The sequence below is a fragment of the Lissotriton vulgaris genome, chromosome 7, assembly GCF_964263255.1.
Source record: "Lissotriton vulgaris chromosome 7, aLisVul1.2, whole genome shotgun sequence".
NCBI classification, from domain to species: domain Eukaryota; kingdom Metazoa; phylum Chordata; class Amphibia; order Caudata; family Salamandridae; genus Lissotriton; species Lissotriton vulgaris.
The window spans coordinates 1108014627-1108158805 of record NC_141695.1 but is presented as its reverse complement, the minus strand read 5'-3'; positions in this window follow the sequence as shown (position 1 = coordinate 1108158805).

Here is a 144179-nt window from a genome sequence, read left to right as displayed (position 1 = left end):
TTGGTTTTCAGTTTGTACATTCTTCAGGATTTTTTTTTCCATCCAAGGCTGATTGAGAGTTTGTAGAAAAATGGCTTCAGATTTTCCACATACTACTCTTCAACATTCTTCCTAAATGTAACAATGTGAGACTCACTAGGAGAACGGCTGTTTATGTTTCCTTTCAAAATGCTGCCAACAATATTTTCTGAATGGAAGACACCATCTTGTAGCATAAAGGGCCGAAAGGGCTTCTGGTCTGGCCGATGGTTGGTGGAGACATTTTGACTATATCTTGGACCTGCCCGGCCTCGCCCAAAATGGCGCCGGTATAAATGGGACTCGTAACTCATTGTTGTGTACTAGTTGAACAACCTTGATATCACGAGATATGAATGCAGTTTTGATGCTCATGGCGGGCGGGGACGAGAATTGATTGAATATTTCGACATCCCTATTGATATTAAGTTCTGATGTGTTATTGATTACTGTACTATTGAAAGTTCGAATTAACGTCACCCATGGTACTTGCACGCAAATGTATATCTAGATAACTTTTTTGTAAGTGGCCCTGTCGTATTTTAATTACAAAATGTACGTCCACCGATTCCGCAACTGTTAGACACCTTAGTTCTTGCAACCTAATGGCTCGTTCGTTACGTTCCTCTATAATGTAAATGTCTCCTCATCATATACGATTCCAGTTTGCTCCGTGGCCGGCCCACGTGGTTATAGGCCCGTATTTGTATACTGACATTTTCACAATAAAGGTTTTTAAAACAAAACATGGTAGTAGTATTTACATTGGTAAAGTTTTTACTTTTAGTCACTGTTTTCGAATCAGTAAAAGGCAAGTGAAATAAAGTAGTCCAATTACATGACGGATAAAAGGTATAATATGTAGGAACGCAGTAAAGATAAATGGTCAAGGGCAGTTGTGCTTTCCACTTCTGCAACATAAAGTGATCGATAAGAATCTGATAATCAGGCGTATCGGCGACTAAGACAGCAGGCCGAGTCTCTTTTACTCAACGGCTCCGTCATGGAACGAAGAAACGCCCTTTTTCTCGAAAAAGGAATATATTTTACTTGCAGGACAGTTGTAAATTTTCCGGGAAAGTACATTAGCCTGGAATATTATAACATATGTGTTTTTAAAAAAAAGTTCGAAATCAATAAAAAGCGTATTTTTTAGGTCATATGACCAAGGTTTTCATTATTAAAATAACAAAAGTAAAATGAACCAATAAAATTTTTTATTTATTTATTTATTTTATTTATTTTCAGCAATTTTTAAAGCGCAAACAAATACCCCTGAGGGTGTCTCGGCGCTAATTAACAAGTCACATGACCTGTTATGCTTATGTTGCGCGCTGCGCGCCGCGCCCCGGATTACTTCCGGGTGCGCTAACGCGGCGTGTCATATAACGCATTACGCGACAACGTAGGTCAAGAATATAGTCAAAATGTCTCCACCAACCAGCGTTCGGAACACAACCCCTTTCAGCAGTCCAAAAAGTTCTGTAAAATGACAACAGAGGGGACAGGCAACAAGAACCATCAGTCAAAGAGGGGAGGGCAAGTTCTTCTCTACCGGGTCATGTTGGGGCGCTACCGGAACTGATCGAATTGGTAGTCTACAGTGTTTCTGGATGTTTCAGACTAAAGCTGGCGTCAGCATGAGAGCACTACCATCTCGTAGGTCCGTCGTGGCCATTCCACGAGCAAACATGGCAGCCGCTCCCCACCAGAAGCCTGCGGGAGTCGGGGGCCCCCAAGACTTTTGTAGAATCTTCACGGCTGAGGGGACGCTTTCGAGAATGGGACCCAAGCCCTATCAGGGAAGCGTCCGAGTTCCAAGGTGTCCCAGGGCCATTTTAGTGGACCACGCCCAAATCTGAAGAGCCGGCCGCCATTTTGAGAGTCCTGTGGCAGTCGCTTATCGTTGCATCGCAAGAGCGGGAGCAACTCAACTACATGGTGAGCGAGACGCTGTAGTCGCAAGAGCGGGCGGTAAATAGCTGAATGGCGGAAGAGGCACAGTGTAGCAAAAGCGAGCGGAATGGCAACTAAAACGGTAAAGGGGCGCCCCACTACAGCGTGTCTTCAGGTCAAACGGATTGTGGGACAAGGTCCAGAATAGAAGAGTCATCAAAAGGCAAAAAGTTCCGCCGGACCCCGGGAGCCGGCCGCCTATGTCGGGGGCGATCTCAGGCTACACCAGTGCTATAAGACTTGGGGAGGGGGTCGGAGCCAAGCGTCTTCTCCGAGTCCGTGCCATCACACCGCCCCTCGGGGGCCTCCGTCAAGCGGTTTAGGGAGGTACCATATCACATTGTTTTCAAATGCAGTCAGGTCCACAAACGACACTCACTTACTTTGAGAATAGTGAAGCTGCAGTAGGTGGAAATAAGCTTCAGACAGTGTTACAAGCGCTGCTCAGAACTCTGAACTATGGCACCCAACATCCAGAACTTATGCCATTTGAGAATGGCAGTGACATTGAAGCAACTCAGGGACCAAAACCATTAACGTACTTTCACGTATGAAAATCTTACTTGGGGAGGGGGCAGGAGCGAAGCGCCCCCTCCCAGTCCGCGCCACCACACCGTATGTTGAAAATCTGAAGCCATCGTTCTACAAAGTCAACCAACCTTGGATGGAAAAATCTAGAAAAATGTACAAACTGAAAACCAGTTTTGGTCTGCATAGCATCAGTAGCAACGCTTGCTATCAGAGTGCATGAGTTTCATGCTCGATCGATTGAGCTAGCCGGATCGGGCAATAAAAAGTATAAAATAGTTATGTAAATAGTTATTTAATAAAATGTTTTACCCTGTTTCTTTGCTGGTGTGTTGTCTATATTTTTAATATTTGCATAGGGTTTGTCGTTATTTTGGGCGGGGTGGGTGACGGAGTCGAGCTGTCTTGCAGCCCTCATGGTGTGGAGCTCAGTTAATCTCACTATTTTCTTATTTCTCATGAAGGGTTTTTCCTAATATTTCTATTTTAGCGAGGTCAAAAAGAGATCCAATTAGTGGCCTACTGATTTTGCTCGATTACTTTTATTTTTTTACACGATTTTTCACTATCTGCAAAGACTAAACAGAGTATTGCGACTTTGTGCTTGTTTGTAAATAGAGAATGATCCAAAGAGAACCAATTCTAAAACAGTAAATGCTTGGATAACAATCAATCAAATGGAGAGACAAGCAGGCACGATGGATTACAACGGGGGTAAAGGTCTGCGTTAACTACCGTTCACTATCTGCAAAGAGAGAGTACTACTAAGAGAAAAGAGGGGAGGGGGGGTGCAGCGTTCAAAGCACATCAGCGTGCATAAATACGAAAATGTTTTTATCTATCACGTACTTGACATTTTAAAGCTTTTCATATTTGCTATTAAAAAACCATTGAAATTCACTGAAAAAACCATAGGTTATAGTCGATATATAGTTAGGAATTTGCATTTACAAAACCTTGAAAATTCAATGAAAAAACCATTGGTTTTAGGCCATATATAGTTAGGGATTTGCATTTACAAAACCTTATTTTACTCGCATAAAACCATTGACATTCCATATATAGTTAGATGCGCTAATGGAAAGGGGCGACCACTCGGTCCCCCCGAACGTATGGCGGAGTACCACGATCCCCCCGGGAAGCCATCTTGGGCGGGAGGCGAGTCTCGGCTGGTATGCCCGAAGCGGCGTAGCCGGGGCGCGCCTTTTCCCGCCCTAGAGTGGGTTGGCCTAGACACTGACGCGGCTGGCCACGCCCTAGGGGCAGGCAGGGGCGGGTTTACGCCCGCCCTGAAGACGGATAAAAGGAGAAGCAAAATCCGAAGGCATCCTCTTGTTCCTGTGCTCTGAAGCTGCACCTCCTCGCTGCACGTGAGCTCGAGACGGAACGAAGAGCCAATTTTGAGCGTTGTAATCGTTCTTGTTTGTTTTGCAGATACTCTGTTGGAGAATGCCGAAGAAGGCGGGAAAGCGCATGACTACTGAACAGATGCTGCGCGTTCTCATGAAGGAGATGACCGAACTAAAGAGGCGAATGGATAAGAACGAGGAAGGGGGACCGAAACGTCCTTTGGCGGGAGCAGCCCCGGGAGGGAAAAACAAGAGGCCCAGGAGGGGAGCAGCGGGAGAAGACATCCCGGGTCCCAGTGCCCCGCTCGAGGCACCAACTCCCGTGCCGAAGGAAGGGAATCCGATTCCCGTTGTGGTCACCCCCGTGTCCGAGGAAGATATGCCGCCCGAGCTGGCAGCACAATTGGCAGCGTGGTTGGGAAAAGGTAGCGAGGGCGCCACGGCTGTCGACGCGCAGGAGCTAATGAAGCAACTGCGTGAGTCACGGGAAGCAGCGAAGGTGTCCACGCCGGCTGCAGCAGTAGAGAAGCCACAGGGGACGGGTTCAGTAGCAGAGACAACGTCCGGTGCAGGTAAGCGGCCATTGCCGATTGCGAGGGATGAGTCGGCACCCTCTCGTAGGGAAAAATTGGGTCAGCATGTTCCTTTGGCTATTAAGGAAAAGATATGGGCAGGGGAGTACGTAAACATATTCTCGTTGCTTACTGATCACTATGAGATGGAGCATGTCAAGGGCCAGAAGGAGCTCATGCATCCGAGTGTTTGGCGCGCAAAAAATGGCCGCCTTTAAGGTAAATGAAAACATTGGCAATTGGGGCCAAGCATGGGGGGTTTTTACATCGATCTTGGGGGAGCGAAGGCCCGATCTGTTACCCGAATTGCCGATTTATCAGTCACGAATCATGGGGTACTCGGTATCACACGAGGGTAATCATTGGTTCTGCTATGATAACCTGTTTAGAAAAGCTAAAGAACATGATAAAAACTTAACATGGGATTGTTACGATTCTGTGTCATGGTCCAAAATGAAGGAGACTGGTATGTTAAAATTGCCATTAGTGGGGAGTATCGTTGGCGAATCTTCCCGCCAGTATGCGGGGACGCCCTTTCGGTCAGGTGCGGGTACGGACAATTACTCGAAGCCTGCCGGTAACACAGGTAAAAGGGGGGTTTGTTGGAACTTCAACAGGGGTAAATGTACTAGGCCCCAGGGATCGTGCAAATTTAGACACGAATGTAGTGGGTGTGGGCAATCATCCCATCCTGAGTCCACGTGCAGAGCCAAAACGGGTGATAACGGGGGTAGAGGAGGCGCCAAACAGGTCTAACATCGTCCGAGGGGCGCCTTTACCTACCCCGATTGATACCTTGGCAATGATTCCTTGGCTCAGTGAATACCCGGATCGTGCTTCTGCTGGGGTGTTGCGGAACGGGTTTTCTTATGGTTTCCGCATCCCAGTGGGGGACTTTCAGGGTGCAACGAAATGTAAAAATCAGCTATCGGTCTTTCAGCATACGACTGTGGTACAGGATAAGATCAGGAAGGAGGTTACTCGAGGTCGAGTCGCTGGTCCGTTTAGTGTACCACCGGTTCCTAATTTTGTTTGTTCCCCTTTAGGTGTGGTCCCAAAGAAGGACCCGGGTGAGTTTCGGCTGATACATAATTTATCAGCCCCACGTGGTCTTTCCGTAAACGAAGCGATAGACCCGGAAGTGTGTTCGGTGCGGTACGCATCCTTCGATGAGGCCGTTGCCATTTTGAATCGCCTGGGGCCCGGGGCGCTGATGGCAAAATCGGATATCGAGTCAGCGTTCCGGTTGCTCCCGGTACATCCAGACGATCAGCGTCTCCTAGGTTTCATGTTTCAGGGTCATTATTACATGGATAGGTGTATGCCGATGGGGTGCTCGATATCTTGTGCCTATTTCGAAAAATTCAGTAGTTTTCTACAATGGGTCTTCACAAGGAAGACGGGTTTCCAAAATGTGATGCATTACCTTGATAATTTTTTGTTCCTGGGGGCAGCCGGGGACCCGGAATGTGGGCAGGCTTTGGCACAGTTTTGTGTTTTGATGAATCAGTTTGGCGTGCCATTGGCACCAGGTAAGACTGTGGGGCCTTCCACTTGCTTCGAGTTTCTGGGGATCGAGTTAGACTCCGCAGAAGGTTGTTTTCGTTTACCAGCTGACAAAGTGTCAAAGTTCAGGACATCCCTGCAGATGTGTATAAGGGGACCTAAGGTTAAGCTGCATCAATTACAGCAGTTAGTTGGCCAGTTGAATTTTGCCCTGAGGGTTATACCAATGGCCCGCCCCTTTTCCCGTTCGATCGCTCAAGCCATGGTCGGCCTGAAGGAGTGCCATCATCGCACAAGGCTCTCGGCAGAGGTCCGCCAGGACATGCGCATTTGGTTGGCATTTCTGGCGGATTTCAATGGTCGAGTCGTCTGGAACAAACCAGCCGTGTCCTCTGAGGAGCTGGGGCTGTGGACAGATTCGGCAGGGAGCATAGGTTTCGGTGCCATATTCGGCACAAGATGGTCTGCACAAAAGTGGCCGACATGGTGGCATGACAGTGGACTGACAAGTAACATTGCTTTCCTGGAACTTTTCCCCATTTTAGTGGCCCTGAGAACTTGGCCCGAAGGGTTCAAAGATCACTCTGTGGTATTTTGGTCTGACAATATGACCGTGGTCGAGTGTATCAATAGTCAGGCAGCACGATGCAAATGGATTTTGAGACTGCTCAAGGAGATTGTTTTACTTGGTATGCAATTGAATGTGCTATTCAGAGCAAGACATGTCCCAGGGGTAATGAACCAGGCGGCTGATGCACTGTCTCGTTTTCGTATGCAGGCTTTCTGGGGTTTCCTTCCCACAGCGGACCCGGAGCCGGCTCCCTTTCCCGAAGCTCTCTGGTCTCTCGGTGCCCCGAACTTCGTAACCTCGTGGGAGAGAGTTTAGCACCCAGGACGAGGAAGGCATATGAAGGGGCGTTCCGGTCCTATTTGGCCTTTTTGGGGACTGATAGGGAGGAGCTTTGGGGCCAGGAAGAGTGGGTGGTGGATTTTCTGATGTCCTTACATCGGGTCGGGAAATCGGTGGCCACGGCTCAGAGGCATCGGGCTGCCATTTCCTTTGTTGCTAGGGCTCACGGGATCCATGACCCGACAGCGTCTTTCGTTGTACAGAAAGCGCTACGGGGGTGGCAACGCCTTGAGGGTCGCAGAGTAGATGAGAGGCGCCCGATAGGTTTGGATAGGCTGGCCCAGTTATTATCCAGACTCCCTGCTACGTGTTCATCTCAGTTTGAGACGGTGTTATTCCGAGCCGCTTTTACGCTGGCATTCCATGGGGCTATGCGGGTAAGCGAATTAGTGGCGAGGAACAAGCAGGATGTGACAGGAGGATTGTGCCAGGAGCACGTCCAGATCAGAGGGGAGACGATGACGGTCTCATTTGTCAGGTCCAAGACCGATCAAAGTGGGATGGGTGACTGCGTAATCATACGCAGGATTCCCGGGTCCTCCATGTGCCCGGTAAGGTGTCTAGAAGATTATTTAGCACGAAGGGTGGCATCATGGGGGGGGACCTTGTTGAGACACGCTGACGCCACCCCACTGACAAAGTTTCAGTTTCAGCGGGTGCTTGCGATGTCGATTGCCGCTGCGGGCTTGAACCCGGGCGAGTTTGGGACCCATTCCTTTCGGATAGGGGCTGCTACGGAAGCTACAGCCAGGGGTCTGGATGTTGAACAAGTTAAACGGGTGGGGCGTTGGTCCTCCAATTGTTATAAAAGGTATGTGCGGTTGCACATGTTGTGAAGCTGTAGCAATGTACTCACGCTTCTTGTTTTTTGTTTGGTTTTCAGTTGCGCAAGCCTACGAGGCGGGGCGGACTTTGCAGTCGACCCTACACCGGGCCAGCGGTCAGACATCACCGGCTGTGAAAAAGGAGGTGTGGGTTGTGGGCCACTCATACGTGAGACATGCCGCAGACGTATTCAAGGCAGGTGATATGATTCACGTAGCTGGGGAATACGGGTACAGTGTGTCCTTCTACGGAAGAGGCGGTCTCTGTATTGACCAGTTTCAATCATTTTTTGAGGGTTTGCTAGGGCGGACGAGGTCACCGCCGTCTGTAGTGATAGTACATCTTGGGGGTAATGATTTGGTCACCACTGGTAGACAACTTCTTCTTGAGGCGATGCTTTCCACTGTAAGTTGGTTAGCGAGGAGAGTTCCAGGGTGCACAATTGCGTGGTCCCATATGATCCCACGAAAAGTGTGGCGGGGGGCTATTTCGGTTCCTGCTTTAAATCATTCTGTTAGGAAGCTTAATAACAAAGTGAGTAGGTTGTTCCGTTCCAAGACACTGCATGCTATTTCACATGGGTGTATTAATGATGACAGTATGTATTTGGGGGATGGAGTGCATTTGTCTCGGGTGGGGAATGAGTTACTCATAGGAGACTTCTTAGCATGGCTAAAAAACGTTACACCATGACCTTTAGGTAGGAGTGTTGTGGGGGGTCCGGATAGCCGGTCAACTATCCGGCCTGTGGCGGTAAGGTCATGATCGGTGAGCACTAATTGGAAGATCCCTATGAGTGGGCGTCACCCAGCACGGATGGGAGCGCTCGGGGGAGGTGGCCATTGGCCCCTCAACGGGGAGGCGGTCCCTTCTAAGGATGGGTTGCCGAAAGTAGAGGAAAGGCGGTCAAGGCCCCTTCCTGGGTAGGAGGGGTTACAGCCCCCTCCTAGGGAATTTCCCGGGGCCAGGACGTCTGCGACGGCAGATATGGTAAGTTGTGTGGGGTTTGGGGGGGGGTCTACGCTACCTTCTAGATACCTCACACGAGTCCTCGTACGACCTCTAAGTGGCGTCGAGTTTTATTGGGGCCCCCGTCAAGTCAAGGGAAATTGGTAATTGCACTTGAGGTACGCCTCTGGGCCGCCCCTCACAAGTGAGGGCGATATTTCTGGGTTAGGGATCTTGACACCGGTTACGACCTTGCCGTTGGCCCTTAAACGTTAGGATGTACAATTTCAAAATTTCAAGTAAATGTTTTGCAGGATGTTAGTTCGGCTAGGAGAACCTTTGTATTAGAGAATCTGTTAAGGTTAGCCAAACATCGCAATGTGGTAATGAAATTGTACATAATATGAAACTGTTTATTTAATGTTTTAATTTTGTTTCATATTTTAATAAATACGGCCGGGGGGGTTACTCCCTCCCGTCTTCCAAAGACTTCAGATCTGTTTCCGGTTTCCCATCCTTGGGGATTGTGTTGAGAGGGGGTGGCGGGTATCTCAGCCATATGGAAAGGGGCGACCACTCGGTCCCCCCGAACGTATGGCGGAGTACCACGATCCCCCCGGGAAGCCATCTTGGGCGGGAGGCGAGTCTCGGCTGGTATGCCCGAAGCGGCGTAGCCGGGGCGCGCCTTTTCCCGCCCTAGAGTGGGTTGGCCTAGACACTGACGCGGCTGGCCACGCCCTAGGGGCAGGCAGGGGCGGGTTTACGCCCGCCCTGAAGACGGATAAAAGGAGAAGCAAAATCCGAAGGCATCCTCTTGTTCCTGTGCTCTGAAGCTGCACCTCCTCGCTGCACGTGAGCTCGAGACGGAACGAAGAGCCAATTTTGACCCACCCACCAGCCCCTGATGACAGCAAGTGGTTTTGAATAAAGTTGATGGATAACTCTGATTTTCGTTTACAGGTTGTGGTGTTATCGTGATGATTTTGAGTATGTAATAAAGAATGTCGATTTGTGTTACGTGTTGCAAATAAAGAAATTCTGCTTTAGTGTTCATTGGTAAGCATGCTTTTAATAAAAGTATAGTTGCTACTGTAATTTTAGTTTAGTCATTTAGTTAGCATTGTCGTATTTATTTTGGTCGGGCGGTAAGGTCATGATCGGTGAGCACTAATTGGAAGATCCCTATGAGTGGGCGTCACCCAGCACGGATGGGAGCGCTCGGGGGAGGTGGCCATTGGCCCCTCAACGGGGAGGCGGTCCCTTCTAAGGATGGGTCGCTGAAAGTAGAGGAAAGGCGGTCAAGGCCCCTTCCTGGGTAGGAGGGGTTACAGCCCCCTCCTGGGGAATTTCCCGGGGCCAGGACGTCTGCGACGGCAGATATGGTAAGTTGTGTGGGGTTTGGGGGGGGGTCTACGCTACCTTCTAGATACCTCACACGAGTCCTCGTACGACCTCTAAGTGGCGTCGAGTTTTATTGGGGCCCCCGTCAAGTCAAGGGAAATTGGTAATTGCACTTGAGGTACGCCTCTGGGCCGCCCCTCACAAGTGAGGGCGATATTTCTGGGTTAGGGATCTTGACACCGGTTACGACCTTGCCGTTGGCCCTTAAACGTTAGGATGTACAATTTCAAAATTTCAAGTAAATGTTTTGCAGGATGTTAGTTCGGCTAGGAGAACCTTTGTATTAGAGAATCTGTTAAGGTTAGCCAAACATCGCAATGTGGTAATGAAATTGTACATAATATGAAACTGTTTATTTAATGTTTTAATTTTGTTTCATATTTTAATAAATACGGCCGGGGGGGTTACTCCCTCCCGTCTTCCAAAGACTTCAGATCTGTTTCCGGTTTCCCATCCTTGGGGATTGTGTTGAGAGGGGGTGGCGGGTATCTCAGCCATACTATATATCGCGCACCCGCAATCCACTGCTGATGATGTCACATATTACATCATTCATGACATGGTTAGTGACATCACTGATGACATCACTGATGACATCTCAAATGACATCACTGATAAAATCACTGATAACATCTCATTTGACATGACTGATCACATCACTGATGATATCATTCATGTGATAATACCATGAACCTCTTCAGACTCTAATATAACCTTAGATACAATCAGTGTAAACAGACAGTCACAGACTGTCACTCATCCATGGAGTTACTCACACACCTAGTCAGTTATGCAAAAAATCAATCACACCTCCATTTTCTCAACTATACAGTTATACACACCTTACTTATTCAAACATATACTAACACATATTTACTTTACTCTCTTATACAATCCCTGATACATGTTCACAATGATCCATACAGCCACTCACACATTCACTGGCTCTTATGCACAGTTATTTATAGATGTCAACTCTCACATGTACTGTGTTTTACATATGTACTTACTTTGACATGTAGCACTGAGATATCCATTCACTCACTAATACACTCATGCACAGTCAACCGCCCATACAGCTGTTTCCACATGCACTTTTGAACCCATACATATAGTGAATCAACTACTCACACATCTATGTACAGAGTCACACACCTCCCAGCCACCCATACACACACACTCAGTTTCCCATACAAATACTTGGACAACCAATGAATAACCCATACAGTTACTCATATAGCTACTGATCAACATATGCAGCAGTTTGTAGAACAACAGATATAATGATGCACAAATTAAAACAGTTTAGTCACTAACCCATGCACTCAGTGAGACACATTTAATCACTCACTCATACTGTCACACTCCAGTACAGATTGACCCACCTGTAGTTCCAGACACGGCGGGAGCGAGGCAGATGATGGATTCACTCCTCCCTAGGGACGGTACTCCAGGTGAGTGATTCAGATAACACACCACCCAGATTACCTCACCCAGGGAAGGGGAAAAATGGAGAAATAAAATATAAAGGACTGGCAGCCAGAAATCATCTACAGCACAGAAGGACAATGGAACCCTCTCTTCAGGGCTAGGATCTGTGTACCTGCAGAAATACACAAGAAACACTGTAAGTACTCCCTCCCCCTTATTCCTGATCTAGACATATACTATCTGTGTAGTCAAAAACACTTACATAGAGAGGCTGCCACAAACACCCAATCATACCAGGTGTAGCAAAAATAAAGTAATAAAAATAGAACAAAAAATGTCTCATCAGCACTTCAAAGTTTGTGGATTAATTGTCTTAACAGAATGCCTTAAATAACGCAGAGGCATAAACCTCTCCACTGCTGGTGCTTCGAGAGAAGAGAAAATACCTTACTAGGTTCAGAGTCAGTTCTTCCAGCAAGCTCTAGCCTCTGTAACGTTCTTCACAGAATAATTCCGAAACTGCCTTACAGCAAGGTTGAGGCTTCAAGTAAATAACATAATTCAGGAACCGTTGATCCAGAGAAAAGTCACGGTTTCAATATGAACAAAAAATAAAGAAATCCGAAAGCGTGAGGATTGCTCTCAGCGCGACTCGCACAGCGCGAGTCTTCCAGCTCCAGGACTGAACAGGTCAAAGTTGAATAATGCCGCGTACCGCGGCCGGCGTCTCCTCTGCCTCACAGCGGGGCTCGCACAACGCGAGTCTTCTTGCTCCAAGGCGGCAACAGGCACGAAGATGAAAAACACCGCGTCCCTTGCAGGCGTCTCCGCTGCCTCACAGCGCAGCAGAAACCACGCGGAAAAACACTGGAAACAAGGTCAGGGACACCGCCCTCGTAATGTTCTTTAGCGAACAAAGCTTGATTCTAAATGCACAAGAATTCTCCCGATGGACTCGAAGAAGGCTAACACTCCAGGTGACAAGCCCCGAGTGTATAGGAAGTGAGGTAGTTATAGGTAAGGGAGGGGAAAAACACAGGACAGACACAAACAAAGGACACACCACAGGCATTCTGGGACATGAAGTCCAGATCAATCCTACCTAAACCGTGACAGAACCCCCTCTTAAGGACCGACGTCTCGGCGGGCCACCAGGTTTGGTAGGATGCCTTGCGTGAAAACGCCGTAGAAGCCCAGGACAATGCAGATTGGCACTAGGTTCCCAGGAGCGCTCCTCTGGACCATACCCTTTCCAATCTATCAGATACTGCAGAACACCCCTCACTCTCCTAGAATCCAACACAGCCCGCACTTCATACTCCTCCTCCCCATCTACTTCTAGGGGTTGGGGTCTCACGGATGGTCTAGTGCCTTGTACGTATGGCTTTAGTAGTGAAACATGGAACACCGGGTGAATGTGCCAGGAGGAAGGAAGTTGCAACTTCATGGCCACGGGATTTATCACCTCGAGAATGGAATATGGACCTACATACTTAGGTTGCAACCGTGTGTTCCCCTTAAACTTCAAGTACCTAGTGCTTAACCATACTTTGTCTCCAAGAGAGTATACAGGTTCAGGGGTCCGTTTCCTATCTGCCTGTACCTTGTCACGATTTCTGGCTGCCTCCAGGCATTCCCTGGCTTCCTGCCCTACCGACACAAGATGAGCGTGGTGTTCCTGAACAGTAGGGTGAGCTGAGGGACTAGGATTTTCGAAGGGCAGACAATTGGGATGATACCCCTGAACACAGAAAAACGGTGAACAACCCAGCGAGGAATGAGTAGCATTATTATAAGCGAATTCCGCCATCCACAACAATGTTCTCCACTCCTCTCCCCGCTGGAGAGTGAAACACCGCAAATATTGTTCAAGGGTTTGGTTTAACCTCTCGGTTTTACCATCTGTCTGCGGGTGATAGCTTGTGGACAATCTCGCATCGATTTTCATAATGTCACACAATGCCTTCCAAAATCTGGAGGTAAATTGTGTACCTCTGTCAGTAATGAGAACAGAAGGAACACCGTGTAACCTGACTACATTTTGTAAGAAGATGGTAGCTAGTTCTCCTGATGTGGGTAACTTAGTTAAGGCAATGAAATGACCCATCTTTGTCAGATGGTCTATGACCACCAATATGGTATTGTTGCCGAGACTGAGAGGCATCTCTACAATGAAATCCATGGACACAGTGTGCCATGGGGCCGGAGGGATAGGTATGGGACGTAACAGTCCACTGCTTCGCTGGTGGGTGGCCTTCCCCTGGATACAGATAGGACACCTAGCTATGTATTCTTCAATGTCCTTTCGAAGGGTTTCCCACCAAAAATGTCTTAACGTGGTCTGGTACGTTTTCTGAACTCCCATATGTCCACTCAATGCCGAGTCATGGGTCCATTGTAATGCTTGATTTCTTAACTCCTTCACAGGAAGGTAGAGTTTTTTCTCTCTGAAGAGTAAACCATCTTTCACAGTTCTTTGCAAAGGTTCTTTGGCTATCCAGGTCTGCATGTCCATGACCGCCGTCCTCTCCTCCACTTCTTTTAGGAATGCTGAAGGACATGTGATTGCCGCGGCTGAAGGCAAAAAGGTCGCCTTATTCAAAATGACAGGCGGATCTTCTGTCTCTGTGATATGTTCCTGCATAACAGATGCAGGTCTTGAAAGGGCATCTGCTTTCCCATTTTGGGGGCCAGGACGATATTTGATCACGAAGTCGTAATCTGAAAAGAACAAAGACCATCGTAGTTGTCTTGGGGTTAATGCCTTGGCACTTTTTAGGAAAAGGAGGTTCCGATGATCTGTGTACATTTCTACAGTGTGTCTGGCTCCTAACAAGTGGTGGCGCCATTCTTCGCATGCCCTCTTGATGGCCAGCAGTTCCTTGTCCGTAATACTGTAGTTGATTTCACTAGGAGTCATTTTCCGAGAGAAATATGCCACAGGATGTAGTTGGCCAGTCTCGGGGTGTCTCTGTGATAATATTCCACCTAAGGCGTAGTACGAGGCATCGGTTTCCATCACAAAGGGCTGACTGGCATCGGGATGTCGAAGGATGGGGGCTGTTACAAAGCGATGTTTCAGGTCTTGAAAGGCCTCGTCAGCTGCCTCCGTCCACCTGAAGGCCACTCCTTTCTTCAGCAGCTGGGTTAAAGGCTGTATAATACCCGAAAAGTTCTTAATGAATCGCCTGTAGAAATTTGCGAATCCCAGGAAACTCTGCAGGGACTTCACCGAAGAAGGAGGTTTCCATTGAAGTATGGCTTGTATTTTCTTTTGATCCATTTGTAGCCCCATAGGACCAATAACATACCCCAGGAATTCTACTTCGGTTGCATGGAAGAAACACTTCTCCAATTTCGCATATAACTCATGCTGCTGCAATCGTTCCAACACTTCAGTTACATGTTGAACATGGTCTTCACGTGAGGCCGAATAAATCAAAATGTCGTCGATATAAACGATGCACGACACATCGAGTAAACCCCTCAGCACCTCATCCATAAAATATTGAAACGCCGCAGAGGCGTTACACAAGCCGAAGGGCATCACCTGATACTCATAGAGCCCATATTTTGTGCGAAACGCAGTTTTCCACTCATCCCCTCTGCGTACTCTCACTAGGTGATATGCTCCCCGCAGGTCCAATTTGGTAAAGATTTTTGCATCCTTCAACTGGTCCAGTAGGACTGGAATGAGAGGTAGGGGATATCTGTTCTTTCTGGTAACTCTATTGAGAGCCCTGTAGTCGATGCAGGTTCGCAATCCCCCCTCCCTCTTCGGGATAAAGAACAGCGGCGAGGAAGCAGGGGATGTAGAAGGACGAATAAAACCTGACTGGAGCATTTTGTGCAGATACTGTTGAAGATAGGTGTTTTCTGCCTCAGTGAGGGCGTATATTCGGCTACAAGGGATATTGGCTCCTGGTTCTAGATCTATGACACAATCGTATTCTCTGTGTGGAGGTAGCTTGCTGGCTTCTTTTTCACTGAAGACATCCCGAAACTTCTGGTAAGCCACAGGGAGAGTTGTGATGGCGTTGACTTCCAAGCTTCTTCCTCCGCTAGCTAGGGCACTGGCAGGCGTTTCTGTGGTACTATCCTCGCACATGTGAAGAATGGAGCAATGCTCTGCACAATACAACGAACTGAGAGAAACGGTTCGATCTGCCCATTTCACAACAGGGTCATGTTTGGTCAGCCAGGGCATTCCTAAGATCATTTTGAACTGGGGAGCATCAATAATATCAAAAGAAATGAACTCATAATGGTTTTGTCCTATTTGCATGACCAACTGTCTCGTATGGTAGCATACCGGCCCTGATGTCAAATCGGATCCATCCACAGCCTTTACAGCTTCGGGGGTTTCTTTTTGGATGCGTGGTACCCCAATACTTGATGCATATTGTTGGTCAATAAAATTGCCCGTAGCTCCTGAATCCAGCATAGCGTGTACCATTACGGGCATCTTTTCTGGCCATTTAATGGTAACACACAAGTTCATGTGCGGTACAGAAGGTTGCATGGTGTTGGCCACGGCATGATAGACCTCTTTTTCTTGGTCTGGGCTCAAACAAGGGGTCTCTGGCTTGCTTGAGCATTCTCGTTTCCCGACAAGGAGAGAGGATAATCTACTGCAGGTACATTTCGTGTGTTTTTTGTCTTGGCTTTGCAGTCTTTGATGAAATGCCCCGCCTTACCACAATACATACAAAGTTTCTGATTGCGTCTCCGGGTTCTTTCTTCTGGACTTAAGGGGCCTCTTACCCCTCCTATTTGCATTGGTTCCGTTGTATCGGGAGTTGTGGCACCCTCTGTAACTGTTTTGGGTTTGGACAAAGGGAATCTCAATTCGTAGCGATGTTTGTCGCCTTTCCGTTCTTGCAATCGGTGATCCAACTGAACTGTGAGGTCAATGAGCTCCTCACATGAGGACGGCATATTTACCACCTGAGCCAGTACATCCTTTAATTCCCCTCTTAACCCTTGATAGAACAAGGAAACTCTTTTGGCCGGAGGCCAGTCAGTCTCGACAACAAGACGATTGAAGTTTGTTATATATGTTAACAAATCCTGTGACCCTTGTTTAAGGGTGATAAGCTCTCTGTCTAAGGATAGCATATGGGCCTTTCGGTCAAACAACTTGCGCATCTCTTCGCAAAACTCATCAAATTTAGCTAGTACTGGATCATTCCTATCAATAAGGGGGAACGACCAGGTGGCTGCGTTGCCGCCTAAGTAAGACAACATGAAGGCAGTCTTGGAATAGTCGTCAGGAAAGACAGCGGGTTTACACATGAAGTGTAATTTGCACTGCCCTAAAAAGGTACCAAATTTTTTAGGATCCCCTAAAAACCTCTCAGGGGGAGCTAGAGGTAACTGCACTGGTTGGATAACTTGTATGGTGGAAGGGCCTTGTGTCCCCTGAGCTAGGAGGGAAGAGGTTTGAGAGGGAGGCTGTAGGGTTGCGGGCCTAATATATGGGGAGCCTTTAGAACTGGAGGGGCTAGTTCTAGTTAAACTTGATAGTTCACCTCGTAACTGACTAACCTCGTTCCTCATTTCCTGATTCTCTCCTCTGAAGGTATCCACTTCCAGTCTCAATGCTGTTAGGGATTCCAACAGGGTAGTCAAGACCGTATTGGTATCCATCGCTCAGGCCGTTTTGAATACTTGGGCTTGTCACTCTGTCACACTCCAGTACAGATTGACCCACCTGTAGTTCCAGACACGGCGGGAGCGAGGCAGATGATGGATTCACTCCTCCCTAGGGACGGTACTCCAGGTGAGTGATTCAGATAACACACCACCCAGATTACCTCACCCAGGGAAGGGGAAAAATGGAGAAATAAAATATAAAGGACTGGCAGCCAGAAATCATCTACAGCACAGAAGGACAATGGAACCCTCTCTTCAGGGCTAGGATCTGTGTACCTGCAGAAATACACAAGAAACACTGTAAGTACTCCCTCCCCCTTATTCCTGATCTAGACATATACTATCTGTGTAGTCAAAAACACTTACATAGAGAGGCTGCCACAAACACCCAATCATACCAGGTGTAGCAAAAATAAAGTAATAAAAATAGAACAAAAAATGTCTCATCAGCACTTCAAAGTTTGTGGATTAATTGTCTTAACAGAATGCCTTAAATAACGCAGAGGCATAAACCTCTCCACTGCTGGTGCTTCGAGAGAAGAGAAAATACCTTACTAGGTTCAGAGTCAGTTCTTCCAGCAAGCTCTAGCCTCTGTAACGTTCTTCACAGAATAATTCCGAAACTGCCTTACAGCAAGGTTGAGGCTTCAAGTAAATAACATAATTCAGGAACCGTTGATCCAGAGAAAAGTCACGGTTTCAATATGAACAAAAAATAAAGAAATCCGAAAGCGTGAGGATTGCTCTCAGCGCGACTCGCACAGCGCGAGTCTTCCAGCTCCAGGACTGAACAGGTCAAAGTTGAATAATGCCGCGTACCGCGGCCGGCGTCTCCTCTGCCTCACAGCGGGGCTCGCACAACGCGAGTCTTCTTGCTCCAAGGCGGCAACAGGCACGAAGATGAAAAACACCGCGTCCCTTGCAGGCGTCTCCGCTGCCTCACAGCGCAGCAGAAACCACGCGGAAAAACACTGGAAACAAGGTCAGGGACACCGCCCTCGTAATGTTCTTTAGCGAACAAAGCTTGATTCTAAATGCACAAGAATTCTCCCGATGGACTCGAAGAAGGCTAACACTCCAGGTGACAAGCCCCGAGTGTATAGGAAGTGAGGTAGTTATAGGTAAGGGAGGGGAAAAACACAGGACAGACACAAACAAAGGACACACCACAGGCATTCTGGGACATGAAGTCCAGATCAATCCTACCTAAACCGTGACACATACAGTCTGTCATGCACCTACTAAATCCTTCATTCAGACACTTATACATCCACTCATTCTTCAATATGTAAGACATATTTTAACTTTACAGAAACAAACCGTCACTGGATGTTGTCATCAGTGATGTCATCAGTGATGTTATTTGAGATGTCATCAGTGATGTCATCAGTGATGTCACTAACCATGTCATGAATGATGTAATATGTGACATCATCAGCAGTGGATTGCGGGTGCGCAATATATAGTTAGCGCATCTAACTATATATGGAATTTAAATGGTTTTATGCGAGTAAAATAAGGTTTTGTAAATGCAAATCCCTAACTATATATGGCCTAAAACCAATGGTTTTTTCATTGAATTTTCAAGGTTTTGTAAATGCAAATTCCTAACTATATATCGACTATAACCTATGGTTTTTTCAGTGAATATATATATATATATATATATATATATATATATATATATATATATATATATATATATATATATATATATATATATATATATATATATATATATATATATTACCTACTGGCTATCGCCAGTAGGTATATATAGTTAGGATTTTTTCCCTATGGGATTTTTGAAAATTCTATGTCTAATAACTTTGGCGTTTGTGGACGGAATCGGCTGAAATGTTCAGGAAAATGGCACATTTTGTTTCTGAGCAGCCCCTGAAAATTTGGTGGGGTTTCGTCAAGGGGGGGCCGAGAAAAAAGGGGGGTCCCAAAACGCGTTTTTCCCATTCATTTTTCCATAGGGCGGTTGGACTCACTTTTAGCTCGAACGGCTGAATGAATTTGCACGAAACTTGGCAAAATTGTAGGGACTGTTAGCCCGATGTGCCTTTGCTAGGTCTCAATATATGTGCTTCAGTGGATTTTGAGAAATTAACGTTTAAATCAAGATATATATCTGTAACAGCGCTCCGGGCAGCGATCCGGTCCGCTTACTTTTCGCGTTTCGGAACTTTGCGCGCAGAAAGCTGATTGGCTCTCCGGTGTCTGTCAACATTCTAAACAGTCCGGAGCGGCCGCCATCTTGTCTCTCGGTAGGATCGAGAGAGAAGAAGATGTGAAAAACAAAGGGGGAATTTAATGAAAGGGGGCAAGGTATCACCCTCTTGACCCCCTAGGAATGTTGTTGGGGTTATTAAAGGGTCCCGTGGGGAAAATTTAAAAAAAAATGATTTTTCACGGTAGAAGCGCTTCACGGGCCGCGAACTGGGCCGCAAACTGGTAGCGAAACGGGAATTCGCCATTTTGTGCTTCGTTAATTAAATTACTAGGTATAAGGGGGTGCGGGAGACGTATCCTAATCCCCTATGTTTCCTGAGGGTGGCTGAGGAGGCTGATATATGTTGATACATCTCTTCCAGCGGCTGCGCCATTTTGCCTTTTTTCCAATGCCACAATTTTGTCGTGCACGGCAGCCATTTTAGATGCCAGGCTGGTCCCAGGCTATCACCTACCCCTGCGGATGTAGTTTATGGCCCCAGCTGTAGAGAATTCAGACATGCCAACCCTCTCGATTCAGGCGTGTGACTACTGATTTCAGTGCTAGTCTCCCGCCTCCCGATTTCTGCAAGCAAAAACCCGGGGGCATATTACCAACAACTAGCGATAATTTTTGTCTCTAACTTGTTTAGAGACAAAAATTATCGCCGCACATCGGCGATTTTTATCGCAGATAAACCTTGCTATTATCGCAGAAAAGTCAGCGATATTCATGTATTATCGAGCAAATGCTCTTAGCCATGTTATCCACCTCCCATTGGATAACATGGCTAAGAACTGCTCAGGGCAGGTGTTAGATTTTGGAGATATTCGCGCTTAGCGCGAATATCTCCAAAAGTTGGTAATAGGAGATAGCGATGTTAGGGACTGTTTCCAGTCGCTAACATCTTGGCACGCCACTTTGCATGTCATTAGTGATAAGTATCACTGACATGCAAAGCGGGGCCCAAGATGGTCGCTATCTCCTTTTAGCTGTCACTAACTGGTGTTAGCGACAGCTTGGTAATAGGGAGATAATTTTATCTCCGCTTTCATGGCTTTTAAAGCCAAAAAAGCGTAGATAAACCCCCTTGATAATATGCCCCACGATTCCTTGGGGGTTTCAGCTGACAGGGCTTGGTATTGTGTTACATGGTAATTTTTCCAGGAAACGTCAGAGGGTCGATGCAGGGGTTCTAGAAGAGGTGATAAACCATTTAAGCCTCATGAACAAGCGCATGGTCTTTTAAAGATTTGTGAAGTACTCGGGGCGGCGGTGTGTGTGTGCCCTCTTTCAGGAGCGGGCGGGGGGGCACTGCCAGCAACTTGCCAGGTCAGGTAGTGTTCAACACGTGCATCACCCTTTCTCTGCCTGCTATTGCGCTCCATGCTTCGGAAAGGTAAGAAAAAGAACGTGCATTTGAGTTTGAAATGTCCGATCCTGCAGCAGCACACTTCCAAAGCCCACACATGACAATAACCCGATTCAAGGCCCTATTCACCCGTTTTTAAAAAAATAGATAACACTCCAACAAAGTAAGATTATAAAACTTTATTAACTTTTAACTATAATGAACGGAACAAAAACTAAAAACATTTAAACATTTTTCAACTCAAAAAGCAACAATGGTTAGAAGCTGTCTTTTGTGCGAATAGTCCCAAGGCAGCACAACGTGCAGAGTTCTGGACGGCACCCAGGTGATGTCGCCTGGGTGCCGCACTGGTTTTGGGATCCTACAATGCAGCACAGAAAAACAGCGTGGGGCGTCCCGGGTGGTGCGGGGGGAGGCCTCGTCAGTAGCGGTCTGTTGTGCGAATAGTCCCAAGGCAGCAGAACGCGTTGAGATGTTGATGGGACTGTGTCCAGTGTCCCATGGCTGACACAACATGTACGACAGGCACCCAGGTGATGTCCAGTAAACTGCTGCACTGGTTTTGGTATCCTACAATGCTGCTCCGAAAATTGGCGTGCGGCGCCCCGGGGGGGGTGGGGGGGCGTGGGGGGGCGTGGGGGAGGCGGCGTGAACGGGCCTCCCCAGGTGGCGGCCATCCAGCTGAGTTGCGCCCGCTCTTGCGGCTACAGCGTCTCGCTCACCATGTTGTTGAGTTGCTCCCACTCTTGCAGTGCAGCGATAGGCGGCTGCCACATGGCTCTTAAAATGGCGGCCGGCTCCTCGGTTTTGGGCCTGGTCCACTGAAATGGCCCTGGGACACCTTGGAACTCGGACGCTTGCCTGCTAGGGCTTGGGCTCCATTCTCGAAAAGCGTCCCCTCAGCCGTGAAGATTCTACAAAAGTCTTGGGGGCCCCCGACTCCCGCAGGCTTCCGGTGGGGAGCGGCTGCCATGATTGCTCGCGGAATGACCACGACGGAGCCACGAGATGGTGGTGCTCTCATGCTGACGCCAGCTTCAGTCTGAATGATCCAGAAACAAGGTGGGGCTTTCATCGTTTGGGAAAAAAAAATGTTCTAAACCAATGAAAAGTGTTATTTTTAGGTCATATGACCAAGCCTTCCATCTTTAGGAAACCAAAAGTAAAATGAACCAATGAAAAGTTTTATAAACAAGTCACATGACCTGTTATGCGGCATAGGGCTACAAAAAGCGTAGAAAATCCGTTGGCACGTGAGGCGGCGTCAGTAGCGGACCGATGTGCGAATAGGCCGAAGGCAGCACAACGCGCCGAGATTCGGATGGCACCGAGGTGGTGTCCAGCAAATTGCCGCACTGGTGTGGCCATCCTACAATGCTGCGCCGAAAGACGGCGTGTCCAGCTGAGTTTCTCCCGCTCTTGCGGTACAGTGACTCGAACACGCCGAGATCCGGATGGCACCGAGGTGGTGTCCAGCAAATTGCCGCACTGGTGTGGCCATCCTACAATGCTGCGCCGAAAGACGGCGTGTCCAGCTGAGTTGCGGTCACTGTTGCGGTACAGTGACTCGAACGCGCCGAGATCCGGATGGCACCGAGGTGGTGTCCAGCAAATTTCCGCACTGGTGTGGCCATCCTACAATGCTGCGCCGAAAGACGGCGTGTCCAGCTGAGTTGCGGTCACTGTTGCGGTACAGTGACTCGAACGCGCCGAGATCCGGATGGCACCGAGGTGGTGTCCAGCAAATTGCCGCACTGGTGTGGCCATCCTACAATGCTGCGCCGAAAGATGGCGTGTCCAGCTGAGTTGCGGTCACTCTTGCGGTACAGTGAGTCGAACGCGCCGAGATCTGGATGGCCCCGATGTTGTGTCCAGCAAGTTGCCGCACTGGTGTGGCCATCCTACAATGCTGCGCCGAAAGTCGGCGTGGGGTGCCCCGTTGGCTTATGAGGTGATGTCAGTAGTGGACCGATGTGTGAATAGGTCGGAACCAGCACAAGGCGCCAAGATCCGAATGGCAAGTCCTGGATGTTGAGTGCCTCAGTTGAGAGTTCTGAGCAGTGCTTGTAAGACTGTCTGAAGCTTATTTGCACCTGCTGCAGCTTCACTATTGCCCTGGTGTGGCCAAAGGTGGCACATGACATAGGCGGCCGGCTCCCGAGGTCCGGCGGAACTTTTTTCCTTTTCCTTTCTGCTTCTTGTCCTACAATCCGTTTCATCTGAAGACACGACCAGGTCCCTGAATGTGTGCAGGGGGACGCTATTGATTGAATGAAAATGGCGGCTTGACACAAAGCTGACTCAAGCGTTACTGTTGATGCTATACAGACAAAAATTGGTTTTCAGTTTGTACATTCTTCAGGTTTTTTTTTTCCATCCAAGTCTGATTGAGAGTTTGTAGAAAAATGGCTTCAGATTTTCCACATACTACTCTTCAACATTCTTCCTAAATGTAACAATGTGAAACTCACTAGGAGAACGGCTGTTTCTGTTTCCTTTCAAAATGCTGCCAACAATATTTTCTGAATGGAAGACACCATCTTGTAGCATAAAGGGCCGAAAGGGGTTCTGGTCTGGCCGATGGTTGGTGGAGACATTTTGACTATATCTTGGACCTGCCCGGCCTCGCCCAAAATGGCGCCGGTATAAATGGGACTCGTAACTCCTTGCCCGCAAATGTATATCTAGAAAATGTTATTGTAAGTGGCCCTGTCGTATTTTAATTACAAAATGTACGTCCACCGATTCCGCAACTGTTAGACACCTTTGTTCTTGCAACCTAATGGCCCGCTCGTTACGTTCTTCTACAGTGTAAATGTCTCCTCATCATATACGATTTCAGTTTGCTCCGTGGCCGGCCCACGTGCTTATAGGCCCGTATTTGTATACTGACATTTTCACAATAAAGGTTTTTAAAACAAAACACGGTAGTAGTATTTACATTGGTAAAGTTTTTACTTTTAGTCACTGTTTTCGAATCAGTAAAGGCAAGTGAAATAAAGCAGTCCAATTACATGACGGATAAAAGGTATAATATGTAGGAACGCAGTAAAGATAAATGCTTAAGGGCAGTTGTGTTTTTCATGTCTGCAATATAAAGTGATCGATAAGAATCTGATAATCAGGAGTATCGGCGACTAAGACAGCAGGCCGAATCTCTTTTACTCAACGGCTCCGTCATGGAAGGAAGAAACGCCCTTTTTCTCGAAAAAGGAATATATTTTACTTACAAGACAGTTGTAAATTTTCCGGGAAAGTACATTAGCCTGGAATATTATAACATATGTTTGAAAAACAAATATTGTTCGAAAACAATAAAAAGCGTAATTTTTAGGTCATATGACCAAGCTTTTCATCATTAAATTAACAAAAGTAAAATGAACCAATGAAAAGTTTTATTAACAAGTCACATGACCTGTTATGCTTACGTTACGCGCTGCGCGCCGCGCCTCGGATCACTTCCGGGTGCGGTAACGCGGCGTGTCATATAACGCATTACGCGACAACGTAGGTCAAGAATATAGTCAAAATGTCTCCACCAACCAGCGTTCGGAACACAACCCCTTTCAGCAGTCCAAAAAGTTCTGTTAAATGACAACAGAGGGGACAGGCAACAAGAACCATCAGTCAAAGAGGGGAGGGCAAGTTCTTCTCTTCCGGGTCATGTTGGGGCGCTACCGGAACTGATCGAATTGGTAGTCTACAGTGTTTCTGGATGTTTCAGACTAAAGCTGGCGTCAGCATGAGACCACTACCATCTCGTAGCTCCGTCGTGGCCATTCCACGAGCAATCATGGCAGCCGCTCCCCACCAGAAGCCTGCGGGAGTCGGAGGCCCCCAAGACTTTTGTAGAATCTTCACGGCTGGGGGACGCTTTTCGAGAATGGGACCCAAGCCCTATCAGGGAAGCGTCCGAGTTCAAAGGTGTCCCAGGGCCATTTTAGTGGACCAGGCCCAAAACCGAAGAGCCGGCCGCCATTTTGAGAGTCCTGTGGCAGCCGCCTATCGCTGCACCGCAAGAGTGGGCGCAATTCAGCTGGATGGTGGGCAAGACGCTGTAGCCGCAAGAGTGGGCGCAACTCAGCTGGATGGGACAAGGTTCAGAATTGAAGAGTCATCAAAAGGCAAAAAGTTCCGCCGGACCCCGGGAGCCGGCCGCCTATGTCGGGGGCGATCTCAGGCTACACCAGTGCTATAAGACTTGGGGAGGGTGTCGGAGCCAAGCGTCTTCTCCGAGTCCATGGCCATCACACCGCCCTCAGGGGCCTCTGTCAAGCTGTTTAGGAAGGTAACATATCACATTGTTTTCTAATGCAGTCAGGTCCACAAACGACACTCACTTACTTTGAGAATAGTGAAGCTGCAGTAGGTGGAAATAAGCTTCAGACAGTGTTACAAGCGCTGCTCAGAACTCTTAACTATGGCACCCAACATCCAGAACTTATGCCATTTGAGAATGGCAGTGACATCGAAGCAACTCAGGGACCAAAACCATTAACGTACTTTCACGTATGAAAATCTTACTTGGGGAGGGGGCAGGAGCGAAGCGCCCCCTCCCAGTCAGTGCCACCACACCGTATGTTGAAAATTTGAAGCCATCGTTCTACAAAGTCAACCAAACTTGGATTGAAAAATCTAGAAAAATGTACAAACTGAAAACCAGTTTTGGTCTGCATAGCATCAGTAGCAACGCTTGAGTCAGCTTTGTGTCAAGCCGCCATTTTGATTCAACAAAGCACAGGCATTGAAAAAGGCTCAAACTCAGAACTCTGAACTATGGCACCCAACATCCAGGAGCTTGCCATCCGGATCTTGGAGCCTTGTGCTGCTTTCGACCTATTCACACATTGGTCCACTACTGACATCATCTTATAAACCAACGTTATGTAAATAGTTTTTTAATAAAATGTTTTACCCTGTTTCTTTGCTGGTGTGTTGTCTATATTTTTAATATTTGCATAGGGTTTGTCGTTATTTTGTGCGGGATGGGTGATGGAGCCGAGCTGTCTTGCAGCCCTCATGGTGTGGAGCTCAGTTCATCTCACTATTTTCGTATTTCTCATGAAGGGTTGTTCCTAATATTTCTATTTTAGCGAGGTCAAAAAGAGATCCAATTAGTGGCCTACTGATTTTGCTCGATTACTTTTATTTTTTTACACGATTTTTCACTATCTGCAAAGACTAAACAGAGTATTGCGACTTTGTGCTTGTTTGTAAATAGAGAATGATCCAAAGAGAACCAATTCTAAAACAGTAAATGCTTGGACAACAATCAATCAAATGGAGAGACAAGCAGGCACGACGGATTACAACAGGGGTAAAGGCCTGCGTTAACTACCCTTCAGTATCTGCAAAGAGAGAGTACTACTAAGACAAAAGAGGGGAGGGGGGGGGGGTGCAGCGTTCAAAGCACATCAGCGTGCATAAATACGAAAATGTTTTTATCTATCACGTACTTGACATTTTAAAGCTTTTCATATTTGCTATTAAAAAACCAATGAAATTCACAGAAAAAACCATAGGTTATAGTGGATATATAGTTAGGAATTTGCATTTACAAAACCTTGAAAATTCAATGAAAAAACCATTGGTTTTAGGCCATATATAGTTAGGGATTTGCATTTACAAAACCTTATTTTACTCGCATAAAACCATTGAAATTCCATATATAGTTATAAGCGCTAACTATATATCGCGCACCCGCAATCCACTGCTGATGATGTCACATATTACATCATTCATGACATGGTTAGTGACATCACTGATGACATCACTGATGACATCTCAAATGACATCACTGATGACATCACTGAAAACATCTCATTTGACATGACTGATAACATCACTGATGATATCATTCATGTGATAATACGATGAACCTCTTCAGACTCTAATATAACCTTAGATACAATCAGTGTAAACAGACACTCACAGACTGTCACTCATCCATGGAGTTACTCACACACCTAGTCAGTCATGCAAAGAATCAATCACACCTCCATTTCCTCAAATATACAGTTATACAAACTTTACTTATTCAAACATATACTAACACATATTTACTCTCTTATACAATCCCTGATACAAGTTCACAATGATCCATACAGCCACTCACACATTCACTGGCTCTTATGCACAGTTATTTATATATGTCAACTCTCACATGTACTGTGTTTTACATATGTACTTACTTTGACATGTAGCACTGAGATATCCATTCACTCACCAATACACTCATGCACACAGTCAACCGCCCATACAGCTGTTTCCACATGCACTTTTGAAACCATACATATAGTGAATCAACTGCTCACACATCTATGCACAGAGTCACACACCTCCCAGCCACCCACACACACACTCAGTATCCCATACAAATACTTGGGCAACCAATCAATAACCCATATAGTTACTCATATAGCTACTTATCAACACATGCAACAGTTTACAGAACAACAGACATAATGATGCACAAATTAAGACAGTTTAGTCACTAACCCATGCACTCAGTGAGACACATTTAATCACTCACTCATACAGTCAGTCATGCACCTACTAAATCCTTCATCCAGTAACTTATATATCCACTCATTCTTCAATATGTAAGAGATATTTTAACTTTACAGAAACATACAGTCACTGGATGATGTCATCAGTGATGTCATCAGTGATGTCATTTGAGATGTCATCAGTGATGTCATCAGTGATGTCACTAACCATGTCATGAATGATGTAATATGTGACATCATCAGCAGTGGATTGCGGGTGCGCGATATATAGTTAGCGCTTATAACTATATATGGAATTTCAATGGTTTTATGCGAGTAAAATAAGGTTTTGTAAATGCAAATCCCTAACTATATATGGCCTAAAACCAATGGTTTTTTCATTGAATTTTCAAGGTTTTGTAAATGCAAATTCCTAACTATATATCCACTATAACCTATGGTTTTTTCTGTGAATATATATATATATATATATAAGAAAGCAGTCCAGGTCCCGTCAAGGTAAAGCGGAACCGAAGGTCAGGACCTCAGAAGCCTCACGCCCAGCAAACCACCGAAGCCTCACAGAAATCACAAATCCAGCAATGGATGACAGGGAAGACGTTTTAATAGAATCAAGATGACGCATTTCACTCTACACGAGAGCTTGTTCACATAACGCGCCAGGAACACACAGAGCATATATAATTAACATAAACCAAGTATTGATTGAAAACAATCAATAGCACACGCCTTCACTGAACAATAGACATAATGAAAAGACTCAAAAAATGAGAAGTGTTAAAATGATAACAAAATGAAAATACAACGGACCATAATTAACAAATGCTGAGGTACCAAGATCACAAGCAAATAAGTACAATACTGGGGAAGAAAAATCATATTAATATGCACATGGACTCGAAAATATAATATGTACAATGAGTATAGCTACCAATTAAAATGCAAGTGGAGGTCTGAAAAATAATTATTTTCAAACATAATGATGGCATAGTGCCAAAAATAGACCACAAAAAGCAATGCTAATCAAGAAATCATGAAAAAAACATGATGACATAGTGCCAAAATTGCATCGCGAAAAAACATAGCTATTTTACTACAGATTGTAATAGCCCTGTGCAAAGGAATAATGATGAAATATCCTGGATTTAACAAACGAAAAAAGTGAACAGTCATGTGGAGCAGACCTCAACACACTATGTATTAGTAGTCCATATAATAGGGAAAAAAACAAGTTACATCTGAAAGGGCAAAACAGGCAGTCCGATCAGAGAAAGCAAGAAAAAATAGAAGTGAATGAAAAGAGAAAAAAGATTATACAAAAAGTATGAGAAAGCCACAGCTGAGAAAAATACAGATGACAGAAAAGGGAATAATCCAATGCAAGAGAGCCTGCAAACTGGTGTCACACATTTCAATATATACACAATTGATATCATAGAAAAAAAGTCAACACCAGACCGAAATATATACATATAAAGGCTAACCAGACGGCCAACAACTCAGTGACAATCTAGATCACATCAGAAAAAATTATGGAAAACAAAGTCATAATGAGATGAAAACAGTTCATAAGAAATTACTCAGATCTTCGGTAAGGTTAAGTCCATTTGGGGCCTTAGTATCTAGGGCAAGAATCAGGTGAGATTCTTTCTGTCGAAGAAGCTTCATTCTGTCACCCCCCCGGCCGGGTTGGGGTACCGAGCATAGAACTGTGTATTCGAGATCCTTCAATTTCTTGTTGTGTACTGCACGGAAATGTCTAGCGACAGGGTAACTATGGTCGCTGTTAACAATTGCATGGATGTGCTGCAAAATCCGTTGGTGCACTGGAAGTTTAGTACTTCCGAGGTACTCAAGATTACAGGTGCATTTGAGTTTGTACACGACATACTCAGATCTACATGTCAGGTATTCTCGAATAGGAATGGGTGTGGAACAGAATGCAGTGACATAGTGTGTGCTATTCTTGGCAAAGGTACAGGCTCGACATGATGTACATCTGAAGAAGCCAGTTTTAGTTGTCAGGCTCTTTTTGGGCGGGCCTTCAGGCATAGGTCTATCAAGGGCATCTCGCATACTAGGAGCCCTTCTGAATGTGATATTAGGGATGCTTGGGAGCAGAGGCCCAAGAATAACATCCGTAAGGATGATGGGCCATTCAGAAGAAATGATGCGCCTAATTTTGCACTCCTGAGTGCTGTAGTTGGTGATCAGACGTACATTGCACTCAGTGGTGGAAATGTTAGGAGCCTTAGGCGTGAGTAATGTCATATATATATACATATATATATATACTAGCAGCCCGTCCCGACGTTGTCCGGGGGCAACCAGGCTTGCTCCCTAACACTGTGGCGACGCAGACAACCTTTTTCTGTGCGCTGCAAAACCGAACCCCGTTCATAACCCACCATGGCGACTCAACCCCCAGTACACAAAGGCAGTATGTACCCATCCCACACGCCCCGCTGCAGTCCGCCAAAGTTTACAGCTCAGCCCGCTCCAGCCAGCCTTAGTTCACCGCAGTCGCCCAAACCCAGGCCCCAACCACCTCCTCAGCCCAAGTTCACTGCCACTTTCAGTGCCCCCAATCAGCCACACACGCCATGCTCCCTAACACTTTTGCCATGCATCCGACACTGCAAACAACCTTTCTCTGTGCGCTGCAAAAGCAAACCCCGTTCATAACCTGCCATGGCGACTCAACCCCCACTACACAAAGCCAGTATGTACCAATTCCACACGGGGCTGCAGTCCGCCAAAGTTTACCCGTCAGCCCGCTCCAGTCCGCCTTAGTTCACCGCTCCTCCCCGCGCTTGACGTACCTCAGCCTGCTCCTGACGTACCTCAGCCTGCTCCAGTCTGGCAAAGTTCTCCGCTCCTTCCTGCGCTCTGCCAAAGTTTACCGGTCAGTCCGACTTAGTTCACCGCTCCTCCCCGCGATTGACGTACCTCAGCCCGCTCCAGTCTGGCAAAGTTCTTCGCTCCTCCCTGCGCTGATCTCCGCCGCTCCTGTACGCCGCTCCTCCCCGCGCTCCTGATGTCAGCACGCAGGTCGTGGCCGGCAGTACTTTCAAGGGACTACTTTTTTTTATCTTTAATTTTTGAAACAACGTATATATTTTATTTTAATATACCCTATGTCCATCTGCACACCCTAACAATTACAATGATGTATCGGGTGTTTGAACTGGCGCCGTGGTTCCCGAGTTTACCCGCCTCAAAGGTTCACAGTTCTTACTTTATAATAGTAGTATAGATATATCTTTGCTCCACAGTCCCCCTTGGCGTTTGCCGCACTCTTCTGACGGGTGCAGAAATAGTGGAGGTGGGTCCACTCGTCACTCTTAATTATATTAGCTCTGGTGTCCTTAAACACACTGCACTCGCGGGATGAGTTCAATCCTTTATTAAAAGTACACAAGTTTTGAGGATGCGTTTCGGCGTTCTGCTTTCTTCCAGCTCGCGTGTACTACACACAGTGTGTGCAGATCAGTGCCATAAATATCAGAGCTGGATGCTCATTGGGCGTGGCTGATGTCAGGGAGAGAGGGATAGGTCGATCTATATCCAATGTATTGGACCGCTCAGCTGTCACACCTCCCTTTACCATTGGCTTGGGCACCTCACCATGTCGTGTGGATGGTCTGTAAGGCACCCCTCATCAACCACCAAGTTCCGTCACAGTCAGCAAAAGGGTCGGCATATATCCGATACTCCTCCAGTCTGACGTGGTAAGGCACTGATCCACACACGCTGTGTGTAGTACACACAAGCTGGAAGAAGGCAGAACGCAGTATCCCCAAACCCCAGCCCCATAAATTGCCCTACTAACACACTTAGATTGGTAGGTTTGAAGCATCTCTACAGGGGGTCTCTTGCCTAATTTTTGTGAAAAGTTCACTAAGCCCACCGTTGTCCCCATAAGGAGTAATTTCATAGCTTTGATCGCTTGATGCCATGAGCTCTTATTATCAATTAAAATGCCTAGGTAGGTATAGGTTATTGTTTTTCTTCTCTATTTAGAAGTCCTTCTGCTTCCTTCCGCCAGTCCCACAACTCATTATAAAAGTTTTGGAAGCATTTGGAAGTATTTATTCTTAGGTCTAGGTCTCTCATAAACTCATTATAACTGTCCAGTGCACGCTGTCCATTACAGCGTCGTCTGCGTAGAGTAGGGCGGGTATGGGGCGTTTCTGCAATTGTGGTAAGTCCCGGCATCCTTTCAACATGGCTTGTGCCTACCCATTCGTATATAATGTAAATAGGAAGGGCGCCAGGACACAGCCCTATCTGACCCCCCTCTCTACTTGGAAGGACTCTGTGCACACGCCATTAAGACCGTAGCGAACCCGGGTTTTCCCGTTTTTGTAGAGTTCTCCTAAAAAATAAATTATGGGAGTCTCCAACAACACTACCTCTAATAAACTCCACAATTTGGCATGACATACGCAATCGAATGCGGCAAGACAGGTACAATTTTCCCCTTCTTGCCTTTGCATATTTCCCCATCAGAATAGTTAAATTAAGGCCATGTTCAATTGTACCTAGCCCCTCCCTGAACCCAAATTGGAGGTCCATTAAAACGTTGTTATCTTTTGCGCATTACTGGAGACGGTTATGAACTATACAACCTGGCAATTTACCCACCAAATCTGGCAATGAAATAGGACGATAGCAGGCCGGATTCTGTCGGTCAACCTTCTTAAAAATCGGTACTATAATGGAGTCCGACCATGATTCTATAAGTCCTTCAGCGCAACAAGCTTCTAGCACTCTCGTTAATAGGGGGCTCCATAATTCCATATTATACTTAAAGATGTCCACTGGAACTCCGTCTGGGCCCGGAGCTTTCCCCCTTTACTTGCTTTTAGTGCGCATTCTACTTCTGCTAAGGTAATATCTAGATATAATGGGAATTCTGTTGAAGGAGAGCTAGAACTAAACCTTACAGTACTCACTACTTTATCATTCTCTTCATTTACCTGACCGAAGATCAGGGAAAAATGTTCCACCCATCTATAGCTATTTCTATGGTGGGGTGTCTTCCGTTACCAAGAATGAGGATTTTACCATTTGCCAAAAGGCAGTGTTATCATACTTTCATTATGTTGTTTTGCAATATTATATAGCCTTATAGCCCGCTGTAGCGGGCAATACCATCTATTAAAGGCCCGCTGAAATGTTAAAGGCCCCAGCCGAAGGCGAGGGACTTTAACAAGACAGCGGGACTTTAAAAGCCGATATAGCCCTGCTACGAAGGGCTATAAGGCTATTAGAACATTCTGCCACTAGAGGGCAGAATGTTCTAACAAATTTAACAAAGGGTTCTCGAAGCTCGAGGGGATAAAAATCCCCTCGAGCTTCGAGAAGCCTTTGTAGAACATTGGAATGTTGCTCTGCGGGCCTTTACCGGCCCGTAGAAGCAGGGAGCACTCCATTGTCTGCAATGGAGCTCCCAACATTCCAATGTTCTAATTATGCTTAATTGTGGCAGTGTCCTTGAAATCTCAATAAAATGTCATTATGTAAGTTTTAGATTGATTTTTAGACAGTAGTGCATAGATTAGATGGAAGGTTTAATTTTGTAGTTTATGAGTGTTGCATACTTAATTAAATGATGGTAAATGTGTTTCAAATGACATATTACCATACTTTAGAGGATTAGGAAAAGTCTGTTTTTCTAGATGTACCAAATGCTTCTATGACATAATATCTATGTCAAACATATTTTGATACACTAATATCACAGCAAAACTATTGAAGTACTAAATAGGGAGTTTACATACTTATAGTATAAACTACAAAAATAATATCCTCAAAAAGACGTCGCACTAAACATCTAGATTATGTGGTAAGTATATATATATATTTACAAATATTTAAAAATAGAATAATTAAAAAAATAGTTTACCTCTGTACAAAGTAAACATTATTTTTTAAGGAATAATACTTAGAAATGTATTGAAATAAAGAAATAATTATACCACAAATGATATGCAACTAAATAAAATATTTTTTATTGAAAACAAATAATATTAAAATAATTAAGTAAAAATATACATTTCAAATGAAAAAGCTAAAAAGTTAAAAGTAAATAACATAACAAAATAATTAAAATGCCATTTTACAAACACTTTACAATTAATTGCACTAATATACATTGCTAAATACAATAATATTAAATTACATTAAAATATAGTGAAAAATAAAATCACAAACATATTTCAAAGAGCCAAAACTTTTTTAAAAAACTATTAAACTGAAACAAAATTAAAAAATACTAATATATAAAGCTACATTTAATACAAAATATATTTGTCAAACAAAAAGGAAAAAATATTTGAAATGCTGCATTCAAAGTAACAAACATAACCCAACTGAGAGTAAATATCAAACAAACAATAAAACTAAGTTAACATAAAAATTCCACCCAAAAAAAATTAATATTCCAAATTCATGAAGACAAATGAAAAAATATGTCGAAATTTGAAAAATAAAATGTACCAGTCCCTCTCAACTTAAAAAACAGTAGGAATGTATTGCACTATGAAAGATAAAATTTACTTTCTCAATTCAGTCAAAGCAACAATTTCAAAGGTGTCAGACAATGGGACATTGAACAGGCAAGATTAACGATTCCCACTCAAGCCTAAGAAAAAGTAGGGAAATTGTTGGACTGTGGAGAAATCAGAGCAACAATGTTTAATGAAATAAAATTACACACACACACACACACATATATATATATATATATATATATATATATATATATATATATATAAATATATATATATTATATATATATATATATATATATATATATATATATATATATATATATATATATATATATATATATATATATATATATATATATATATATATATATTTACCTACTGGCGGTCGCCAGTAGGTATATATAGTTAGGATTTTTTCCCTATGGGATTTCTGAAAATTCTATGTCTAATAACTTTGCCGTTTGTGGACGGAATCGGCTGAAATTTTCTGGAAAATGGCACATTTTGTTTCTGAGCAGCCCCTGAAAATTTGGGGGGTGTTCGGCAAGGGGGGGCTGAGATAAAAGGGGGGTCCCAAAACACGTTTTTCCCATGTTAATTTCCATAGGGCGGTTGGACTCACTTTTAGCTCGAACGGCTGAATGGATTTACACGAAACTTGGCAAAATTGTAGGGACTGTTAGCCCGATGTGCCTTTGCTAGGTCTCAATATATGTGCTTCAGTGGATTTTGAGAAATTAACGTTCAAAGTAAGATATATATCTGTAACAGCGCTCCGGGCAGCGATCCGGTTCGCGTACTTATCGCGTATCGGAACTTTGCAATGCGAAGCTGATTGGTTCTCCGGTGTCTGAAATTGTTTTTTTTTTTTGCGCGATGAGCACCTAGTACGCGAACCGGAAAGCGTTCTGGGCAGCGTACTATAAGGATAATAGAATGATACACTTTTCAAAGACTGTATGTTCATTGTTTGTTGTTTTTGTTGTTTTTTTTTGTTTTCTTTATTTTTAAAGTTTTTTTTTATTTTGATTGTTTTTCATAATTTATTAAACTTTCTAACATTTCAGTGTCTGAAATGTCATTATTTTCTTGAAATATTGTTTGCAATCTGTGAGGTTGTAAAATGTCCTCATTTTCAAGGAGGGCATCTACTGCTTGGACACATTGCAGCAGTTCTTTATCCAAGCTTTCATCCATAAATTCCATGTCAATTTGTTCAATCAATTCTTGGCTGCTCTCTTGCAGGTCCATTTCAAAAGAAACTTGGTTTTCGCCTTCCATTTTGCCTGAAATTTGGATTAAAAAAATATATATTAGTAGAGATAGGGCACTGTTGGGATTAATTTTAGATAGGCAGTTTTTATCAGTGAATTTATCTTTTGGCAGTGTATAGTATCAGAGTGGAAATAGGACTATAAAAAAGTGTATGTGATTTAACCAAGACAAGCCTAACTCCATTCATAACTATAACAGAGAAGTCTATCTAAATACATTACTACTACAGAGGGATAGTATATATCTATCAGAAAAAGTCTACCATATTAATTTATAGTGCACAATATACTTCAGTTTTAAAAATAACAACTTACCTTTAGAAACAAGTTGAGGTGTTTGGTAGCTATCCAAATGTGATGTACAACAAGAAGTAGCAGTCAAAATGGCTGTGTTTTCTTCTCTTCCTTTATATATATTCAGGTATATAACCAATCAAATGTCAGGTAATAAAAGTAGAAAATGAAAGTAACATTTTCATTGGTTGTCAATTCCAACACTTCAGATGTGTTTTGTGAAGTAATTTACCTCACGGTACTTGGAGAGGTCTACAGGCTAAATGGCTAAATGAAATTTCAATCAAATTTGTGAGAATGAAAGGGATTGTTATGTAGTATGAGCTAATCTATATTTGGTGAGAGTGTCTCTAGTCGTTTTTCTGTAAATTACTTTCCCACCTTTTTTTTGGACCGCTTCCCGGAAAGCGGTCCGGTCCGCGAACTAGGAGCGTAACGGGAGTCCACCATTTTGTGTTTCGGTCGAATCAAGGTATAAAATGGAGGGTAAATAATGTTCTGAATGGGTAGAAGGGGGTATGGTACAAGTATTTTGACCCCCTACGTTTTCTGAGGGTGGCTGAGGAGGACTATATGTGCGAAGAAAAAACTTTTTTTTTTTAATTTTGCGCGGTTAGCTTCCAGTTCGCGTACCGGATAGCGCTCTTTGAGCGTAGTTTGTTGAAAATTACAGAAAAAAGTTAGAAAAAAAATAATAAAAGTGTGTGATCAGATGAAGGGTAGCTCTGAGAAGAGCTTTTGGGTTTATGGTACATTTAGGTACTTATAAGTAGGTACCAATGCACAGTCTTAAATTCAGAATGAAAATTCTGTTGCCCTCATATGAGAAGTGAACTCCATCTCCTCTGTAGATATCTTGCATGTAGTAACGCAAGTTATTGTTGTACAGAGAGCCCATTCCATGGTCTCTCATGAAAGCTGAAACAGATTTGTTTACATGCTTCCTCGCTTTCTCAATTTGTGGAGAAAATTGGTTGGACCACCTCCATTTCTGTCTTTGGCATATATTGGAATATACCAAGGCAGTTTGAGGAAAAAGTGCCATTAATTGCTCAAAGGTGTCCTTTAAAAGTATTTCCAGACCTACCCCTGTCAAAGTGCCCAAATCATTACCTCCACAGTGCACTATTAACAGGTCAGGTTTTGGCAAATGCATAAAGGATTTCACCAATGGTATCAATTGGTGACATTTTAATCCTCTTTGGCCCAACCACTTAATTTCCACATCCTGTAAATTGAGGTTAGGTAAATGTCTGTTCTCAGCATACCTTTGAGCCCAGTGGATGTAACTATGTCCAACAATCCAGACCTTAAACATGGTGGGAGAAGGTTGTTCTGCAGTGTGGTAATGAAAGGGCAGTTGAAACAGTAGGAGTTTGTAAAGAAAAAAAACTGTGGTTTTCAATGCTAATGAATCATTAGCAGTGATTGGTGCATTTCCATTTCTGAAAACAGAAAGTTAGGGTGCATGGATGTGTTCTTTGAAAGATGTAATTTGAATGGTCAAGGAAGAAACATTTAATGAAAGATTGCACTGGATACGCAGGTGCACTGAGAGTTCAGAGTTCAATTGAAACATTGTTGTGTGAATTTGCAAACATGAGAGGTCTTCCAGGAGGTGGTTGCTATGGAAAAAAGGCAGAGAGGGCAGAGGGGGGAAGGGTTTTGATTTGAAAAAAGTGAGGGAAGAGTTATGATTGGCTAATATGAGAGATATGTGAAATGAATATCTGTATTTCTGTGCTTTCAATAGCTGCAGCCTCTGGAGTGCATCCTTTTTCTTCTGCTGAAGACAATTTGGTGTATTTCTGAGACTGTTTTCAAAACTCAAAAAATATTTGCTAAGGTGAGAAAAGATTTATTTAATTTAGATAGAGAATAGTATGATTTAAGGAGAAAATGATGAAGAAAGCTGTGTTTTTAAAATGTGGTTTTGTCTCTAGTGATATACAAATAGAATTAGTTTCTTTGAGAAATTGTAATTGCATATTCGGTGTAGCATTCTGGCATGCAGTAACACAAGTTATTGTGGTACATGGAGCCCATTCCATGGTCTCTTATGTAAGCTGAAACAGATATGTTGTTTTTAAAAACGATTTTAGAAATCAATTACATTTCTGGATATGTACTGCTAGAGCTTCATAGGTTGTTTTGGGCCATATTTATAAGGCATTTGAGTGTCTTTGATGTTATGTTTTCCTTTTTAAATGGAAAGTGTTCCTCATGGGGCAAGTGTCTTGTAAATACGCTCCCACTTGTGCTTTGCAAATTTAGATTTTGATTATGGGAGTTACATAGCCATAGTAATAATGTCCAAACAATGGTGGTAGGGCATTCAAGAAAACGCTTTCCTGTGTTTCTAGGACATTTTCAGTCCTTTCCTCTTGAATACAGGTATACAATTGATTTATATGCTGTGTTTAAGAACGAATTTTGAAATCAATTACATTTCTGAATATGTACTACTAGAGCTTCATAGGTTGTTTGGGGTCATATTTATAAGGCATTTGAGTGTCTTTGATGTTATTTTTCCCTTTTTAAATGGAAAGTGTTCCTCATGGGGCAAGTGTCTTGTAAACAAAACAGGTGATGGACCGAATGTGACCCAGGGTGGTGTGGAGTGGAAAATAACGATGGATTTAGGCCCAGATCCTTGGACTGGGGTGAGTGTGTGACATTGATCCACATTCTGTCCATCACTTGTTGTGTTTGCAAGTGTCTTGTAAATACGCTCCCACTTGCGCTTGGCAAATTTAGATTTTGATTATGGGAGTTATATAGCCATGTTAATAATGTCCAAACAATGGTGCTAGGGCATTCAAGAAAACGCTTTCATGTGTCTCAAGGACATTTTCAGTTATTTCCTCTTGAATACAGGTATACAATTGATTTATATGCTGTGTTTAAAAACGATTTTTGAAATCAATTACATTTCTGGATATGTACTGCTAGAGCTTCATAGGTTGTTTGGGGTCATATTTATAAGGCATTTTAGTGTCTTTGATGTTATGTTTTCCTTTTTAAATGGAAAGCGTTCCTCATGGGGCAAGTGTCTTGTAAATACGCTCCCACTTGCGCTTGGCAAATTTAGATTTTGATTATGGGAGTTACATAGCCATGTTAATAATGTCCCAAAAATGGTGCTAGGGCATTCCAGAAAACGCTTTCATGTGTCTCAAGGACATTTTCAGTCATTTCTTCATGAATGCAGGTATACAATTGATTTATATGCTGTGTTTAAAAACGATTATTTGAAAACAATTACATTTCTGGATATGTACTGCTAGTGCTTCATAGGTTGTTTTGGGTCATATTTATAAGGCATTTGAGTGTCTATTATGCTATTTTACCCTTTTTAAATGGAAAGCGTACCTCATGGGGCAAGTTTCTTGTAAATACGCTCCCATTTGCGGTTGGCAAATTTAGATTTTGATTATGGGAGTTACATAGGCATGTTAATAATTTCCCAAAAATGGTGTAAGGGCATAATCAAAATCTAAATTTGCCAACCGCAGGTGGGAGCGTATTTACAAGAAATTTGCACCATGAAGAACGTTTTCCATTTAAAAAGGGTAAAATAGCATAATAGACACTCAAATGCCTTATAAATATGACCCAAAACAACCTATGAAGCACTAGCAGTACATATCCAGAAATGTAATTGTTTTCAAATAATGACTTACTTCATTGGTAGGCCTTCACATGTATTTTCTCCTTTGTTTTCTTCAGTGAAAATCTTATCTGCAACCATGTGTTGGCCTCACCTCAAATAAACAAAACAGGTGATGGACCGAATGTGGATCAATGACACACATTCACCCCAGTCCAAAGCTCTGGGCCTAAACAAACCTTTAGATAGGCCACATCTTATCGTCATCCTGAATTAATCATTTAAAATATTAGGGAGTGATTTATGATTGTTCTATGCCTGTTTTGTACCATTGAGTGTCATTTTTGTGATGCAGTGCTGGTGCAAAAGATTTGCTATGTTAAATAATAAGTAGGGCATTAAGTTTTAGATGACTGTTATTCATTTACTGTTTGGTAATAGTGGTTAATAACATTTTTTATTATATTTTTCCACAGATTCAACTGCAGATCTTTTTTTTAATTTGAAAAATGCCAACGAAAAATCGTATTAGAAAGGCTAGAAAACGTCAAAGACAGCAGGATGATGTTTTATTGCAGCAGTCCTCTTCCCCAAATACTTTTCAAAACACCAAGAAAGCTCCGGGTAAGAGCACAAAATCATTCTTAAGAAATATTTTTAGTAAAAAAAGTATTTCAACAAAAAATGTTTCAGTCCAGAAAAAGAAAAGCAATTTAAATGGAAAGGAAAGACCCATCAAAAATGTTACTGGTAGAGGAAGAGATAACTCTGTGCATGATAGTAGAAGGAAACAACAGTTTAGGGACATTCGAAATCGAATGTTCCGTAACAGGATAATAGTTAATTTATTGAAAAATATAAAAAAAAGGCCAACAGAAAGCGGCATTTTATAAGAAGAAGAAAAATGTAGAGAAAATTATTGATCATGCTTTTGAAATTAAGCGAAAGTTGTTTATTTTGGTAATCAATAGAATTAGGAAACTAAGCAAGGTAATTTCTGATTTCAAAACAAAAAGTAGATGGAAGAGAGTAGTAAATCGTACTAACTTTTGTGAAGTTTTTTCCGGAGAATGGATGCATAGTTCAAGTTGTGAGGCATTTTTTAATGAGGAGAGTTATTTTCAGGATAATGATTTGGTGTTTGCAGTTGACACCAGTGGTCGAGCTTATGAAGTGAAGGATGGTTGTCCAGTTGAAAAAGAACAACTTGTGACAACAGAGACAGAAGAGGCGCTAAGTGATGAGGTTTTAGGAAGACGTCCTAAGGGTCCTGTGTACATTTGGAAGTGTAGTTCTATTTGCAGTGTGCGACAGGTTTCCATCAATTTGCTTTGTGATTTTATACGGACATTTAATAAGAAAAGTTTGAAGCAGAAAATAAAGTTGCTGCAAGATTTAGATCCTTGCAGAGTGAGACAAATGACAGGTTTGCGTGGTCATTCACTGGCTTGTCTTTCCAGGAGAGTATGCCAGAGTGTTTTTCATCATTTCAGGATGCTAGCAGTGCATCATAATAAAGTGAGAAAATTAGTGAGAATGTTGTATTATGCTAAGAGTCCAGCAATTATGCTTAAACAATTATGTGCTGCTCTTTGCATGGTTCTGAAATAGATGTGAAGAATATTTGTGAAGAAATTGAGTTTTGTTACTTTGGTAGTAGAGATGAGAATGTTCAAATTGACCCAGAAGTAGAGGGTTATGTTGAAGATAATATACAGGTTTCTAGTTCAGATAATTTTCAGAAGGAAATTGCCACGTTTCAGATGAAATCAAGTGAGAGGCCTAATTTCACTTGTGTATGTTGTCGACGCACTTATTATAAGAATCAGACTAAGTTAGTGGATTTATATGCAAAAACTGAAAGGGAAAATAATAGTGAATGGAAGGATTTTGCCACATACTTGATGGTAGAAAATTGTTTTGATTTGGGAGTGGACCAACGTGTGTGTACTTATTGTTGTAATAAATTAAATCAAAACCAGATGCCTGCTAGGGCAGTTCATAATAATCTGGAATTGGTTGAGATTCCTTCAGAATTGAAGGATTTAAATACTTATGAATCTATTTTGATTCAAAGTATCCATCCCTTTCAGGCTATTGTAAGAATGGAGCCAAAGACAGGGAAGTTGCCTCCAACAGATTTACAGAGAGGATTAAAGGGAAGAGTTGTTTATTTGCCTCTAGATTTGAACAAAAACAATAACACAATTGGAGTTGAGAAAGTGGAAGAGGAACCTCTGGTTATCTTGGTTAATGGGGTTCCGACAAAGAATAAGAAAATATGGCAAGATTTAGTGGATGTTAGGAAAGTGAAAAATGCAACTTTGTATTTGAAGAAAAATAATAAGTACTATAAGAATGTATATGTTGCAGAAGAGGAAGTAAGTGATGAAGAGGATAGCGTTTTGTGTGCTGGCCAAATTGAGAAAGTAGAGGTGTCTAATAGTGAAGAAATATATGAACATTATAGTGTTCATCCTTTGCATTCCAAGGAAGTCATGGGGAATGCTATTGAGTTGTTTCAAATGAAACAAGCCAAAGGGAGTCCCATTAGTGTTTGGGAGGAAAGTTTGGAAGCTCGGTGTTTCCCAAAGCTATTTCCCACAGGTCAAGGAGGAAGATATGATGAGCGACCTCATCAAATTCCTGCGTCTGAATACCGGACTTTACGATTGTATGCAGAAGATCCTAGGTTTCGTCAATGCATTCCCTATTTGTTTCATCTCCTGTTTGAAAGCGATCTGTCTGGACTGTCATATGCAGTGAACCACATCTTAAAAAGTGGTATACAGATGCGAAACATCTCGGCAAGTGATTTTATGCATAAAATCAATGTCCAAGACAGTATTTTGGATTCTCACTTAATTAATCTCATGGCGTGTCAGCGTGGTATTAATGAGTACTGGTACCGTCGTCATGGTGATTTAAAATGTATGCTGAGGAACTTAGGAACTCCGACATGGTTCCTCACTCTGAGCTGTGCCGAGTATGGCTGGGAAGACTTACTTGAATTTCTACGAGAGGCAAATGGAAATATTGAAAACATTGAATTCAAGACACCTGGAGAACTGTGTTCTTTGGATCCAGTGAATGTATGCAGATACTTCAATCATAGATTTGAAGCTATGATGTCTTTCATCACAAATAAGAAGAATCCACCTCTTGGAGAGGTGTTGGATTTCTTCTGGAGAAAGGAGTACCAAGCAAGAGGTGCTCCTCATATACATATGTTGTTGTGGATCAAGGATGCACCTAAATTTGGAACAGATCTGGATGACTTAGTGATGAATTTCATAGAACAGTATTCTACGTGTGCTGTTCCAAACGCAACGGAGAAGAAAAGCCTAAGAGAACAAGTTCTACGTTTCCAAAGCCATCGTTGTGGAAAGTACTGTCGTCGTAAATTCAGAAACAAGGACAAGTTCTACACCAAATGTCGTTTCAACTTTCCACGACCGGTGATTTCTAAAGGAAGAGTGAACAGTTTGATGTCTTCGCTGCGACATAATGTGACGAGGAAATCACCCAAGAATACATACAATTTGAAAAGGAACGAAGAGTCCAAGTACATCAATGACTACAACCCAGTGATTTTGTCCATGTGGAATGCTAACATGGATATACAGTTTGTGGCTGACAACTGTATGGCTGTGGCTCGGTATGTGACATCTTACATCACCATAAAAGAAAAGACAGAACTGAAGGATATGTGGGAGGACATTTCCCATGAAAAGAGCCTCAGCAAGAAGTTGTACAGTTTCAGTCTGAAGATGTTGTCGCATCGAGAAATCGGAGCTTACGAATGTTCTGATCGATTGTCTTCAGCAAGTCTCTATGCCAAATCCAGGAGTATCGTTTGGGCGAGTCTTGGTCTTGCTGCAACGCGAAATCGAGTTCTAAAACCTGTCCGGGAAATTGAGTATTTGGCAGAAAAGGAACCAAACAGTACCGACATTTTGAAGACCAACATGTTGGATACATATTATCCAAATCGAAGCAGTCACCTTGAGAATGTTTGTCTATGTGAGGTTCTCCAAAATTATATATTCAAGAGGAACATCAAAGAAGATATTGAGAAAGGAGTGTATGCTGTAATTGGAAGTGAGGGATGCCTGGTCAAGCAAAGAAAATGCCAATTAGTAAACCATCGAAAATTGAGTGGTGAATCTCCAGAAAAAAATTAGTTTTTCTATTTAGCACTTTTGCAACTTTTCAAGCCTTGGCGTGCAGAAGAGGAACTGCTTGGAGATTTCCTCTGTTACGAAGACTCTTTCACTGCTGCTAAGGAGACCATAGAATGTCCTGCTTTTCCCAAATATCAAGAAATGCTAACTTTGGAAATTGAGCAGGAAGCAACGATTGCAGCCGAGATTGCCAGAGACAGTTCTCAGGACAGTCAGAGTTCTGTTTCATTGAGTCAAGATCCACTTGGAGGACCTATTATCGAAAATGAAGCTGCCACTGCTATGAATGAAGTGGAAAGAGCCATGGCACATGCTCAGGAGGATTCAGTTAACTTAGAAGACTTGGAAAAACAACTCAACGTTGAGCAGAGGAAAATATATGATGAAGTTACCAAGCAAATTGAGCACGGATTAAGTCATGAGAAGAAAGAGTGCTCATGTACATCGTTGAAGCCTGTCCGACTGTACGTGAGTGGAGAAGCGGGAACTGGAAAAAGTTTCCTCATTAAAGCAATTTCTTGTTATTTGCAGGAAAGGACTGAGTCATCGCTGTCTTGTGTTGTCACCGCTCCTACTGGACTGGCAGCACATAACATTAAAGGTATTACTTTGCATCGTCTACTGATGCTGCCAGTGGAGCATGACAACAAATTACAATACCACAAGTTATCTGGGGATGCTTGCTGTGAAGTTTCAAGAGTCTTGAGGAAAATGAAACTACTTATCATTGACGAAGTAAGCATGGCTTCCAATGTCATGCTTGCCTTTGTGCATTTGAGAATGCAAGAAGTACTTAAAACTGAATATGATGTGTTATTTGGTGGCAAACACATCATTGTTTTCGGAGATCTTCTGCAGCTGACACCAGTAAAAGGTCAACCTGTGTTCAAAATACTCACGCATGAAGATACCAGGAAGTGCCTAGGGAGCATTGGCAACGTCAATATATGGTTAAACTTCAATTATGCTGAACTGCATGAAAATATGCGTCAGGCAAAGGATGAAGATTACAAGAATATTCTACAAGATATTAGAATTGGAAAAGTGACCGAGCATGGGAAAGAAGCTTTAAATGCACGATTACTGTCAAATTTATATCCCAAACAAGAGATTGTGCCTGAGAATATTTCTCAGAAAATTACTGAGAAGAAATCCGGGATATGTTTGATGCCAACTCTTGCAGAATGTGCCATCTTCAACAACAAAATGTTGAATTTAGAAAAGCAAGAGATTGTGAAACTTGAAGCTATCGACAAAATAGAGCATATGGGATCAACAATTATTTTGTCAGAGAATTTGAAATCAAAATTGGATTCATTAGAGAAGACTATATCTAAAACTGCGGGTTTTGAAAAGACTCTGAATGTGTGCTTAAATTGCCGAATCATTTTGAGAAGGAATTTACATGTTGAAAGAGGTCTGGTAAATGGATCAATGGGTAATGTTGTTGATTTTGAGAAATACAGAAATAGAGATGGAATAGAATTTTTAAAAATTAAATTTGATGGCATTGAGGAAGTACAGCTAATTGGTCGTTGTTCTGCTAGGTTTTTGCTTGTTAAAGACTTATACGTTCGACGTAAACAGTTTCCTGTTTGCTTGGCATATGCGGTGACAATCCATAAATCGCAAGGTTTAAGTGTAGACAGTGCATTGGTGAATATTGGCAGTTCTGTGTTCAAGGAGGGTATGGCATATGTGGCATTGTCACGAGTTAGAACTTTATCGGGATTGTACTTGATTGACTGTGATGTCACAAACATTTGTGCGGATCTAGATTGTGTTAAGGAATACAATAGGTTAAGAAGAGAGTATGCGCCACATTTGCCTCAATATCCTTTGTTTGAGAAACGTGTGGTAGGCCGGAAACGTAGAAATATCAGTAATAGTAGGGAGGTTGTAGCAAAAAGACCAAAAGTCAATGAACCAAAAATTGTTAGCAGAAATAAAGTGGATTCTGTTGAAGATGTTGTCGGTTTTCAATTTGAAAACAGTTCTGGTGTCAACTGCTTTGCAAATGTAGTGGTTAATGTTCTCTTTTCACTAGAGAGTTTAAAAGAACAGATTCTGTTGAATTCAGAACAAATTTTATGCTGTTTGTTGAATTCTGTTTTCGAGAAATGTAGCACTGATCGAACAAAAGTAGAAAGTGTGTCTGAAGTTCGTTATCTGTTAGATGAATGTTCAGGTCAAACAGACTTCTCTGAAAATAATCAGCAAGATTGTCAGGAGTTTTTAATGTATATGCTTGATGTATTGCAAGATGAGGGTGTAGATGTAGATCACCTGTTTGGGCTTTCTTATCAATGGCAGCATGACTGCGAGAACTGTATGGTATCAAGTACTACTAGTGTAGACTCAGAAAGATTTATATATTTAACTTTGCCAGACAGTAAATCAGTGTCCTTTAATAAGCTAGTAAATGCAGCGGATCACAACATGGAGTGTAGCCAATGTAAATGTGATATGATGTCAACATTATTTATACGTAGATATGGCCAGTATGTCATTTTAATGATCCAACGATGTAGGCCTGATGGATCAAAATTGTCAACTTTAATAAAAAAAATTGTGGCTTCTCAGCTGTCAATATCAGGAAGGACTTTTGTAACTGTAGCAATTATCTATCACGATGGTCCTTCAACAACATCAGGACATTATACAGCTTATTTAAAGTCTCGAAACGGCTGGTCATTCTGCAATGATTCCGTTGTAACTTTAAAAAAAAAATTGCCGTTTGACCTTAAAAATTCTTACCTGGTGTTTTTAAAACCAAAATTTTAAAGAAAGAATTTTGGGATTTCCTGTGAGGAATTGGAAATTGTTCATCAAGTAGAGGGAATGTAAGTCTGCAATGCTGTCTAGATTATTGGTCCAAAACTTTTAATTATAATGTCAATTTAAAAATCCAACTATATAAACCTGATGCAAGTAAGTCTGCTTCATAGTAAGCAGTATCAGTGTCATAGGAAAAGGTGAACATGAGTGACAAAGAAGAGTAAGATATTAGTAGTCCAGGATTGTGAAAATAATCTCAAATGTTTTCTTTTTGAAAGATGCGAAAATAGAAAATGACGGGATTTGATTGGAAGAATTACAAGAGTTGCGAATCGCTGCAACATGATTTGGCCTAGTGGAAACATGTGATAGAATGTGAGAAGTCTTTTCTTGTATGTAACATATTTTTCGAAATGATAGAGGTTTTCTTTCAGAAAGTGGCGGGCTGAAAATATTTATAGCACAACAGAGTGGACGCTGTTCATAGGAGATCCTTCGACGTTATTGAAAGTAAGTTAATTTTAAGGAGTTTTGAATTCAGATTTCTTAGGTTGTATGGGTTTTTTAAACACAATCATTTTGATTGTGTTTTTTTTCCCCCTCTGTTACATGATGAATACCTTCAAGTCACTGATTTAAGTGAAATTTGATACATTCTGAGAACAGCAAAAATAAACCATTTAACATGTATAATTAATGTTCTGCTTTTTGTACTTATGATATACATTTAGAAATGTGAGGTAGATATGGAGAAACTGAGTCTTCTGTAAGTGTCAATTTTAATGCTTACAGTGCTGTACTTCTGGGTACTGTTTTTTTTAAAAAAAAGAAATAGGCCTCACCTCAAAGAAAGCTCTTGAAAGCACACATCTTATTTGCATCCTGAAACAATCATTTAAAATGTTAGACACAATTTTATGATGGCTTTACATCTCTTTTGCGCTGCTATTGCATCACTATTGTGAGACATCAGCAATGCAAAAGAAGCATCATGTTTCAAAATAGGCCTCATTTCATCAGCATGAAGATACTGTTTGTTTAAAATAAATATCTTTAGGATTGTGTACGGGTCGTAGAGAAGTAGAGGCTTCTGTAAGTGTCAAAGTTGTTTAAAAACTGTTTCTTCTTGAACCTTTTCCCTTCTTTTTTCTAATTTTTAAATACATGTTTTAATATTTTTGGAAATGTTTGTTCTCTCTTTTACAGATTGAAAGTATGAAAAATTTTCTTTAAAAGTTAACAAGAATTATAAGGTAAATGTTTTCTACTTTTTTAACCCACATTCCACTGCTGATGATGTCACTGACTATGTTATGAATGATGTAATAAGTGGGCATGTTTTACTACAATGGTAGGTCTTCACATCCATTATCTCCTCTGTATTCTTCAACAAACATAAATTTGATATGCAACCCTGAGTACGGTTCACCTTAAACAAACTTTTAGAGAGGACACACCTTATCGTCACCCTCAATCAATCATTTAATCTATCACATTTAACATCTATTAGTTCTACTGCTTCATTTCTTTAATCTTTACTTTCCTGTGTTTGCTACTTCTCTCATTCCTTTCTCTATTACTTAATTATTCTACTCCTTCCAGTATTTTTCTCACTCCCTCTCTTCTCATACTTCTTCATTATTATTCACTAATTCTGTCTCTATTAATGTTACTGTTTCTGAATGATCTCCAAATTTTTTTAAAACAAGAACAGTAAGTATAAGGATAGGAAAAGACATTTATGTTACAAGAAAGACAGCTATAGGAAGTAAACAAAAGATGCTGTTACTCGCAATCCACTGCTGATGATGTCACTGACCATGTCAAAAATTATGTAATATATGACATGATCAGAAGTGAATTGCGGGTAACAGTATCTTTTCTTTACTCCCTATAGCTGTCTTTTTTGTAACATAACTGTCTGTTTCCTTTCCTTATACTTACTGTTCTTTTTTTAAAAAGTTTTTTTTGGTTCGCTCCTGGTTCGCGTACCGGAGTGCGAACTGGGAGCGAACTAAAAGAAATAGAGCTTGGCAGAGTTCAAAGAATTCTACCAATTTTTTTTTATAATGGAGAGGTAGTTCTGAAAAGAACTTTGTTTTTGTTGTTTTAAATTTTTTTTATTATTTTTCTGAACATTTTTTATATTTTTTTGTTTTTTTCTGAACATTTTGTATTTTTTTTATTTTTTGGGGGGAGGGGGGAAACAAAAATGATTCATCGAAGAGGGCTCAACAGGAGCAACAAAAAAAAGAAGAATTTATTTTTGGGGGCGTTTTGGACATACATGATTTTTGATTGCTCTTATTATAAGAGTTATGCTACTTTCGCGGTAGCATAATATTTGATTGCACCTCACACAAACTTGTTTCACTTCCCCCATGTCCATTTGAATATTCGGGATCAACTCCCTTGCTTCTGGTCCCGAAACTTCTGGCACGACCGATCTTCTGGCTATTGCTGGGGAATTTTGTTGTTCGTCCCGAAGCTGAGCAGCACTATAATTATTTGGGTGCCACCTACTCATGTGCCTGTGCATTGTAAAATTCCCATAACTATATTTTTTGTCCGTCCCCCTTGAAAGGCGATCATCACAGATACGGCAAAAGACATATCTGGCGTTCACTTTCTTTTGCCCTGGTGGAAATTTAAAAAATTGCCAGATGAAATTTTCCTTCCTGTTGTACCTCCTGGGCTCCTCTGGCAAATATTCAGGCTCTTCCTCCTCTTCCTGATCTTCCTCTTCTTGAAAGATTGGTTGAGTAGGTGGTCCTTTCTTTCCATGAGGAGGTGGAGGTGGTGGTGGGGGAACACTACCAGAAGCAACAACTGAAGCCATTTCTCTGGAATGTAAAAAGGTCTTTCTCTCACCAAGATGAAAGTCAGAGTGAGGAAAGAAGGAGGGGTTTTCATCATTTGGGAAAAGCCAAAGTTCTAAACCAATGAAAAGTGTTAATTTTAGATCACATGACCTAGTATTACATCATTAGGAAACCAAAAGTGAAATGAACCAATGAAAAGTGTTATTACCGAGTCACATGACCTGCTGTGTTTACGTTTCGCGCTTTGCGCCGCTTTCCGGTCCGCTTCCGGGTCTGCTAACTTGGCGCGTCCGATGACGTATTACGCGACAACGCAAAACGTCATTCTAACGTAACAGTTACGCTAAAAGAACGTTTACCGGTTCGCGGACTGGGAGCGGAACAAAAAAATATTTTTTAAAAAAATGTATTAAAAACATGTAAAATATATTTTAAGATTTAAAAAAGAATACATTTTACAGCTACAGATATTAGCTTTCAAAAAACCATTGAAATTCAATGAAAAAACCATAGGTTATAGAGAATATATAGTTAGGAATTAGCATTTACAAAACCTTAAAAATTCACTGAAAAAACCATAGGTTATAAACCATATATAGTTAGGGAATAGCATTTTCAAAACCTTATTTTACTCGCATAAAACCATTGAAATTCCATATATAGTTAGTTGCGCTAACTATATATCGCGCACCCGCAATCCACTGCCGATGATGTCACACATTACATCATTCATGACATGGTCAGTGACATCACTGATGACATCACTGATGACATCTCAAATGACATCACTGATGACATCACTGATGACAACATCCAGTGACTGTATGTTTCTGTGAAGTTAAAATATGTCTTACATATTGAAGAATGAGTGGATGTATAAGTGTCTGGATGAAGGATTTAGTAGGTGCATGACTGACTGTATGAGTGAGTGATTAAATGTGTCTCACTGAGTGCATGAGTTAGTGACTAAACTGTTTTAATTTGTGCATCATTATGTCTGTTGTTCTGTAAACTGTTGCATGTGTTGATAAGTAGCTATATGAGTAACTATATGGGTTATTGATTAGTTGCCCAAGTATTTGTATAGGAGACTGAGTGTGTGTGTGGGTGGCTGGGAGGTGTATGACTCTGTGCATAGATGTGTGAGCAGTTGATTCACTAGATGTATGGTTTCAAAAGTGCATGTGGAAACAGCTGTATGGGCGGTTGACTGTGTGCATGAGTGTATTGGTGAGTGAATGGATATCTCAGTGCTACATGTCAAAGTAAGTACATATGTAAAACACAGTACATGTGAGAGTTGACATATATAAATAACTGTGCATAAGAGCCAGTGAATGTGTGAGTGGCTGTATGGATCATTGTGAACTTGTATCAGGGATTGTATAAGAGAGTAAATATGTGTTAGTATATGTTTGAATAAGTAAAGTTTGTATAACTGTATAGTTGAGGAAATGGAAGTGTGATTGATTCTTTGCATGACTGACTAGGTGTGTGAGTAACTCCATGGATGAGTTACAGTCTGTGAGTGTCTATTTACTCTGAGTGTATGTAAGATTATATTAGAGTCTGAAGAGGTTCACCGTATTATCACATGAATGATGTCATCAGTGATGTGATCAGTAATGTCAAATGAGATGTGATCAGTGATGTCATTTGAGATGTCATCAGTGATGTCATCAGTGATGTCACTGACCATGTCATGAATGATGTAATGTGTGACATCATCGGCAGTGGATTGCGGGTGCGCGATATATAGTTAGCGCAACTAACTATATATGGAATTTCAATGGTTTTATGCGAGTAAAATAAGGTTTTGAAAATGCTATTCCCTAACTATATATGGTTTATAACCTATGGTTTTTTCAGTGAATATATATATATATATATATATATATATATATATATATATATATATATATATATATATATATATATATATATATATATATATATATATATATATATATATATATATATTACCTACTGGCGGTCGCCAGTAGGTATATATAGTTAGGACCTAGTTTCCATAGGAAATCCGCAACATTCTATTGGGAATAACTTTGGCGCCGGTTGATCAATCTATGTGAATTTCTCAAAGAAGATGGCGCGTTACGCTCCGCTCCATCCCTGAAAGTTTTGGGGGGATTCGTGAAGTGGGGGCCAAGAAAAAAGGGGGGTCCCAAAACGTGTTTTCCCCATGCAATTTTCCATAGGACCTTTAGACACGGCTACAGCCCGAACGGCTGAACGGAATTACAAGAAATTTGGCAAAATGGTAGAGTCTGATTCGCAGATCACGCTTTTGCTTAAATGGTGTAAATCCCTCCAGTAGTTGCTGAGAAAATTCAAGTTGAAATCAATTATATATCTATAGGCGCGCACAGTGCGAGCACCGTGCGCGCACCGTGCGAGCACCCGCGCGATTTTTAAAAAAAAAAATAATAATTTTTAGGGGCCTTGGGGGTCCTTGTGGGACCCCCTGAGCAGGCCTAGAGGGTCAGGGTGCTTCTACCCTGCCCCCTTTTTGAGTTCTACACATTTGTTTTCCTGCTTTCCTGTGCCATAGTCTACTGAGGCACAAGATGGCTGCCAACTGTTTCTGTTTTGGAGTGTTGATAGACAGTAGCAGCCAATCAGCATGCCTTCCAGAGAAAGCTGCATGCTCATTGGCTGTCAACACTACAAACCAGGAAGTGTTGGCATCCATCTTGTGCTAGGTAGACCGAGGCACAAAAGAAGCAGAGCTCACAGCCCACACAGCTCTCACAGCCCACACAGCTCTCACAGCCCACACAGCTCTCACAGCCCACACAGCTCTCACAGCCAACACAGCTCTCACAGCCCACACAGCCCTCACAGCCCACACAGCCCACACAGCCCTCACAGCCCTCACAGCCCACACAGCTCTCACAGCCAACACAGCCCATACAGTTCTCACAGCCCACACAGCTCTCACAGCCAACACAGCTCTCACAGCCCACATGGCTCACACTCTCACAGCCCAAACAGCTCTCACAGCTCTCACAGCCCACAGAGACCTCACAGCCCACACAGTCCTCACAGCCCACAAAGCTCTCACATCCCACACAGCTCTCACAGCCCACACAGCTCTCACAGCCCGCCTAGGTAGACCGAGGCACAAAAGAAGCAGAGCTCACAGCCCACACAGCTCTCACAGCCCACACAGCTCTCACAGACCACACAGCTCTCACAGCCCACACAGCCCTCACAGCCCACACAGCCCTCACAGCCCACACAGCTCTCACAGCCAACACAGTTCTCACAGCCCCACAGCTTTCACAACCCACACAGCTCTCACAGGCCTCACAGCCCACACAGCCCTCACAACCCACACAGCTCTCACAGCCCACACAGCTCTCACAGCCCACACAGCTCTCACAGCACAGCCCACACAGCCCACACTCTCACAGCCCAAACAGCTCTCATAGTCCACACAGCTCTCACAGCCCAAACAGCTCTCACAGCCCACACAGCTCTCACAGCCCACACAGCTCCCACAGCCCACACAGCTCTGGCAAAGATAATACCAGCAGAGAACAAGCACTGGCAAAGACAATAACGGCAGCAAACAAACACTGGCAAAGACATGAACGGCAGCAAAAAAAAACAGGGACAAAGGCAATACCAGCAGCGAACCAACACTGGCAAAGATAATACAATCAGGGGGGCAGGGACACAAAAAATGGCACAATCAGGGGACAGAAGGCCCGACAAACGGCACAATCAGTGGGCAGAAGGCAAGAAAAAACTGCACAATTAGTGGGCAGAAGGCAACAAATACGGCACAATCAGGGAGCAGAAGGCAAAAAATACAGCACAATCGGTGCAGAAGGCAAGAAATATGGCACAATCAGGGTGCATGAGGCAGGAAATACGGCACAATTATGGGGGCAGAAGCCAAGAAATACGGCACAATCAGGGAGGCAGAAGGCAAGAAATACGGCCCAATCAGAGAGCATCTTGCTCCGGTCCAAAATTTGGATCCCTAAGGCTGCTCAGGTTGTCCCACAAAGATATTAATATATGTAAACGTTATCCGCTAATAGAATTCACATTTAAAAAACCTTGCAAATTCACTGAAAAAAACATAGGTTTCAGGCCTTATATAGTTAGGAATTAGCATTTAAAAAACCTTGCAAATTCACTGAAAAAACCATAGGTTTCAGGCCTTATATAGTTAGGAATTAGCATTTAAAAAAACCTTTGAAATTCACTGAAAAAACCATAGGTTTGAGGCCTTATATAGTTAGGAATTAGCTTTGAAAAAACCTTTGAAATTCACTCAAAAAACTATAAGTTTAAGGGGTGTTATAGTTAGCTGGACATTTCACTCATACAAAACTATTGAAATTGCACCTATATAGTTAGTTAGACTAACTATATTTTGCGCACCCGCAATCCACTGCTCATGATGTCACATATTACATCATTCATGACATGGTCAGTGACATCACTGATGACATTACTGATGACATCTCAAATGACATCACTGATGACATCACTGATGACATCTCAATTGACATCACTGATCACATCACTGATGATATCATTCATGTGATAATACGATGCACCTCTTCACACTCTAATATAACCTTTGATACACCCAGTGTTAAACACAGACTACCATTCTTGAAACCATTGACACACCAATACCAGGTACTACAAACGCACACACTGATTCCTAGGTCTATACTCACATCCACTCATTTACCCATAGAATGACTCATACATACAGTCACTCATCAATACAACACTATCATCTGCATACAAAGACCTATACAGACACTCACACTCTGCCGCTCATCCATGGAGTTACTCACACATCTAATCAGTCATGCAAATAATCTATCACACTGCCATTTCCTCAACTATACAGTTATACACACAACACCTTACTTATTCAAACATATATTAACACATACTTACTTTGTTATACAATTACTGAAACAAGTACACAATGATCCATACAGTCACTCGCACAATCAGTGGCTCTTATGTATAGTCATTTATATATGCCAGCTACCCACACACACACTCAGTCTCCCATACAAATACTCGGGCAACCAATCAATAACACATATAGCCACTCATATAGCTACTGATCAACACATGCAGTAGCTTACACAACAACAGACATACTAATGCACACATTAAAACAGTTTAGTCACTAACCCATGCATTCAGTAAGACACATTTAATCACTCACTCATATATATATATATATATATATTACCTACTGGCGGTCGCCAGTAGGTATATATAGTTAGGATTTTTTCCCTATGGCATTTCTGAAAATTCTATGTCTAATAACTTTAGCGTTTGTGGACGGAATCGGCTGAAATTTTCAGGAAAATGGCACATTTTGTTTCTGAGCAGCCCCTGAAAATTTGGGGGGGAGGGTCGTCAAGGGGGGGCCGAGAAAAAAGGGGGGTCCCAAAACGCGTTTTTCCCATGTTAATTTCCATAGGGCGGTTGGACTCACTTTTAGCCCGAACGGCTGAATGGATTTTCACAAAACTTGGCAAAATTGTAGGGACTGTTAGCCCGATGTGCCTTTGCTAGGTCTCAATATATGTGCTTCAGTGGATTTTGAGAAATTACCGTTTAAATCAAGATATATATCTGTAACAGCGCTCCGGGCAGCGATCCGGTTAGCGAACTTTTCGCGTATCGGAACTTTGCGAAGCGAAGCTGATTGGCCCTTCGGTGTCTGTCAACATTCTAAACAGTCCGGAGCGGCCGCCATCTTGTCTCTCGGTAGGATCGAGAGACAAGAGGAGGCAAAAACAAAGGGGGAAATTACCATAAGGGGGCATAGTAGATCCTCGTTGACCCCCTAGGTTTTATGTGGAGGTTTTAAAAGGGCCTAGGAGGGTCCAAAAAAAAATATATATATTTTTTTTTTTTGCGTGGTAAGCGCCAAGTTCGCGAACCGGAAAGCGTTCTGGGCAGCGTACTTTAAGGATAAAAGAATGATAGACTTTTCTAATACTGTATGTTAATTATTTGTTGTTTTTGTTCGTTTTTTTTATTTATTTATTTATTTTGATTTAAAAAAAAATTATTTATTATTTTCATAGTTCATTAAAACTTCCAGCATTATATCATCTGGTATCTCGTCGAACATGGATGTTTCTGTCTCTTGTAAGGTTTGAATAAATTGTTCGTCAAAAGATTGATCCATAAAATCTTCATCCACATTTTCTTCAGTTACAATGTCTTCGGATGTAATCTCGAAGGAAACATTAGTTTCTTCTTGCTCCCCTTCCATTTTTTTGCTGTAAATTGCATTAAAAAAAAAATTATATTAGAAGACTTAGGGCACTGTTGGGTTTAAGTTCAGACATGTCGTTCTGTTTTTTTAACAGTGAAGTTAAAGTAAGTAAATTCATAATTATAGCAGAGAAGTGTAAGTCAATCAATAAATGTAACAGAGGAGGTTATCTGTATCTATAACTATAGCAGGGGGTCAGTAAATAATTATCAATAAACATTTTTACAAATTAATTTAAAGTGCCACTTACAAATTATCAAATAACTTTACAGGGAGGTGAAAAGGCTCTTGAAATGTAGTTCAGGAAGTAGCAGTGAAAATGGCTGTGTTTCCTTCTCTTCCTTTATATATATTCAGGTATATAACCAATCAAATGTCAGGTAATAAAAATTGTAAATGAAAGTAAAGTTTTCATTGGTTGTCAATTCCAATATTTTAGATGTGTTTTGTGAAGTAATTTACCTCAGGGTATTTAGATAGGTCTACAGGCTAAATGGCTAAATGAAATTTCAATCAAATTTGTGAGAATGAAAGGGATTGTTATGTAGTATGAGGTAATCTATATTTGGTGAGAGTGTCTCTAGTCGTTTTTCTGCTAATTACTTTCCCACCTTTTTTTAGGACCGCTTTCTGGAAAGCGGCCCGGTTAGCGAACCTTAAGCGTCACGGGAGTCCACCATTTTGTGTTTCGGTCGCATTAAGATACAAGATGAAGGGCAAATAATGTTCAGAATGTGTAGAAGGGGGCACGGTAGACTTATCTTGACCCCCTAGGTTTTCTGAGGGTGGCTGAGGAGGTTTAAATGTGCGGAAAAAAAACATTTTTTAAAAAAATTCCGCGAGGTTAGCTTTCGGTTAGCGAACCGGGGAGCGTATTTTGTGGAAAATTAGTGAAAAAAGTTAGAAAAAAATAAAAATTGTGAGTGATTAGATGAAGGGTAGCTCTGAGAAGAGCTTTTGGGTTTATGGTACATGTAGGTACTTATAAGTAGGTACCAATGCACATTCTTAAATTCAGAATGAAAATTCTGTTGCCCTCATCTGAGAAGTGAACTCCATCTCCTCTGTAGATATCTTGCATGTAGTAACGCAAGTTATTGTTGTACAGGGAGCCCATTCCATGGTCTCTCATGAAAGCTGAAACAGATTTGTTTACATGCTTCCTCGACTTCTCAATTTGTGGACAAAATTGGTTGGACCACCTCCATTTCTGTCTTTGGCATATATTGGAATATACCAAGGCAGTTTGAGGAAAAAGTGCCATATGGCTGAGATACCCGCCACCCCCTCTCAACACAATCCCCAAATGAGGGAAACCGGAAACAGTTCTTGAAGTTTTTGGAAGTGGGAGGGAGTGACCCTCCCGGCCGTATTTATTAAAACAAAAAATTAAAAACATTAAACATTAATGTACAATTTCATACCACACTGCGATGTTTGGCTAACCTTAACAGATTCTCTAATACAGAGGTTCTCCTAGCCGATCTAACATCCTACAAAACATTTACTTGAAATATTGAAATTGTACATCCTAACGTTTAAGGGCCAACGGCAAGGTCGTAACCGGTGTCAAGATCCCTAACCAGACATACCCCCCCCACTTGGGAGGGGCGACAGCACTGAGGCGTACTCACGTGCAACTACTACAATTTCCCTTGTCTTGACGGGGGCACTTATCAACTCGACGCCAGTTAAAGGTCGTTCGAAGACTCGTGTGAGGTATCTAGAAGGTATCGTAGACCTCCCCCCAACCCCACACAACTTACCGCATCTGCCGTCGCAGATGTCACAGGCCCCGGGAAATTCCCCAGGAGGGGGCTGTAACCCCTCCTACACAGGAAGGGGCCTTGACCGCCTTTCCTCTTCTTTCGGCGACCCATCCTTAGAAGGGACCGCCTCCCCGTTGAGGGGCCAAAGGCCACCTCCCCCGAGCGCTCCCATCCGTGTTGGGTGACGCCCACTCATAGGGATCTTCCAATTAGTGCTCACCGATCATGACCTTACCGCCTACCGCCTGACCGAAATAAATACAACAAGTGCTAACTAAAACGAAACTACATTGGCCACTATGACCGAAAAAACCTGTGTCTAAATGGACCTTAAATCCGACATTCTTTAATCACTAACTTGTAACATTATACCAATCTTTATTACACATTAAATATCAACATAACACCCAAACAACCTGAAAACGAAATAGAATAATTGATCAACTTTATTAAAACAACTAGCTGTCCTCAGGGGCTGGTGGGTGGGTCAAAATTGGCTCTTCGTTCCGTCTCGAGCTCACGTGCAGCGGGAAGGTGCAGCTTCAGAGCACAGGAACAAGAGGATGTCTTCTGGTCTTGCGTCTCTTTTTATCCATCTTCAGGGCGGGCGTAAACCCGCCCCTGCCTGCCCCGAGGGCGTGGCCGGCGGCGTCCGTGTCTAGGCCAGCCCACTCAAGGGCGGGAAAAAGCGCGCCCCGGCTACGCCGCTTCGGGCATACCAGCCGAGACGCGCCTCCCGCCCAAAATGGCTTCCCGGGGGGATCGAGGCACTCTGCCATACGTTCGGGGGGACCGAGTGGTCGCCCCTTTCCATATGGCTGAGATACCCGCCACCCCCTCTCAACACAATCCCCAAATGAGGGAAACCGGAAACAGTTCTTGAAGTTTTTGGAAGTGGGAGGGAGTGACCCTCCCGGCCGTATTTATTAAAACAAAAAATTAAAAACATTAAACATTAATGTACAATTTCATACCACACTGCGATGTTTGGCTAACCTTAACAGATTCTCTAGTACAGAGGTTCTCCTAGCCGATCTAACATCCTACAAAACATTTACTTGAAATATTGAAATTGTACATCCTAACGTTTAAGGGCCAACGGCAAGGTCGTAACCGGTGTCAAGATCCCTAACCAGACATACCCCCCCCACTTGGGAGGGGCGACAGCACTGAGGCGTACTCACGTGCAACTACTACAATTTCCCTTGTCTTGACGGGGGCACTTATCAACTCGACGCCAGTTAAAGGTCGTTCGAAGACTCGTGTGAGGTATCTAGAAGGTATCGTAGACCTCCCCCCAACCCCACACAACTTACCGCATCTGCCGTCGCAGATGTCACAGGCCCCGGGAAATTCCCCAGGAGGGGGCTGTAACCCCTCCTACACAGGAAGGGGCCTTGACCGCCTTTCCTCTTCTTTCGGCGACCCATCCTTAGAAGGGACCGCCTCCCCGTTGAGGGGCCAAAGGCCACCTCCCCCGAGCGCTCCCATCCGTGTTGGGTGACGCCCACTCATAGGGATCTTCCAATTAGTGCTCACCGATCATGACCTTACCGCCACAGGCCGGATAGTTGACCGGCTATCCGGACCCCCCACAAAACTCCTACCTAAAGGTCATGTTTCAAAGATTTCAACCATGCTAAGAGGTCTCCTAAGAACAACTCATTCCCCACCCAAGACAAATGCACACCATCCCCCGAATACATCCTGTCATCATTAATACAGCTATGAGAAATAGAATGCAATGTCCTGGAACGGAACAACCTACTCACTTTATTGTTAAGCTTTCTAACAGAGTGATTCAAAGCAGGTATAGAGATAGCCCCCCGCCACACCTTTCGTGGAACCAAATGGGACCATGCAATCGTGCACCCCGGAACTCTCCTCGCCAACCAACTTACAGTGGAAAGCATTGCCTCCAGGAGTAGTCGTCTACCGATGGTGACCAAATCATTGCCCCCAACATGCACTATAACTATAGACGGCGGTGACCTTGTCCGCCCTAACAAACCCTCAAAAAATGTTTGAAACTGGTCAATACAGAGACCGCCCCTTCCGTAGAAGGACATCCTGTACCCGTATTCCCCAGCTACGTGAATCATGTCACCTGCTTTGAATACGTCTGCGGCACGCCTCACGTATGAGTGGCCCATGACCCACACCTCCTTTTTCACAGCCGGTGATGTCTGACCGCTGGCCCGGTGTAGGGTCGACTGCATAGTCCGCCCCGCCTCGTAGGCTTGCGTAACTGAAACCAAACAAAAACAAGAAGCGTGAGTACAGAGTACATAATTACAGCTTCACAACATGTGCAACCGCACATATCTTTTATAACAATTGGAGGACCAACGCCCCATTCGTTTCACTTGCTCAACATTAAGACCCCTGGCTGTAGCTTCCGTAGCAGCCCCTATCCGAAAGGAATGGGTCCCAAATTCGCCTGGGTTCAAGCCCGCAGCGGCAACTGACATCGCAAGCACCCGCTGAAACTGAAATTTCGTCAGTGGGGTGGCGTCCGCGTGTCTTAACAAAGTCCCCCCCCATGATGCCACCCTTCGTGCTAGGTAATCCTCTAAACACTTTACCGGACATATGGAGGACCCAGGAATCCTGCGTATGATGACGCAGTCACCCATCCCATCTTGGTCAGTCTTAGACCTTACAAAGGAGACAGTCATTGTTTCTCCCCTGATCTGAACGTGTTCCTGGCACAAACCCCCCGCCACATCCAGTTTGTTCCTTGCAACTAGTTCGCTTACCCGCATTGCTCCGTGAAATGCTAGCGTAAACGCGGCTCGGAACAGCACCGCCTCAAACTGAGATGAACATGTGGCAGGAAGTGTAGCCAACAACTGGGACAACCTATCCAAACCTATCGGGCGCCTTTCATCTACTCTGCGACCCTCAAGGCGTTGCCACCCACGCAGCGCTTTCTGTACAACGAAAGACGCTGTTGGGTCCTGGATAGCGTGTGCTCTGGCAACAAAGGAAATGGCAGCACGATGCCTCTGGGCCGTAGCCACCGATTTCCCAGCCCTACGTAAGGACATCAGGAAATTCACCACCCATTCCTCATGACCCCAAAGTCGCTCTCTATCACTCCCCAAAAAGGCTAAATAGGCCCGAAACGCCCCTTCATATGCCTTCCTCGTCCTTGGTGCTAAACTGTCTCCCACGAGGTGACGAAGTTCGGGGCACCGAGAGACCAGAGAGCTTCGGTAAAGGGTGCCGGCTCCGGGTCCGCTGAGGGAAGGAAACCCAAAAAAGCCTGCATTTGAAAACGAGACAGTGCGTCAGCTGCCTGATTCATCACCCCTGGAACATGTTTTGCTCTGAATAGCACGTTCAATTGCATACATAGTAAAACAATTTCTTTAAGCAGTCTTAAAATCAGTTTACAACGTGCTGCCTGACTATTGATGCACTCGACCACGGTCATATTGTCCGACCAAAATATGACCGAGTGATTTTTGAACCCATCGGGCCATGTTCTCAAGGCCACCAAGATGGGAAATAGTTCGAGGAAAGCAATATTACTCGTCAGACCATTCTCATGCCACCATGTCGGCCATCTTTGTGCCGACCATTTTGTGCCGAAGATGGCGCCAAAACCTATGCTTCCCGCCGAATCTGTCCATAGCCCCAGCTCCTCAGAAGACACGGCTGGTTTATTCCAGACGATTCTACCATTGAAATCCGCCAAGAATGCTAACCAAATACGCATGTCCTGGCGGATCTCGGCCGATAGTCTCGTGCGATGATGGCCTTCTTTAAGGCCGACCATCGCTTGGGCAATTGAACGGGAAAAAGGGCGGGCCATCGGTATTACCCTCAAGGCAAAATTCAACTGTCCCACCACCTGCTGTAATTGTTGCAGCGTAACTTTTGATGCATTTATACACAGTTGCAGCGCAGCCCTGAACTTCAACACTTTCTCGGCTGGCAAACGGAAACACCCCTCAATGGAGTCCAACTCGATCCCCAGAAACTCGAGGCAAGTCGTAGGACCCACTGTTTTACCCGGCGCCAATGGCACACCTAACTGTTTCATCAACACACAAAATTCGGCCAAGGCCCGGCCACATTCAAGACCCCCGGCTACCCCAAGAAACAAGAAATCATCAAGGTAGTGCATTACATCTTGGAAACCCGTTTTCTTTGTGAAGACCCATTGTAGAAAACTACTGAATTTCTCGAAATAAGCACAGGATATAGAACACCCCATTGGCATACACCTATCCATGTAATAACAACCCTGAAACATGAAACCTAGGAGACGCTGGTCGTCTGGGTGTACCGGGAGCAATCGGAACGCTGACTCGATATCTGACTTCGCCATCAGCGCCCCGGGCCCCAGGCGATTCAAAATGGCTACGGCCTCATCGAAGGATGCGTACCGCACCGAACACACTTCTGGATTGATTGCCTCATTTACGGAAAGACCTCGTGGAGCTGATAAATTATGAATTAGTCGGAACTCTCCAGGGTCTTTCTTGGGGACTACCCCTAAGGGAGAACAAACAAAATTCTGGACCGGGGGTACACTAAACGGGCCAGCGACCCGACCTCGAGTCACCTCTTTTCGGATCTTATCCTGTACTACGGTTGTATGCTGCAGGACGGAAAGTTGGTTTTTACACTTATCCACACCCTGAAAGTCCCCTACCGGGATGTGGAAACCATACGAAAAACCGTTTCGCAGCACCCCAGCAGAAGTACGATCCGGGTAATCACTGAGCCAAGGGATCATTGCCAGGGTATCAATGGGAGTGGGTAAAGGCGCCCCTCGGACTATATTAGACCTGTTTGGCACCTCCTCTCCCCCCGTTATCACCCGTTCTGGCTCTGCACGAGGCCTCAGGATGGGACGACCCACAACCACTACATTCATGTTTGAATTTACACGATCCCTGCGGTCTCGTACATCTACCTCTGTTGTAATTAAAACAGAAACCCTTTTTTCCGATATTGCCGGTAGGTTTCGAGTGATCGTCGGCCCCCGAACCTGATCGAAAGGGCGTCCCCGCATATTGTCGGGAGGATTCACCCACATTACTTCCCACCAACGGCATTTTTAACATTCCTGACTCCTTCATTTTATCCCAGGTCAAGGCATCATAACAATCCCAGGTTAAACTTTTATTATGCTCTTTTTCTTTTCTGAACATATTATCGTAACAAAACCAATGATTACCCTGGTGCGATGTCGAGTACCCCATGATTCGTGATTGGTAGATTGGGAACTCGGAAAGCAACTCAGGCCTACGTTCCCCCAGGATTGATGTAAAGATTCCCCAGGCATTGCCCCAATTGGCGATATTCTCATTCACTTTAAAGGCGGCCATTTTTGCGCGCCAAACACTCGGATGCATGAGATCCTTCTGACTCTTTACATGCTCCACCTCATAATGATCAACAAGTAACGAAAAAATGTTCACATACTCACCTGCCCAAATTTTTTCCTTAATTGCCAAAGGAACATGTTGCCCCAACTTTTCTCTCCGAGAGGGTGTTGACTCATCCCTCGCGATCGGCAATGGCCGCTTACCTGCACCTGACGCTGCCTCCGTGGTCGCAACCGTCCCTGGTGTCTTGTCCCCCACTGCAGCCGGCACGGGCACCTTGGCTGCTTCCCGTTTCTCACGCAATTGCTTAGTCAGCGCCTGCGCTTCGACAGCCGTGGCGCCCTCGTTACCTTTTCCCAACCACGCTGTCAATTGTGCTGCCAACTCGGGCGGCATATCATCCTCGGACACGGGGGTGATCGGATTCCCCTCCTCTGGCACGGGAGTTGGAGCCTCGAGCGGAGCACTGGGACCGGGGATCTCCTCACCCGCTGCCCCCCTCCTGGGCCTCTTGTTTTTCCCTCCCGGGGCTGCTCCCGCCAAAGGACGTTTTGGTCCCCTTTCCTCATTCTTGTCCACCCGCTTCTTTAGCTCGGACATCTCCTTCATGAGAACACGCAGCATTTGGTCGGTATTCATGCGCTTTCCAACCTTCTTCGGCATTCTCCAACAAAGTAACTGAAAAACAAACAAGAACGATTAAAACGCTCAAAATTGGCTCTTCGTTCCGTCTCGAGCTCACGTGCAGCGGGAAGGTGCAGCTTCAGAGCACAGGAACAAGAGGATGTCTTCTGGTCTTGCGTCTCTTTTTATCCATCTTCAGGGCGGGCGTAAACCCGCCCCTGCCTGCCCCGAGGGCGTGGCCGGCGGCGTCCGTGTCTAGGCCAGCCCACTCAAGGGCGGGAAAAAGCGCGCCCCGGCTACGCCGCTTCGGGCATACCAGCCGAGACGCGCCTCCCGCCCAAAATGGCTTCCCGGGGGGATCGAGGCACTCTGCCATACGTTCGGGGGGACCGAGTGGTCGCCCCTTTCCATTAATTGCTCAAAGGTGTCCTTTAATAGCATTTCCAGACCTACTCCTGTCAAAGTGCCCAAATCATTACCTCCACAGTGCACAATTAACAGGTCAGGTTTTGGCAAATGCATAAAGGTTTTCACCAATGGTATCAATTGGTGACATTTTAATCCTCTTTGGCCCAACCACTTAATTTCCACATCTTGTAAATAGAGGTTGTGTAAATTTCTGTTTTCGGCATACCTTTGAGCCCAGTGGATGTAACTATGTCCAACAATCCAGACGTTAAACATGGTGGGAGAAGGTTGTGCTGCAGTCAGATGAAGTGTGGTAATGAAAGGGCAGTTGAAACAGTAGGAGTTTGTAAAGAAAAAAAACTGTGGATTTCCAATGCTAATGATTCATTAGCAGTGATTGGTGTATTTCCATTTCTGAAAACAGAAAGTTAGGGTGCATGGATGTGTTCTTTGAAAGATGTAATTTGAATGGTCAAGGAAGAAACTTTCAATGAAAGATTGCACTGGATACGCAGGTGCACTGAGAGTTCAGAGTTCAATTGAAACATTGTTGTGTGAATTTGCAAACATGAGAGGTCTTCCAGGAGGTCGTTGCTATGGAAAAAAGGCAGAGAGGGCAAAGGGGGGAAAGGTTTTGATTTGAAAAAAGTGAGGGAAGAGTTATGATTGGCTAATATGAGAGATATGTGAAATGAATATCTGTATTTCTGTGCTTTCAATAGCTGCAGACTCTGGAGTGGATCCTTTTTCTTCTGCTGAAGACAATTTGGTGTATTTCTGAGACTGTTTTCAAAACTCAAAAAGTATTTGCTAAGGTGAGAAAAGATTTATTTATTTTAGATAGAGAATAGTATGAATTAAGGAGAAAATAATGAAGAAAGCAGTGTTTTTAAACTGTGGCTTTGTCTGTAGTGATATAGAAATAGATTTTGTTACTTAGAGAAATTGTAATTGCATATTCGGTGTAGCATTCTGGAATGCAGTTATACAAGTTATTGTTGTATATGAAGCCCAGTCCATGGTCTCTTATGTAAGCTGAAACAGATATGTTGTTTATAAAAATAGTTTTTGAAATCAATTACATTTCTGCATATGTACTGCTAGAGTTTCATAGGTTGTTTTGGGTCATATTTATAAGGCATTTGAGTGTCTTTGATGTTATTTTTCCTTTTTAAATGGAAAGCGTTCCTCATGGGGCCCTGAGCAGTTCTTAGCCATGTTATTTAATGGGAAGTGGATAACATGGCTCAGAGCATTTGCTGGACAATGCATGAATATCGCTGACTTTTCAACGATATTCATGCATTGCGGCCGTTTTTTTTCGTATTTGCGAGCAGTTCTTCGCCATGTTATCCAATGGGAGGTGGATAGCATGGCTAAGAGCATCTGTTGGATAATGCATGAATATCGTTCACTTTTCAGCGATATTTATGCATTGCGGCCGTTTTTTTCGCATTTGCGATAAACCTTGCTAAGGAGAAAATTATGAAGAAAGATGTGTTTTTAAACTGTGGCTTTGTCTGTAGTGATATAGAAATAGATTTTGTTACTTTGAGAAATTGTAATTGCATATTCGGTGTAGCATTCTGGCATGCAGTAACACAAGTTATTGTTGTATATGAAGCCCATTCCATGGTCTCTTATGTAAGCTGAAACAGATATGTTGTTTTTAAAAACCATTTTTGAAATCAATTACATTTCTGGATATGTACTGCTAGAGCTTTGGGTCATATTTATAAGGCATTTGAGTGTAATTGATGTTATTTTTTTCCTTTTTAAATGGAAAGCATTCCTCATGGGGCAAGTGTCTTGTAAATACGTTGCCACCTGCGCTTGGCAAATTTAGATTTTGATTATGGGAGTTACATAGCCATGTTAATAATGTCCAAAAAATGGTGCTAGGGCATTCCAGAAAACGCTTTCATGTGTCTCAAGGATATTTTCAGTCATTTCCTCTTGAATGCAGGTATACAATTGATTTATATGTTGTGTTTAAAAACGATTCTTTTCTATATTGTTATTTTTTCCTTTTTAAATGGAAAGCGTTCCTCATGGGACCATGAGCAGTTCTTAGCCATGTTATCCAATGGGAGGTGGATAACATGGCTAAAAGCATATGCTGGATAATGCATGAATATCGCTGACTTTTCAGCAATATTGATGCATTGCGGCCGCTTCTTATCGCATTTGCGAGCAGTTCTTAGCCATGTTATCTAATGAGAGGTGGATAACATGGCTAAGAGCATTTGCTGGATAATGCATGAATATTGCTGACTTTTCAGCGATATTCATGCATTGCGGCCGTTTTTTATCGCATTTGCGATAAACCTTGCTAATAGCAAGGTTTATCTGCGATAAAAATCGCCGATGTGCGGCGATAATTTTTGTCTCTAAAGAAGTTATCGCTAGTGGTTGGTAATATACCCCCGCGTTTTTGGTTGCAGGAATCGGGAGGCGGGAGAGTAGCACTGAAATCAGTAGTCTGACGCCTGAATCGGGAGGGTTGGTATGTGTGGATTCTCTACAGCTGGGGCTAGGTGATAGCCTGGGACCGGCCTGGCATCTAAAATGGCTACCGTGCACGACAAAATTGTGGCATTGTAAAAAAGACAAGATGGCGCAGACAATGTTTATCAATAAGGATTCATTTATAACGAAATATTTTATCGCACTGACAAATTGGTTGTCAACACTTCCTAATTTCCTTCGAATCGAACGTTAACAGACGTGACGCAGCAAAGAAAAAAAAAAGCTCACGCAGAGCCGCTGGAACACATGTATCAACATATATGAGCCTTCTCAGCCACGCTCAGAAAATATAAGGGATTAGGATACGTCTCCCGCACCCCCTTATACTTAGTAATTTAATTAAAACGAAGCACAAAATGGTCTCCCGCACCCCCTTATATCTATTCCCGTTTTGCCAGCAGTTTGCGGCCCAGTTTGGTGTTCGGAAAGCGCTTCTACAGTGAAAAATATATTTTTTTTATTTTCCCCACGGGACCCTTTAAAAACCCCAATAACATTCCTAGGGGGTCAAGAGGGGTATACCTTGCCCCCTTTCATTAAATTCCCCTTCGTTTTTCACCTCTTCTTCTCTCTCGATCCTACCGAGAGATAAGATGGCGGCCGCTCCGGTCTGTTTAGAATGTTGACAGACACCGGAGAGCCAATCAGCTTTCTGCGCGCAAAGTTCCGTTTCGCAGGTGGGAGCGTATTTATAAGAAACTTGCACCATGAAGAACGCTTTCCATTTAAAAAGGAAAAATAACATTATAGACACTCATATGCCTTATAAATATGACCCAAAGCAACCTATAAAGCTCTAGCAGTACATATCCAGAAATGTAATTGATTTCAAAAAATCGTTTATAAACACGGCACATAAATCAATTGTATACCTGCATTCAAGAGGAAATGACTGAAAATGTCCTTGTGATGCAGTGCTGGTGCAAAAGATTTTCTATGTTAAATAATAAGTAGGACGTTAAGTTTTTGATGACTGTTATTCATTTACTGTTTGGTAATAGTGCTTAATAACATTTTGTATTATATTTTTCCACAGATTCAACTGCAGATCTTTTTTAAATTTGAAAAATGCCTACGAAAAATAGAATTAGAAAGGCTAGAAAACGTCAAAGACAGCAGGATGATGTTTTATTGCAGCAGTCCTCTTCCCCAAATACTTATCAAAACACCAAGAAAGCTCCGGGTAAGAGCACAAAATCATTCTTAAAAAATATTTTTAGTAAAAAAAGTATTTTTCGCCAAAATGTTTCAGTTCAGAAAAAGAAGAGTAATTTAAATGGAAAGGAAAGACCCATCAAAAATGTTATTGGTAGAGGAAGAGATAACTCTGTGCATGATAGTAGAAGGAAACAACAGTTTAGGGACATTCGACATCGAATGTTCCGTAACAGGATAATAGTTAATTTATTAAGAAATATTAAAAAAGGCCAACAGAAAGCGGCATTTTATAAGAAGAAGAAAAATGTAGAGAAAATTATTGATCATGCTTTTGAAATTAAGCGGAAGTTGTTTATTTTGGTAATCAATAGAATTAGGAAACTAAGCAAGGTAATTTCTGATTTCAAAACAAACAGTAGATGGAAGAGAGTAGTAAATCGTAGTAACTTTTGTGAAGTTTTTTCCGGAGAATGGATGCATAGTTCAAGTTCTGAGGCATTTTTTAATGAGGAGAGTTATTTTCAGGATAATGATTTGATGTTTGCAGTTGACACCAGTGGTCGAGCTTATGAAGTGAAGGATGGTTGTCCAGTTGAAAAGGAAAAACTTGTGACAACAGAGACAGAAGAGGTGCTAAGTGATGAGGTTTTAGGAAGACGTCCTAAGGGTCCTGTGTACATTTGGAAGTGTAGTTCTATTTGCAGTGTGCGACAGGTTTCCATCAATTTGCTTTGTGATTTTATACGGACATTTAATAAGAAAAGTTTGAAGCAGAAAATGAAGTTGTTGCAAAATTTAGATCCTTGCAGAGTGAGACAAATGACAGGTTTGCGTGGTCATTCACTGGCTTGTCTTTCCAGGAGAGTATGCCAGAGTGTTTTTCATCATTTCAGGATGGTAGCAGTGCATCATAATAAAGTGAGAAAATTAGTGAGAATGTTGTATTATGCTAAGAGTCCAGCAATTATGCTTAAACAATTATGTGCTGCTCTTTTGCATGGTTCAGAAATAGATGTGAAGAATATTTGTGAAGAAATTGAGTTTTGTTACTTTAGTAGTAAAGACGAGAATGTTCAAATTGACCCTGAAGTAGAGGGTAATGTTGAAGATAATGTACAGGTTTCCAGTACAGATAATTTTCAGAAGGAAATTGCCACTTTTCAGATGAAATCAAGTGAGAGGCCTAATTTCACTTGTGTATGTTGTCTACGCACTTATTATAAGAATCAGACTAAAGTAGTGGATTTATATGCAAAAAGTGAAAGGGAAAATAATAGTGAATGGAAGGATTTTGCCACATACTTGATGGTAGAAAATTATTTTGATTTAGGATCGGATCAACGTGTGTGTACTTATTGTTGTAATAAATTAAACCAAAACCAGATGCCTGCTAGGGCAGTACATAATAATCTGGAATTGGTTGAGATTCCTTCTGAATTGAAGGATTTAAATACTTATGAATGTATTTTGATTCAAAGTATCCATCCCTTTCAGGCTATTGTAAGAATGGAGCCAAAGACAGGGAAGTTGCCTCCAGCAGATTTACAGCGAGGATTAAAGGGAAGAGTTGTTTATTTGCCTCTAGATTTGAACAAAAACATTAACACAATTGGAATAGAAAAAGTGGAAGAGGAACCTCTGGTTATCTTAGTTAATGGGGTTCCGACAAAGAATAAGAAAATATGGCAAGATTTAGTGGATGTTAGGAAAGTCAAAAAAGCAACAGTGTATTTGAAGACAAATAATAAGTACTATAAGAATGTATATGTTGCAGAAGAGGAAGTAAGTGATGAAGAGGATAGCGATTTGTGTGCTGGCCAAATTGAGAAAGTAGAAGCCTCTAAAAGTGAAGAAATATATGAACATTATAGTGTTCATCCTTTGCATTCCAAGGAAGGCATGGGGAATGCTATTGAGTTGTTTCAAATGAAACAAGCTAAAGGGAGTCCCATTAGTGTTTGGGAGGAAAGTTTGGAAGCTCGGTGTTTCCCACAGCTATTTCCCACAGGTCGAGGAGGAATATATGATGAGCGACCTCATCAAATTCCTGCGTCTGAATACCGGACTTTACGATTGTATGCAGACGATCCTAGGTTTCGTCAATGCATTCCATATTTGTTTCATCTCCTGTTTGAAAGCGATCTGTCTGGACTGTCATATGCAGTTAACCACATCTTAAAAAGTGGTATACAGATGCGAAATATCTCGGCAAGGGACTTTATGCATAAAGTCAATGTCCAAGACAGTATTTTGGATTCTCACTTAATTAATCTCATGGCGTGTCAGCGTGGTACTAATGAGTACTGGTACCGTCGTCATGGTGATTTAAAATGTATGCTGAGGAACTTAGGAACTCCGACATGGTTCCTCACTCTGAGCTGTGCCGAGTATGGCTGGGAAGACTTACTTGAATTTCTACGAGAGGCAAATGGAAATATTGAAAACATTGAATTCAAGACACCTGGAGAACTGTGTTCTTTGGATCCTGTGAATGTATGCAGGTACTTCAATCATAGATTTGAAGCTATGATGTCTTTCATCACAAATAAGAAGAATCCACCTCTTGGAGAGGTGTTGGATTTCTTCTGGAGAAAGGAGTACCAAGCAAGAGGTGCTCCTCATATACATATGTTGTTGTGGATCAAGGATGCACCTAAATTTGGAACAGATCCGGATGACTTAGTGATGAATTTCATAGAACAGTATTCTACGTGTGCTGTTCCAAACGCAACGGAGAAGAAAAGCCTAAGAGAACAAGTTTTACGTTTCCAAAGCCATCGTTGTGGACAGTACTGTCGTCGTAAATTCAGAAACAAGGACAAGTTCTACACCAAATGTCGTTTCAACTTTCCACGACCGGTGATTTCTAAAGGAAAAGTGAACAGTTTGATGTCTTCACTGCGACATAATGTGACGAGGAAATCACCCAAAAATACATACAATTTGAAAAGGAATGAAGAGTCCAAGTACATCAACGACTACAACCCAGTGATTTTGTCCATGTGGAATGCTAACATGGATATACAGTTTGTGGGTGACAACTGTATGGCTGTGGCTCGGTATGTGACATCTTACATCACCAAAAAAGAAAAGACAGAACTGAAGGATATGTGGGAGGACATTTCCCATGAAAAGAGCCTCAGCAAGAAGTTGTACAGTTTCAGTCTGAAGATGTTGTCGCATCGAGAAATCGGAGCTTACGAATGTTCAGATCGATTGTCTTCAGCAAGTCTCTATGCCAAATCCAGGAGTATTGTTTGGGCGAGTCTTGGTCTTGCTGCAACGCGAAATCGGGTTCTAAAACCTGTCCGGGAAATTTAATATTTGGCAGAAAAGGAACCAAACAGTACCGACATTTTGAAGACCAACATGTTGGATACATATTATCCAAATCGAAGCAGTCACCTTGAGAATGTTTGTCTATATGAGGTTCTACAAAATTATATATTCAAGAGGAACATCAAAGAAGATATTGAGAAAGGAGTGTATGCTGTAATTGGAAGTGAGGGATGCCTGGTCAAGCAAAGAAAATGCCAATTAGTAAACCATCGAAAATTGAGTGGCGAATCTTCAGAAACAAAGGAGTTTTTCTATTTAGCACTTTTGCAACTTTTCAAGCCTTGGCGTGCAGAAGAGGAACTGCTTGGAGATTTCCTCTGTTACGAAGACTCTTTCACTGCTGCTAAGGATAGCATAGAATGTCCTGCTTTTCCCAAATATCAAGAAATGCTAACTTTGGAAATTGAGCAGGAAGCAACGATTGCAGCCGAGATTGCCAGAGACAGTTCTCAGGACAGTCAGAGTTCTGTGTCATTGAGTCAAGATCCACTTGGAGGACCTATTATCGAAAATTAAGCTGCCACTGCTATGAATGAAGTGGAAAGAGCCATGGCACATGCTCAGGAGGATTCAGTTAACTTAGAAGACTTGGAAAAACAACTCAATGTTGAGCAGAGGAAAATATATGAAGAAGTTACCAAGCAAATTGAGCATGGATTAAGTCATGAGAAGAAAGAGTGCTCATGTACATCGTTGAAGCCTGTCCGACTGTATGTGAGTGGAGAAGCGGGAACTGGAAAAAGTTTCCTTATTAAAGCAATTTCATGCTATTTGCAGGAAAGGACTGAGTCATCGCTGTCTTGTGTTGTCACCGCTCCTACTGGACTTGCAGCACATAACATTAAAGGTATTACTTTGCATCGTCTACTGATGCTGCCGGTGGAGCATGACAACAAATTACAATATCACAAGTTATCTGGGGATGCTTGCTTTGAAGTTTCAAGAGTCTTGAGGAAAATGAAACTACTTATCATTGACGAAGTAAGCATGGTTTCCAATGTCATGCTTGCCTTTGTGCATTTGAGAATGCAAGAAGTACTTAAAACTGAATATGATGTGTTATTGGTGGCAAACACATCATTGTTTTCGGAGATCTTCTGCAGCTGACACCAGTAAAAGGAGAACCTGTGTTCAAAATACTCACGCATGAAGATACCAGGAAGTGCCTAGGGAGCATTGGCAACGTCAATATATGGTTAAACTTCAATTATGCTGAACTGCATGAAAATATGCGTCAGGCAAAAGATGAAGATTACAAGAATATTCTACAAGATATTAGAATTGGAAAAGTGACCGAGCATGGAAAAGAAGCTTTGAATGCACGATTACTTTCAAATTTATATCCCGAACAAGAGATTGTGGCTGAGAATATTTTTCAGAAAATTACTGAGAAGAAATCCGGAATATGTTTGATGCCAACTCTTGCAGAATGTGCCATCTTCAACAACAAAATGTTGAATTTAGAAAAGCAAGAGATTGTGAAACTTGAAGCTATTGACAAAATAGAGCACATGGGATCAACAATTATTTTGTCAGAAAATTTGAAATCAAAATTGGATTCATTAGAGAAGACTATATCTAAAACAGCGGGTTTTGAAAAGACTTTGAATGTGTGTTTAAATTGCCGAATCATTTTGAGAAGAAATTTACATGTTGAAAGAGGTCTGGTTAATGGATCAATGGGTAATGTTGTTGATTTTCAGAAGTACAGAAATAGAGATGGAATAGAATTTTTAAAAATTAAATTTGATGGCATTGAGGAAGTACAGCTAATTGGTCGTTGTTCTGCTAGGTTTTTGCTTGTTAAAGACTTATATGTTCGCCGTAAACAGTTTCCTGTTTGCTTGGCATATGCGGTAACAATTCATAAATCGCAAGGTTTAAGTGTAGACAGTGCATTGGTGAATATTGGCAGTTCTGTGTTCAAGGAGGGTATGGCATATGTGGCATTGTCACGAGTAAGAACTTTATCAGGATTGTACTTGATTGACTGTGATGTCACAAACATTTGTGCGGATCTAGATTGTGTTAAGGAATACAATAGGTTAAGAAGAGAGTATGCGCCACATTTGCCTCAATATCCTTTGTTTGAGAAACGTGTGGTAGGCCGCAAACGTAGAAATATCAGTAATAGTAGGGAGGTTGTTGCAAGAAGACTAAAAGTTAATGAACCGAAAATTGTTAGCAGAAAGAAAGTGGATTCTGTTGAAGATGTTGTCGGTTTTCAATTTGAAAACAGTTCTGGTGTCAACTGCTATGCAAATGTAGTGGTTAATGTTCTCTTTTCACTAGAGAGTTTAAAAGAACAGATTCTGTTGAATTCAGAACAAATTTTATGCTGTTTATTGAATTCTGTTTTCGAGAAATGTAGCAGTGATCGAACAAAAGTAGAAAGTGTGTCTGAAGTTCGTTATCTGTTAGATGAATGTTCAGGGCAAACAGACTTCTCTGAAAATAATCAGCAAGATTGTCAGGAGTTTTTAATGTATATGCTTGATGTATTGCAAGATGAGGGTGTAGATGTAGATCACCTGTTTGGGCTTTCTTATCAATGGCAGCATGACTGCGAGAATTGTAGGGTATCAAGTACTACTAGTGTAGACTCAGAAAGATTTATATATTTAACTTTGCCAGACAGTAAATCAGTCTCCTTTAATAAGCTAGTAAATGCAGCGGATCACAACATGGAGTGTAGCCAATGTAAATCTGAAATGATGTCAACATTATTTATACGTAGATATGGACAGTATGTCATTTTAATGATTCAACGATGTAGGCCTGATGGATCAAAATTGTCAACTTTAATAAAAAATTTTGTGGCTTCTCAGCTTTCAATATCAGGAAGGACTTTTGTAACTGTAGCAATTATCTATCACGATGGTCCTTCAACAACATCAGGACATTATACAGCTTATTTAAAGTCTCGAAACGGCTGGTCATTCTGCAATGATTCCGTTGTAACTTTAAAAAAAAAATTGCCGTTTGACCTTAAAAATTCTTACCTGGTGTTTTTAAAACCAAAATTTTAATGAAAGAATCTCGGGATTTCCTGTGAAGAATTGCAAAAGGTTCATGAAGTAGAGGGAATGTAAGTCTGCAATGCTGTCTAGATTATTGGTCCAAAACTTTTAATTATAATGTCAATTTAAAAATCCAACTATATAAACCTGATGCAAGTAAGTCTGCTTCATAGTAAGCAGTATCAGTGTCATAGGAAAAGGAGAACATGAGTGACAAAGAAGGGTAAGATATTAGTAGTCCAGGATTGTGAAAATAATCTCAAATGTTTTTTTTTAGAAAGTTGCGAAAATAGAAAATGTCGGGATTTGATTGGAAGAATTACAAGAGTAGCGAATCGCGGCAACATGATTTGGCCTAGTGGAAACATGTGATAGAATGAGAGAAGTGTTTTCTTCTATGTAACATATTTTTCGTATCGATGGAGGTTTTCTTTCAGAAAGTGGCGGGCTGAAAATATTTATAGCACAACAGAGTGAATGCTGTTCATAGGAGATCCTTCGACGTCATTGAAAGTAAGTTAATTTTAAGGAGTTTTGAAATCAGATTTCTTAGGTTGTATGGGTTTTTTAAACACAGTCATTTTGATTGTGTTTTTTTTCCCCGCTGTTACATGATGAATACGTTCAAGTCACTGATTTAAGTGAAATTTGATACATTCTGAGAACAGCAAAAATAAACCATAAAACATGTATAATTAATGTTCTTCTGTTTGTACTTATGATATACATTTAGAAATGTGAGGTAGATATGGAAAAACTGAGTCTTCTGTAAGTGTCAATTTTAATGCTTATAGTGCTGTATTTCCGGGTACTGTTTTTTTTTAAAAAAGGAATAGGCCTCACCTCAAAGAAAGCTCTTCAAAGCACACATCTTATTTGCATCCTGAAACTATCATTTAAAATATTAGAGACAATTTTATGATGGCTTTACATCTTTTTTGCGCTGCTATTGTATCACTATTGTGAGACATCAGCAGTGCAAAAGAAGTACCATGTTCAAAAATAGGTCTCAGTTCATCAGCATGAAGATACTGTTTATTTAAAATATATATCTTTAGGATTGTGTAGGGGACGTAGAGAAGCAGAGGCTTCTGTAAATGTCAAAATTGTTGAAAAAGTGTTTCTTCTTGAACCTTTTCCCTTTTCTTTTGTAATTTTGAAATACATGTAGTAATATTTTTGGAAATGTCTGTTTTCTCTTTTACAGATTGAAAGTATGAAAAAATATTTAAAAAAGGTAACAAGAATTATAAGGTAAATGTTTTCTACTCTTTTTACCCGCAATGCACTGCTGATGATGTCACTGACACTATCTCTGATTTACTCTCTATAGCTGTCTTTCTTTTTACATTACTCTCTGTTTACTTCCCTTATACTAACTCTTCTTTTTTTTAAAAAAATATTTTTTTGGTTCGCTTCAAGTTCGCGAACCGGTCAGCGAACTTGAAGCGAACCAAAAGAAATAGAGCTTGCTAGAGTGTTAAACATTCTAGCAATTTTATTTGAAAGGGGAGGTAGTTCTGAAAAGAACTTTTTTTTAATGTTTTTGTTGTTTTTTTTATTTTTTTTTATTTTCTGAACATTTTTTGTTTTTTTTGTATTTTTAGAACAGTTTTATGTTTTTTTTGTGTTTTTCATGGAGGGGAAACAACAAAAAAACAGGCATCGAAAAGGGCTCAACAGGAGCAAAGAAAAAATTACTGCTTGGGTGGGTTAGGGCAGTTATGGTTATCATACACCAAGTTTATTAAGTTTACGCTCATGTTGCCACATGAGAGCATAGCACCACAATGTATGCACGTAAACTTCATGTGCTTGAAGTTTGGCTGTATGTTTGGCACAGTTTCCTGTGCCTCTCTTACAGTCAAATTTATATTAGAAGTTGATTTGGCCACAGGAGTTGTCGGGGGATTATCTTGCAGATCCCTTAACTCTGCCCGGCTGTAATTTAATGGATGCCACCTGACCATATGGCGATGCATAGTATAGTTGCCCATACTATACTTTTTCTCTGTGCCTCGAGATAATCTTTTTTTGCAAATTAGGCAGGTGGCATATTTGGCATTAACTTTCTTCTCCCCTCGAGGAATTGAGAAAAATTGCCAAATGAAACTTGTTTTCCTTCTGGAAACACGGGGCAACTCCGGAATAAATTCAGGTTCATCAGTGTCTTCTTCTTCTAAGTCGTCTTCTTCTTCCTCTCTGTTTGAGATGAATTGAGATGGTGGTCCTCTCTTGTCATGAGGAGGTTGAGGTGGTGGTGGGGGTCCACCAGCTGAAGCAAAGATAGAAGCCATTGTAATCAAAATGGAAAATGGTCTTTCTCTCACCAAGATGAAAGTCAGAGTGAGGAAAGAAGAAGGGGTTTACGTGATTTTGGAAAAGCAAAAGTTCGGAACCAATGAAAAGTGTTATTTTTAGGTCACATGACCTAGTCATACATCATTTGGAAACCAAAAGTGAAATGAACCAATGAAAACTTCGATAAACAAGTCACATGACTTGTTCCGCTCACGTTACGCGGTGCGCGCCGCGTCCCGCATCGTTTCCGGTTCGCGGTCCCGAGCACTTTCGGGAGCGCTAAAGCGGCGCGTCAGAAGACGCATTCGCGACAATTATACATCGCGCTTCCCGCGACGCGTCACAGTTCTGCTAACGTAACGTTTACCGGTTCGCGTACTAGATCGCGGCATCAAGATGAGCTAACGGAAAGCTTCCCGGTTCGCTTACCGGAAGCGAAGAAAAAAAATATTTCAATTAAAATTATCAATAAACATCTAAAATATATTTTGGGTTTTAAAGTAGAATACATTTTACAGCTACAGATGTTAGCTTTTAAAAAACCAATGAAATTCACAGAAAAAACCATAGGTTATAGTCCATATATAGTTAGGAATTTGCATTTACAAAACCTTGAAAATTCAATGAAAAAACCATTGGTTATAGAACATATATAGTTAGGAATTTGCATTTACAAAACCTTGAAAATTCAATGAAAAAACCATTGGTTATAGAACATATATAGTTAGGAATTTGCATTTACAAAACCTTATTTTACTCGCATAAAACCATTGAAATTCCATATATAGTTAGATGCGCTAACTATATATCGCGCACCCGCAATCCACTGCTGATGATGTCACATATTACATCATTCATGACATGGTCAGTGACATCACTGATGACATCACTGATGACATCTCAAATGACATCACTGATCTTCAGACTCTAATATAACCTTAGATACACTCAGTGTAAACAGGCACTCACAGACTGTCACACATCCATGGAGTTACCCACACACCTAGTCAGTCATGCAAAGAATCAATCACACCTCCATTTCCTCAACTATACAGTTATACACACCTTACTTATTCAAACATATACTAACACATATTTACTCTCTTATACAATCATTGATACAAGTTCACAATGATTCATACAGCCACTCTCACATTCACTGGCTCTTATGTTCAGTTATTTATATACGTCAACTCTCACATGGAGTGTGTTTTACATATGTACTTACTTTGACATGTAGAACTGAGATATCCATTCACTCACCAATATACTCATGCACACAGTCAACTGTCCATACAGCTGTTTCTACATGCACTTTTGAACCCATACACCTAGGGAATCAACTGCTCACACATCTATGCACAGAGTTATACACCTCCCAGCCACCCACACACATACTCAGTCTCCCATACAAATACTTGGGCAACCATTCAATAACCCATATAGTTACTGATATAGCTACTGATTTAAACATGCAGCAGTTTACAGAAGAACATAAATAATGATTGCCAAATTAAGACACTTTAATCACTAACCCATGCACTCAGTGAGACACATTTAATCATTCTCTCATACAGTCAGTCATGCACCTACAAAATCCTTCATCCAGACACTTATACATCCACTCATTCTTCAATATGTAAGACATATTTTAACTTTACAGAAACATACAGTCACTGGATGTTGTCATCAGTGATGTCATCAGTGATGTCACTGACCATGTCATGAATGATGTAATATGTGACATCATCAGCAGTGGATTGCGGGTGCGCGATATATAGTTAGCGCATCTAACTATATATGGAATTTCAATGGTTTTATGCGAGTAAAATAAGGTTTTGTAAATGCAAATTCCTAACTATATATGTTCTATAACCAATGGTTTTTTCATTGAATATATATATATATATATATATATATATTAGCTTTAAAAAAAACAATGAAATTCACTGAAAAAACCATATGTTATAGACTATATATAGTTAGGAATTAGCCTTTAAAAAACCTTGGAAATTCACTGAAAAACCATAGGTTTTAGGCCTTATATAGTTAGGAATTAACATATAAAAAACCATTGAAATTCCTCCTATATAGTTAGCTGGACATTTTATTGATATAAAACCAATGAAATTCCACATATAGTTAGTTGCACTAACTATATATTTCGCGCATCCGCAATCCAATGCTGATGATGTCACATATTACATCATTCATGACATGGTCAGTGACATGGTTTTTTATATGTTAATTCCTAACTATATAAGGCCTAAAACCTATGGTTTTTTCAGTGAATATATATATATATATATATATATATATATATATATATATATATATACACACACATATGTGTATATGTATACATACATATATGTGTGTATATAAAAATATGTAAATTTCTTTTGACCCTACTCCCCAACAATGCCAACACCAACAACCAGTTTTTCTACCAAGACTATATCTGATACTATAAGTGCACAAGGAAATATTTCCAGTTCCAGGGCACCCTATTATATCAGCCATACAAAGTGTCGCCAAACATATTATTGAATATACTGACTATTTTTTACAGGACCTAGTGAGATGTTTGCCAACATATATTAAGGAGACCGGCGATTTCCTAAGAAAAATTTGAAATGTTCCTTGGACCGAAGATTTGATATTCATAGCATTGGATATCGAATCGCTATACACATATAAGTATAGAACATGATACTGGACTAAGGGCATTGGAACACTTTTTAGGAACAAGACCAAAACAATGTTATAATCATAACAAAATGATTTTGAAATTAACTACATGGTGTCTAAATAATAACTATTTTATGTTTGGCAACGACATTCATCTGCAAAAATGGGGTGTGGCCATGGAAGCCTGTTTCTCCCCCAGCTACGCGTGCTTGCACGTAGGCTGGTGGGAGGAGCAGGTCCTCGTGCGCACACACAACGCAGATTTTACTGGCCATGTTTTTAAAATGGATGCGGTATATTGATGACATTTTTCTTTTTTGGAAGGGGGATGAGACTAGTGCCAAGGAATTTGTCAAAGAAATTAATAACAATCATGAAAATTTAACATTTACATCGACAATAAGTAAACAAGAAGTTGATTTTTTAGATGTAAGAGTTTTAATTCATGATGGACATTTGGCAACAAAACTCCAAAGGAAAAGCACTGCTGGCAATAGCACCTTACACCCCAGCAGTGCTTACCCCAAGCATGTCATCAATAATATTCCTTATGAGAAATTATTAAGACTCAAACGCATATGTAGATCAGAGGATGATCTGGCCAGTTGTACCTCACAAGCACTAGAAAGATTCAGACAAAGAGGTTACAAAGATGTTATTTTAAATCAAGCTGTGAAAAAAATGCGGGCCAGATCCAGGGAATCACTACTGAGTTGTGATGAAACTACCAACACTGAGACAGAGGTGAATGACCCAAACTCGGCTCCCAGATTGATTAGTACATATAACCGCTAGGAAAGAAAAATCAGGTCCATAGTAACACGCAGTTGGCCCATTTTACTAACAGATGCTGTGTTGCCTCCCAGACTTCCCAACACTTCAACAATTACATACAGGAAGGGACCTTCCATGAAAGCTCAAATCAGCAAAAGCTTTCCGGAGTTAAGTAAAAATCAGACGTGATTGCAGTCCCGGCGGGATTTGTCAAGTGCTCCAGCTGTATGGCATGCAGATTCGAAGATAATACCACACAATATGCCACCCCATTTAGTCCAGAAATGATAAACATCAAAGGGTCTTACAACTGTAAAACTGAATATGCTGTCTATATCCTGACATGCACCTGCGGCTTAAGATATGTGGGATGCACTAAGCTGCAGGTGCATGTCAGGATCCTCCAGCATCCCCGAGCTATCGTTAACAACGATAGTTCGTACCCAGTGGCAAGACACTTTAAGTCTATGCACAACAATGACTTGCAGTGCCTTAAATACTTTGTAATAACAGCAATTCCTAAGCCATGAAGGGGAGGAGAGAGAGATAAAATGCTAAGAAAGATGGAATCACAGATAATTCTAGAATTAGACAGCAAATTGCCCAATGGACTAAATACTACAGACGATCTGTAACACTTTTTATAATACAAAGTTTGATCTGAGCAAAAATTGATAGACCTGTATAGATTATTAAGAGGCAGCTTCCCTGCCGCACCGTCAATCTTTTTTCTCTTTTCTATTTATAGAATTTTTAAACCATATCAGTAAGTTTAATTTGGGGAATGTTCAAATGTTTTTATTTGACGTGGATTGCATTTTTTACTGTTGCATTTTATAAGTAAAAAATGGAAAGGGGCGACCACTCGGTCCCCCCGCACGTATGGCAGAGTACCACGATCCCCCCGGGAAGCCATCTTGGGCGGGAGGCGTGTCTCGGCTGGTATGCCCGAAGCGGTGTAGCCGGGGCGCGCTTTTTCCCGCCCTAGAGTGGGCTGGCCTAGACACTGACGCGGCTGTCCACGCCCTCGGGGCAGGCAGGGGCGGGTTTACGCCCGCCCTGAAGACGGATAAAAGGGGACGCAAGACCCGAAGGCATCCTCTTGTTCCTGTGCTCTGAAGCTGCACCTCCTCGCTGCACGTGAGCTCGAGACGGAACGAAGAGCCAATTTTGAGCGTTGTAATCTTTCTTTTGTCTTCTTTTCTCTGTCGGAGAAATGCCCAAGAAAGTCGGGAAGAGAATGACGACCGAACAGATGGTCCGGGTCCTCATGAAGGAGATGACCGAGCTAAAGAAGCGGGTGGCGGAGAGAGACGGGGAAGGGGGGCCGGAACGTCCGTCGGCTGGAGCAGCCCCAGGAGGGAGAGCCAAGAGGCCAAGGAGGGGACCAGCTGGGGGAGACGTCCCGGTTCCCTGTACCCCGCTCGAAGCGCCAACCCCAGTACCGGCGGAGGGGAATCCGATTCCCGTGGTGGTCACCCCGGTGTCCAATGAAGATATGCCGCCCGAGCTGGCAGCACAACTTGCAGCGTGGTTGGGCGAAAGTAGTGAGGGCGCCACGGCTGCCGAGGCGCAGGCGCTGATGAAGCAATTGCGCGAGAAACGGGAAGCAGCCAAGGTGTCCGCGCCGGTTGCAGTAGTTGACAAGCCACAAGGGACGATTGCGACCGCAGAGGCAGCGTCCGGTGCAGGTAAGCGGCCATTGCCGATTGCGAGGGATGAGTCAGCACCCTCTCGTAGAGAAAGGTTGGGTCAACATGTGCCTTTGGCAATTAAGGAAAAGATTTGGGCAGGGGAATATGTGAACATCTTCTCGTTGCTTGTTGATCATTATGAAGTGGAGCATGTTAAGGGTCAGAAAGACCTCATGCATCCGAGTGTTTGGCGCGCAAAAATGGCCGCCTTTAAAGTGAATGAAAATATTGGCAATTGGGGCAATGCATGGGGAATCTTTACGTCGATATTGGGGGAACGTAGGCCCGAGTTGCTTTCCGAGTTGCCGACCTATCAGTCGCGAATCATGGGGTACTCGACATCATACCAGGGTAACCATTGGTTTTGCTACGATAATCTTTTTCGAAAGGCTAAAGAGCATAATAAAAGCTTGACCTGGGATTGTTATGATTCTTTGACATGGGATAAAATGAAGGAGACAGGTATGTTGAAAATGCCATTGGTGGGAAGTAATGTTGGCGAATCCTCCCGCCAATATGGGGGGACGCCCTTTCGTTCAGGTACGGGTACCGACGATCAGTCGAGACCTGCCGGCAATACAGGAAAAAGGGGGTTGTGCTTTAATTTCAACAGAGGTAAATGTACTAGGCCCCAGGGATCGTGTAAATTTAAACATGAATGTAGTGGGTGCGGGTCGCCCCATCCTGAGTCCACGTGCAGAGCCAAAACGGGTGATAACGGGGGGAGAGGAGGCGCCAAACAGGTCTAACATAGTCCGAGGGGCGCCTTTACCTACCCCGATTGATACCTTGGCGATGATTCCCTGGCTCAGTGAATACCCGGATCGTACTTCTGCTGGGGTGCTGCGGAACGGATTTTCGTATGGTTTCCGCATCCCGGTAGGGGACTTTCAGGGTGTTGAGAAGTGTAAAAATCAACTTTCGGTCCTGCAGCATACGACCGTGGTACAGGATAAGATCCGGAAAGAGGTTACTCGAGGTCGGGTCGCCGGCCCGTTTAGTGTACCCCCGGTGCATGATTTTGTTTGTTCTCCTTTAGGGGTGGTCCCCAAGAAGGACCCGGGGGAGTTCCGATTGATTCATAATTTATCAGCTCCACGTGGTCTTTCTGTTAACAATGCAATAGATCCGGAAGTATGTTCGGTGCGGTACGCATCCTTCGATGAGGCCGTAGCCATTTTGAATCGCCTGGGGCCCGGGGCGCTGATGGCGAAGTCAGATATCGAGTCAGCGTTCCGATTGCTCCCGGTACACCCAGACGACCAGTGTCTCCTGGGTTTCATGTTTCAGGGTTGTTATTACATGGATAAATGTATGCCGATGGGGTGCTCTATATCTTGTGCCTATTTCGAGAAATTCAGTAGTTTTCTACAATGGGTCTTCACAGAGAAGACGGGTTTTCACCATGTAATGCATTACCTTGATGATTTTCTGTTCCTTGGGGCAGCCGGGGATCTCGAATGTGGCCGGGCCTTGGCCGAATTTTGTATGTTAATGAAACAGTTTGGTGTGCCATTGGCACCAGGTAAGACGGTGGGTCCTACGACTTGCCTTGAGTTTCTGGGGATCGAGTTAGACTCCAGTGAGGGTTGTTTTCGTTTGCCAGCTGACAAAGTGTTAAAGTTCAGGGCAGCCCTCCGAGTGTGTATAAATGGATCTAAAGTTACGCTGCATCAATTACAGCAGTTGGTGGGACAGTTGAATTTTGCCATGAGGGTAATACCAATGGCCCGCCCCTTCTCCCGTTCAATTGCCCAAGCTATGGTCGGCCTAAAGGAGGGCCATCATCGCACGAGACTATCGGCTGAGGTCCGCCAGGACATGCGCATTTGGTTAGCATTCCTGGCGGACTTTAATGGTCGAGTCGTCTGGAACAAACCAGCCGTGTCCTCGGAAGAGCTGGGGCTATGGACCGATTCAGCAGGTAGCATAGGTTTTGGTGCCATCTTCGGCACAAAATGGTCGGCACAAAGGTGGCCGACATGGTGGCATGACAATGGTCTGACAAGTAATATTGCTTTCCTTGAACTTTTCCCCATTTTGGTGGCCCTGAGAACCTGGCCCGAAGGGTTCAAAGATCACTCTGTGATCTTTTGGTCTGACAATATGACCGTGGTCGAGTGCATCAATAGCCAGGCTGCACGATGTAAAATGATTTTAAGACTGCTCAAAGAAATTGTTTTACTGTGTATGCAACTGAATGTGCTATTCAGAGCAAAACATGTCCCGGGGGTAATGAATCAGGCGGCTGATGCACTGTCTCGTTTTCATATGCAGGCTTTCTCGGGTTTCCTTCCCACAGCGGACCCAGAGCCGGCACCCTTTTCCGAAGCTCTCTGGTCTCTCGGTGCCCCGAACTTCGTCACCTCGTGGGAGAGAGTCTAGCACCAAGGACGAGGAAGGCATATGAAGGGGCGTTTCGGTCCTATTTAGCCTTTTTGGGGCCCGATAGAGAGGGGCTGTGGGGCCACGAGGAATGGGTAGTGAATTTTCTGATGTCCTTACGTAGGGCTGGGAAATCGGTGGCTACGGCCCAGAGGCATCGTGCTGCCATTTCCTTTGTTGCCAGGGCTCATGGTATCCAGGACCCGACAGCGTCTTTCGTTGTACAGAAAGCGCTGCGTGGGTGGCAACGCCTTGAAGGTCGCAGAGTAGATGAGAGGCGCCCGATAGGTTTGGATAGGTTGGCCCAGTTGTTGGCCACACTCCCTTCCACATGTTCATCTCAGTTTGAGACAGTGTTGTTCCGAGCCGCTTTTGCGCTGGCATTTCATGGGGCGATGCGGGTAAGCGAACTGGTGGCAAGGAACAAACAGGATGTGACAGGGGGTTTGTGCCAGGAACATGTTCAGATCAGAGGTGAGACAATGACTGTCTCCTTTGTCAGGTCCAAGACCGATCAAGGTGGGATGGGTGACTGCATAATCATACGCAGGATTCCCGGGTCCTCCATGTGTCCGGTAAAGTGTTTAGAAGAATACCTAGCACGAAGGGTGGCATCATGGGGGGGGACCTTGTTGAGACACGCGGACGCCACCCCACTGACGAAATTTCAGTTTCAGCGGGTGCTTGCGATGTCAATTGCCGCTGCGGGCTTGAACCCGGGCGAGTTTGGGACCCATTCCTTTCGGATAGGGGCTGCTACAGAAGCTACAGCTAGGGGTCTTAATGTTGAACAAGTGAAACGAGTGGGGCGTTGGTCCTCCAATTGTTATAAGAGGTATGTGCGATTACACATGTTGTGAAGCTGTAATGATGTACTCACGCCTCTTGTTTTTGTTTGGTTTTCAGTTGCGCAAGCCTACGAGGCGGGGTGGACTATGCAGTCGACCCAACACCGGGCCAGCGGTCAGACATCACCGGCTGTGAAAAAGGAGGTGTGGGTCGTGGGCCACTCACACGTGAGGCGTGCCGCGGACGTATTCAAAGCAGGTGACATGATTCACGTAGCTGGGGAATACGGGTACAGGGTGTCCTTCTACGGAAGAGGCGGTCTCTGTATTGACCAGTTTCAAACATTTTTCGAGGGTTTGTTAGGGCGGACGAGGTCACCGCCATCTATAGTCATAGTACATCTAGGGGGCAATGATTTGGTCACCACCGGTAGATGACTTCTCCTGGAGGCAATGCTTTCCACTGTAAGTTGGTTGGCGAGGAGAGTTCCGGGGTGCATAATTGCGTGGTCCCATATGATCCCACGAAAGGTGTGGCGAGGGGCTATTTCTATTCATGCTTTGAATCATTCTGTTAGAAAGCTTAATAACAAAGTGAGTAGGTTGTTCCGTTCCAGGACATTGCATTCTATTTCGCATGGCTGTATTAGTGATGACAGTATGTATTTGGGGGATGGTGTGCATTTGTCTCGGGTGGGGAATGAGTTACTCATAGGAGACTTCTTAGCATGGTTAAAAACGTTAAAACATGACCTTTAGGTAGGAGCTTTGTGGGGGGTCCGGATAGCCGGTCAACTATCCGGCCTGTGGCGGTAAGGTCATGATCGGTGAGCACTAATTGGAAGATCCCTATGAGTGGGCGTCACCCAACACGGATGGGAGCGCTCGGGAGAGGTGGCCATTGGCCCCTCAACGGGGAGGCGGTCCCTTCTAAGGATGGGTCGCCGAAAGAAAAGGAAAGGCGGTCAAGGCCCCTTCCTGGGTAGGAGGGGTTACAGCCCCCTCCTGGGGAATTTCCCGGGGCCAGTGACGTCTGCGACGGCAGATGTGGTAAGTTGTGTGGGGTTTGGGGGGAGGTCTACGCTACCTTCTAGATACCTCACACGAGTCCTCGAACAACCTTTAAATGGCGTCGAGTTTATGGGTGCCCCCGTCAAGTCAAGGGAAATTGGTAGTTGCACTGGAGGTACGCCTCAGTCCTGTCGCCCCTCCCAAGTGGGGGGGGTATTTCTGGTTAGGGATCTTGACACCGGTTACGACCTTGCCGTTGGCCCTTAAACGTTAGGATGTACAATTTCAAAATTTCAAGTCAAGGTTTTGTAGGATGTTAGTTCGGCTAGGAGAACCTCTGTATTAGAGAATCTGTTAAGGTTAGCCAAACATCGCAATGTGGTAATGAAATTGTACATTAATATAATGTTTTAATTTTGTTTTAATAAATACGGCCGGGAGGGTCACTCCCTCCCTCTTCCAAAAACTTCAAGAACTGTTTCCGGTTTCCCTCCTTTGGGGATTGTGTTGAGAGGGGGTGGCGGGTATCTCAGCCATATGGAAAGGGGCGACCACTCGGTCCCCCCGCACGTATGGCAGAGTACCACGATCCCCCCGGGAAGCCATCTTGGGCGGGAGGCGTGTCTCGGCTGGTATGCCCGAAGCGGCGTAGCCGGGGCGCGCTTTTTCCCGCCCTAGAGTGGGCTGGCCTAGACACTGACGCGGCTGTCCACGCCCTCGGGGCAGGCAGGGGCGGGTTTACGCCCGCCCTGAAGACGGATAAAAGGGGACGCAAGACCCGAAGGCATCCTCTTGTTCCTGTGCTCTGAAGCTGCACCTCCTCGCTGCACGTGAGCTCGAGACGGAACGAAGAGCCAATTTTGACCCACCCACCAGCCCCTGAAGACAGCAAGTGGTTTTAACAATGTCTGAATAAAGATTTGATGGATAACTCTGATTTTCGTTTACAGGTTATGGTGATTATCGTGATGACTTTGAGTATGCAATAAAGTCTGGTCAATTTGTGTTATGTTTTGCAAATAAAGTATTTCTGCTTTTGTGTTTATCAGTAAGCATGCTTTTAATAAAGTGGTTGTTGCTACTGTCTTTTCATAGTTAGTCATCTAGTAATTTAGTTAGCATTGTCGTATTTATTTTGGTCGGGCGGTAAGGTCATGATCGGTGAGCACTAATTGGAAGATCCCTATGAGTGGGCGTCACCCAACACGGATGGGAGCGCTCGGGAGAGGTGGCCATTGGCCCCTCAACGGGGAGGCGGTCCCTTCTAAGGATGGGTCGCCGAAAGAAAAGGAAAGGCGGTCAAGGCCCCTTCCTGGGTAGGAGGGGTTACAGCCCCCTCCTGGGGAATTTCCCGGGGCCAGTGACGTCTGCGACGGCAGATGTGGTAAGTTGTGTGGGGTTTGGGGGGAGGTCTACGCTACCTTCTAGATACCTCACACGAGTCCTCGAACGACCTTTAAATGGCGTCGAGTTTATGGGTGCCCCCGTCAAGTCAAGGGAAATTGGTAGTTGCACTGGAGGTACGCCTCAGTCCTGTCGCCCCTCCCAAGTGGGGGGGGTATTTCTGGTTAGGGATCTTGACACCGGTTACGACCTTGCCGTTGGCCCTTAAACGTTAGGATGTACAATTTCAAAATTTCAAGTCAATGTTTTGTAGGATGTTAGTTCGGCTAGGAGAACCTCTGTATTAGAGAATCTGTTAAGGTTAGCCAAACATCGCAATGTGGTAATGAAATTGTACATTAATATAATGTTTTAATTTTGTTTTAATAAATACGGCCGGGAGGGTCACTCCCTCCCTCTTCCAAAAACTTCAAGAACTGTTTCCGGTTTCCCTCCTTTGGGGATTGTGTTGAGAGGGGGTGGCGGGTATCTCAGCCATACATGTATTAGACTCAAATGCTATATTGATTAGTAGTGGCTAACATTAACATTAACATCTTCAGGGTTTTTCTCTTTTCCAAAGTTATGTGGCTAACATTAACATTAACATCTTCAGGGTTTTTCTCTTTTCCAAAGTTATGTGTAATACAGTATGGTCAAATTATTTGAATTATTCAGCATTTATGCAGAATATAAATAAGGCAGGTTAACCACCATGACACAACAGAGATTAAGTAGCCTTTCTCTCATCCCTTTACTTAAAAAAAAGCGCAATTTGCACATGATAAAGTATAATGGTTTACAAATTTTGAGATTTTGCACAGTATATAGCAAATGCTATAATTTGCACAAAAATATATTAATTGCGTATTTATTCACATATAAAGTGAGATATAAAGTATGCGTGAATTTTGCACATATTTATTGCGTTGTTTGCACAAATAATTGCGATATATTTGCACATTTTACTTGAATGTAGTCTATTACCTAAAACATGGAGTGGTTTTTATGTTAATTTAGGATATGATACTGTGAATTAAATTAATATAATACAAGCACATAAAAATCATGATAATCTGATATTTAAATTGTTGATTGTTCTTTGTGCTACCCCAAAACAAGCTGTATTCATGCAGTTTAATTATAAAGCTTATTTGTAAATTAATTTAGCAAAAATCATGTTTTTTTCAAATGTCGGCCGATATTTGATTGACCAGAAGAAAGACTACTGGCTGAGAAAATGTAAAAAAGTATCAATTTTTTGCATGTCGATGATCACATGTGGTGTTTAAAAAGCATATTTAAAAAAATGGTGGGCTAAAAACGGACAATCTGTGAGCAAGGGCAACCGCCCAAAACGTGTCAGATTTTGCAGCTCCAAAAATAAATACCTGTGCCAGAAATTAGGATTCGTGTTGTCCTTGGTTTGCCTGAAGAAAGTGCTGAGACAGCGTATTGTTTTCATATATACATATGTGTATATGTATACATACATATATGTGTGTATATAAAATATGTAAATATCTTTCGACCCTACTCCCCAACAATGCCAACACCAACAACCAGCTAATAACTTTAACAAGTACACTCAAAAATAATGCTTTAAAAATATACAATTTCTAAAGAAAAACAAACCATAAAAACTAACTTAAAGCACAAAAATTATAAAACATTATAACATTGAAAAAAACATACAACATTAAAAAAAATATATCATACATTTTAAAAACATATTCCTAAAATTGATCCTTTGTACCGTGATATTCTTGTAACCACAATATTTTTTGACAATATTTGTGCCTCACAATATTTTTGAGACAATTTTAATGTTGTGCTCTGCACCAAACATTACTACTTTGTTTTCACCTTTGAGGTGTTCCTATAGTTACCAGGGCTCCTATTTTTGAGCTTGGTTGTATTTTTCATTTAGTGTTAATTGTGATAGCAGTGTTCCTGCAGGTGAGGGGGGAGTTTTTTTTTAGAATTGCGCAGAACTAATAGTAGTGTTTGTGTTCTACTTTTCTATGTTTGGTAGTATTAGTTACATAGTCATTTCCTGTTCATGGGGCTAGAGGACAGGCAAAGCCTAATTCTGCCACATCTTTGGTGGTTGGGGTCATTTGCCACTAGTGCCCTCGGGACAATCCTACTAAGCCTCAGCAAACTGGGCCAAGCATATATCTGCAATGCGAAGGGTCAGTGGTATGGGACCAAGTGCCCAGGTTTCGGCAAGACTAAACCAGGAATTAATGGCCAGCCTTAAGTAGTAAGGGGCAGTATCATTTTTGCCTACAATATAACTGTGTGGCCTAAGACCAAAGTTTGTTAAGAACAAGGCAGGCAAAGGCTCTGCTCTCCCAGAGCAGACTAGAACCAGATCTGCAGTATTCAATATACTCTGCTGGTTAGAGCCAGCATTTTGAGGACTGAATCAGGCATGGTCCAGTTCAGGAAACCCACACCTATTGGCTACTATAGTTTTAGTTCAAAGGTCTCTTGCTAGAGGTGGGAGCAGAGTTAAGGGATGGATAAAGGATAGAGTGAGAAGAGACAGAACCAGAGGGTGTCATGACCCCACTCCCCTTTAGCAGCTGCAGCTGGGTGAGGTTCTTTATAGGCCTCCTCTTTCAAAAACATGGCAGACAAAAGCTCATAATTCATGCTCAAAGGTAGAAAAAAAGGTAGACCCATAGAATAGGGTAAAAAGGATGGAAGGCTGAAAGGAAAGAAAGGTGAATGTAAGGAGAGATGAAAGAAAGGTAGTAAGAGTGATAGGGTGGATTGATGCGTGGGTGGAAGGTTTGATGGGTTAAAGCCTAGATGAATAGATAGGTGGATGGATGGGTGAACTGAGCAGAATAAATGGAATTCCGAAAATGTGAATGGATGGATGGACAAAAGGATTGACTGATGAATGAAAGGCTTTATTGATGAATGGATAAGGTAAATGATGGATGGTTGGGTAAATAGATGGATGAATGGATTGGACAATGGCTGGATGAACTGAATGGCCAATAGATGGATGGGATTGTGAAAGATTAAAGGATGGAAGAAAGAATGAATGGATGACAAGATGATGGATATTTCTCAGGCCAAATCATGCTTTTTCACAAGGAAGATCAGAGCTGCTAATAATTCCTCTAATACTCTGTTTAAAGTTGTAAAGGAGTCATCTGAGCCTCCAAGGCTACATAGCGGAGTTCATGGAGAATAGTGCAGGATCCGCATCTCCACAGATTGTATGGCACACTATGTAGGCTTTTAAGAGCTATTACCCAGCAGTATATATACCAGCAAAACAATAAAAAGGAACTCTATATGAGTGCAATTCGACAGGCTATAATACAGTTAGAAATCTCACATGCCGGTGCAATCAAACAGGGGAGAAGAGATCAACAGGATTTATTTTTCTCCTTGACCGAGAAGCTATTACATCTGGGAAGCATATTGAAGGAGAAGCTAGCGGTCAGCTAGAATAAACACCTCTTTCTTCAGTATGAATATGGTGAGCAGGTAGGGAAAGTACTCGCGCACCAACTAGCTGTCAAAAGAACAAATATTCAGATTAAGGTGATTAAAGGGGAGGATGGTGCCCTACACACACAGACACAGGCAGTATTAGAACAATTCGGTGGATCTACCAGAAGTTACAGAGCGAAGGTAGTGGGTTTGATGCACTGCGGTTTAGCTAATAGTTATATGCATGCACCCTACCAAGGATTACCATTGAACAAGAGGAAACTCTTCAAAATGAAATGAACAGCAAAAAAATATTAGAGGCATTGGCTACATTGCCCAGTGGTAAAGCAGCAGTGAATGATTCAATACCCGTAGAATTTTATAAAGTGTTTAAGGATTACATTGTACCTCTGCTAAAAGATGTCGTACGAGCTATAGGGATAGTGGGAATCTAGCTCACAGAATCTGGATCGTGTTTTTCTTAAAAAAGAGAAACACTCCAGAGGAATTTGGGTCCTATCAACCTATCTCCCTTAAAAACGTGGATGGCAAAATTTTTTCTAAGATTTTGGCTGCCCGATTGGCTCTTCTTATGTCAGGATTTGTATCTAGCCAGCAGCATGGCTTTGTACTGGGTAGGGATACTGCAGCTCCCGTTAACACGGCATTTGTGGCTATCGATGTGGCGAATAAATTAACATTAATATGGGGATGATACTGTTGGATGCCTAAAAGGCCTTTGATCGGGTAATCCGTGATTATCTCTGGTCCACTCGCTTGGCTTATGGACTGAGTGGCCGTTATTGTAATTGGATATAGGCTTTATATAAAAATTCTTGGGCCCAGCTGACATATGGGCATTGTTTTCCTCTCCTTTTAGGATATAGCGGGGAACTCGGCAGGGGTGCCTGTTGTCCCCTCTCTTATCAATTTCTGCCATTTTTATGCTCGCTATATAAGAATAATAATATTTTACCAGTCAGATTAGGAGTACGCAAGCTGAAAGTTACTGCATATGCTGACGATTTGGCCGTTAATTCGCCTGATCCAGTATCTGCACTTAAATATATTAAAGGTGAAGCTAATAGATTTGGCACTTTCTCAGGATATTGATAAAATGCCAATAAAACTCAGGTTCTTCTTAATTTTCAATCCACTAGACCAGCCCCAGGTGTCTGTTGATCAGTTCTATATCTGGGAGTGCAGATATCTCTCAAATTCAACAGATTGTTGCCTTAAATTTTGAGACTTCTCACAATGAGTGGTTCTAAACTTTAGAAGCTGGCATAAGCTACCCATCAGCATTATAGGTAGGTGCAACATTATTAAAATGAATATCTTACCCAAATTTCTATAGGTTTTGAGTACAGTACCTCTTTAGGTGCCAAATCTTTTCATTAAGAAACTTGATGGGGCTCTCGGGAGTTGTATTTGGGGGTACAAGACAGCACGGCATGCAATTTGGTATATTAAGCTTCCATATACTCAGTGTGGTCTACAGCTCCCGGATTTGAAGATATACTATTGTGCGGCATCTGCTGGTCGTCTTAGCAAACTAGTGGCTGGAGACAACTATGATTTCTTTTACAGGTTTACACTTGGCTTAGACAGTAGATTTCTACATTGGGTAATGATCCCAATTTCTTCAAAAGAGTAAGATTTAAGACTATAAAAGCTGTAGTTTATATTTGGCGGGAAATCTCTGTTAAACATTCTCTACCACTTTTCCATGAGCATCTCCCTATGTGGGAAAACCTGATGCTTCCTCACGTGTTTCATGATGCAACTTGCAAAATATGTTCAAACTATGGCATTGATCCCTTGAGACAGCTACACAATGTGAATGGGTTCTGCACATTTGAAAATCTGCAGAGCTCCTATGTTCTTCCTCATTGGCTCTTTTTTAAATATTTGCAAAGCAGGGATTTTTTCTTGGTACGACGGGGTATAAAAATGCTGGAGCATTCTGATCTGATAGGAGATTTTTATCATGCACCCAGGAAGTCACTAATGCAAACTTTTTGCCAGAATCTTTGCCAGAAAAGAGTTAGTGACAGCCTAAAGCTTGCATTGAAATGGAGCAATCGCCTATCAGAAAACATTACCCCTTTAGAAATAACTGCAGCATTAGATACGATGGAGAGATCAGTTCACTCTGTAAACTTGAAACTACAACAATTTAGAACAGTTTGAATGTTATTCTACACGTCTGATAGAATAGCTAAATGGGCAGGAAATAATGAGAGCGATAGAGGGGAGAAAAGCAAGTGCCCTAAATGCAGACTGAAGGCTGCAAATTTGCTACATATGTTTGTTACTCGCCCAGAACTGAGGAAGTATTGGGAGGATGTGAGTAATCATATCAGGTTTGGACTTGGCTTAGAGCTATCTGGAATAAGCAAATAAAATGATTATGCTGGGATATAATGGTGTGGGAGATTTAGGTCTAAAACATCTTCTGTGAATTATAACTGCTTCTGCCAGGCTGTACATAGCTAGACAATACCTCCCACAGCAGCAGAATGGTGGGTACACTTATGAGGAGTATATAAGAGGGAATCTGCTTTATCTAGAGTCAGGGGATTACGTTCTATTAAAAAATATGACCAAACATGGGGTAGGCCTAACTGGGGTCTCTATCAGAAACAGCTTGATTGATTTATTTCACGTACGCTATAATGAAATAAGGACTATAATGATGTATCTTGAGGTATCTTGAGTTATAATTGTCTTTGCCAATTATCTCATGTTTTTTGTGATGGCTTATATTTATTTTGTGATAGAATAAGTGCTCTTATGATTGTATAGCTTGGTTATATATGTATATGCCATACTTAACTTATTTGTATTTTGGAAATTCCTTTTTCTTTGTGTTTCTACAGATAGATGGATGACAAAGTGTAAAGGAGAAATGGTGGATATCAGCAGGTGGATGGAAAGGTGAAGGAATGAATGGATAGATACAAGTATGGATGAGACAAGGGATTTCTTCTAGAGAGGGTCAGGCTCACTTGCTTTACTTTCTTGGTTCCATTAGAGCTTCTGTTCAATGTGAGGGATCTTTTAATTTTCTGGCTACTCCCTTGGCATATATGCTGCAGGAGCTTGAACAAAATCACAGTAGAAAAATGGGAAGCAGCCCTGGAATCGGTATTGTATCAGATGTTAGGGACATTTCGTACCCATCTACAGCAGAGGGATTCCATATGTGGATTAATGCTGCCCTGGGCATTGTTGCTCTGTATAAAAACAGGGTTGTTAAAAGAAGTAACCCCTCAGCCCCTTGGTTTTCAGTAGAACTCATGTCCCTTAGGTGGGAATGCCACAGACAAGAGCGGAAATGGAGAGACAACCCATGTCCCAGTGAAAAAGAGAAGCAGAAAGTACTTCTTTGAAACTACAAACAGGCCATTTCTCAGGCAAAATCATGCTTCTTTACAGGGAAGATCAGATCTGATAACAATTCCTCTAGCACTCTGTCTAAAGTTGTAAAGGAGTTATCTGAACCTCCGAAGCTACATATGCTGAATTCTTCCCAAGAGTTCTGCGACAAGGTTCCAGTCTATTTTCATGAAAAGGTTCTCAATATCATTCGAGATCTTGTCCCTCCTGTGGTAGAGGAAACAGTCTTTTTTGACGGCTCACTGTCCTAATGAGAACCTTCTTGCTGCCTTCGCCCAGATTTTGATTCAGCAAACTAACGAGCTACTACTGAGTTTAAAAATCAGGAGCCCCATTGGACCCGTGTACTCATTCTATACCTTAACTGGCTCCAGGTCCGATAGCCACATTTCTATGTATTGTGTTTAACTACACGCTCCAATCTATAATTATCCTGACATTTGGAAGGAAGCAATTGTTACAACGCTTCTTAAGAAACCCAATGCTGACCCCCATGACCTGAAGAATTTCCGTCCCATCTCTTTACTCCCCGCCACTGCTAAGATCTTGGAGAAATTCATCAATAAAGAGCTTATGAAATTCGTTGACATCCAGGAGATCTTAGATCTCTCCCAGAACCGGTTTAGTGCCAGTTACAGTACTAAGTTTGCCATTATTGTTGCTACCGACAGCATTTGTGCTTAGGTTAATCAGGGTGGGGCGGTGATTTTGATAATGCTTCACCTGTCAGCGGAATTTGATACAGCCTACCCGGCACATATGGTTCAGCATCTGCAGCAAGTGGGAATCACTGGGACAGCCCTACAGCTTCTCCACTCATTTTTGTCGAATAGGGCTCAAATTGTTAGCTGTGGAGGCTTTAAAATTAAGGCCTTTAGTCTTCCATGTGGGGTGCTTCAGGGCTCATCTCGGAGTCCCACTCTTTTTAATCTCTATGTTGCCCCTCTGGCAGACCTAGTGTGTTATTTGGCTTTCAGGTGTTATCATATGGTGATGATGTGCAAATTATCGTCTCCATTTCTAACAATCTGCAGTGGGTAGCAGGGAGGTTTAATCAGTGTATGTCCAGCATTATTTGCTGGATGAACGACAACTCACAGAAAATTAACGCAGACAAGACTGAAGTGCTTGTGTTTGGTTCTCAGTACTCCTTCTGGTCAAGAACTTGGTGTCCTGCGGTCCGGGGACCCCTTCCCACCCCTGTTAGGTCAGCTAAAAACCTGGGTGTCATCATTGACGACGCTCTGAGGTTTGATGCCCAGGTTAGTCCCACCGTCAGCACAAGTTTTACATCTAGAGGATTCCTAAAAAGTTATTCCTTTATTCCTCCGGAGCTGCACCAGACAGTTATTGTTGCCCTGGTTACTTCTCGACTAGACTACTATAATGCTCTGTACCTGAACATTAACAGTGCTTCAGTTCACAAACTTCAGGTGGTACAGAATGGGGTGGTTCTTCTCATTCTAAACATTGCCAAGCGGATTTCAGACAGGGAGGCAATTCGCTCCCTACAGTGGCTCCCTGTCAGAAAACGTATTTGTTTTTAAGGTTCTGTGCATGGTCTTTAAGGCCTTGCATCTTAAAGGCCCCTCCCATTTGAAGTCGCTCTTTCAATGGTATGTTCCAGGGAAGCAATTGAGCTCCTCCTCATATAAAAAAACGTGTTATCCCTAGATATCATAGGACTAGATGGGGTGGACGCTCCTTTTCAGTAACAACAGCCAAGCTATGGAATTCCCTACCCAACTATATTTCAGATGCGAACTCCTTTTTGGCCTTTAAACGACATCTGAATACCTGGCTCTTAGCATCTTAGTTTCTTTTTTGTTTGGCCGCCTCTCCTCTGTTGCTCCTCCTGTTCTGCTATAGCGCCTTGACACCTCTTGGTATTAGTGTGCTTTACAAGTGCTATCCTATACTATCCTTGTACAGAACAAAGGTTCTTCGAAGGGAAGTAAACTTATATATGAATTGTTTTTTCACAAGAACCACAGGTCAGAGAAGAACTGGGCTAAGATTGATCAAATTGGGAACTACCAAATCAATGCCAATTACTGTCTTAGCAGAAATAACGAAGAAGGGTAAGTCTCTTTTCACTACATTGCCTGTTTTTTACCATGAAATATCATTCACTACTAATAATGAAAGTGGAAGTTGTTCTATTAAGAAACTCAAGAAGGTCAGGAAGATGCTCACATATTGCTATTAAGTGATACACAAACAATATAATACAATACATCCTTTACACACTCTCACGATAAAGACAATGAGCAGTAAAAGGCTTCTCAAAGAGGTAGTGTGGGAAGCAAGGACTTAGAACTCAGCTATCAACCAAAATACACAACAATGCACTGCCCAGTCAAATGCTTATCTAATTTAAAGAGAAGTACTTTAATGAAACAGTTACGCAAAATTCTACACAACTATAGGTTCCTACAAAGGCTGTTCCAGCTATAGTGCTCCTTTTACCAGTCTTGTGAGGTTCTCCCAGGTCTGGTATATCTTAAGGAGATAACAGGATTAGGCAATAAGGGCACTGGTATGAATTCGCGAAGTGATTACTTTGTGCTGTCAACCCATAGGTCAGTTTGCATGATCTTGGAATAAAAAAGTGCACTTTGTAATTGCTTTGTGGTATATTCATTTCTATGCCATGCATTCTCCTCTTAGTTATATGTCCTCTGCTGGTCAGCCAGTGTGACTGTGAGGTAATAGAATGTTGATGTATGCTTGGTTAGAGTGACTGTCCGTTGTAGTGCGTTGGCTGAGCAGCAATGATTCTGCTCACGGTGGGGCCTTCCTGCTTGCCTACTACCACCTTCTACCTGTAACCAGAGACTCCTATCTTGAGAATAAACCTTATCCTGGTTCACCCTGTACTACTGGCTACTCTGCATCTTCATTAACCACAATGGCGATGAGCGGCGACAGGACCGAGCCTGAAGACTTTAGCACTACTTCAGGAACAGGAGAGGAGACAATATTGTAACTGAAGGAGTATTGAACCATTACAAGAGACAAAGGGGACCTCATACTTTTAAAATTGCAACCTGAAGGAAATTAAACACCCTAAGCCACACTGGTGTTTCTAACAGCTGACTGCCTGCAATTTAGGGTGTTCATCCTTCTTTCCATAAATTTTTCAAACAAGTAAATCAGCTGTCTGTGTTGTCCGCATTTAACCTACTTTAATTTAACAGCTATACATTTGGAATGAAACCAACACTCCTGCAGATGAAAGGTATACAGAGAAAGTGAAAAGCGTTTCAGGAGAACAGTGGCAAACAATTGGCAGCACTTTATTAGACTGACATTTTACATGTAATTTGGTAAGTTGGAAAGTAAGACTTTCTACTGCTTGTGCAATGAGTACATTTTATAAAGCTCTGCAGGGAGTAAAGAGCGAGCGTCTAAAAACTATCTTTTACAATTGGAGGCAGCATGTGTTTTGAAGCGCAAGCATTTCAGTAATTATCCTCTATACCTGTGTGCATATTAACCCTGGGCGTAGTACGTGTAGTCGTGCTACGCGAAGCTACGCGAAGACGTTCTCGCACTACGCGAGCTTCGCGTAGCTTTGCGAGCGTGCGTAGTAGCTTGCTGGTCCCGTTCGTGAGCCGTTTTTCTTGCTCGGGAGCGCGCTGTGCGTGCTTGGGGCGCTGTCTGCGTGTTCGGGGGATTGTAGCGTGTGACCTTACCCATGTGGTGAGCTATGGGCGCGGCCATCTTGTTTTTTCAATTGTCCCGCCGCTCGCCTCCCCTATTTCCTCTTCTGGGTCGCGTATAACGTGTTCGCGCGGTGCACGTCTTGTTCGGGAACACAACTACTTGTTCACGCTGACAAAGTACGTGTTCGCGTGAAATCGCGCGCAAACTTACCCACGTGGTCGCGATGGGCGCGGCCATCTTGTTTTTCACACTCTATGCTATGGTTCTGGGCCTAGTTTTCTATCCACCTTATACCTGTGCAATCTTTACTTATTTTCACAGTTTTTCTTACTTTTTTTACTTATCATCTATCTCTCTCTGTCCCTAAGTTTATATTTTGCATTTTATTTCTACTTTTCCACCTTTTTTTAAACTTTACTACTGTTTTATTTTACTTCTTTATTTAAGCTCCTACTTCTTCCCCCTAACTTTTTTTCCTTTTGTTCTAACTTTTCTTTTCCACCTCCACCCCAGAACTATGGCAAAGGGGAACAGCAGAACCGGCTCGAAGGGCAAGGCGCCTGCACGCAAGAGCCGGCTGCCTTGCGGCAGAATGAGACCTGCAGGGGTGCATGCCCGGAATCTTTTCGGGGAGGCGGAGGTGGCTGCTCTGGTTTTTTTCATCCAGTGCCACCTCCCCTTGACCTTGGCAGCAGGCGGCAGGCCAGGCTCCGGTTACCTCCCAGAGGAGCATCACCGCCGGTGGGCAAAGGTGCGCCGGGCAGTCTACCGTCGCTAAGATATCCAGCGCACCCACCAGCAGCTGGCCAACCGGTGGGCAGACATTCTGGACAGGGAGCAGGACCTGTTGGACCTGCTAGGTGTCGAGGTCGTGGGGCTTGGTGAGTAGCGAGTAACATTTAATATATAATATAGTAGTATAAGTATTGTGTATATTTCATGGACGAAAAAGTAACACGATTACTGGTGTGCTTAGTTACAGTGCAGATCAATTCCGACTTACTGAACAATTGGCCCGTCTGGATTCTTGAATAGGTGGTGTAGGTCAGGTGGTACTGGCTTCGTTAGTATATTCTGCAATCAGAATTTTTATGGAACATTTGATTAGTGTTCTATAAGTAGAGGATTTTTGAATGAGGTCTTGTTTCACAGCACTTAATGTTTCTCTTTCTTTATTGTTTCTTACATGATCAGCACCACCCAAGGGCAAGAAGACGGGGTCCGAGTTGGCGGGACAACCACAAGAGGAGCGCTCCTCTACCAAGGATCCTGCTGCTGGCCCCAGTAAGTCCTACAGTGCTTACATTATTAACAATTATATTTCCCTAACTTTTTAACGCACCTTATTTTTTCCAACCTATTAAGCCTCCTTCCTAATTCAATGTTAGCAAAACCTTCATTGGTCTTACATTTGTTTTCCAAATTTTGGGTATCCAATGCCATCCCTGACTTTCAGTTCCTTCAAACTGCCTCTGCCCTAAGACTCTCTGTGCTACTACTATTAGACTGTGTGTAGCTAAGCTTGCCCTGTTGGCCACTCTTTAGTTAAGGTATTCTTTTGAATAAAGCTGTGATAGAATAGCTGTAGCCACTGGGTCCACTCCTGTCTTTTGTGTTGTCCTCTGTAATCTCCAGTCTTTGTCAATTCCCACCAACAAAATGCACAACCAGATGTTTGCCTACTATTTTTTGTTCAGTTAGTATACTACTACTACTGTTGTGGTTATTATTCTCTGCACATACACATACAGAACTATGCACAAGAAAATAGGATGTTGATGTTGGTGATAGGGAGGTTGGACCTTACACCTTACACCCTAGACACAGAACTCAGTCAGAAGAACCCACAATCCAATGACCGTCTACCTACCTAAGTGTCTCGGTCATAGTCATTTGTCCCACTCCCGACCACCACACGAAGATAGTTAGATATATATACCCAATGATTTTATTACACAACCCAGGCCAGAACAGAAGAACACCCTTTCGTTCACTCACTCGTTTAAGTCCACAACACCCCAGACACTCAAAATATACCAGAGTCTATGTGCAAGTTCAAAAACTTTATTTTTTTAATAACAAGCTTTGTATTGTTGTAACTTGTAAGTATTTCCATGAAAAACATCCTGTTCCACCATGCAAAACGAAGAAGATAAAATACTATACATTTTGTACATCTAGTGCACGATAGAGAAACGTGCGAATTGTGGAAGACCCCTCACAGTTGAACGTATACTGGTTACACATGCATCTTTCGAAAGCTCTGCAAATCCCTTGTTTCGTAGAAGGCAATCTTCTCTTCTCATCTGCCTATGAAAAAAATGTTGCACGTTAGACAGTGAATACAACTATGCCAGTTTTTAGCAGTCATGGCAAAAAGTGCAACATTATGGATAAGCAAAAGGGACAAACAATACTGGTTTGTCAACCTCTTTAGTTGTATGCAACACTCATGTGGCCTCAAAGGTGTCTTTCTTACTGTGCAACAAGCTGTGAGGTAACATGGGCAAAGCAGTAGACCCGGATCTAAAATGGTTATATGGCTCAGGCTAACTTTCCAAAGACTAGAGTAGGAGTAGAGATTAGATGACCCTAGGGACCATCTAATAAATTAAAACTAAACTCTGTCTAATGTGACTGCTGTACATTAGGACGCAATTTGGACTAGTTACACAACGATTCATGTTGTACGTAACTGTTTTTTCAATCTTCCTTCCTGGTGAAAAAAGTACAACTAGTAAAATAGGGGGAGGTGTGCAGGCATCTAAAAAGGTGTATTTGCTTTTATAGGTGCACAATCACTACCAACCAACAGTGCCGACGGGGCCAGCGGCGATGCGATTGCCATCCAGGAGGGGACAGTGGCTGCTGCACCTGCAGGAGCATCAGTGGGGGAGGAAACTTCAGCGGTGGGCGGTGGTAAGTTATATTAATTACTTATTTGCATTACTAGGTGGAAGGGGGACATTTCCCTCACTGTGCTATGAGACTTATTAAGAAAGTATGAATTTGAAGTTGTACTGGACAATATGCAATGGTTGAAGAAGACACCCTTTGTAGCATTACCAGTGTGAGTTGAGTAAACAAGGCCTCTTCCATCAGACTCCAACTCAGCTGTGAAAGTTATGGAGAAGACTAAAAGTCAGATCAGATGACCTTGAGGGATGTGTTGAACAAAAAGGGAAAGACGTGAACTAGGGTGGAAGGAGGAAGGACTAAAGAGATGTAATAATAAGACTAACAACCATAGAAGGATACTTTGGAAGGTTCATTCACGTGGCTGATATGAATCCGATACATGGGTTGTTGAAGGATGGATAGAACTGGAAGGTCAAAGAAAATGCAGGCCTGGTTGGGCAAAACAATATGGGTGCATGGATACAGTGGATAGCAAGAATCATGAGCGGAGTTTGTGTCAATGAAACCCAAGGCAAGGATGGAGTGGACGCATGGGTGGTTGCTGGTGAAAGTGAAACCAGCTAAGCCGATAATAAAGAATGATAGACATTTAATTTTAATGGGTGGATGCCCCCTAAATGTATTGTATTCATCATAGGTGAAGACTGTCACTGGAAGCAGAGTCTTACTTTGAAAAAATAAAAGGAGATACAAAAAAGACTTTTGTTCTTATGTGTACTCAAGGCCACCCAGTACTAGGGCAAGTATAATGCCGGAAAAAACTTCAACAAATGCTACAGGCAGGGGAAGCAGGAGGATAGATTAGATAGATACTAAAAGTTGACACCAATTGTATGTACTGCGCTTGGTAGTGCTACTATGCCATAATGTACTGTTCAATTAATTTTTAAGAGTTTCAGTTACAATTCTGTTTCTTTTTTTATAGATACTCATACTCCTTTCCAAAAACCATCCCGGAAGGAGTTGGCAGCCAGGGCCCGGCAAAAGAAACTGCAGGCCATTGTGGAGGAGTACCGCAAGCTGGTGGCTGAGGCTGAGGAGGAGGAGGAAGAGGCGGCGGCAGCAGCTGCTGCCTCTTCCAATGCGCCTGGCCCCAGCAAGGCCCCACCTGCAGTAGTACGGCGCCGCGGCCAGGCAGCCGCTCACCACCGGCAATTAACATCTGCCACCCCCACACAGCATGGATGCAAATGTAGGTGCCGTGCATTTCGGCAACAACTTCTCCTCCGGGTGGCCAAGCTGGAGGACCAATTAGAGGAGCGCGTCAAGATTATAGTGGACAAACACCTCAAAGCCCGCCAATTGTAATGGACCCTGTTGATTTGCCCCTTTTTAATACTTTTGTTGGTGGGTAGGAATTGGGTGTTGGGGTTATTTTTGTGGGAAATTCTTTGGACTTGTACATTGGTTGGGGTTAGGGTGGGAATAGGGGTGGGATAGGAGGACTAGGAGGATATTTCTTGTACATGAATAAATGTTATTTATTTTCAACTTACACATATGATGTTGTTTTGTGGTGGGGTTACTGTTGTACGTCACAAGGTTTACTCTAGATGCAGGGCAGCGGCCAGTGTTTGATTGAAATACTTTATTAATTGAATACATGTGTAACATGCAAACAGATAGATGCTGTACCCCTCACTCAGTTATATTTGTCCTATTAGTACTACCAGCCTCTCCTCCATTATACCTCCCAGCAAACTTCTCTTCTTACCTGTGATTGATGATGATTACGTTTGGCACCGCAAGGGCTGCATGGTTTCCCAAGACAACAGAGAATATGCCGTGGTTGTGTGATAGTAGTAGTAGACTAGATACTGGCACTAGCATTGGCAAACAAAAACAAAGAGAAACAAAGAGACAGTCATTTGCCTGAGAGAGAATGTGAGAGAAGTAGAAAATTACAGTACATAATACGGACAAAAAAATACAAACAATATTGCAACTGCTAAACGAACTCAAAGAAATCAATGGTGTCGGGGACTGTGCCAAGTAGAAGAAGATAACAGTAGTTGCGTTGAAGTCATTAAAACACAATACAAATCATAAACTTAAATGCTCTAAAATCAAATTCAAACAATGCCAGCAATGATTTACATTTATTCGTTGGGTCACTTTGGGAAATTAATTGCCTTGTACACTAGTACATAAAGTGAGCTTGGGTGGGCAAGCAGAAGAAGATCCTCGCCCTGCCTCGTTGACATTTGATTTCATTAGTGTTGCTTTCACCACATCTGCCCCAGCAAGCGTGTGATCAATTGTTGGTGTAGATTTAATGTAGTGACATCACACCTCAATATAAAACCACACAGCCCGGGGGAAGGGGGTTAGGGTTTGATGAATGGATGGGAACAGGGGTTTGGGGAAAGGTTTGACAAAGAAAAACAGTACGCATGGAGACAACAAAATCAAAACAATGAAGACGATGATTGCTGATCCACAACTACCCAATAAATGTAAAGTCAAGTAAGAAAAACGAAATGGATGCATGATGAAGGTTTATTATTAACTTGATGGTTAATAATAAGTGGTAATTACTTAACTACTACTACACAATTCAAAGGAAGTATTTCTTATATATGATATGAATATGACTTTTGCCTAGGCTGTATGCCCTCTGAGAAACCGTAATACCTGATGTAGCGGGCTGAAAGCTAGCAAAGAAAATTAAGAGATAGTTTAACTGAACAATCAATTACCAAACACAAGCGTAAAATAAAAGAAGAGGAAAAAGGAATCAAAGAAAAATATGAAAATGATACTAAAGATAATATATTATCCAGGGCCAAATGTGTAGTTGTATCTCGTCATTCATTTTTTTCCTCCCTTCCATGGACACTGTGACTGATTATATCATTCTTGGGCGCCTCTGGCTGGATGATGATGAGGAGGATTGGTAAGGTAAGTGTGAGTTGTTGCTCCAGGTATAAAAGCGCTGGGTGAAAGGCCGGCCTGTAAGTGTTGATGAAAGAAGAAATGGGGTATTACAAAATAAGTTAACAGAATGAAAACATAAAAATCAATTACGGTGCAGTGCAAAAAAGACAATACTCGTGAGCGAGAAGATTTTCAGACTGAGGCTGCTTGGATACATTGATTAACTCTACTCTTCTAGTTGCACAGCAGTCATCGAAAAGAACAACAAGATAGGAGCCAGCACAGAACAGTTACAGGGCCACACCACAACACCGGGCCGTGAGTCTGTGGCCCAAACTCCATTTACCTACATTTTTCACAGTTTCAGACAAAAGACATACACATCAACCTAGCATTTTCCAAAACAAGTGATTAATTTAAATCAATGTGCCAATGTCCGTCAATCATACCACTATTTTATTCCACCACTGCACACACATGTAGCCTAGGTCTGCTGTGGTTCTTGTTGATTGGTTGTGTGTTTACCTTGTATTCCACTTCCTGAACATATTCCATCAATAATCTCTGATCAAACTGACTGACATCGTGCAAAGATGGTATGGTGGTCATCATCATCATCATCCAGTGTGGCACGTGTACGTGTTCTCCAACAGACCACCAACAGCAACTCGGTCTGTAGTGAGTGACTACGATTATACATATTACATACATATTATTAAACAACATGGAAACATTGACCATTACTTGGGACACAAGAACTTTGTTATTATATTAAACTACTAGTATATTTCTACTTCATACACATTTGCTCTGAGTCAGCAAGAGGCCAATGCAATGTATGGCATCATACATTTCATATACCTGTCTTTCTCTTCTTTGTGGCTGTCAGATCACAGATGCAGCAGAGTCTTCTGAAAGTGATGACGAGTTTACTTTAATTTTGGAGCCCTGCTCAAGTTCTGACATTGAAGAGTTGTGTATGCCTGCAGACATAGGTGTAGCCTTAAGACAGTGATGCATTTCAGATTGGAAACAAAAAAGAAGATGGCTATAGTCACGTACGTTTCACTTGTTATGGAGGGACTGTTAGAGGCTACATTATTGCACTATTGTCCATCTCCATCCAATGTATATCAAGATGGAAATGTATTTAGGGTGAGTCAGGAAGATGGAGCAGGACTCTGATGAGTGGAGTGCACAGTAAATGCTCAGATGTGCAACTCCAATAGGTAATTAAAAGAGAAAGGAAGATGGTGTTGGTTTTGAAGTTTGAGTCAGAAAGACAGATACACACAAATAAGGAAGGGAGAAATAAAGGAAGGGAGAATGTAACAATTTCAAAGCCTAGTTGTCAGAGAAGAGGAGCTCGTCCTCAAACCCTGGTGGTTCTTCTGACAGAAGTAGGTCCTGAAACACACTACTTATTTCTTCGGACTCCCTCTCCTCTTCCAGCTCTGATTCACGTACTTTGTAGTCTGGTGGTATCAAGCGCTGATTCATTTTGATCATGGTTAACCTCTCCTCGCTTTTGGGCAAGAGACTGGTCCTTTTCACAGTCACAATGGCACCAGCAGCACTGAAAACACGCTCAGAAGAGACTCTTGCAACAGGGCAAGCTAGATACTTTATGGCCAGCCTGCTGAGCACTGGCCATTGGCTTCTTGTCCTATACCAATAAACTAATGGGCTTTGCTCCATGAACACCTCTGTTGTGTCATCCAGATAAGCCTGGACCATCCGCTCAATGTTCATTGGTGCTCGGGTTTGCTCATCCTCTTTTTGCTTTGCGACAGCAACGGACTTACCCTTCCCTTTCTGTAGAAACTAAGCAGCTATTTTTTTGCTTGTGTCTGATGAATCAGATCCTGTTGGTTCGGTTGTTGTTATTGTTTGTGTTGGTGACTGCTGGGAAGCAAACGCACTGCTCGCATGCTGTGAAGAAGAACTTGACTCTGTAGGATGCTCAGTAGTACTTGCACTGTCCTGGGCTGGCACTGGCAGGCCTCTAATTGAGAGCCGTTCGTTTTCTAAATCAGTGGCTTCCTCAGCTATTACAGTTTTGTACTTGGAAACATCCCCTTCTGAAAAAGGAATTACTGCATTACTGTCCGCTCGTGTGGAGTATTTGCCTGCCTACCTGCTCGCCACTGTCCTGGCTGGGAGCCAACGTCTTTGAACTTGGGGAGACACCGCCTGAGAGTCCGGCCGCAGCGGAGGTGAGAGGCGCAGGCGAGCGGGACTGCGAGGACCAGCATTCCTGTGGTCATCGTCAGCTGGTTCCTCTTCCCGCCGCGCCGCGCCCCCTCCCAGTGCCGCGCCCCCCTGCCTGAGCACTACAAAACTCCTCGCGGCCCCCGCTCCGCGGGTGCCGCTCGTGTGGAGTATTTGCCTGCCTACCTGCTCGCCACTGTCCTGGCTGGGAGCCAACGTCTTTGAACTTGGGGAGACACCGCCTGAGAGTCCGGCCGCAGCGGAGGTGAGAGGCGCAGGCGAGCGGGACTGCGAGGACCAGCATTCCTGTGGTCATCGTCAGCTGGTTCCTCTTCCCGCCGCGCCGCGCCCCCTCCCAGTGCCACGCCCCCTTGTCATACTTAGGTGGACTCGCCCGCGCGCATCGCGGGACGCGCGCGGGGCGGCCACCGGGGCGAAGACCGGGCAAAGAGCGGGCCGTTCTAGGCCGTTAGAGGCCGGCAGAGACCGGACCGGGCCACCCCTCTGACGCCTCGGGTCTTCCATACCTCCCCCTTCATATTCCAGCATGGCGACCAGATCCTCACGAAGCAAGTCTGCCCAACAAGGTACAAGCACTCTGGACAAATTCTTTCCAAAGACGAGTAACCTAGCTAGTAAATGCTCGTCTATCCCTGAGGCCCACCTTGAGATGGGCCCGGAAAGTGTGTTTCTGGATCAAGGGGACACCTCTTCCACAGAGGCGAGTACACCGCTCACACTGGATGCTTCTCATATGTCACTACTGGACAGCATTGATCAGACGATCGAGTCGGTCCTTCAGCAACTAAGAACTCCCCTGAGGCAGAGGGACAGGAACTCCCCCCGGTTATCCGGGACCTCTGATCACATTACCATCCAGGATGCTAGAGGAACAGTCCTACAAGACGCAGGTCAGGCTGACTTGCCCATAGATGCTGAGGGTAGCATAGTACAGCACCCCCCCAAAAGGAAAAGGGTTAGGAAGGCAAAGAAGGCAAAGAGGGCCAAAGTGGACATAGTAGAGCTGAATCAGACTGACAGCATAGACATTTCTGCCTCCCCTGACCTTAATTTATCAGGGTCTAGGCCGATTTGTAGGGGCTCTCCAGCTCCCGTTTCCTTACCCTCGCACACGGGTCCTTTTATTTTCGGTGGGTCAACCTCTACCTCTTCCAGTACTGATTCCTTAGCTAACACACTCACTGGCATTATGAGGGACTTGTTAGCTCCCATTGCAGCCAAACTGGACGCCATAGAGTTCAGATTGAAGGCCTTGGAAAGCTCTCACACAAGGAAAAGCCCCGGGACAGACAATAATATGACCAATCCCGCTCCAGTCCCTCGGACCTCCTTGGTGAATAGCCTGCGGTCCGGTATACCGACACAGAGGGCCAATACGGTACTGCCGGGCACGGTCGGGGCGCCTGATCCCCAGGCGCCCCCCTTGTTGCCCTCGGCGCCCAGGCCCCCTGTTCCGGCTCCAAGGAGATCGAAGCAACTCCCAGCGCCACAGACTGGGGGAGCCGAGATCCCTACAAATGGCGCTACTGATGGTCCTGCCCCCCAATGTGATAGGCGTAGGGTGGTCAACCTGCCCCCAGAAGCGGTCCCCTACACGGTAATCATGGTGGGTGTACCTGAGCTGACTGGTGATATGAGGGAGCCCCAAGACTCGTTACGTAACAAAGTGATAAGCTGGCTTAGCATCAATAGACCGCTGCCCCCTAACCTGAAAGGCGAGGTCTTGATGGCTAGGAGAATCCCTTGGATTGGTTACACCCCAAAGAATAAGGCTGGGGACTGCATCATCATAAGCTTTAAAAGCCCCCACGTAGCCAACTACATTTCCAATTGGCTTGCCAGGCCTGACAAATCTAACATAGAATTAGTCCCCCTCTCGTACTTCTACCCAAATGCAAATAGTACAGAGCCAAGGGGGGAGAGGGGGTGGACTAGGGTGGGCTATGCTGTGGATGGCTCACGCTACAGACCAAGGCACCACCCCCCGCATGTCCAGGCAAGTTTTGCACATTACAATAGATTCTCCTGCCTAGACCAGGTCGACTGACTACATATCAGTGGTACCTCGCCAGGCTCGGGAAAGGTGGTAGATGAGGTTCTCAGGAGGGCGGGTGAGAGCAGAACCCCTGTAGTTGAACCTGGACCCCTGGTCAATACTAAAGGCAAAGAGCAAAGCCGGGTGGGAATGACTGCGGCTTCCGCAACAGAACACGCTCCACCCAACAGCGGTGTTAGCTTGGGCTTACAGGGGATCTCTCACAACGCTGGGACTGGCCACACCCCACAACCCGGGGGGGTCGAGCCGGCTGGCCCTCGTACCAGCCTGCCAGGAATCCACCCATCTACGGACCATATGCATCCCCCTATTGAGGGTCAAGGTGCTCTACCCACAGTCCAGGGACTGAGAATTGTTTCTTGGAATATAGCTGGCATGGCAAATAAGGAAGGCACACCGGAGTGGGACCAGCTGCTGGCCAGTAGCGACATCCTACTCCTCCAAGAAACTTGGGCACGGGACACCGTAACTAGGGATGGGTTTGACATATTTGAGATCCCTGCCAAATGGGGCGGGAGGGGGAGGCCGTCGGGCGGGTTGGCGATCTGGATTGCGAGTCACACTGGATGTCAGGCGGAACAGGTACTTACGTCCTCGCAGGACATCCAGTGTGTTCGGCTCACATGGCCTGGTAAACCACCTTGGGCCATTGTGAATGTCTACTCTCGGCCGGTTGCTGCGCCTGACGAATCCCCCACCCTAAACGACCTCTCCTCCTTCCTGGGGCAGTTGCCGGGAGACCTCAAGGTGGTGCTTGGAGGAGACTTCAATTGCCACTTTGAACCCCTGGAGGGCATGTCGGAGGGTGCCCTTACGGCGGAAGACGATTACTGGGGAGTCCCACCATCGTCTTCCCCCTACCCTAAAGCCTGGTCCCCCCTTGTAATACAACTCATGTCCCTTACCCTGAACTACTCACTGAGGGCGTGTAATGGGCGCACCATCTCCGACACACCCTCAGTGTGTACTTTTAACAGGCGGAGTCATGAGTCGAGGCTAGACTACATCATGGTGGATATCTCACTCTGGCCTAAAGTCCGTGATTTTAGGGTAATAAGCAGGTCGGATAGCGATCATAACGCCCTGTGCTTAGATATCCAGTGGCCTCCCCATGTAGTGGGAAAAGTGGCAGAAAACTCTGGGGGAGAGGAGGGGGATTTGCTCCTCAAAACCAGTAGGCGACGGGTTAAGTGGGGAAAACTGGTGAGCTCAGAAGAGGCCATTAGTAAACTATACGGGCTGGCAATCCCAAGGTTTATGGAGGTGGATGCACTGTTAAACGCACCAAGAACCCCGGAATATAATAAGAAGTTGGGTGACATACACCAAGGTCTCGTAAGAGATTTGGCTGAGGTGTTCCACCCGCTGGTGTCAAATAGGAAGAAAAAGACTCGCGTTCCCACGTGGTATACCTCCTCTTGTAGGGCAGCAAAGTCAGAGCTCATTGCTGCAATAAAAGAGGGGTCAAGTAAGGCTGAGGTGCGTGCCTGTAGGAAACACTATAAAACAGTGATGGCGTCTGCCAGGTCCGACTGGGACTGGAACCACTGGCACGACCTTTGTGATGCCCTTAAAGTTAGGGACTCTCGTAAATTCTGGGCTCTTGTTAATAATGGCACAGGGGAACTTAAGAACGCAGTGGAACCGAATATTGCCCCTGAGGTCTGGGAGGCCCATTTTGGGGAACTCTATAAAGAAACCAATCCTTGTCCTGTTACAGCTCTGGATGCTTTCTCTGGCATGCAGGACTGTGAATTGGAACTATCCCTGGGGGAAGTGGAGGCAGCCCTGAAGCAACTACCACCGGGGAAGGCGCCGGGTCTAGACAGGCTACCGGGGGATTTGTTTAGGCACCACCTGGACATTTGGGGGCCATACCTTCTCGTTCTTTTTAATGCCATCATAGGAGGTATGCCAATCCCCGGGTCGTGGCTGGGGGCAGAGATTGTTCCGATCCACAAGAAGGGATCTACTCTGCTCCCCGTCAATTACAGGCCCATTAGCCTAATAGATGTCCCCCAGAAGCTTTTTGCGCGCCTCATCCTCAATCACCTCTTGGACTGGGTGGAGGAAAATGACATCATGACCCCCCTGCAGGCTGGCTTCAGAAAGAACACCTCGACCATGGACCAGATCTTCCGCCTTCTCCTCCTTTACTGGAAGACTGTCACCATAGAGGGCGGTAGACTGTACATGGTCTTCGTGGATCTGAGGTCAGCCTTTGACCTAGTCCCTAGAGGGAAACTTTGGGAGGTTTTGCATCAACTAGGAGTGCCCCCACACCTTCTCAGTACCATCATCAGGCTCCACGAGAACAACTATGCCCAAGTAAGGTGTGGGAGGGATGGCAAGCTCTCGGGCAAATTCCCTGTCCTCAGAGGAGTCAGACAGGGTTGTGTTCTGGCGCCAACCCTTTTCTGCCTGTTCATTAACAGTGTCATTCAACATCTTGACACTGTTGAGGACAATGATGCCCCGGTTTTGGCAGGCAGGAGGGTTCCGGCAATCATGTTTGCTGATGATACCCTCCTGCTTTCCAAATCCCCCATGGGGATCCAGAGGATTGTAGATGGTTTTGGCCTTTTCTGTCAGCAACACGGGTTGGAGGTCAACACAGAAAAGACCAAGTTTATGATCTTTAATCCCCCAGCGAGAACCAGACCCAACCCAAAACTGGGGGAAGTTAGCCTTGAGAGGGTCTCGACCTTTGTCTATCTGGGGGTAACTCTACAAGAAAATCTGGCCTGGGACTCCCAGATAGCGAGATCAAGGTTGAAGCTATCCCAGCTAGCGGGCGCACTCCTTAAGGTTGCAAACAAATCCACCTTTAAGCCTGTAAGCCCGGCTATCGAAACCTATAGAACTCAAGCGAAGGCAGCAGCCATGTATGGCAGCGAGCTGTGGGGTTTCAAAGCAGGGAAGGCATTGTCAGCGGTGGAAAACACGTTCTTGAGACGCCTGCTTGCTCTCCCGAAGGGAACGCCACTGCTCCCCCTAAGACTGGATCTGGGCTTGCATTCTATTGCTGAAGATCTTTTATCTAAACCCGTGAAGTTTTGGCATCGGATATGGTCCACCGAGGAACTGCATCATTATAGGCAGGACCTTATCCATGTACTGAGGTTGAATGGCAGCAACAAAATCCCCTGGTTGGCTTTTATTAAATCAGAATTGTCCAGTCTGAATTTGCCAGACCTCTGGGATGACCCAGTCCAGGGCTGCCAAAGGATCACACGCAAAACTCTTGCCCAGCTGTACAAAAGTAAAAACTTGGCTGATATGGTGAATGCTCACAGCACCGGCACCCTTACGAATTGTTTTATGGAGTCCAAAAATTCTTACCTCTTTGAACCTTTTATGGATTTTATCTTTCCCTTGTTGGCGAGGAAATTGTTCCTGCAATGGAGGTTTGGCACACTTCCCACTAAAGTATTTACACACAAATGGCGCACTGGGGAAGACAAACTCTGTCCTTGCTGCAAAACCAAGAACGAAGATGACCTCCACATAATGTTTGCCTGCCACGCATACCGGAATCCCAGGAAGCGCTGGATTGCTCCGCTGTGCCGGAACCTGGGTTTTCGCGAATATCTTCAAGCATACAGGGTCATGAAAACAAATACCTTGGGACATATTGTTTTTGCAGTGTCGAAATTCTTAATGGCAGCTTGGTTAATAAGGAAAAAAATAACCTCCTGATCTGGTGCCCTACCCCATGCAGATCCTCTTGCCTTTATATGTAAATATTTTTGTAACATATGAATTCTATTTTACTGTGTATCTATGTATTGTATTTTATTGCATCTTTTATGGTCCATTGTGGCCGAAATAAAGAATTTTTGGAATTGGAATTGGAATTGGCATTACTGTCCACAAATAATTTGTACTGTGGATCCAAAATTGTGGCAGTAATGTAATGTTGATGTGACACAATCTTATTTTGAATCCTTGTATTCTCAGATAAGCGGCCGGCTAAGGACTTCGCCAAATTACATGCTTCAAGTTTTCCTTCAACACCTTCGTATGTTTCAGACACCTCCTTCAGCTCTTGCTCTAGCATGTACAACAATGGGATAGCTTGGCTCATAGTACAGTCCTCCCTGCTGACTGCACGTGTGAAGACTTCAAAAGGAAGTAGCATCTCTGTCAGGCATTTAATGAGGTCCCATTGCGACATCTCAACTGTCATGGCTTTAATAACAGTTGGATCCCCTGATCTTCTTGACATTGTCATGACATAAGCATTAAGTGGTATGTACTGCTCAAACAGCTGATCAAGCATATAATAAGTAGAGTTCCAACGTGTTGGTACCTCCTGGATGAGTGCTTTGACTGGCATTTTATACTCGCGTTGAATGACCCGTAGCTGCTTCCGGGCTTTAAAAGAATGATTGAAATGCGTGCAGATTCTTCTGCAAATGGTCAGTAAGTTGCTGACTTTGCTTTCATTTTTCAGAAAGTCTTACACCACAATGTTAATGCAGTGTGCCAAACACGGGACCCTGAAATAGAGACCATCTTCCATGGCCTTAACTACATTACTGCCATTGTCGGTGGCAATAAAACCAATATTGAGGCATCTTGGCGCAGCCATTCAAAGACCTTGCTGTTGAACTCATCCAAAATGTTTGCAGCAGTTTGCGATTTCTCCATAGCAAACATGGCTACAGTAGCATGTCTGCGAGTATCATTAAAAATCTCAGTAGTGTCAATGCCTGTAGATATCTTGTCTCTGACACCTGAAAAAGAGATCCAGTGTGCAGTGATGCACATGTAATCAGTGGCTTGGCAACTGGTCCACATGTCTGTTGTCAGGTGGATACTATGCACAGCACTCTGCTGCAAGGCTTTTCCAAGCAATTCCAGCACGTCGTGGTGTAGTGCTGAAACTGCAACTCTGGCAAAATAGTAGCGGCTGGGAACATTCCATTTTGGGCAGAGGGTTGTCACAAATTCCAGGAAACCCACCCCTTCAAAAAAAGAAAAAGGGAGAAGGTCCAGAGTTAACATTTTAGCAAGCTTAGCATTGTACAAACGTGCTATTGGGTGGTTGCGCTCGTACTTTCCCTCCTGCCTAAACATGCTAACAATGGTGCGCTGCTTGGTATTTCTTTCAGTTATGCCCGATGCTGCCATTCGTGTCGCAGACTTCGTACCCGTACTCCTTGGTGTCTCCGAGTTACTCTTACTCTGGTGCCACAGAGATGTTGCTGATGCGGAGGATGTGGGATCTACCACTTCAGTGCTGGGGAGTCGGACAGGGGTACTTAGTGTACCACTACCAGATAGAATGTCTCCCTCTTCTTTCTGGTCGACCTGTGGACCTTCTACTGCTTCCCCACCAACATTAATGGTTCCTGCTTTTATGATACATAGGTGGTCCTCCCACTTGATTGCGTGGTGTTTTTTCATATGGGTCATTTGGCCTCCGGTACCATAGTTTGTACCAAGCTTACCACGACTAACAGAGGAATGACAAATGGAGCATATAGCAATGTATTCCTCATTTGCGCTAACTGTAAAGAAGTCCCACACTGGGGAGCTTAACTTTTGTCTCCTGCTAGAGGTGCCACTTCCAATGCCAGATGAACTGGAGGTTGTGTGGTGAATTTCACTATGTGGTTGCGCAGTAGTACCACTACCTACTTCTGCTGAGGTGGAACTTGTGCTGGATGTAGGACGCTGCCGGCTGTGTGCAAATGTAAAAATGGAAGCTGGAGGTAGTTTTGGTGTGGCCTGTGTTGGTGGTATGCGTGCTACATCCCTAGTCGCAGTCATTCTTGATAGGGTTAAAATGTTAGTCTCCATGTCCTCAGGGCCAGGAGTAATGCTTGTGATGACTGGGTCTGACTCATCATCACCATCATTATCCGGCTGCTCAACATCGCACTCCATAAGTGATAGGCTTCCTGGAACCTTCCTTCTCCCTAGCCTGGTCTTCTTGGGATGTCTCTCCCTCTCATGCTCAGATTGTTGTGGCTCCCAATTGAGATCAAGATCATCAGAAGGGATGCTTGGCGAAGAACTCGATGGACTAACCCTCCTTTTCATTGGTGGGGATTTGGAAAACAATAGATCTCCTGCATGAGGTGCTGCCTCTTCTTGCTCAGCATCAGGCTCAATTTCCTGAACTGCCCCGACTTCGGGAGGAACAACAACTACTATTGCCGGTGGTGGTTCTTGAACAACAACTATTGCAGGCGGTGGTTGTGGTTGTTGTTTTCGTTGAACATCTACTATTGCGGGCGGTGGTTGTGGAACAACTACTATTGCAGGTGGTGGTTGTGGTTGTTCTTTTCGTTGAGCATCTACTATTGCGGGCAGTGGTTGTTGAACAACTACTATTGCGGGCAGTGGCTCAGGTTGAACATCTACTATTGCGGGCGCTGGTTGTTGTTCACCCTTTTTCTGCTGTGTTCCCTCTTGCGTGGAATGTGTACTACTTTGAGATAGCGATAAGTTCAGGTCAGGCTCAGTATCACTGCTTTCCACCATTAGGCTGGCTACCTCTTCCCCACTCATCTGCTTGGGCCTGGGTTGGTGGCTTGGGCCCACTGAAGCGGAGGTGCTGGCCCCAGCTTGGACCCCAATCACTGCTGCTGCAGGCGTACTTTTTTTTCCCATAAATGGTTTTCGGGTCAACACCAGAATTAAGTGTCACTTCCTTCTTCTGTTCTTCCTTCTTCTCAGCAACTTTCTTGGTCTTGGACGACCTGGTACCTGCTTTCTTTGGGCCCATCTTCTCCAGATGTCAGCAGCAGCACTCAGTTGCACACGTTGCTGAGAATGATGTCTGGTCAGGTTTGTCACACCACACGTGACGTAGTACAGAAGGACGTCCGTCTGGCAGTAGAACAGGCGATGAATAATGACAGACACCTCCTCTTCAGTCTTTTGTGCACCTACAAGCAAAGAAGACAGAACAACATCAGTCGAATGTGGATTTTTGTAGCTTTAATTTTATTTACTACTAGAAGTATTAGTACAACCAGTAAGAGTAAGAATAGCAAAGAACTAAAATGCAAATGTAGTGGAAGTGGAACTTTTTTTTCCTTAATTTGTGCATCATTTTGGATGGATGCAGCATCAGTGACCTGCAGCAGATAGCAATGGGGATGTGAACAGTATTAAGCCATGCAAAGCTCACTCTGTTGAGAGAGAGCACCTCTGTGCACAACAGTGAGGACCCGTAGGTCTAGTTCAGTAAAACATCAAAGGGTAATGGTGATAAAGCGACAAATTGTTCTTTCAGCATTCACCATTTATTCAACAGTTGTTGAAGTTGCTGCTTAGTAATTCAATAAACATAAGATATCCAAAAGTAAATTTCCATCATTAGCTGAGTCTTTTTCAAAACAGATTATCACAAATCCCGATGCATTTCGGGCCACGCCCTTCTTCAGGGGATTACTCTACAAAAAATCCAAATGGAACAAATCAATCATGTATCTGTATGTAAACGCAAGAAACTAACTAAACGTGGTGCTCAGATAAAAAACAATAAAAAACAATGTGACCCAAAAATCATACATAGGTGCAAATAGATGCCACCAGGATAAGAAATCCCATGAGTATATGTGAGAAACAAAGAATAAATCCAAGTTCAGTGTAGTGAGAATGCCCAAAAGAAATCACCACGTGTAATATAGAAATCTCAGATAAAAATAGCGTGAGCGCGAACTTAGACAGAAAGTCAGGCGTGCCGTTTAAAAGGTAATGAAAACGTGCAGCATAGAAGGATAAGAGCGAAACCACCGGAACCCGAGTGGTGAAATCTCAACGTGGTCTGATACTGACCCGAGCCGGGTACTTACATCAGGACGAAGTTGTTCAAACTACGCGGAGTGCCGCGGAGTCAATGATCAGTCAAACAAGCCGCTAGTCCGGTGCGAAGTAATGAGTGTGTGAGCAAAGACATAGACAGAGGACTGGGAACCGAACGGGGACATAGAGGGTAAACAGAACATCGCCATATTGGAACGGAGGGAACCACTGAAAGGAAGATACACCACCATAGTGAATGAAATGACAGGAGTGAAGAGTGAAAAGCAAAAAAATGTCAGGACGAAACAATATAGTATAACAATAGATTACAGATAGCATAGAAATTCCATGCGGTCATTAAGCCCATTGGGTACCATAGTGGACATAAGGCGGATCCAAAAGTTCTCTCTTTTGAGGAGGGTGTTCTTATTATTCCCAGTGACTTTGACTTGCTCAAGTATTTGAAATTTCAATTGAGCCACACTGTGTCTGTTTTCCAGAAAATGGGTGGCCACACTGGATTTCAAGTTTTGTGTTCGAATATTACTTTTGTGTTCAAGAATTCGCACGCGAATTTTTCTCTCGGTGTGTCCAATGTAGCATTTGCCACAGGGGCATTTCAACATGTAGATAATGTTACTGCTGTTACACGTAGCGTTCACTTTGAGTTTGATGACATGTCCTTTCATGGGATGGGTTGTTTTGTTCCCAGGAATACAATTACTGCAGTTACTACAGTTGTAACAAGGTTTGAGGCCCGTATAAACTATAGGGGTTGCTGTAGAGGTGGTTTGACACAATATTTCTTTCACATTGCGACCTCTGGTGAAAGCTGGCTGAATAGACCAAGAAAATCAGGTTCCATGGTTAGTATGGGCCAATGTTTGCAGATGATGTGTTGAAACTGGTTAGACATCTTGGAATATTTAGAGACCACGACCATGCGGTTGGGTTTGAGTAGTTCAGATCTCACACATTTATCAGTCCTCTCTATTGCCAAATCCAGAATGGGTGTGGGATACCCACGTGCTCTGAGTCTCTCCAATGTGATTCCGAGTTCTTTCTTGCTTTCTTGTTCCTTAGACACAATACGTTTCACTCGAGCGAAGGGTAAGTTGTTCTTCAGACCAGATCGGTGAAAACTTTTGTAATGTAAAGTGGAATTCCTATCTGTAGGTTTTCGGTAAATAGTGGTGAACCAATCCATTGGTTCTCTGTGTATTTCAACATCCAAATAATGGATGCATTTATCACTGTATTCCCAAGTGAATTGGATACATTCATTAACTTTGTTCCAATATTCCAGGAAGTTGACTAGGGTATCAGTTGAACCTTCCCATAACAAAAATACGTCATCTATGTACCGCAGGTACAATTTTCCATGTTGCAACCAGCTGTTTTGGCACACTATGTGTGACTCTTCAAACATTTTCATATAGATGTTGGCGTAGCAAGGAGCTGCCGAATTGCCCATGGCAGTGCCATTCAATTGTAGTATTCATTTATCAAGAACCGTGAAGTAACTGTGATACAAAGTATACATAGTAAGTTGCATGAGAAAGATTTTCAGGTCTGGGTCCAAATCGGATGTGGCTAGTACTTGTTCAATGGCTTCCATTCCTCCATCATGGGGGATGGAGGTATAGAGTGAACAAACGTCCACTGTACACATGATGAGTTCGGTGTTTTTGAGTTCATTCATGATGGGTTCAAGTTTGGACAAAAAGTCTGTAGTGTCACGTACATGTGACTGAGTTTTGAGCACAAATAGTTGCAGGTATTTGTCTAAACCTTTGCCAGTGTTCTCATGTATACTTCCTCTCGTGGATACAATGGGCCGAAAAGGAGGTTTAGTAGGATGTTTATGCATCTTGGGAAGCATATACATTACAGGAGGTCTGGGATTGCTGGGAGTTAGAAATCTTCTGGTCTTATCGTTGATGGTTTCATTGTCAAATGCCGAGTTGATGATTTGAATTAGATTTTTGGAAAACTCCAAGGTGGGGTCTCCCGGAAGTGTATCATAGGTATTGGTATCATTAATACGAGCCTCAATCTGTTGTTCGTAGAATGTAGTGTCCATGATCACCAGCGCACCGCCTTTGTCTGCGTTTTGACATGTAATGGTGGGATTGTCTGCTAATTTTTTGAGGATGTTTCTCTCCTTTTTAGACAAATTTCCATGTTTCATGGGAGATTGAAATGGTAAACTCAAGATCTCCTGTTTAATCAGATTCTCAAAAGAGTCAATGATCTTATGGCTTTGAGGTGCCATAAAAGTACTATGAGGGCGAAGTCCTCTGAGCATGTCTTCTTCCAATGATGGTGTAGGGCAGATATTCTGAAAGTAATGTCTGAGACGGATGTTCCGTACTAATTTAAAGGCACTAACTTCTAGCTCCAACCTGTTGGTGCGGGTGGTAGGCACAAATGATTGTCCCTTTTGTAGGGTGTTGATCTCTTCAGTAGATAAGACAGTGGAGGAGATGTTGATAACTAGATTTTCATCCGGGTTTATCGTCTTCTGTTTGTCTTCTTTGCTTTTGTTACTGGTGGAATTCTTTCGGATTCCTCGGCGGGTTTTCCCCCCCGGGTTCTTTTTGTTGAGCTTGGCCTGATTCTAAAAAATGAACCGCAGAATCGGTGGATGTGCTTGGTGTTTGTGGTTCAGCATTGGGTGTATCACGGGTTGGTCTTTGTCTATTGTCATCCTCGGAAGATGATGTCTCATTACCAGAAAAAGGATTATAAGCTTTGTTGGGTCGTCGGCGGGCGTACACCTCTGCCCAGGTGTACACCTCGCCGAGCTTATAATCTATGGTGTCTCTCTTGAATTTTCGAAGTTTCCTTTCCTGTGTCTCCTTGGTGTGTTTGTCAATTTGGATGTTCACGTCCTCCAACATTTTAGCAAGTTCTTCAGCTGACATGGCATCGTCCAGCTCTTTTTTTACGCATGCATGACCGACCAAAAGGCGAGTACATTTGCCTTCACAGTAGAAGATGCTGACAAAATATACGGCCTCATTCAAGACGACATCACCTCCACCGGGAACTCTCGCAGCGTGGAGAGTAACATCAGACAATTACTCTACTTGTTAAAAAAACAATCCAATCAGAAACTACATGCTAGTATCTTGATCCGGTACCATCGGGCTCAACGGATCCCCCGGGGCCTGAGAGTCCCTTTAAAACCCTTACTTTGTAAAAACAATGTTAAATTTGTTGAGCGATGGTATTCCATCCTCAAGAAGTGTTCTCTCGACCTGATCCTCCTGATCGTGGAAGAGTTATCCAAGACTTTGGAAGAACTATCCCAGGAGATTACATGCGTAAAAAAAGAGCTGGACGATGCCATGTCAGCTGAAGAACTTGCTAAAATGTTGGAGGACGTGAACATCCAAATTGCCTGCACTCCCGTTTGCTATGTAATAGGTCTATTGCATTGCAAATGCTTGTTTTATTAGAACGATACATATTTTACAAAGCGTCCAAGGCCACTGCGCCCTGCGATACGTAACAACATCCTGCCTCAATGAACCCTTACTTGCATTGTTAGGTGACACCGGGAGTATGTGGAAACTAACGACTGTCAGACACGCCTCACATCCGGTATGGGCACGTTTTGTTTCAGCCAGCCACGACTTTTCTGTTTACTTTCAGTTTCAATATCTCACAGCTGGTTCTGGGGGCTGATCATCACCCGTGGGGGTCTCTTTTGAAACTGAAGAGGCTTTATCACAGTTTTACATGATGTTTGGTGCAAGATTTGCGTGGCAAAAATTTTCAGTGCTGGGTTTATGCACGGGCACCTAAAGCCATGTAAGACCCCCTAGACTCGTGCCTGCCTGTTAAATTGTTAACTCGTCCACCTATACTTTATGTATTTATTTTTAAGTAAGGTGACAGGAGGTCATCAAAAAGTAATACGCAACTTAAACTTTGTCAATGCAAGATATATTAGTGAGCTACAAGACAATATCAATGATTCTTAAATCAAATTCTAGAGGTTTTTTTAAAAGCACACATCATGAACTCATGTATTTGAAGGGGCCCTCATTTGTGACAGTGAAGAAAACAAGCATTTGCAATGCAACAGGTCTTGCATTTACGCGAGTTTGAGCTATTGGCATTGTAAATGACAATGCCTTTTAGTTATGTTTTGGTTTTTGAACATAAATAAAACATATGGTCATTTACAATGCCAATAGCTTAAACTTGTGTAAATGCGAGACCTATTGCATTGCAAATGCTTGTTTTTTGCAGAAGTTGAAACTCTTCCTGTGAAGTATCAAGGTTGTTACATCACTGCTGCCATTGGGATGTCTAGATCACATACGAATTATGGTGACATTTTACTGATATACCAGTATATGTCTGCTGCTGTTCCATATTAACTATCAAACTATCTGTTCCTGAGGCTTGAGACTGAGGCTTGAGCCGGGAACCTCGCACACACTTTTCCGACATTGTGTATACTTTTAAACTCGCGCTGCTATCGCGCTGACACCTAGGATTTTTTAACTTGTACAGGGTGATTTACTACCACTGTCTAATTTTTAATTTTGGGGTCTGTGCGTCTCACTTAAAATTTGTTTAGTTGTGCAAACACTGTCACTTAGTGTGTTGAAGCTTTCCCACTACCATTACCTTGCTCCTCGATGGTTTCTGGGCGCGGATTGTAGAGCGACCGCCATTTTGGGGGTAGGAGTTTCTGCATGCTAGTCGTTGGAGTCAGGTGATCTACCTCCTCCTATTTCTGTAACATGGCCCCGAGGACGTGCAGCGGACGAGTGCAGCGGGCGTACCTGGGACACGCCGAAGGTGCGCCTAAGGTAAGCCCGTCTGCGCCCGTCCGCGTCCCGGAGGCGCCCGGCCCTGCAAAAGACCTGGTTCACTTAGGTCGTACTGCAGAGAGGGTAATTAACTACGACCGCGTCACTCTATTCAGGCTTAGGGATATTACTAGCCATGTGTGTGTCAAACATTTATGTGACCCCGCTACTGTCAGTCATATCTGTGAGGTTTGCGGATGGTCGTCTACAACTATACAAGACACCTCCGGCTCAATTAATACTGCTGGGGGGACGGCTGCGAAGGCCTACGTTCACCCATGCATGCTTCTAAACCCTCGGTCATTTGGTAAGCATACCCTTGACCTCTTCAATTTACTCTCAGAACAGAAGCCGTCATGTCTCTTTCTTACGGAGACCTAGTTATGTGACTCCTCCAGTCCTGACATCTCCACTGCCCTACCCCCTAACTATTACATTGTGAGGAAGGACGGAGAGTTAGGAAGGGGAGGAGGAGTGGCCATAGTGGTGGATAAGCGATATACCTGCTCAGCTCCTGAAATTGACACCATTTCCTGGGCTGAATTACTTGGTTTCTGCTTATCCTTTCCCCGCATCACTCTTGTGCCGGCTTATTGGTCTATCGACCACCTGGCCATCTTGGCCCTTTTTGTGACAAACTCCATCAGGCCTTGTCCCCACTTGCAATGAAATATAAGCATCTTTTACTTCTTGGAGATTTTAACATCCATATGGACGTACCTGAGTCAGCTGACTCTGTTAAATTAAGTGATGTTACCAGCACGTTTGATCTACTTCCTTATTTTTCCGCAGCAACCCATAATAAAGGTCATTTGTTAGATCAAGTCTTCTCTTCCATGCCTATTCAATCTTATCCACCACTTCCCGTGGTCTGGTCAGACCATTGCTTGCTAAACTTTGATATCCTGGGTCTTTTTAAACCCTCTAGTACTGAGAATGGCCCTCAATCTATGGTTTTTCGTCCTTTCCACCGTGTTACCACCGATATGCTGGAGCAGTCCCTGGCATCCCACCCTTGTCAACTGACCGGCAATCTTGAGCAGGATCTTTCTAGCTTTCAGTCCTGGCTCGTTCAACGCTTTGACGAATTAGCGCCCATTCCTGCCAGACCTAAAACAGTCCAACCTACTTCAGCCCCTTGGTTTACCACCGAACTTCACGAGATTAGGAAAAGCTGCAAGAAAGATGAACGAATGTGGCGAAAAAACTATGAAGCCCCCCTGAAAATAAGGTTTAAAAATCTTACTAAGACCTATCATAAAGCCATCATAACGGCGAAGAAGTCTTTCTTTGCTAAAAGAATTGACTCAGCCTGTAACATCAGCACGGAAATTTTTAAAATCGTCAGGGAATTCACTTCTCCCCCTGCTTCAAGCCCTAAATTCTCTCCCTCAGAATCTTGGGTCAATCAGCTGGCCAGCTTTTTCTTCAACAAAATTCTTAACATCCAGGCGTCCTTTCCGCCCATTGCCCCTACCATAGACCTAGGTACCCTATCATCTGCAATGAATATCTCTCAAGACACTTATATTCTTTCAGATTTTCCACCCCTGTCCTTTCAGGCCTCGCTTGATCTGTTACAAAAACTGAAATCCGGTTCTCCTTCTGATCCGTGCCCCGCTAAAATCCTTTCCAAAATGACCCATGTTCTCAATCCTCTGATCAACCCTCTTCTTAATGCCTCCTTCACCTCTGGCGAGGTTCCGAAGGCCTGGAAAAAGGCTCATGTCATCCCACTCATAAAAAAAACCAATTTGGATCCCTTAGAGCACTCCAATTACAGGCCAATATCTTTGCTTTCTGCTCTTGCCAAACTTGCAGAAAAACATGTGCATTCCATCTTGTCTAATTTCTTAGAAGCTCATGACATTCTGCACCAGACACAGTCAGAGTTTCGATCCAACCTTAGTACAGAAACTGCACTGTTGGAGGTAACCGAGTCTATAAAAGAAGTGACAGATCGTGGTGGGAAGGCAATGCTGGTATTACTCGATCTCTCAGCGGCCTTTGACACCGTCCCTCACAACCGGATCCTTTTAAGACTCCCGGAGATCGGAATCAGAGGGATGGTGTTCAATTGGCTCAAGTCCTTCCTCTCCGAGCGCCAACAAATGATCTGGTCACCACCTTTCTCAGCAATGGTTCCATCACTGGATGTGGGAGTGCCACAGGGATCAGTTTTAAGTCCTACCTTATTTAATGTTTATCTTTCCCCTTTGGCTGAACTAGTGGAGCCCTATGGCGCTCGTATTGTGTCCTATGCTGACGATATGCAGCTGCTTTTCACCTGCAATAAGTATTCCGATTTTGCAGGTGATACCATCAAAAGCTGCCTGGAGGCGGTCTTCTCCTGGTTTCAGCAGAACCAGCTCAAACGTAATTCAGACAAGTTCGAAATTTTATTTTTTGGCTGTTCTCCTGATACTCAATGGAAATCTTGGTGGCCGGCAGATATGCATCCTCCTTCGTCACCTACTGCTGTCGCCAAGAATCTGGGTGTCAAAATTGACAATGGTCTTACCTTTAAACCCCAGATCCTTACTTTAGTCGGCCAATGTTTTGGTCTACTACGCACGCTCAGGAAATTCCTTCCTCTATTGTCGCACTGTCATAGAAGAATTACTGTGCAAGCAATGATTGGATCCAGGCTCGATTACGCCAATGTACTCTATTTAGGTCTCCCAGAGTACCTCTTGGCTCGCCTACAGACTGTACAGAACTCTGCCGCGAAGGCCATTTTTGGCCTGAGCCGCAGAATCCATACCTCGACCCTCCTTGATTCACTCCACTGGCTCCCGGTGAGGAAGCATATCATCTTCAAAACTCTGACCATGACTTTCAAATCCTTGCATGGTACTGGTGCAGTATATCTTAGGAAACATGTCCAGTTCTATCATCCTTCTAGATCTCTACGCTCGGCCACACAAGCCCTGGCTGTTGTCCCAGCAGTAAAGCATGCACGTATTGGAGGCCGCTCTTACAGGGCTCGTGCTCCGCAGCTCTGGAATAAGCTCCCCCTTTCACTGAGAAGAACAGACAATCTCCTGTCTTTCAGGAAAAGCCTTAAGACCTGGCTTTTTGGCCTTTAGTGTGTTATGTTGTGTTCTGACTCCCTCTACAGATCTGTACAGCGCCGGGACACTCTGCCCGAGTAGCCGTGCGCTATATAAATCATCATCATAACATAACATAACATAACAAAAGGGACTGACTGTCAACATTTATAGATCTATGGCATTTTGAGATCATTTGTAATGCTGTGTTAGCATATTTCTGTGTGCTATTCATGTGTTAATGCCTAATTTTTTATAATTTGTTGACTTCGTGTGTTTGAAATGCTAAGTTAGCATATTTATTTTGCTATGCTGAATTGCTGTCTGAATGTGTTCCGAATGCCATTTTAGCATTGTAGTGTAGTTCTTATATTCCCAATAGGCTCTGCGTATTGGAATAACATAAACAATAGTTTAGACGTAGCACCGAGGTCGACTAGGTCTCTATTGAATATGTTAGACTTAATTATGAATGCCATCTAGCTCAGAGGTCACTAGAAACTTTCTCGAGTGAACAGGAAGGAGTTAACTTTCCTGAATAGACAAGAAAGGATTAGTTTCTGCCAACCGCATAAACATGACAACTTTGCTCCCTCCAGAATAAGGAGTATATCTCCAGAGTCGTGTGAAAATAATAGCTAGCTATTTCACTCAGTCAATCGTGGATGCTTAGTTTCACCAGAGTGCAGAGAAATAGAGAGACGGGCGTTTTCAATAAAAGTTGTTATTTATTGAGCAGTCTTCTTTCTCATGCAAGAGAAGTGAATTGCCACAATTGCAATACTTGTCATAAAGTAAAGTGCGTACAGTAAAAGGAGTATTATGAAATAATACTGTAAAAGCATTTATATGGTTTCTGAGCCATATGATACTTAAAACGGATAAAATATATACAATACATATAATGATAAAAGTTGACTAAACGTACTCAACTGGTGCTTCTAAAAAACGCCTACCCCGGTGTACCTAACCTAAGCCTAGTACGTGGGAAGGAGTAAGTGAGCTGCAGTTTAAGTTAAGTTATTTTTGCCAAGATTCTGAAACAAGAATTCTCTAAGGATCTAATCAGCTCCGTACCTTGGTTTTAGAATGAAGGAGGTCTTGTATCTCTTTCTCAGGACTCGATCTCCCAGCAACCCGCAAGGGTGACTGGAAACACTGGAGCTGAATTTCTCGGCAGGAGAAAAGACAGCGTCTCTCTCAGTGCGTCAAATGGGAGGGTCGGCTTCCTTCGGCACTCGCATCAGCTGGGCTTTGGGAAAGTAGATAGCCGCTCTGCTCCAAACCACTGTGTGTTTGCTTAAGGCAAATGCTGGTATATTTATACCTGGAAGGTGCCGAGTTTGACGTAAGGTTGGACATAAGACGTCACTAAGAACTGTCACTAAGAGCTGGCAGTTCTTTCAGGACTCTCAGGAGTTCTAGAACAAATCAAAACAGAAGCAGGGGGAATTCCCGGGCTGCTGGAGGCTTGGTTTATTTAAAGACTGCGTTGTACTTTCTAAGAGTCTAGGGAAGTAGCCTTGCCGTAATTGGACTGCATTGGCTATGACTAAATATGGATATGATTCTTATGCCTTTATAAGGATATCATTTGTTATAACCACATAAGGGCATGAATCGGGAATATTTAATTAGGGTCCTAGATACGTTCACAACACCCACTCCACGTATAATGTCCATCATTACTAAATACTAAGCAATATATAAACATATAAGTATGCATGTGTTTTCCAGCCCACCCCAAAATACATAAAATGCATTTGAAATGGTATAGATACACGAAAAAAATGAGTATACTTTACGTTTTTCAAGCAGTGGTATTATTCAGATAATATTTTTTGTAGTGCATTATAATCTTCACTGAATGAATCACGAAAGTTACATTTATGAAATGGCTCTTAATGCAGAAGAGAAGGTCGAGACCATTTCATCACATATTTATACAAGATTGTACATGTGCTACAGGCTGATTCAAAATAATGTCTCTAGAGTCTCTAAAAATAGAAGTTCTGTTCTCTAAGAATAGTTCTACTTCAAGCAGAGTACCATGTGCCAAAAAAAGTAAATATTTTGGGAACTGTAGAAAAATGATTTCGCTTTCGGGAAGAATATAGTCCCAATGTTTTTTAGAAGTGCTGTTTATCAAAACTGAAGGCCGAATTCAAAGTTCAGGGGATGCTGTGTGCTCGCTATTTCAAATATTATTCCCGTTGTTAGGAGAGAACATTACCTCAGATAGGCCGGCAAAAAATTTGTCTACAACAGTAGGTGAAAGTTGGGCCAACTCCGAAAAATTGGAAACAGTGCATACGTGCGATGCATTGCCATCATCGGTGTTTAGATCAGCAATGGTCACAGAAGGTTGTACCTGTGTGGTGCCGCTTTCATCTCGTACTTCACCACCACCTAATCATAAGTTGTGAAATCTCAACGAATGCCGTCATCAGAATAGGTAGCCGCTGGGGACAACACATTGCATGAGCCGTTACCGAACCAAGCAAAGCATCGATATCGATTGGTACTGCTGATGGAAGTGTAAGACAGACGTCCAACACGCATTCTTCTCTGCATAGCAGACATCGAAGCACAGGTAAGATGCAATCTTGCCAGATTGGTCTGAATGAAAGAAACCAGGTAGAATCCAGATCTCTTAGCCGGGCCAATCCGAGGACTTTAGTGATACGTTCTCGGTATCGTATTGCTAGGATCGTTTCTTCCATCGTAGCCTGAGTTTTGTCTGTGACTTGGCTTGCCATATCGGAGCAGGAGTAACAAAAATAAAATATCTGCTACGAGTCCCAAAATAAGAGGCAGGCCACCGAATAAAGAATGCACAAAATTCGGGAAGATGCCCAGAACTGTTTCAAAGGGTGCTAACAGTCCCGAAAAAATTGTCTTAAATACATGTGCGATGACACTGGTATCTGACATGTTTAAGATTTGGCTTAACATTTCTATGAAATGCACGGGCAATTTGTCGATAACATGTTATATATCTCTGCCGCTGTCCTTGCAACTTGCAGATCATACGTCTCTTTGGATGAGGTTAAAGGCACAGTTGTCTGTAAAAGAATAGACTTCATTCTGTTTAAAGTATCAATTCAAATAGAAGAGATATTCACAGAAGGCCATATTGCTGCCTCCATGTCTGGATTGCTGTTTGGATACAATACTTGCATACAACAAATGACCCTGGAAGTAAAGCTCACGAGATAGGCTTTTCCTGGCATCATGCCACAACAGCTGTGGTCACTTATTATAACTTAGCTACCGTTGGAAAGTTGTCTGAAAAAGGACTCTATCTGTGTAGCAGGGGTGTCGTGCAGGTGACATGAAAGGTTGTTTGATGAACTTTCGCAGGCTCCATGCAATTTAATACCTTGACACAGAAGTGTACCGCTTAGTGATTTTTTACAATTGTTACCACTAAGAAATACCTCTTTTTTCCCCCACTATAACATCTATGTGTATAAGGCAAATTCCAGGTTGACTTGATGTATCCTTTACCCAATCTTACATACAGGCCTGCTGGTATATACTTTTGGCAGTATTGAAACTGAAACGTTGTTATCGGGATTGTAATTGTTCCATGTATTATCCATTCAATGACCAGTCGTTCTGATATTGTCAATGGCAATTTTTCTAGTTTTTCAATGCTCAGCACCGTATAGTCTGCTACTTTTTGTGCCAACGAGATTTGTCTATCAGTAAGGTTAAAGATAGAAAATAATGGCGTTGTGTTGATTAGACGCCATGGCATGTAGCCTGAACGGAGGTTTTGTAACGTCCAGCCTAGCTGTACAATAGAACGCAATTGGGATTGACCATGTTGTAACATTAGCATATCCTGTTCTATTATTTCAATAGCAGATGATACAATGCTGTCCAGTGAATAAATTCTGGAGGACAGAGTCGTTAACCCATTGTCCACTACAGAAAGTGATTTTTCCAAATTAATACAATCAATTTCTCGTATTTTTTCTGCAGTTTCAATTTGTGTTATTTTTCAAGCTTCATTGTAAGCTGCGTATTTACCGGCGTATATGAAACGTTTTTGACACTGTTTGCGAGGTCCCAGTAAGAAATCTCGCAAGTCAGCACCTTCTTTAAGTAAAGTTAAGTGTTGCTTAATTTCGGGTAGTGTGGATTTCTGTAGCCATCCGAGGCATAGTTTTCCTACACTGTATGTTGTAATTATCCCTGGATGTTGTCTCTGGGAATATCTTGGGTCTAGCCTGTTCTGTTGAACCCCTGTGTTTTGTTCAGGAATCTATCATGACAGTTATTAGTGTCTGTGGGCCAGATCAACCATTTGTTCCAATCAGGAATAGTTCTGTTTTGTTGTAAAATATTGGACACGTCTAACCCCTCATCTGTAGTTTTATCAGGTATAGGCTTTGGTATAGACGGGTTGTTTAAATATTTCAACTTGGCTAGGCCAAGACAGGTTGGTTGTTGAAGGGTGTCATTCAGGAACATTATTTGTTCTGGGATCATGCAGGCTCTAAATAATGATTCAAAACCTTGTACCTGCAATTCTTTTGTACCCCAGAAAGTTTTTGTCTCAATGTTATTTTTCCAAAATTCAAAACCGAATGTAGACATTTTTTCATAACATTTTTCAGAATAAATCAGTTTAGTATTTGTCAACATGTTTTTCATTCCTGTCTTATTTAACATTTTGAAATAAAATGTTTCTGGGTTAGTGATATTAAACTACTATATGAAGGCCTAGTAAAGATTAGGTCTGAACCGGGAGCTCTCGCTGCTTGTCCCTAAGGTTTCAATGTGTGTAAGTTCTGTTAGTAATGTCAAACTAAATTGTTATTCGATAACTCATTCAACATGTTTGTTCAAAGTTTCAAAACTCATTTAATAAACATTGTTTCAGTTCATTGCTTCAGTGATATTCACTAGAAATGATAAAAAATAATATCGATTCCAAAGTCCATGTAATATTCAAATTATATATCCACAAAAAATACTGTAAACAAAGTCACACTTTTCCCAATGCATTTCGGGTCTACACGACCCTTCTTCAGGGGAATTTCAAAATGTAGCGACAATTTCTGAAAACAGTGTCAAGCACTTCAGTCCGATTTCAGGCACTGCAAAGTTAATGAAAAACAGTTGTATTCCTATTACAATGAGAACCATTATGTACAAAATCAAAAATAGAATTAACACTACTTCTCTCTTCCTATTGTGCAATCAGACATGCTTATGTGCTATTATACTAGTGGTGTATAGAATTCTGTACCAAATCGTTCCAAGGTGATAATTGCAAAGTTTAAGTGCTGCCCACTGTGATGCCTTCTCAATTCGTGTGAAATTAAAAAACATGTGAAATTGAAACACCCTCGTGTCCCGAGGAGGTGACATTTACGAACTAAACAAAGAAAGATTCTCTAGAACATACTAAATGCCAAAAGCTACCTGTTTGATGCTCCAAACAGTCCTGGACTTAGGTCAACCGATCCTACAGTTTCCAGTCTAAGTTCTACAAATATAATTTTCGTGGTTAAGCGTAAATGTCAAGCTGTTAAAAATGATGGCAAGTATTGGGTGAAAATCGCTGTCTTACCTACGATCTGGCGCGCGTTGTGCAGGATCGGATATTAACTCAGACAATGTCCAGCTATTCAATCCGAAGTCTAAGAAAGATGTGATAGCGCCCGTTATTTCTACCCCATTTCAAGTTGATGGTGGCTATAAAGCCTATGGTAAACGTGCTTACCGTTTCTTCATATGCGTGGGCGTTTCTCGAAATTATCACCCCCGAAGGTGGAACCCTGCTCAATCCGAGACCTGATGTAAAATCAGTAAAGGAAAAAGTGATTCCTCCACTCATTGCCTTCTCCTTGGCTGCTCACTCAGCTCGCGCCATAGCAATGCGCTACACTCACCTTCTCTCAGTGCGCGTCCGCTAACCTCTGACTCCTGGATCACTTCCGGCATCAACATCCGGTAAAGTGATGCCGTTTTAAATACCCGTGTCTTACGTTCCGGGGCTTATATGTAAGTTAACCTAGTTTCTAGAGGATGTTACCCGGTTGATAAGTCCTAATCTAATCGAGAGCCTCCTACTTCAAAGATTTAAAGTGAAAGTTAAAAGTGGTAAAAAGCTCATGCAAAGAATGTGGTGATTCATAAGGTGCAACTTGTGAAGTATTCCGCGCCTCTCATATTTCGAGTGTCAGTCATTACATGAAGTATAAAGTGTGTGACTTAATAGAAAATAAAGACATGCTAGAAATGTGCCATGACTTGTGGAAGGATCATTATGATAGTTAAACACGAATGGTTGTAGTGTCAATCCTGTACAATAAAAGTAGCAGATATGCAAATTGAAGTACAATCACATTATCTATCTGTTAAGATGTCTAGTGATGATGCTAGAGGTTCATATAATACATTCCTTTTCTTTATAGAAAGCAAACCATTTCACACTGATCATTAAGCCCACCTGGTGTGAGTGTACCGAGCATTTTAATCCAAAATGTCTCTCTACGTGCCAAGGCTATGTTGTGATCTACACCCTTGTGTTTTTCTACCACTTCTAGAATAGTATATCGAAGTTGTGGTATGGAATGACTAGATTTCGTCCAGTGTGTTGCTAAGCAGGATGTTGTAGATTTGTTCCGTATGGTGCTCTTGTGCTCGATGATTCGAGTTTTGACTTTTCGCGACGTTCTTCCCACATAGGTTAATCCACAAGGGCATGTGATAGCATAGATTACCCCCACTGTATTGCAATCACCGCTGTATTTCAATTGTATAGCTTTACCACTGTGGGGATGCTTGAATTCTTTACCCGTGGATACATTGTTGCATTGTCCACAATTGTAGCACTTTCTCATGCCTTTGTAATTATCAATTGGATGTTTGGAGGGGGATTTCAGTATTTCCCTGATATTTTTTGCTCTTGTGTGTGCTATTATGGGAACTGTTTTGAACAAGTTGGCAAAGTCGGGTTCATTGGCTATAATTTCCCATCTTTTTCTTAGAATCTGTTTAATCCGTTGTGCCTGTGTTGAATGTTTCATGACAAACACTATGCGATCATTCGTGGATTTCTCTGTCTTTTTCAATAAATCTTTTCTTTCCATCCTGGAAACCTTCTGTACTGAGGTCTCTAGTACATCTGTTGGGTAGCCCCTGGCAATGTATCTTTCCACCTGCTCTTTAATCATGTGGTTACTGTTAGTTGAGTCTGAGGATATTCTTTTAATCCTTATTAGTTGAGAGGTCGGAAGATGGTCTTTAAGGTTTTTGGGGTGAGCGCTTGTGTAGTGTAATGCGTTATTTACATCAGTAGGTTTACGGTAAATGTTGGTTGTGATGCCATCAGGTGATTTACAAATCTCGATGTCCAGAAACTGTATTTTTTGTTCTTGAATGTTGTGAGTGAACTGTATTCTAGGGTTACATATCGAATAACAATTTAGTTTGACATTACTAACAGAACTTACACACATTGAAACCTTAGGGACAAGCAGCGAGAGCTCCCGGTTCAGACCTAGTCTATACTAGGCCTTCATATAGCAGTTTAACTACAGTTGTGGGCTCATCTGACCCACTGGGAAGCTCCCAAAAAACACACACTAATTTTTCAAAAAAACATAAACATTTGGTTTAAACAAGGAGTGCAGGCTAGACTCTTACATAGCAGTTTAACCACAGCCCGACACTAGACCAGCACCCACATCACGAACGATAATGGCTTCTTTTCAAGAGATAGCAAATCTAACCTTGAACCAAGCAGAAATTAAGGTATATGGTACAGAGGAAGCAGCTTCAATCTACTCGTTAATTGAACAAGTACGCACATTCAGCACGTCTAAAGGCACAACCACCCAGATGTTAAAACAACTTGAGTACATCATGCGTAAGGAGGTTAACCAACGTTTACACGCTACAACTTTGATCGAATATCACAAGGTGAAGAGAATTCCCAGGGGATTACGAATTGCGCTTAAACCGATGCTTTTTAAATTCAACAAGGCCTTTCTCGTCAAATGGCAAGCAATATTGAACAAATGCTCTTTAGATCTCATATTGCTGATTATCGAGGAACTCTCACAAATACTTTTGGATTTAAAGGAAGATATTTACAAATTACAACAAGAACTATCAAAAACTATCCCGGATGCAGATTGGACAAAAATACTTGAAGACATCAACAACAGATTGGATGTCCATGCTAAGGAGGTTCATGACCGGAAGATTCGTAAATTTCGTAGAGATACGATAGATTATAAACTGGACGAGGTATATACATGGGCGGAGGCCTATGCACACAGAAGATTCACTAGTAAAACACCAAGGAACACCTCATCAGAGGAGAGTGTGGCATTAGATGAGGATCTTTCATTGCAAAGACCACCAGCACCCGTCTCCATAACAACAGCAACATCACAAGCCACAACATCTGGCATCTCTCAGAATTTACAACCGTCTTTTTTGGCGGAGGGCCAATCAGCAATGCAACCACCAGACCAACCGCTAGAATCAAGAACAGACGCACCCGCAGGGGACAAGGCACCAAAAAAAACCACGGAAACAGGACGACCACAGAGACAGGTCACGAAGAAACCAACTTGATAATCAATATCTCAAGTAGACAACTGACAACGGAAGAGGAGAAAGTTCTTAACAAGGGAACATCTTTTGTACCAACTTATGTATCTAACAGTTTGGAAACTGAAATAGCTCTCTTCAAATTCCTACGTAAATTGAGATTAAAATGGTTTTTCTCAACCACAATGATGGATGGAACTACAAGGATTCAAGAGAAATTTAAACCCAAAAGTAAATTCATGTCCCCAATTTCACACAAAGTTCTGGATAACTTTGAAACACTAGTCAAAAAGGACTTAGAGACCATCAAATATGCAATACCCAAAAAACAGAACTTATCCATTAAACAAAAGAGAATTTTGAATGATCTTAAACAAGACAAGTCGATTACATTTCAACCTGCAGACAAGGGAGGAGCGTTGGTGATGATGGACACCGCTTTCTATGAAAGAAAAGTAGACACTCATGTCTTGGATTCCGAGACATACATACAATTGGAACAAGATCCCACGGATGAATTTAGTAAGATATTGGATACTATCATTGTACAAGCGGAAGATTCGGGTGTCATCAACAGTAACACTGGCAGATACCTAAGGACCAGCACTCCACAAGTACCACATATTTACATGATACCCAAGGTCCATAAGAGTATCACCGACCCACCGTTTAGACCCATCGTGGCAGGATGCGGTTCTATTCATGAACCAGTTGGCCGTTTTATTGATTTTCATCTACAACCTTTGGTTCAATCGTGGGAAACATACCTAAAAGACACAACGGACTGTCTATTAAAACTTCAACAAGTCAACAACCAGATTGAGGAAACCACATTACTTTGCACGATAGATGTCGTGGCACTTTATACTTCAATTGCACACACAGAGGGCCTGGAGGCCATAGAATGGAGACTGTTACAATCAGAGGTGGATCACTCTCTGGGAATTTTTTTGTTAGAACTTTTACACTTTTCTTTATATCACAGTTATTTTTCTTGGAAATCGGATTTCTTTTTACAAAAGACAGGTACATCCATGGGTTTTTCGGGGGCGCCCGCATACGCTAACACTTTCATGGCTTACTTTGAGCAACGATTCATCTTATCCAACACCAGATGGACGGCGAATCTCATTTTGTTTCTACGTTTCATTGACGACATTTTGATAATTTGGCGCGGGCCCAAGAGGGAGTTGGAAGAACTTATCGGAGAACTTAATGGGTGTAACCCTAGAATACAGTTCACTCACAACATTCAAGAACAAAAAATACAGTTTCTGGACATCGAGATTTGTAAATCACCTGATGGCATCACAACCAACATTTACCGTAAACCTACTGATGTAAATAACGCATTACACTACACAAGCGCTCACCCCAAAAACCTTAAAGACCATCTTCCGACCTTTCAACTAATAAGGATTAAAAGAATATCCTCAGACTCAACTAACAGTAACCACATGATTAAAGAGCAGGTGGAAAGATACATTGCCAGGGGCTACCCAACAGATGTACTAGAGACCTCAGTACAGAAGGTTTCCAGGATGGAAAGAAAAGATTTATTGAAAAAGACAGAGAAATCCACGAATGATCGCATAGTGTTTGTCATGAAACATTCAACACAGGCACAACGGATTAAACAGATTCTAAGAAAAAGATGGGAAATTATAGCCAATGAACCCGACTTTGCCAACTTGTTCAAAACAGTTCCCATAATAGCACACACAAGAGCAAAAAATATCAGGGAAATACTGAAATCCCCCTCCAAACATCCAATTGATAATTACAAAGGCATGAGAAAGTGCTACAATTGTGGACAATGCAACAATGTATCCACGGGTAAAGAATTCAAGCATCCCCACAGTGGTAAAGCTATACAATTGAAATACAGCGGTGATTGCAATACAGTGGGGGTAATCTATGCTATCACATGCCCTTGTGGATTAACCTATGTGGGAAGAACGTCGCGAAAAGTCAAAACTCGAATCATCGAGCACAAGAGCACCATACGGAACAAATCTACAACATCCTGCTTAGCAACACACTGGACGAAATCTAGTCATTCCATACCACAACTTCGATATACTATTCTAGAAGTGGTAGAAAAACACAAGGGTGTAGATCACAACATAGCCTTGGCACGTAGAGAGACATTTTGGATTAAAATGCTCGGTACACTCACACCAGGTGGGCTTAATGATCAGTGTGAAATGGTTTGCTTTCTATAAAGAAAAGGAATGTATTATATGAACCTCTAGCATCATCACTAGACATCTTAACAGATAGATAATGTGATTGTAATTCAATTTGCATATCTGCTACTTTTATTGTACAGGATTGACACTACAACCATTCGTGTTTAACTATCATAATGATCCTTCCACAAGTCATGGCACATTTCTAGCATGTCTTTATTTTCTATTAAGTCACACACTTTATACTTCATGTAATGACTGACACTCAAAATATGAGAGGCGCGGAATACTTCACAAGTTGCACCTTATGAATCACCACATTCTTTGCATGAGCTTTTTACCACTTTTAACTTTCACTTTAAATCTTTGAAGTAGGAGGCTCTCGATTAGATGAGGACTTATCAACCGGGTAACATCCTCTAGAAACTAGGTTAGCTTACATATAAGCCCCGGAACGTAAGACACGGGTATTTAAAACGGCATCACTTTACCGGATGTTGATGCCGGAAGTGATCCAGGAGTCAGAGGTTAGCGGACGCGCACTGAGAGAAGGTGAGTGTAGCGCATTGCTATGGCGCGAGCTGAGTGAGCAGCCAAGGAGAAGGCAATGAGTGGAGGAATCACTTTTTCCTTTACTGATTTTACATCAGGTCCCGGATTGAGCAGGGTTCCACCTTCGGGGGTGATAATTTCGAGAAACGCCCACGCATATGAAGAAACGGTAAGCACGTTTACCATAGGCTTTATAGCCACCATCAACTTGAAATGGGGTAGAAATAACGGGCGCTATCACATCTTTCTTAGACTTCGGATTGAATAGCTGGACATTGTCTGAGTTAATATCCGATCCTGCACAACGCGCGCCAGATCGTAGGTAAGATAGCGATTTTCACCCAATACTTGCCATCATTTTTAACAGCTTGACATTTACGCTTAACCACGAAAATTATATTTGTAGAACTTAGCCTGGAAACTGTAGGATCGGTTGACCTAAGTCCAGGACTGTTTGGAGCATCAAACAGGTAGCTTTTGGCATTTAGTATGTTCTAGAGAATCTTTCTTTGTTTAGTTCGTAAATGTCACCTCCACGGGACACGAGGGTGTTTCAATTTCACATGTTTTTTAATTTCACACGAGTTGAGAAGGCATCACAGTGGGCAGCACTTAAACTTTGCAATTATCACCTTGGAACGATTTGGTACAGAATTCTATACACCACTAGTATAATAGCACATAAGCATGTCTGATTGCACAATAGGAAGAGAGAAGTAGTGTTAATTCTATTTTTGATTTTGTACATAATGGTTCTCATTGTAATAGGAATACAACTGTTTTTCATTAACTTTGCAGTGCCTGAAATCGGACTGAAGTGCTTGACACTGTTTTCAGAAATTGTCGCTACATTTTGAAATTCCCCTGAAGAAGGGTCGTGTAGACCCGAAATGCATTGGGAAAAGTGTGACTTTGTTTACAGTATTTTTTGTGGATATATAATTTGAATATTACATGGACTTTGGAATCGATATTATTTTATATCATTTCTAGTGAATATCACTGAAGCAATGAACTGAAACAATGTTTATTAAATGAGTTTTGAAACTTTGAACAAACATGTTGAATGAGTTATCGAATAACAATTTAGTTTGACATTACTAACAGAACTTACACACATTGAAACCTTAGGGACAAGCAGCGAGAGCTCCCGGTTCAGACCTAGTCTATACTAGGCCTTCATATAGCAGTTTAACTACAGTTGTGGGCTCAACTGACCCACTGGGAAGCTCCCAAAAAACACACACTAATTTTTCAAGAAACATAAACATTTGGTTTAAACAAGGAGTGCAGGCTAGACTCTTACATAGCATTAGTGATATTAAACCCTGAGAAGTATGGGAATTTTCTATAAAATGTTTTTGAACTGCCTTTTGGCGGAGTTGGACAATGTTCCCACTGATTATAACTGAAAACATTTCTAGGATTAGCAGATTTATGCAGATAATGATGCCCAAAGGGATTGAAGCAACACATTTCTTCATAATTCAAAGAACCCTGTAAATAATCATGTTCTATAAATTTTGCTGACATTTCTAAATCTGACCTCATATTATTAATATTTTCAAAGTCCCAATCATCAGAGAATGTACTAGGTGATACAAAGTCACTTAAAGAGATCTTGAATTGATGTGGATATTTCAAGAGTTCAACCGGGCCATAGATTTCATAATCAGTTTTGTCCCATGCTATACACCAGGTATAGGATTTGCTGTGATGTTCACTGATGATAGTTCTCGTTTTTCGATTTGAGAAGATCTATGTGGTTTCAGGACCAAGTTGATGTTCTGACTTGCTGTGTCCATTGTACTATATTTTCCATCAATAAATCTACCCAAACTTAAAACCAAGATGAGCTATATAAGGAGGAAAAGTACGCCTAACACAATCCATAATTCAATCCATGGTGAAATCAGATATGTTTCTCCGAGTTGATGAAAGAGCTCTGTAATTTTCTTTTTGAAAGTTTTGTTGCTGGCTTGTCTCCATGGTCACTTAGATCATCAGAAAAGTCATCGAAATTGATGAAGTAGCCGGATGCAGTTCTGTCAATTGTTTGGATGGCATCAGGATTGTTATTATTCTTTGTAATTTCTTCTTCCTTTTCCATATTAGCATAGTCCGAGGCTACATCATTGTAGACAGGTGTTTCTTGACGAACTGTTGCAATTTGGGTTTCAAGAGGCACAAGTTCCATGGCTTTGTTGCATAGTCCTTTTTTATTCACTGCAGGTTTATCAAATGTGATTAGTCTTTCAGTTTGAACCTCTTGGATTGTAGCAAGATTTGGTCTTCTGCTATTTATTGGGAGTCCACTGGGCCTACTATTTATGATTGGCCACATGTTTGTGGTTTTACCAGGTCGATTGATACAACTCGGTTATCCTTTTTACCAGCAAGGGGCGGAAGTACTACTGATCTTGTTCCTCTGACAGCTAAGACAGGTACTGTTTTCCTGTAAGAAGGCCCAAATTCCTTCTTCACCGCGATCTTTTATCTGACCAGATCCCCAATCTTTGGAATCCAGACAGGTCTTGCTGGGACAGGTGGTTTTTCTTCAGTGGTCGTTGGCTTTAGCTTTGTGTTACTTAGACTTCTTCTTGTTTCATTTAAGTCCTGTAAAACAGCCAAACGATCTTTGATATCAAAGGATTTTTGTTTCACCACTGAAGTCTGACAATCGAGATCATGAATGATCATTCTTGTACCAAACAAAAGTTTGTACAGAGTGATACCTCCTAGAGAATTTCTTGGCAGGTTATTAAGACTACGTTGGACACTTATTAGATGTTTGACCCACCAGTCACCCGAACCTAATACCCTCGCTGTTATAGATTCCTTTATGTCATGGTTTTTTCTCTCCACTATCGCATTTCCCTCGGGATGGAATGGACTAGAATACTGCAATGCAATGCCCATGCTGGCAATGGCCTCCTTGTAAGCCCGAGAGCTAAACGCAGGACCCTGGTCAGAATATAGCATGCCGATTGCGTATGTGCCGATAGAGACTCGCAAATCTTTTATAACAGTTCTGGCGCCAGCCGAGCGCAGGGGCCACATCCAAATGAATCTCGTGCAGGAATCCACTGTGACCATGATATATTTATAGTTGCCATCCCTTGGTAAGGGACCACAGTGGTCCAGGTAAACACATGCTAATGGTTTGTCTGAGATTAGATGGGGCGTCTGCGCTGGTCGTTTCACTGTTGATACTTTCATTTTTTGGCATATTTCACATTCTAGAACATAGTTCCTAGTCTGATTTCTCATGCGTGGCCACCAATATCTCTGTTTTAACCTCTTCGAGGCTATTGACGGAACCGTTCCGTCATGGCTCGCGGGTGAGCTGTGCTCATGACGGAACGGTTCCGTCACGGCCCGTCCGCTGCACCTGCGCGGCGCTGATTTTGCGCCTGCGCGGCGCGTTTAATTGAGTGGGCGGGGCCGTGACGGAACCCTTCCGTCATGAGCACAGCTCACCCGCGAGCCGTGATGGAACGGTTCTGTCACCCGTGGAGCTCACCCGCGCACCCCCCGCGAGACTGTTAGCGCTGCGGCGGAATAGCCACCACAGCAAAAGGGTTAATAATGATACTGTGGCGGAAATACCAGCATGTGCAGAAGCGAGCCCTTCGTGTGCTGCTAAAATTAGTCCTAATCTGTGTTCCATGTTTGGAATTGCTCTATCCCCCACTCCAGGGATTATAGCAAAAGGAACATTGTTTGCATCAGTTTTGTATGAGTACTTTACTGGAAAGCCTTTCGGGAGTGTCTTACCACTGTCTTTTACTGAAGCACTGACAGCTTGCATTATCTCGCTGTCTATTTTTGTTTTTGACTGGGTGATGGCAGCTACGGAAGCCGTTTGCACAGCTGGCTTTGCAGCCTCATCAGCCAATGAATTCCCTGCAACGTGAACGCCATCACTTTGATGACTCAGTGTATGTATCACGTGAGTCTTTTGTAGTTCTTTTTGTAAAAGAACTACTTGTTCCCAAAGCATTTTATGCTTGATTGTGCCACCTTTTGCATCTTCAAAGCCGTTTTGAACCCAGCTCTGCAAGTATTCATTGTAAGACTGAACGCAGTAATATGAATCGCACACTATTAGTGTGGGGAATTCGCGATCGGTATTTTCAAGCGCCATCTTAAAAGCCTGTAGTTCAGCTCACTTAGCTGTACAATCTCCGAGTGATTGTGTTTTTGTGACCAGTGGTCTAGATTTTCCTTCGTGCCAACGACCTTTAACAATCGCGCACGCAGCACTATATGCTTGTTTACACCCAACTGCGGGCTGTGCTGAACCATCTGTATATATTATACAGCTGTAATGGAAAGGGGCGACCACTCGGTCCCCCCGAACGTATGGCTGAGTGCCTCGATCCCCCCGGGAAGCCATTTTGGGCGGGAGGCGCGTCTCGGCTGGTATGCCCGAAGCGGCGTAGCCGGGGCGCGCTTTTTCCCGCCCTAGAGTGGGCTGGCCTAGACACTGACGCGGCCGGCCACGCCCTCGGGGCAGCCAGGGGCGGGTTTACGCCCGCCCTGAAGATGGATAAAAAGGGACGCAAGACCAGAAGACATCCTCTTGTTCCTGTGCTCTGAAGCTGCACCTCCTCGCTGCACGTGAGCTCGAGACGGAACGAAGAGCCAATTTTGAGCGTTTTAATCGTTCTTGTTTGTTTTGCAGTTACTTTGTTGGAGAATGCCGAAGAAGGTGGGAAAACGCATGAATACCGACCAGATGCTGCGTGTTCTCATGAAGGAGATGTCCGAGCTAAAGAAGCGGGTGGACAAGAATGAGGAAAGGGGTCCAAAACGGCCTTTGGCGGGAGCAGCCCCGGGAGGGAAAAACAAGAGGCCCAGGAGGGGGGCAGCGGGTGAAGACATCCCGGGTCCCAGTGCCCCGCTCGAGGCTCCAACTCCCGTGCCGGAGGAGGGGAATCCGATTCCCGTTGTGGTCACCCCCGTGTCCGAGGATGATATGCCGCCCGAACTGGCAGCACAATTGGCAGCGTGGTTGGGTAAAGGTAACGAGGGCGCCACGGCTGTCGATGCGCAGGCGCTGATAAAGCAATTGCGGGAGAAACGGGACGCAGCCAAGGTGCCCGTGCCGGCTGCAGTAGGGGACAAGACACCAGGGACGATTGCGACCACGGAGGCAGCGTCAGGTGCAGGTAAGCGGCCATTGCCGATCGCGAGGGATGAGTCAACACCCTCTCGGAGAGAAAAGTTGGGGCAACATGTTCCTTTGGCAATTAAGGAAAAGATTTGGGCGGGGGAGTATGTGAACATTTTTTCATTGCTTGTTGATCATTATGAGGTAGAGCATGTAAAGAGTCAGAAGGATCTCATGCATCCGAGTGTTTGGCGCGCAAAAATGGCCGCCTTTAAAGTGAATGAGAATATCGGCAATTGGGGCAATGCTTGGGGAATCTTTACATCAATCTTGGGGGAACGTAGACCTGAGTTGCTTTCCGAGTTCCCAATCTATCAATCACGAATCATGGGGTACTCGACATCGCACCAGGGTAATCATTGGTTCTGTTACGATAATCTGTTCAGAAAGGAAAAGGAGCATAATAAAAGTTTAACCTGGGATTGTTATGATGCCTTGACTTGGGATAAAATGAAGGAGTCAGGAATGTTGAGAATGCCGTTGGTGGGAAGTAATGTTGGCGAATCCTCCCGGCAATATGCGGGGACGCCCTTTCGATCAGGTACGGGTGCCGACGATCACTCGAAACCTACCGGCAATACCGGAAAAAGGGGTTTCTGCTTTAATTACAACAGAGGTAAATGTACTAGACCCCAGGGATCGTGTAAATTCAAACATGAATGTAGTGGTTGTGGGTCGTCCCATCCTGAGTCCTCGTGCAGAGCCAGAACGGGGGATAACGGGGGGAGAGGAGGTGCCAAACAGGTCTAATATAGTCCGAGGGGCGCCTTTACCCACTCCGATTGATACCCTGGCGATGATTCCTTGGCTCAGTGACTACCCGGATCGTACTTCTGCTGGGGTGCTGCGGAACGGTTTTTCGTATGGTTTCCGCATCCCGGTAGGGGACTTTCAAGGTGTGGATAAGTGTAAAAATCAACTTTCCGTCCTGCAGCATACGACCGTAGTACAGGATAAGATCCGGAAAGAGGTGACTCGAGGTCGGGTCGCCGCCCCGTTTAGTATACCCCCAGTCCAGAATTTTGTTTGTTCTCCCTTAGGGGTAGTCCCCAAGAAAGACCCCGGTGAGTTCCGACTGATTCATAATTTATCAGCTCCACGAGGTCTTTCCGTAAATGATGCAATCGATCCAGAAGTGTGTTCGGTGCGGTACGCATCCTTCGATGAGGCCGTAGCCATTTTGAATCGCCTGGGGCCCGGGGCGCTGATGGCGAAGTCAGATATCGAGTCAGCGTTCTGATTGCTCCCGGTACACCCAGACGACCAGCGTCTCCTAGGATTCATGTTTCAGGGTTGTTATTACATGGATAGGTGTATGCCAATGGGGTGCTCTATATCCTGTGCTTATTTCGAAAAATTCAGTAGTTTTCTACAATGGGTTTTCACAAAGAAAACAGGTTTCCAAGATGTAATGCACTACCTTGATGATTTTTTGTTTCTTGGGGCAGCCGGGGGTCTCGAATGTGGCTGGGCCTTGGCCGAATTTTGTGTGTTAATGACACAGTTTGGTGTGCCATTGGCGCCGGGAAAAACAGTGGGTCCTACGACTTGCCTCGAGTTTCTGGGGATCGAGTTGGACTCCATTGAGGGGTGTTTCCGTTTGCCAGCTGAGAAAGTGTTGAAGTTCAGGGCTGCGCTGCAAATGTGTATAAATGCATCAAAAGTTACGCTGCAACAATTACAGCAGGTGGTGGGACAGTTGAATTTTGCCTTGAGGGTAATACCAATGGCCCGCCCCTTTTCCCGTTCAATTGCCCAAGCGATGGTCGGCCTTAAAGAGGGCCATCATCGCACGAGACTATCGGCCGAGATCCGCCAGGACATGCGTATTTGGTTAGCATTTTTGGCGGATTTCAATGGTAGAATCGTCTGGAATGAACCAGCCGTGTCTTCTGAAGAGCTGGGGCTATGGACAGATTCGGCAGGAAGCATAGGTTTTGGCGCCATCTTCGGCACGAAATGGTCGGCACAAAGATGGCCGACATGGTGGCATGAGAATGGTCTGACGAGTAATATTGCTTTCCTGGAACTGTTTCCCATCTTGGTGGCCTTGAGAACATGGCCCGATGGGTTCAAAGATCACTCTGTCATATTTTGGTCTGACAATATGACCGTGGTCGAGTGCATCAATAGTCAGGCAGCACGTTGTAAACTGATTTTAAGACTGCTTAAGGAAATTGTTTTACTGTGTATGCAATTGAACGTGCTATTCAGAGCAAAGCATGTTCCAGGGGTGATGAATCAGGCGGCTGACGCACTGTCTCGTTTTCAAATGCAGGCTTTTTCGGGTTTCCTCCCCTCAGCGGACCCAGAGCCGGCACCCTTTCCCGAAGCTCTCTGGTCTCTCGGTGCCCCGAACTTCGTCACCTCGTGGGAGAGAGTCTAGCACCAAGGACGAGGAAGGCATACGAAGGGGCGTTTCGGGCCTATTTAGCCTTTTTGGGGAATGATAGAGAGCGACTTTGGGGTCACGAGGAATGGGTAGTGAATTTCCTGATGTCCTTACGTAGGGCTGGGAAATCGGTGGCTACGGCCCAGAGGCATCGTGCTGCCATTTCCTTTGTTGCCAGAGCACACGCTATCCAGGACCCAACAGCGTCTTTCGTTGTACAGAAAGCGCTGCGTGGGTGGCAACGCCTTGAGGGTCGCAGAGTAGATGAAAGGCGCCCGATAGGTTTGGATAGATTGTCCCAGTTGTTGGCCACACTCCCCGCCACATGTTCATCTCAGTTTGAGGCGGTTCTGTTCCGAGCCGCTTTTACGCTAGCATTTCACGGAGCAATGCGGGTAAGCGAATTGGTTGCAAGGAACAAACTGGATGTGGCGGGGGGTTTGTGCCAAGAACACGTTCAGATACGGGGAGAAACAATGACGGTCTCCTTTGTAAAGTCCAAGACTGACCAAGATGGGATGGGTGACTGCGTCATCATACGCAGGATTCCTGGGTCCTCCATATGTCCGGTAAAGTGTTTAGAGGATTACCTAGCACGAAGGGTGGCATCATGGGGGGGGACTTTGTTAAGACACGCTGACGCCACCCCACTGACGAAATTTCAGTTTCAGCGGGTGCTTGCGATGTCAATTGCCGCTGCGGGCTTGAACCCGGGCGAATTTGGGACCCATTCCTTTCGGATAGGGGCTGCTACGGAAGCTACAGCCAGGGGTCTTAATGTGGAGCAAGTGAAACGAGTGGGGCGTTGGTCCTCCAATTGTTATAAAAGATACGTGCGGTTGCACATGTTGTGAAGCTGTAATAATGTACTCACGCTTCTTGTTTTTGTTTGGTTTTCAGTTACGCAAGCCTACGAGGCGGGGCGGACTATGCAGTCGACCCTACACCGGGCCAGCGGTCAGACATCACCGGCTGTGAAAAAGGAGGTGTGGGTCGTGGGCCACTCATACGTGAGGCGTGCCGCAGACGTATTCAAAGCAGGTGACATGATTCACGTAGCTGGGGAATACGGGTACAGGATGTCCTTCTACGGAAGGGGCGGTCTCTGTATTGACCAGTTTCAAACATTTTTCGAGGGTTTGTTAGGGCGGACAAGGTCACCGCCGTCTATAGTTATAGTGCATGTTGGGGGCAATGATTTGGTCACCATCGGTAGACGACTACTCCTGGAGGCAATGCTTTCCACTGTAAGTTGGTTGGCGAGGAGAGTTCCGGGGTGCACGATTGCATGGTCCCATTTGATTCCACGAAAGGTGTGGCGGGGGGCTATCTCTATTCCTGCTTTGAACCATTCTGTTAGAAAGCTTAACAATAAAGTGAGTAGGTTGTTCCGTTCCAGGACATTGCATTCTATTTCTCATAGCTGTATTAATGATGACAGTATGTATGTGGGGGATGGTGTGCATTTGTCTTGGGTGGGGAATGAGTTACTCTTAGGAAACTTCTTAGCATGGTTAAAATCGTTGAAACATGACCTTTAGGTAGGAGTTTTGTGGGGGGTCCGGATAGCCGGTCAACTATCCGGCCTGTGGCGGTAAGGTCATGATCGGTGAGCACTAATTGGAAGATCCCTATGAGTGGGCGTCACCCAACACGGATGGGAGCGCTCGGGGGAGGTGGCCTTTGGCCCCTCAACGGGGAGGCGGTCCCTTCTAAGGATGGGTCGCCGAAAGAAGAGGAAAGGCGGTCAAGGCCCCTTCCTGTGTAGGAGGGGTTACAGCCCCCTCCTGGGGAATTTCCCGGGGCCAGTGACATCTGCGACGGCAGATGCGGTAAGTTGTGTGGGGTTGGGGGGAGGTCTACGATACCTTCTAGATACCTCACACGAGTCTTCGAACGACCTTTAACTGGCGTCGAGTTGATAAGTGCCCCCGTCAAGTCAAGGGAAATTGGTAGTAGTTGCATTTGAGTACGCCTCAGTGCTGTCGCCCCTCCCAAGTGGGGGGGGTATGTCTGGTTAGGGATCTTGACACCGGTTACGACCTTGCCGTTGGCCCTTAAACGTTAGGATGTACAATTTCAATATTTCAAGTAAATGTTTTGTAGGATGTTAGTTCGGCTAGGAGAACCTCTGTATTAGAGAATCTGTTAAGGTTAGCCAAACATCGCAATGTGGTATGAAATTGTACATTAATGTTTAAATGTTTTAATTTTTTGTTTTAATAAATACGGCCGGGAGGGTCACTCCCTCCCACTTCCAAAAACTTCAAGAACTGTTTCCGGTTTCCCTCCTTTTGGGGATTGTGTTGAGAGGGGGTGGCGGGTATCTCAGCCATATGGAAAGGGGCGACCACTCGGTCCCCCCGAACGTATGGCTGAGTGCCTCGATCCCCCCGGGAAGCCATTTTGGGCGGGAGGCGCGTCTCGGCTGGTATGCCCGAAGCGGCGTAGCCGGGGCGCGCTTTTTCCCGCCCTAGAGTGGGCTGGCCTAGACACTGACGCGGCCGGCCACGCCCTCGGGGCAGCCAGGGGCGGGTTTACGCCCGCCCTGAAGATGGATAAAAAGGGACGCAAGACCAGAAGACATCCTCTTGTTCCTGTGCTCTGAAGCTGCACCTCCTCGCTGCACGTGAGCTCGAGACGGAACGAAGAGCCAATTTTGACCCACCCACCAGCCCCTGAGGACAGCCAGTTGTTTTAATAAAATTGATCAATTATTCTATTTCGTTTACAGGTTTTTAGTGTTATGTTGATGTTGAATGTGTAATAAAGATTGGTCTAATTTTACAAGTTTGTGATTAAAGAACGTCGGATTTAAGGTCCATT